General features: G+C 35.8%; 2 protein-coding genes across 2 annotated transcripts in view; one reads left to right on the forward strand and one right to left on the reverse strand.

Moving 5' to 3' along the window:
* Positions 1–19,461, forward strand: part of Kcnmb3 (potassium calcium-activated channel subfamily M regulatory beta subunit 3) — a 20,483-nt gene extending 1,022 nt beyond the window's left edge. Inside the window, exons 2-4 of the mRNA XM_042678880.1 lie at positions 14,334–14,522; positions 17,533–17,731; positions 19,039–19,461. Of these exons, the coding sequence (XP_042534814.1) occupies positions 14,334–14,522; positions 17,533–17,731; positions 19,039–19,332 (682 nt within the window). The 3' untranslated portion in view covers positions 19,333–19,461. The remainder of the gene's footprint in view (positions 1–14,333; positions 14,523–17,532; positions 17,732–19,038) is intronic.
* An 11,787-nt stretch (positions 19,462–31,248) lies between these two features.
* Positions 31,249–107,127, reverse strand: Pik3ca (phosphatidylinositol-4,5-bisphosphate 3-kinase catalytic subunit alpha). Its single transcript, XM_042678822.1, has 21 exons — positions 107,031–107,127; positions 64,571–64,998; positions 63,862–64,071; positions 61,872–62,122; positions 59,550–59,795; positions 58,587–58,672; positions 57,614–57,719; positions 55,785–55,937; positions 55,562–55,696; positions 51,532–51,656; positions 49,833–49,914; positions 49,365–49,529; positions 48,337–48,440; positions 47,332–47,503; positions 45,652–45,758; positions 45,050–45,171; positions 41,752–41,830; positions 36,920–37,090; positions 36,282–36,399; positions 36,024–36,175; positions 31,249–34,899 (listed from the first exon to the last, which is right to left on the reverse strand). Exons 2-21 carry the CDS (start codon positions 64,920–64,922, stop codon positions 34,629–34,631), a joined length of 3,207 nt encoding a protein of 1,068 aa, XP_042534756.1. The 5' UTR covers positions 64,923–64,998; positions 107,031–107,127; the 3' UTR covers positions 31,249–34,628.
* Between the last annotated feature and the right edge of the window lie 21,527 nt (positions 107,128–128,654).

Consider the following 128,654-nt stretch of genomic DNA (forward strand, 5'->3'; position numbering starts at 1 on the left):
GTATCAGCTGTGTGTGAATGCTTAGAGGATAGTCTTAGAAGAGAATCACATAGGGATAATAGCTACATGCGTCTGACCTTACAAAATAATATTTATTGAAATAAAGTCCAGGAAGTGGAAACAAGAGTTTTTGTTTTTGTTTGTTCATTTATCTGTCTTTTGTAGCACAAGGGGGCACAGAAGTAGAGGGACAAAGGGCAAACAAATGCAGTGGTGGTTCTTACTAGACACCATGTTGAAATGAACTATTTAATTTGTTGGGGGGGAACAGGAGGTAAACTGGGATATAGCAAAGGAATGGGTGACATTTTTCTAAAAGAAATGCACTCTTTATCAGACTTAAGTAACCAGAACCCCTCTGTACATTACCTTTACAATAACAATAAATATTTTTTAAATACAACTTCCTAAAAGAAAGTGTATTAGCATGCTAGGTACTGGGCTCATGTCTGTAATCTTAGCTACTCACAGGACTGAGATCTTAGTATCACAGAACCCAGCTCCAGCAGCAAAGTCTATGAGACTCTTTTATCTCCAATTAACTACCAGAAAACTGGAAGTAGAGCTATGGCTCAAAATGGATAGGATCTAGCCTTGAGCTAAAAAGCTCAGGGACAATGCCCAGGACCTGAGTTCAAGCCCCAGAGCTGACAAAAAAAAGTTCATCAGGATATTCTTGTGAGAGGTTCACAGTCAAGGCTGGACATTATGTAGAAACTTAGATGATCTGTCAGTGGTTCAAATGAGGCTAGGAACTGAGAATTGGCACCTTGCAGATTGTAATGGTTACTGTGTTTACCCACTTATGTTATCCTGCAGTTAAAATTGTGGTGTTTGTGAGCCAGAACTCAGGAAGGAAGGAAAGCATTTGAATGGGATGTGAGTTCACAGAGTAAGTAATAGACTACAGAGAAGACATTCTTCTCTCCTGGAAATGAACTGATGTTTTATGAGCAATTTATGTGAATCCCTGTACAGCAAGAAATCAAATGACAAACATCAAAGCAAACAAGTTTTTTTTGTTTTATTGTTTTTGTTAGTTGTGGGGCTTGAATTCTGGGTCTGGGCTCTGTCTTTTAACTCTTCAGCTCAAGGCTAGCACTCTACCACTTGAGCCACAGAGCCACTTCCAAAGCAAACAAGTTTTAATGCCCTAATCATTATACAACTACCCGGCTCTAAAGGCAGTCTGCTATGTCCAACTCAATAAAATGACCAGTTTTATTTTCACTTGTGAAATGTGTAATTAGATTGTTGTTTTTATGCAAATGAAGTATTATCTCTATTCAAACTCATTTGCAGTTTCCAAGAAGTTTTAATTTTTAATTGAAAAGTTAAAAGTATAAAATAATTAATGGTTTCTGCTGCAACAAAAACAAATCACATAGAAATATTAATTCAATAAACCCAATGCTTCAGAGTTATATATACATATAGAGTTAAGTATGAGATAATTTATGTAATTTTGATGAGCTTCAGTGTTTTTCTAAGGAACATTTCTCACACAAGTTCCAGTGTTGGAGAAAGAGGCTTCTGTCGTCTGCTGGCACACACCTAAATATGCTATTTTAAACTGGGTTTGTTTTACCCTGAACCAGAAGGTACATGTAGCTATGTGTCATCATGGGAAAATCAGTCCTATGTGCAGCAAAAAAGGCAGGGTGAATAGCGAATAGTGAATACTGCCTTCTCTATGAGTAACCATCACTACATTGGTTACAAATGAAGATGTACTGCAAGCCAAAACAAGCAAACAAAAAGAAAAACAAAGCAAAAATCTACTTCCTTTTCCTCATTGACTAGAGAGTAAATTAAATCATTCTTAAGTACTCTGAGGCTCTTCTTCCTTGGATGAAAAGTACTTGTAAATACCATAGTGCTAATTACATGATTATTTACGGAGACAACCTTATAATTTTCAGCTATACGTCATGATTAAGGAAATTATGACATATCCAATTGGTGGAATACCATGTAGTCAACAGAAAAAGTTACAAAGAATTGTTAATGAGGTAGCATTAAGTGAGAAATTAAAGTTTAAAAATAAAATAAAACTTTAGTGTTTTCATTAAACAATACAATACAATACAATACAATCGTGTCTTCCTAAACAATACAGAGAAAGGAAGAACACAGAAAGTGAATCGTAATTACTCCTAAGTGGTAGAAGTGTGGGTAATTTTGAGGGAAGTCTCTCACTTTTCATAGTTTCAAGTTTCATGTACCTGGGCACTGGTAACTTACTCCTGTAATCCTGACTACTCAGAGGAGTCTGAAATCAGAGAATCAAGGTCTAAAGCCAATCTGGGTCAGAAAGGCTGTGATACTTTTACTCTAATTAATATCCAAAACATCAGAAGTGTGTGGTCAAGTGGCAGAACATCAACTTTGAGCAAAAATGTTAAGGGACAGCACCCAAACCCTGAGTTTAAGCTCCACTATTGACACACAGACAGATACACATACCTATACAGATAAAGACACACTCTGTGTGTGTGTGTGTGTGTGTGTGTGTGTGTGTGTGTGTGTGGCATCCATAAATCCTTTTATTTTTTGAGGATTTCTTTATGCCTTAGATTGTGGTCAAGTCTTATAAATGTTGCACAAATACCTATAGGTACCAGCATACCACAAAAGATGGTCTGTACATATCAGATAGATATACTGGCTAATTGCTTTGTTCAGATGTATTTCCGTGCTGATTTGTTGGGTTGAGACAATTAATGAATGTAAAATATAATCTGATAGTGAATATTGTTTGTTTTTCCTTATAGTTTTTAATCAATGAAGCACTGTGATTAGGTAGATATGAATTAGAATTGTGTCTTGCTGAATTAAAATTTAACCAGTGGGGCTGGGAAAGTGGCGCAGTAGTAGAGTACTTGCCTCACATGCATGAGGCCCTGGGTTCAATTCCTCATAAGCAGAAAGAGCCAGTAGTGGCACTGTGGCTCAAGTGGTACAGCACTAGTCTTGAGCAGAAGAGCTGAGGAATAGCACCGAGGCCCAGAGTTCAGGCCCCACAACCGACCAAATAAAAAAAATATTAGCCAGTGTTGCTATGTTGTCTTTACTCTTAACAAAACTTGTTAAATCAGTCTGTCTTTCTTAGCTGTGTTTTAGATGTACCTTATGAAAAGTATAAATAGGCATTTATCATATACTTAGATTTATTTTAATTTCTGATAGGCTGATACAGTAACATTTTGTTATCATAGTATTTCATACTTACCATTTGTCCTTTTGCAATTTTTTTCCTTTTTTTTTCTTGTCCTGGGGCTTGAACTCTCGACCTAGGCACTGTCCCTCAGCTTCTTTTGCTCAAGGTGAGTGCTCTACCACTTGAGCCACAGCACCACTTCTGGCTTTCTTTTAGTAGTTTATTGCAGACAAGAGACTCATGGAGTCTCCTGCCTAGGCTGGCTTCTAACTATGAGCCTCAGATCTCAGCCTCCTGAGTAGATAGGATTACAGGTGTGAGCCACTATTGCAAGGCTTTTCTTTCTTTCTCTTTTTAAATTTTCTTCCCTTCCATCTTTTTTCTCTCTATAAGTTTGGGAGTTATTTCACCTGTCTGTACTCAGTGGCTAAACTAAATAAGTAGCATTGATTGAATTGATAATATAAAATCAAATTCTTTATTCATCTCCCCAAAATATCAGGCATTTCTAATACATTACCACTGTTCCATTTCTAACTTATATACTCTTGGAATTTACTTTTCTTTTAACCTTCAAAACCCATTATAACATTAATACCTATTAATGCTTTATAAAGTCAGTATTTTTGCTTCTTTATTTACTTCTATATTTGTTCTTAATTCTGCTTAAATCTCAGTGGTTCCATCAAATATTTTCCTTCTGCTTAGGGTAAATACTTGATCTTCCTCTCTAGACTCAATTGAGGCCAAACTTGGTTTGTGTGTATTTGTAAAAATGTTTTGTTATGTAATTAGGCTTGAGAAATTGTTTTCTAGGTATAGAATTCTGTAGTTACTTCTGTCAGCATATTAATAGTATTGCTGTCTTCTGGTTTCTATTACTTTTCTAGAAAAGTAAGCTGTCAGCTCATTAGTCCTTTAATCTTTTTATTTTTACTGTCATTTTTTTGGTATTGGGATCTGAACCTAGGATCTGACTAAGCAGCTGATCCACCATTGCATCCATGCATCCAGAAATTTTTGCATTAGTTTTTGAATATGGTCCTGTGTTTTTGTTTGGGGCTGGCTTTGCACCATGACCCTTGCACTTATGTCACCTAAGAATTTAGGATTACAAACAAATGCCCCATACCTATACATGTCCCTAATCTGTCCTTTTATTGTCTTTGTAGCTGCATAATGTTTGTTGATGTATCTAGGTATGGAATCATTCTTATTTTCAAAAGGTGATGAGTAGGAGGTTACAGTTACATAAGTAAGATAATTAGTACATTTGTTTTTAATCATTGTTACCTCATTCATCATTATCTCCCACTCACCCCTCCCTATTCTCTTCCTCCCAATGCTAGACTGTGAAGGAAAGCCTGAGAGACTCTTGTTTCAAACTAATGACCAAAACTCTCAGAACTAGAGCTGTGGCTCAAGTGGTAGAATGCTAGCCTTTAGCCAAAAAGCTCAGGAACAGTGTCCACATTCTGAGATTAAGCTCCATTATTGGCACATTCATAAAAAAATCTATCTATGTTATACTTCAGTTATTTTTTACATCCAGCATTGGTTACTCCAAGTCTGCTTTTTCTTTATTATTTTTTAGATTGAGTGTCTCTGACTTTTCTACTTGAGCTCGCCTGGAACTACCATTCCCTGAGTAGATAGGATTAAGGGGATGAGTTATCAGTGCCAGGATGTTCATTTGTTTTCACTATGTAATCCACACTGGCATTAATTCACAATCCTACCTCAACATCCTTATTGCTGGAACTACAGACAAGTCCCATCATACCCAGAAGAGTTTTTCGTACCTTTAATTCACACAAACTAGGTAATCCAAAAATTTCAATCAAAAAGGGTTTTTGTTTTATTTTGTTTAGAGAGGAGTCTCAAGTAGATGGTCCCTTAATGCCACCTGATAGAAGCAAATATAAATCTCCAAGCTAGGCTTCCAAAGGATACACAAACTATGGTCATATTGAAAAATCATAATATGTATAATGAAGCAAAGGCCTTTGAGTACAAAAGGTTGGACTCAAAATCAGATCCATAAATTTCATGTATTTGGAAACAATATAAAATATGCATTCGTGATATTTAAAGAATTAAAGGATTGATTGTGAAATATCAAAATATTAGACATTCTAAAATACGAATCAGACTAATATTAATAACAATCAAGTAGACTTTCTGGAAACAAAAAGTAAAGTAGTTGAAAGTAAAATTTTTGTGGATATTGTTAATAATTGTATACTTTGGAACAAATAATTAGTACACAGTGCTGGGTGTGAAAAATAACCAAAGTGTAATACAGATAAGTTTTTTGGTGTGTGCTGGTAATAGGGTTTGAACTCAGAATCTGGGCACTGTTCCTGAACTCAAGGCTAGCACTCTACCACTTGAACAACAGCTCCACTTCTGGCATTTTGTTGGTTAATTGGAGACAAGAGTCTCTCAGGCTTTTCTGCCTTGGCTAGCTCCCAACCACCTGAGATCAACAACCTGAGATCTCAGCTAGGATTACAGGTGTTCGTCACAGAACCCTGAACTCACAGGCAGATTTTTTAATGGAAAGATATGTCTAAAGTGGCTAACATAGTATTTACTTAGAATTCTAAAAGAATATTATTCAAAAACAATATTTTAAAGAGAAAATGAAATTTCAAAACTTACAAGGAACCCAGTTGCAGATTCTAGGTCTCATCTGACAAAAAAAATAAAAATTATTTCACTCCCAGATACATCAACAGACATTACACAGCTACAAAAGCAAGAAAAGGACAGATTAGGGCTGAAGTTCACCTAGTTCTGCAAATAAAGTTTTCTGTCCACTTCCCTCTTTGGCTTCCTTCTTCTATCACATTTCTTGTTTTGTTTTGCTTTGGGTTTTCTTCTTTTTCAGATACTATCTTACTCAGTAACTCAGACTGGCCTCAAACTTGTTATCCTCTTGCCAAATATGAGTATTATAGCCATGCACTACCATTCCTAGCTTAGGAGACACATTTTTACATACTTTTTATCATATCAGTTTTGTCTACTCTTTATTTTTAAGATGTAACCAGGATCTTTTTAACAGTAAGAATGTGGAGTCTATCTACTATATATTATTAAAACAGAAGCTTATTATTTTTGTAATATATTAATACACATATACATGCATGGAATTTGTTGTTTGATGTATGGGTCAGCTGACTCAGGCTCAGTTGAACTACAACTCCAGCCCATTTTTGCACTCACTATTTTGATATAAGGTCTTGCTTCTTTCCAGACATACATCTGAATGGCTATCTGCCTATTGTTAATTCATTGTCATAGCTCGAATGACAGATGTAAGGCACCATCCCCAGTTTCTTTTCCATGAAATAGTCTCTCAAATTTTTCTTCTTGGGCTGCCCCAGAACTGCACTTTTCTTGATATTAGCTTCTCCTACAACTATGATGATAGATACGGGCCACTGTTTGAGATAGGGCTTCATAATTATTCCCTGACTGACTTCAGACTGTAATCCTGAATTAGACCAGAAAGTACTATTGTAATCAGCTATACTTGATGAATATATTAGAAATATATACACTTTATTTTAAGTCTCTTCACTCTTAGATTCCAAAGAAAATTTACAATGAGCTTCTAGGATACTTTATAATACAAAATAGTTGCAGTCCAGTCTCTGAATACAAAGGAACATACAGGATATGGGGTATTGTAAATATGCAATCCTTACATTCAAACTAAATGTCTTTGATCAGTGCATCAATTCTGTTGATAAATGATTAAAAGACCTGGATCAAATTTTACTAATGTTTTCTGTTCCATTGTCTAGAATGGTATGTTAGAGGATGAGTAAGGTATCAAATGAAGCCTACAATTGCTCAAATCGGGTTGTCAAGGTAGTATTAACCATGCAGTGATGTCATCCTTCTAGGTCAGGAATTTCCCATGAAGGCCACTAGGATGACATAGACCAAACCAACATACTCTTCCCTTCCCTCTCTTCACAGTCCTGAGATAATACAGGAGAGTAAAGAGAGGAAAGGACAAGGGCATATAATAAAGCATGCTATGTGATTTTGGGGGAGAGGGGAATGTGGTAATTTCCTTGAGAAGGTTTTATTTGCTTAGATTCAAATTTTTGAAGGATTTTTAAAACAACTTGATGGAGCACTAGTTTCTGTCTTAGAACCATATGACTTACAATTTCATAAAGTGTCTTAAAATAAAATACCACTGGTAGCTTTAGTGTGGCCTTGTTTGTGGTCATTTGGGTAAGTAAATGCCTAGAAGTAGTATTGCTGGGTCATAGGGGAGCTCTATGTGTAGTCTTTTGAGGAACCTCCATACTTCTTTCCAAGTGGTTAAACAAGTTTACACTCCCACCAACAATGCAGTAGGGTTCCCGTTTGGCCACATCCTTTCCAGCATGAGTTGTTATTAGATTTCTTGATTATAGCCATTCTAACTGGGGTGAGGTGGAATCTCAATGTTATTTTGATTTTCATTTTCTTTCATGGTCAAAGAAGTTGAGAATTTCTTTATATATCTATTGGACATTGTCATTTTTACTTCAGAGAAATCTCTCTTTAAGTCTTTAGCCCATTTACTAATGGGACAGTTGTTTCTTTGAGGATTTGTTTTTGGGGAATTTAATTTTTTGAGTCTAAGTATTTAGATATGAGGCCCTTGTCTGTTGTATTTCTCCCTATTAGTGGGATTTCTTTTTATCTTGCCAGCTATGTTCTTTGCCATTCAGAAGCTCTCAAGTTTCATGCAATCTCATTTGTGCAACCTTTGTGTTTCTGGGTCTTTATTAAGAAAATTTTGGCTTGTGCCAAGAGCCCTAGAGTTTCTCCTATTGCTTCCTGTAATGTTTTCAGGGTATCTGCTTTGACTTCGAGGTCTTTGATCCATCTGGAGTTGATTCTTGTGCAGGGTGATATATAAGGATCTAAATTTAGTTTCCTACAAATGTTTAACCAATTTTGCCAGCACCATTTACTGAAGAGGCTTTCTGTCACCCAATTTTTTTGGCTGCCTTATGGAAGATTAGGTGAATATAGGTATGTGAGTGCATTTCTTGGTCTACAATTCTATTCCAATGATCCTCAGGTTTGTTCTTGTGCCAGTACCATGCTGTTTTGATGACTATGACTTTGTAATAGAGTTTGAAGTTTGGTATTGACATTCCTCCATCACTGTCATTTCTGCTAAAGTTTGTTTTTGCTATTCTGGATCTTTTATTGTTCCATATGAAATTCTGGATTGTTTCTTCTATCTCATTAAAGAAAGAGGTTGGGATATTGATGGGTATTGCATTGAATTTGTAGATAACCTTTGGCAATATTGCCATTTTCACAATGTTAATCCATCCAATCCAAGAGCATGGGAGGTTTTTCACTTCCTTAGTTATGCTTTACTTTCCTTTTTCAGGTTTTAAAAGTTTTCATCATAGAAGTCCTTTACTTCTTTGGTTAATTTCTAGGTATTTTATTTTGGGGGGGAGATATTACAAAAGGAATTTCTTTCTTGATTTCAGCCATGCTCTGTGGTATACAGAAAAGCCATTGGTTTGTGAGGGTTGATTTTATACACTGATATCTTGCCAAAGTTTTGGATCAGCTTGAGTAACTTGGGAGTGGAATCCATTGGGTTCTTTAAATAAAAGATCAGGTCATTTGCAAAGAGGAAGAGTTTTGCTTCAAAATTTCCTATTTGAATCCCCTTTATGTTTGTATCTTGCTTTATTGCTCTAGCTAGGCATTCTAATACTAAGTTGAAGAGTAGTGGAGAGAACAGACATCGTTTTCACATTCCTGATTTTAGAGGAAATGGCTTTAGCTTTTCACCATTAAGTATAATGCTAGCTGTATGTTTGACATAAACAGCTTCTATTATATTGAGGAATATTCCATGGATTCCTAGTTTCTCCAGAGCTTTCATCATAAAGGGGTGGTGGTTCTTGTCTAATGGTTTTTCTGCATCTGTTGAGATGATCATGCATTTTTATACTTGCTCTTTTTGATGTGATAAATGACATTAATTCACTCACATATATTGAACCACCTTTGCAGCCCTGAAATGAATCCTGTTTGGTCATGCTGTATGATTTTTTGATGAATTCTTGACTTTGTTTGACCAAAATTGTGTTGAAAATTTTGCATTGATGTTCATCAAAGAAATGGTCTATACTTGTCTTTCTTTGATGACTTCCTGTCTGGTTTTGGGATGAGGGGAATGCTGGCCTCATATAAAGAGTTTGGTAATGAACTTTCACTTTACATTCCATTGAAGAATTGGAGGAGTATCAGTTGAGCTCTGCTTCAAAGACCTTGTAGAATTGAGCTGTGAATAATCTGGTCCTGGGCTTTTCTTGGATGCAAGGTCTCTTATTCTGTTTCTAATTCAAAGTTTGATATGGATCTGTTTAGTTGGTTTAAATCTTCTTGGTTTAGTTTAGATATATCAATATTTTCTAGAAATTCTTTCTTTTCTTCCAGATTCTCAAATTTTTTAGCACAAGGCTTGAGAAGTATTCTCTTATAACGTTCTGAATCAGTTGTTTCTGTGGTGATGGTGCCATTCTCATCTCTGATTTTGCTTATTTGGGTGTATTTCCTTCTTTTTTGGTAAGATTTGCTAAGGGACTGTCAACTTTGTTAAATTTTTTTGTTGATTCTTTGTATGGTTTTTTTTGGACTCTTAATTCATTTAACTCTGATTTAATTTTAATTGTTTCCATCTATTGAGTTGGGGTATGGCTTATTGCTCTTTTTCAAGGAGCTTCAGGTGCATCATTAAATTGTCGGTTTGAGACTGCTCCAATTTGTGAATGTAGGAACTTAGAGCTATAAATTTTCCTGAGCACTGCCTTTGCTGTGCTCCATTTGTATGTCCATTTTTGTTGAATATCATGAATATATGAATTTCCTTTCTAATCTCTTCCATGACACACTGGTGGTTTGACAGTGTGTTGTTCAACCTCCATGTGTTACAGGATTTTCTTTGGTGACATTTGGTGTTGAATTCCAATTTTATTCCCTTGTAGTCTGAGAAAGAATGCAGGATATAAGCTCAATGTTTCTGTATTTCGACAGATTTGCTTGTGGCCTAAAATGTGGTCTAATTTGGAGAATGTACCATGTGCTGCTAAGAAGAATGTGTATTCTGATGCTGCTGAATGAAATACTATGTAGATATCTGTTAAGTCTAGTTGGTCTATGCAGTTGTTTAGATCTGAAGTTGCCCTATTGAGTTTTTGCTGGTCTATCAATCAGGGAGAGTGGTGTGTTAAAGTCCCCAACAATTAATATCTTTGGATCTATGTGTAGTTTTAGGGAAAGTAGTGTTTCTTGGATAAATTTGGGTTGTATTTGGTGAATAGATATTTAGAATTGTTATATCTTCCTGTCTGAGAGATCCCTTTATTAGTATGTAATGTCCTTCTTTATTACTTCTCACTAATTGTACTTTGAAGTCTATTTTTTCTGGTATTAGGATTACAATTCCCACCTGTTTATGGGGGCCATTAGCTTGGTAGAATTTGTTTCAGCCTTTCATGCTCAGAATATGTTTGTTTTTGTAGCCAAGGTGTGTCTCTTGAAGGCAGCAGATAGATGAATCTTACTTTTTGATCCAGCTAGACTGTCGCTTAATTGGAGAGTTAAATCCATTAATATTGAGAGTTAGGATTGAGAGGTGTTTGGAAATTCCTGCCACGTTATCCACCTTCTTAGGGGCTGTACTTACTGGGTTCTTACTATGATTATCTGATTCTCTGTGTGTGGGGCGTTTCTCTGCCTTTATTGTGCGCTTGTTGGTTTCCTATGTGTAGGACATCTTTAAGTATCTTTTGTAATGCTGGTTTGGTAGAGATATATTGTTTCAATTTTTCTTTGCTGTGGAATGTTTCTTTGTCTCTCTGTTATGAAGGAGAATTTAGCTGGGTACACTATTCTTGGTTGATAGTTGTTTGTTTTTTAGGGCATGGCATACATCATTCCAGGTTCTTCTTACTTTCATAGTCTTTGCTGAGAAATTTCTAGTTATTCTATTTGGTTTTCCTTTATAGGTGATTGATATTTCTCCCTGACAGTTTTAAGGATCCTTTTGTTGGCCTCTATGGATCCTGTGCAGATTACAATGTGATGGTGGGATGTCCTGTTCTGGTCTGGTCCATTTGTGGTTCTAAAAGCTTCTTGAATTTGAATTAGCCTATTTTTTGTATGTTTGGAAAGTTCTCTGCAAGGATTCTGTTAAATAAATTTTTTTAGCCCTTTAGTTTCTGTCTCTGGGCCTTCCTCTACACCTATTACCATTAAATTAGACCAGAATTCTAATTGTGTCTTTTATCTGTCTAGCATATTTCTTGCATTTGTTTTGAATACTTGTATTTTCTTTCTCTATAGTGCCTAGGCTATCTTCCAGTGCAGAGATTCAATCTTCTGCATATTCAAACCTACTGTCAAAATCTTTCTACTCTGTTTTTTCTTTCCTTTCCTCCTAATTGGTCAAATTTAATTCGTTCAATTTCTTTTTGAAGTTTTGTGTTAGATCTTGTACTTATTTCTTTACCTCCTTGATTTTGTTTTCAGTGTTCATTCTCAAATCCCTTACTTGACTGGTTATAATTTCATTGGACTCCCTTTCCTTCTGTTGGAATTCATTCAGCATTCTATTTGTGGATTCCATGAAGTCCTCCAGCTTTCTGTTTGTGGATTCCATGTATTTCTCTACTAATCATTGGTTATCCTCCTGCCTTGCCCTATCATATTCAGAGCCCTTTGCAGGCTTTCAATCTTTTCATTCAGCATGTTTACCAGTAGGGTTTGTAGAGCATTTTGAAAACTCTTCTCTGGATTATTCATTAACTGCTCTGTTGCCTGTTTATCTTGAGTGGGAGTTGAAGTTCTTCGACTTGCCACTTTTCTTGTGTTTCTACAGCTTGTTCTTCCCATTTGGGTGTGAAAGCAAAATGAATTCCATGCTAGAACACTATTTTAAGGCAAGCACCAACCTAGAACACTGTAGTTGCACAGATATTTTTGATACTCAAAGTGAGTACAGATACAGTCTAGCTCAACAACCTTCAATGAGGGATCAATGCACCAAGAAAATCAAAAAAGGCAGGGGACCAGAAATTAAGAGATATAAGGAGAATTGTGAGGAGAAAATAAGATTAGAGGAATGTAGGGAGGGAAAAGAAGAGAGGGAAGATAACCAAGACCTAAATTCAGAGAAAGGAAAAGGGAGAAAAAAGGAGAAATAAAGAAATAAAAATGAAAATAAAAACATAAAAATTATGTAAGTATAAATAAATAATACAACATTTAAAGGAACTCAGGTTGAAAAATTGCAAATTAAGTAATCAATGTCTGAATTAATTATGCACACAATGAAGGATGAGGCCTAATAAACAAAGACGTGTACATATCTGGAGATGAATAGAACAGCAATTAACTAAAGTGAAAAAAGAAACATCACAAGATGGAAAAGAAAAAGCAAAATAAAACTAATGAACAAAGTAGAAAAATTTTTTATACATCAAGTAGAAAAATAATTATTTGATTTATTTTGGGGATCTTGTGTCACCTCGTGTCTGTATACAGTCTCTTGCTGGAGCCTCTGATTTACTTGTGGTATTTGGTTTTCCTGTGGCTAGTTTTTCTCTCAAATTGGTTTGAGCAGGCAGAAAGAAGTTCTGCCTTACAGGCACGGGGTCTTTTTGAACCTTCTCCCAGACTAATTCAGTGGAAGGGTGACCTGCTTTGTGTGTCACATAGGAGGGAGGTGGCTATTTTCTGTAGCTTAGAGTCACTGCGAAAGAGCTTGAATGTAGGTGAGCTTGTGGCCTGTCTGGAATCAGTAGCTTTTCCCTGAGAGGCTAGGTCCTGAGATACTCTTGTGGCCCACCCTGGAGCCACTTTCAGATTTTACACTGCATCTAGTTTCAATTTTTTTTAACCTCCTGCAATTAGGAGAGCTTCTCATGCTGCAGAGGGGCAGGGCCATCTCTGGCTCTGTTTACCTGATGAAGAAAGTCAGGTGAGGGTTCCCTGACCTAAGAAGCACAACTATCCCCCGGTGGAGCTGAGCTCCACTGCTCAGGATCCTTTGGCCTGTTGAAAAATGGCTTGGCAGTGTCTGCTTCTAAGGCCTGAGTTATCTGCTAGTTGCTCTTGCCTGGTCTTTGCCAGTATCAAAGATGGCATTCTACTCCAGTGGTGGCGAACTACAGTCCAAATGCTGTTTTGTGGCTACTCATGCCTTTCCCTTGGTATTCGAGATATCTGCAATCTGCTTTCATCTGTGGTCAGCACGATAAAGATTTCCACTCCTTGTCAGTTCATGCTGGCAGTACATAGAAGCCACTTTCAATCTCTGGAGCCTATGTCAGGCTCTGTCTGGTGCTATGGTGGCAGCCATAGCCACCACCACTGCCACCACTGCAGTTACCAACATGTGCTCAAATCTGTGTCCTTAAACAGGTTGCCTGAATTTTTCCTCTCTGGCCAAACTCTATGTATGAGGATGGGACACTTGGTGTGACTCTGTAGCCTTTTATTTTTCACTGAAACACTAAAACTTACTTCTTTGAGAGAGCTCAGTTAGCACCCAGCTACTCCTCTCATTTTTCTCCTGATCTCCAATCCTTCATAACTCTTGAGTAGACTGCATTGTGGACACAGTGCCCAGGCAGGCAATGCTGCCTTGCCCACCAGTGAATTATTGAAAGGAGATAATTGACCTATTTCAGGATGCTGCTAATTCTAAATGCAAACTTTTCTAGTAAGGCTTTAAAAACAGGATTTATAAGAGAACATAAAATTATTTTAGAAACAGGCACAATATTTCTGAAAAATAAATGCATTGATCACACTCATTTACATAAAAGAAATGAAAGTTAAATATAGATAATTTTTTGGTCATTGACTAACTTGCTATCTAAACATTTCTAAGGAATATCATAATGATATTCCTTAGTAATTACAATATGTATAAAGATATTTGATATCACATCATTTTAGCTTAGTTAAAATAAGCTGAAGGTGGGAATCCAGTTGTGTCACACTGAACCTGCTCACTACCCACAGGTAGACCAAAAAGAGGATTACCCTCTATATCTATGTTGGTAAATATTGCCACCTTATTATGATCTTTATTGAAATATCTTCTCTTTCCCCAAAGGACAGCTTTTTCTACCTCAGGGAGAAAGAGCTACAGAGACTACAGTGATGTACAAGAAGACAAGTACAAGAAGCTTCCATCTAATGCTGGAGAGGACAGAGCCATGCTACTGGGGTTTGCTATGATGGGCTTCTCAGTCCTAATGTTCTTCTTGCTTGGAACAACTACTTTGAAGCCTTTTATGCTCAGGTAAAAGACATAGATCAAAGATCCAGTTTCTAACTGGATCACAATCAGATACAATGGCAAAGGAGCCTAGCTCTGGTTTCTTAAAGTCTAGTCCTTTATGCCTCTTCCCATATACCTTAACATATGATCAACAAAGCCAGATACCTAATCAGGTCACAAATTCTATTAAAATCTTGACTTCTCAGGAAAATGTTAAATGTTCTATGCAAGCACAAGTTTTTAAATTTGAAAATGTCTACGTCACACATAGTAGTTCCTCAATAAATATAGCTTCTTTTTCCTTTACTAGCTTTGCATATTAAATACATATAAAAGCAAGTGATGCTTTCACACCTGACATGTAAAAAGTAACCAACACCCAGGAAGAATGAGAAGAAACCAAAGAAAACGAATAGCTTATTTTTGTTATTTTTGTATTTATCTCTTACTAGTTTATCTCTTATTAGTTATCAATGTTTGGAGGAAAAAGCAGAGATCACCAACTACAGCAGATAGTGGTAGAACACCATTATATGGAAGTTTTTCTCTGATACTAGGACTAAGATAATTTGTTTTGCTCATGCCCAATTTATCTCTATTTGCCTGTCTGAATGCTGTGCTTTATTTTTTATTTTTTTCCTTCCTTCCTACATTCCTTTTTTCTTTCTTCCTTTATTTCATCCTTTCATTTTCTATTTCCTTCATTCATTTCTTCTTTCCCTCCTTCCTGTTTCTGTCTCTCTCTCCTTCCTTCCTTTACTTCCCTTTTCCTTGTTTTTGTGCCAGTACTGAGGCTTAAGCTCAGAACTTTACATTCTTGCTGGCTTTTTGTTTTTTTTTTTTGTTTTTTCTCACTGGCACTCTAGCACTTGAGCCACACACATTTTCTGGGTGAATTGGACATGTTTCAAACTTTTCCTGCCACGCTCACTTCACATTGCAATCCTCACATCTCAGCTTCCTGACTAAGATTAGAGCGGTAAACCGTAGTGCCTACCTCTGGCTGTATTTTCTTCATTTCTTTGGCTGCTTAGCACTACTAATTATAAGAGGTGCTTCATGTTAGATTTTTTTTTTATCTCACTCTAGAATTTATTCTAAGTTTCACTTCTTTATTCTAGTACCCATTTTTAAAATCTCTCAACTTATTTTTGAGTGAACACAATGATAGCCACAGGGAAGGTGAGATTTTCTTTAATATATATTTGGGAGATGTTTTGAGAATAATCTTGCTGCAAGCCAGAATCAAGCTGCTGTTTTTACTTACCTAAGCCATTCTGGAAAATTCTTCAAAATTAAATGCTGGAGTGCTAATTTGAGGTCTCACCTCTATCCTGCCTTATCATCTTGTGCCATCTCAGAGTAACTTTTCTCCACAAAAGATGATAGTTAACAAGGCTTTGTGATGACACACATCTATAATCCTACTTGGGAAGTAGAAATGGGAAGGTAAAGACCTAAGAACAGACTGGGCAAAAAGAACAAAATTAAAAAGTGGTAGAACATTTGTTTAGCAAGTATAAAAACCTGGGTTCAGCCTAAAATACTGAAAAAGAAAAATAGAAAAAGAAAGAAAAGAAAGGAAGAAAGGCTTGAGTAGCTCAGACAAATCCTCAAGCTCTCAATCTCTCATCCTCCAGCCAAATAATGGATTTGTCACTGCTGTAGGCAAATCACACAATTCTATCAGAGTGACATGCTCAGAGGGAAGGCTCTGCCTGGCCCTTGCACACAGGTCAGAATATCATATTCTACAATCTAGCTATTTCTTAAGTCTGAGGAAGACTCAGGTTATAGTCAGTTTTGTACTTGGTCCAGATTTAGAGAATTTAACTTCTCACAGATAAGCAGGTAAATATAAAATATCATTTCAAGATGCATACTTTAAATTAGTATATACATGAAAAAAGCCAGAACTTTATGAATATAGTGTATCTCAAATAAATTATACTAACAAAGAGAAGCAATTAGTATAGTCAATAATACTGAGGTATAGCATAAATCTAGATAAATGATGCTTTTCAAGCATTTTGTCTGTAACACTTGCCAGTCCAACTTCTTGTTTAAGACAAGATGAAATAAGCATAGAAAACTGTGTAGATATGAGAGTGAGGCACTTGTATTGTACATTCAGTATCATCATCTCCTCTCAGCCTTGTTTATATCATCCCATCAAATGATTTCATACATGTAGGTCCTTTGTCAATAGATCAAAAGGTTTTCATGGCAGAAACTTTGTACCTAGTACATTGTATATGCAATTGCTAAAGAATGTTTTGCAATTAAAATTTATTTCAGCATAATACAGAGAATTTCAAAACACAGTGAAATACATTGTGCCTTACACTTCAAGGAAAATAAAGACAACTGAAATGTAGTTCTTGACTTTAAAGAATTGATAGCAAAAGCAAAGTGAATAGGCATTTCTTATCAGTTCACATTTTACCCTTTGGAATCAGAATATATCTTGTTGTCAGAACTTCCATAGTCAGTTATTCATTCCAAAGGCATGTTTTTATCAGGAAAAGCCCATGGTTGCATCTTGAGATGATAGAATGTATTCCCCAGCATGGAACTTGGTGGGATGGTGTTTAGGGTCACATTGCTTATAGATTGTACCATCAAATACTTCATCTTATATATTAAATGTACAGGGTCCTGGGCTTCAACTAAGTCCTGAGGCAAAATTTCTTGAAGTGAAGCCCTGGAATCTATATTTACCAGACTGAAGACTCTTTGAACAAACTTAAGTCTGGTGATTTTTAAGGGGGGAAAATATCCATCTAAGGGAGTCATAGAATTGATAAAGTAAGAAATATGTCAGCATTAACAGAATTGAGATAGAACTTGGCAGTATGCTGCTGTTTATTCCATCTATATGTCCTCCATACTCCCTGATAATTATGTGACTTCATTAATAATGTCTCTACATTAATATCTTGAACTGAACAAGACCTCAGAATTCATAATTAAATTTTCTACTAGATATTTTCACATCCTCACTTATAGAGAATATTTTTTTATATTGAAGCACTCAGAGAGAAGAAGTGAATTGTACTTCCATCTACACACATATCATGGATGACTGGCTAGACTGTACCTTTACTTGTGGAGTGGACTGCCATGGGCAGGGGAAGTACCCATGTCTTCAGGTGTTTGTGAATCTCACCCATTCAGGTCAGAAAGCTTTCCTACATTATAATGAAGAAGCTGTCAAGATAAACTCCAAGGTAATAGAAAGTTCACCTAGAACATTCTTGATACTGTAATTCTTCTATGGTAAACTGAACAAAGCAAGGTGCATATATCAGAGCCATTTATCCTAGTGATCTAATCTATGGATCTCTAGCTGTCTATCTATTTTTCTGTCTGTCTAGTTATCCAACTGGTGAACCTTCATACTCGGCCTGTAGTTAACATTTTTATTGCTTTCCAACCAGGAGAAATGAAGCTAAAAGCATTCTAGGAGAAATGGCATACACTAAAAGAAGTATTATGCCAGCCTTACCACTTGGACTCAGACAACAGTCATTAGTATGCAGCTTCCATTTTGAACTTTTTAATCTCTGTTGTAGCAACAATATTAAAACATTGAAATTCAGAACATTGTATTTTGAAGTCAGTTCAGGCAGAAAAATGCACGAGACTTCATCTCCAAAATAACCAGGAAAAAGCTGGAATGGAGATATGGATCAAATGGTAGACAAAAATTCAGTGACTATGAGACTCTGAGTTTAAACTCCTCCCAAGACCTCAAAAAAAGTTACAATGTATCATTCTACCTCAAATTAATGAGCAATTCTTACTACAAAAGTAAACACTTAAGCCAGGGTAGTGGCTCATGACCATAATCCTAGTTATTCAGAAGGTGGGTATTGATTATTCAGCCTGATTAGAAGTATGGAGACCTCAAATAAATCAACAAAAATCTGGTTAATCTGATACTTAAATAGGAAGAATGTAGTCCAGTGTACTTAGGTGTAAAGGACTAGAGTTGTCGTTTAGGTGGTAGAAAACCAGCCTAAGAAGAAGTTCCCAAGTTCTGATTAATATTCTTTAACTTGTATTTACCTGTAAGCATAAAATTTGCACCAGAGGACACACTATACTTTGATGTACTTTAAAAAATATATGTGAGTTTTATGTGTGGGCCTCATGCATACTAGGCAAGCACTCTATCACTAAGAAATAGTCCCAGCTCCAATTTGAGTTATTTAAGAACTAGTCAATATGTTTTCTATTTTTGATTTGGAATGCATTCATTTCTAAGTTTCCAAACATAGCTCCTTAACACAGTGCTCCAAGAACCTAATAAATATAGTACCAAACCTCAAGCTTTGGTTTAGTAACTGGAAATGACCATTTCATTCTATGCCCTTCTGCCAGCCCTGCCTATGAGCTATGTAATTTTTTGTACTGCCTTATAATATTGGAAGACTTTATTCATAACTTTAGCCTGAAGCAATCACAGAATTAAAAGTATTAACAATTCCATATTGGTGACAGAGCTCTTATCTTTTCTTCTTCCCATTTCTAGTGCTTCTATACACCTAAGTGCCATCAAGATGGAATAGATTTGCTCAACAGTGCTCTGGACATAAAGGAATTCTTTGATAACAAAAATGGAACCCCTTTTTCATGTTTCTACAGTCCAGACAACCAATCTAAAGATGTCATTCTTACAAAAAAGTATGACCAAATGGTTATCTTCCATTGTTTATTTTGGCCTTCACTGACTCTAGGAGGTGGCGTTCTGATTGTTGGTATGGTAAGGTTAACACAGCACCTGTCTTTACTGTGTAAAAAACACAGCACAGAAAGTCAGAGATGAAGGAGGTGGCAAGGCTTCCTCTCTGTAGAACAGCATCAATAAAGACTGTGGAATGTGAGGAGAAACAAAGAAGGAAAACAGAGAGCTTAATATTAAGGCCCTAGCCTTCAGACACTGCAGATTCAGAAGCTGAAAACTTTGTGTGCCTGTTTGAAAGCTAACCACTTTAAAGGGCAAATTATACTTTCATGTGGAGTCTCATTATGTTTCCTACTTCTTCTATGAACACATACAAATTCACTTGTTTCTGCTCCAAATTTTCTACAGCAGAAGGGAAGAAAGCACTTTTTCAAACATGTCAAACTGACTTCAGAGTATTCTTTACCCAACATTAGTTCTAGCTAGAATTTGTCATTATAACATTACAAATGACCATATCTAACCTATTTTTTTGAGCATTCAACTATGGTACAATTGACACAAAAACATATCCCATTAAAAATTGTAAAAAAATCCATCTACTACAGACAAAAATTGTAGAAAGTTTGAAAGAATACAAGCTCACCATATTTATCTTTCTTTAATAGTCATAATAGGAAGAAAGCTGCTGCCTAGAAAATTCATTAAGTTTATAGCTATTTGTGCTTAACCTTGTCATGTGCCCCACAATTTTTCATTCAGCATCACTTCCCTAATTATGTATTTCATAAGATCATTTTATTCTTTGTGCAGAGAAATGACTAGAAATGTGTTGTAAATGAGCTGTCTTAAAGTTCAACATTCACAGTAGATGGTATAAAAAGTATGATATGAGTAGTCAACCACTGTCTGTATTTCAAAAAAGCATGATTATTAAGTAATAGTGTAAGACTTCTCTAATACATTTCTCTGATTAAGTTGAATTTATGACTTAAAAAAGTACACTTGGATTTTTCAATATGCCTCAAAATAAAATTTCACTTAAAAATCTTAAATCATTGATAATCAAAACTTGAAAAATTTTACAGGTAGGTGCAATCAAGTTACATTTGCACTGTTAGATTAATGCCTTTTGGCAATTAATTTAATCACAAACCAATAAATAGAATAAGCATAGCTCTACTAACTTGTCCAGTAATAAATAATCTTGGTATATCACTCTCTTTCTAATATAAAATAATGGAGATTTTATGTGTCTCAGAGAAGAAATCATTTTTGTTCATAAACTACAATGCTGATTCCTTTAGATACATATTTTTGGTTAAACAAATGGTTCGAAGTGCTTTGTTTCACCTATCTATACAATGGGAATAATCTTTTCCTTCCCAACTTTAACATAAACGAAGTAGGTATGTACACACCTATCTTTGTTTCTGATAACCAACAGAGATAGTGAAAAAAATGTTAGGTGGCTATGGAGGTTCATGCCTATAAACCTAGCTACCACAGAAGTGGAGATCAAAAAGATAGCTTGAGGAAATTCTGAGCTGAAATTAACAGGATCAGGATCCTGGAAGTCTGAGCATATATATTGGAGATTTTATTTTTTAACATACCACAAGTGAAGATTTGAGTGTGGCTCAAATGGCACCTGAAGGACCTAAAGTTCAAACTCCAGAAAAACAAAACAAAACAAAGAAAGAAAGAAAAGAAACAAAACTAGACAGAAGAAAGATGGCAGAGTAGAAACAGGGAATCAACCGATTTCTCTTTGATTTAGGGCCCTAAAACGTTTCCCTTCAAGAGAATGACAACAATGAATATATATACAGATAGAAAATCACAAGAATGAAGAATTTATACCTAACACACAAGGACACTGCTGATCAGCTTAAAATGAGTGCCAAAATCCTGAGTAGCCTGCTGGGGAAACCCTTCCATGGGAAACCAGAACTAGTGGTGACCCAGAGTGCTTGGCATAGATGCTCAGAACTCCTTCTTCCTCCCCCAAAGGGACGCATTACTGAAAGAGGGCAAAGAGGCTGAGCACTTTCTCCCACTTCATCAGCTTGCAGAAGATCACCAGGCCACAACCATGACTCAGAGCCAGAAATATACAATGGCCAGCAGCACCAGACCCAATATTAGTTTGGCCCTGGGATCCTGCATTCCCCACAGCCGTTGCTAAAGGTGGGAAAAAAATCTGACCTGCTAAAAGCCAGCGGGGACAATTTCCCCACATTGCCTGTGGGAATCCAACCCCTCCATTGTTCACCTCTGGTCCAGAGATTCAGATGGAGAAAAACTTCGGCACTGCAATAGTAACCTTGCCCCCTTCAGGGTTCAAACAAGGTCCAGGCACTGGAACATTGTTTCCTTCCCCACTTGAAGTAGATGCCATTCCATTACTTGGACTGGGACAACCACCCCACTATGACTTGTGGGAATCTGCCTACTTCAGACACAGATCTGGCCCAGAACACTATAGACTGCTCTGTTTCACATAGCAGGAACCTGCCAAGGGGCCTAAACCCAGGCCAGGACACCAGACCACTCTGACCACAGACTCATAATAACTGGTCAGGATCCGTCACACTGTTTGCACCACCCTGAGCTAAAAGCTGCCAAACACAAAGTTCAACAGAGAATAAATCTAGTGAATCACACCCTTTCATCACTGAACTTAATATACAATTTGAACAATCCCTACAGTCCTTGAACCCAAATGTGTAAATCACAACAAAAGATTGCAAAATCCAGACAACTTGACAAATTCAAAAGCCAACAACAATCCAGGGAAAGACCCTAGTAAGAATGAAGAGGAAGAGATGGAAGGCAAAAATGACCATTTAAGACATGATAAGAAAATTAAGCAATGAAATAAAAGAGTATATTTAAAAAAAATAGAACACAAGGAAGAAATTACCAAGAGTATACAGGTTGCTCCCAAAACACTGGACTTCATTAAAATACAAAATTAATGCCCTGAGAAGTGATATCGACAAAGAGTTTGGAAACTTGGAAGGCTCAATTTCCCTATTGAAAACCACAGCTGAAAGCATCAGCAACAGATAAGTGAAATAAAAAGGATAGTATTGAGTTGAGAATAAAACAGAGGAATTAGAACAAAAAATTCAAATGCCTGTGAAAACACACAGACCATAACAAAAGGAAGGCTAAGAACTGGCAGATTCAGCGAATACATCAAATCCATGCAGAACCAGGATAGACAAGGGAGAAGAACTCAAAACTAAAGGCACTGAAAACCTATTCAACAACATAACAAAAAAAACTTCCCCAATCTCAAGAGAGAATCTTATCCACCTGACAGTCATACAGAACTCCTAGCACATAGGATCCAAGAAGAAATATTTCTAGACACTCAGTGAATACTCTAAACTTAGAAAATAAGAAATTAATTATAAATGCAGCAAAATCAAAGAAGGAACTATATTACAATGGAAAGAACATCAAAATTACCAGAATCACTGCATCTTCCTTCACAGAAACTCTTAATGCAAGGAGAGCTTGCAATGGTATAATTTGTGCCCTGAAGGTCAACACTGTCAACTCAAACTGGTGTACCCAGTGAAGTTATGCATAATTCACATCAAAAGTGAAACCTTCAATGACAAACAAAAATTAAAGGAATGCATGAATACTAAACCTGCATTCCAAAGAATATTAAAGGGAAGCATACAATCTGAAGAAAACAAAATAAAAGAAATACATTAGAGAAGAAATCACTAGACTAGTTTAGTAAACACAGGAAGAGGAAAGAAGAAAATTACAGTAAAACAAGAAAATGGCAGGAAACATGATGTATCTCTCCAAAGTAACCTTAAACATTAATTAACTCAATAGAGCAGCAGAAACAAAACAGAAATAAACCACTTGTTTTCACCAAGAAACCCCTCTCACTGTGAAAGATAGACACAAATTTCGAGTGAAGGGATGGAAAGAGATCTTTCCTGCAAGAAGGCAGGAGTAGCCATATTGGAATCTGATAAAAATAGAGTTTTCATTGAAATAAGTACAACGAAATAAGGAAAGTCATAACATGTTAATAAAGGACATGACCCTTTAAGAGAAAATCACAGTGGTTAATATTTATGCTCCAAATAATGGAGCTCCTAAATACATTAGACATATACTTTTGAACTTACAGAACACAGCAGTCCCCAACACAGTAACAGTGGGAGATTTTAACACTCAACCCTCACTAAGGACAGGTAAATCAAACAAAACAAGCAAAGAAGCTTCTGAATTAAATGACTCCATAATCCCAATGGACGCAGTAAATATCTACAGCGTATTTCACCCAACAACAAATCAATTCACATTCTTGTCAGCAACCCATGAAACACTCTACAAAACTGACATCATATGATATACAAAGAATCTAAGCAAATACAAGAGGATTGAGATATCTCCTGGCATCCTATCTGAGCAGAATGGAATCATCCTAGTTCTCAACAATGAAACATCCTGCAGAAAATTCTCAAACATGTGGACACTGAATAACACATTTTTGAATAACACGTGGGTCACTGAAAAAATAAAGGAGGAAATCAGAAAGTTCTTATAATTCAATGAAAATGAGACCATAAATCACACTGGAAGCTCTGGGATACAGCAAAACGAGTGCTGAGAGTAAAGTTTGAAACTCTAAGCACACACACACAAAGAAAAAAGAAATCGTTCAAATAAATAACCTACTGATGCGATTAAAACTGCTAGAAAACAAGAGCAAGCAAAACCCCAAATTATTAGATAAAGAGAAATAGCAAAGATAAGGTAGACATTAATGAAAAGGAGACTTTAAAAAACTGTACATAAAATCAATGAAATAAAAAGCTGGTTCCTTGAAAAAAATCAATAAAACCATCAGACCACTTGCTAGATTGATGAAGAGATTCAAATCAATGAAATTAGAAGTGCCAAATGGAAACATTACAACAAACATCAAAAAATTCAAACAATTATGAAGGACTACTTTCAAAAACTATACTCAAATAAGATGGAAAAACCTAGTAAAAATGGACATTTTTCTAGAGACATACACATGGCCTAAGCTGAACTAAGAGGATATAAACTAAATAAATAGGTCCATAACACACAAGATTAAGGAAATAATCACAAGTGTTCCAATGAAGGTTCTATACTCCTAAAAGTTTTATGTGAAATAGAAACAAAAGGATTAATTCCAAAGTCATTCTATGAGGTCAATATCACACAACCCCAAAGCAGGAACAGATCCAACAAAAAGGACTACAGACCAATTTCTCTGATGAACACAGATGCAAAGCTCTTCAATAAAATACTAGTCAGCTGAATCCAGCAAGTAATCAAAAAACAATCATACATTATGATCAAGTAGACTTCATCAAAAAACAATCATACATTATGATCAAGTAGACTTCATCACATAGATGCAAGGCTGGTTAACAGATATACAATCAATAAATGCAATACACTAATGTACTATATCAACAGAGCCAAAGACAAGACCACATGATCATCTTGATACATGCACAAAAAGCCTTCTACAAAATACAACATCCATTCATGTTAAAAGCTTTGTAGAAGCTATAAACAGAAGGAACATTCATTAAAAAATAATAAAGGCTGTATATGACAGACCAACAGCAACATCATTATCATTTCCCCTATAATAAGGAAAAAGGCAAGGATATCTACTCTCCACTCCTCTTCAATATAGTTCTGGAATTCCTAGCCAGAGCAAAAAGACAAGAAAAGGATATAAAAGGATTCACATAGGGAAAAACAAAGCCATACTATCAATATTCACAAATAACATATCTAAAGAACCTTAAAGACTTTATCCCCAAGCTTCTAGAACTGATCAACCACTTTGGTAAAGGAGCAGGACACAAAGTTCACCCACAAAAACCAGGACCTTTTCTGTAGGTCAACAATGTACAAGCAGAAAAGGAAATCGGGAAAACAACTCCACTTGCAATAGCCTCAAATAAATAAATGAATGAATGAATGAATGAATAAACAAGAAAACAAAAAACCCACCCTAGGCATAAACCTAACCAAAGATGCACATCTTTATAGAAAACTATAAAAATTTGAAGAAAGAAATAAAAGAGGACACCAGGAAATGGAAAGACCCTCCATGTTCATGGACAGGTAGAATATTGTGAAAACAGCCGTATTGCCAAAAATGATATACAAATTCAATGCAATCCCCATGATACTCTTTACCAAGATAGAGAAAACAATCCAAAATTCATATGGGACAAAAAAAGGCTTAGAATAGCCAAAGAAATTCTAAGCAAACAAGTAATGCAAGTGGTATCACAATCCCAGAGCTCAAGCTCTAGTAGAGTCTGGTATTGGTACAAAAGTAGACTAGAAGATCAATACAACAGATCAGAAGACCTGCAGATAAAGCCACATACTTAACAGTTATCTGGTATTTGATAAGGGACCCAAATATATACAGTGGGGAAAAAATAGCCTTTTCAATAATTGGTATTGGGAAACTGGGCATCTACATGCAGAAAACTAGAAGTAGATCCCTGTTCCCATGCACTAGTAGTAATTCAAAGTGGATTAAAGACCTCAGCATCAGATCCAAACTTTGGAGAAACATTAGAACTCATAGGTACAGATAGAAACTTCTTGAAGAGTCCCTAGAGCACAACAGATAGGAGAGACACTTGACAAGTGGGACTAAATCAAAATAAAGTTTCTGCCCAGCTAAGGACATCGTTACTAAACTAGAAATCCAGCTAACAGAGTGGGAGTAGATCTTTGCCAGCAATACATAAGACAAAGGCCTAATATCCAATATATACAAGGAGCTAAAGAAACTTTGAGAGGGCTCAAAGCTAATAAACCAAACACTAAATGGGCAAGGGACTGGAGAGAGACTTCTCAGAAGAGGAGGTAAGACTGGTAAAGAAATACATGAAGCAATGATCATCATCTCTGGCAATAAAGGAAATACAAATCTAAACTACTTTTGAGATTCCATCTCCCATGTTAAATTGGCCAACATTGTGAATTCAAACAATAAATGTTGGTGGGGATGTGGGGGAAAATGAACCCCACTGCATTGTTGGTGGGAAGGCAAACTCATACAACCATTCTGGAGGTTACTCAAGACACTAAAAACACAAATCACTAAGACCCAGCCATACCCCTCCTGGGCATCTACTCAGAACATCACAGACCAGGATATCATAAAGACACCATTCGTAATAGCCAAGATAGGTAACAGCCCAGATGCCCTACAATAGATTAGTAGATTAAAAAAAAAAAATGTGGTACCTATACAGAATGGAATTTTACACAGCCATAAGAAAGAATAAAATTAAATTAGTTGCAAGGAAATGGATGGAACAAGAACAAATCATGGTGAAACAAACTGCATGTTTTCTCTATGAAGAGGCCTATGTGCCTCTTTATATTTACATTATATATTGAAACAAACTCTAAGATATGGAAACAAGATCTTTTAAAAAATTTGGTTGATGATTGTCTTTATGTATCATTTATTTGCATGTATATATTTAGGAGTGTGGGAGGGAGGACACAGAACTCAAGGGGGAATCAGTGGGAGGAAGGACACAGAACTCAAGGGGGAATCAGTGAAAAGGTACAGCAGAGCAGTTCACTGGACACCGATACAACTCATGGGTAGAGACAGGAGAGAGGTACTGGGAGAGAGTGAGTGAAGACACTATGAAAGGAAAATGTACTCATTACCTGACTAATGTACAGTAATACCTCTGTACATCACCTATTTATAATAACAAGCAATAAGCATAGGCTTTTCTATTTGGTAAGAAATCTCTTTGTTCTGTCTAAATCACAGCTATCACCGTTTGCCAACTACTTGACAAAACTTAGCATCACCAGTTAGCATTGTATTTTATCCTATCATCTTTGAATTATGATAGATTTGATTTGGCTAAATTACAGAAAGTATAGGTTTAAACTGGACTTAACATTTAGTTAAAGGCAAATAAAACTTAAGAACATAAATGCTGTATTTCACAAATGAACTGTGTAATATTAATTACCTCTTTTGTTCTTGAAAGGACGATGATGACTAAGCCACATGGTATTTGGGGCATTGAAGGATTTTCTTTCCTGAAGAGCATTGTACAATTATAATTTTATGAGAAATAAAGTATCTTCACTAGAAAAAAAAAGGAGAAACAAAACTAAACAATAGCTATTAAGTTCTGCTGAATTTCAATAGGCAGCCTTAGTACAGATGAAACAAGGTAGAGTGTATTGAAGAAAGTAGGTCCTGAAGCCCCTCCTTTTCTTGGCTAAATGTGATGCATAGGTTAGACACAGAACATGCTGTTTTTAAAGGCTGTGGGAAAAAAGAGTGGGACAAATGGTGAACAAATGCATCAGTGATACTTACTAGATACTATGTTGAAAATGAACTATACAACTTGGGAAGGGGATGAGGAGGGGAAAAAGTGGGAGAAAATGGAGAGGGTAACATTGTTCAAAAAAGAAATTAATTATTACCTGATTTATGTAACTTTAATCCCTCTGTATATCACCTTTACAATTAAAAAGAACACTGTGGGAAAAAAATTTCCCTCATGAAAGAATACATGTATGTGTGTATACTTTATATCCTTCTGGAGATTCTTGTAACCATCTTAAGGAGTTATTTCTATTCTTACTATATTTTTGATTTTCACATAATATGCAATTCTTGAGGTTTCTGCTTTTTTTCTCCTAACAAATACTGTTAATTTGAACTGCTGAAGTGTCTTGTTTTAATTTCTGCAGTTGTTTTTTTTTTAATTCATAGTGGCAACCTGGATTATATTTTCTGGTAACAGAAAGGCTCAGACTTATCTTTCACAATGTTTAATAATAAACAAGTTGCTTCTAGCCTAACATCATTGTTAGATTCTGGTCTTCAACTGACTTGAGGGAAAAAGGCTTATGTATTTATACATATACAAACATACATTATGTGTGTACAAGTCTACTTAAAATAAGTATATAATTGTTAAGGGCAGAAAAGTTGGCTTTTCAGGCATCATAGTTTCAGGGTTTCAATCAAGTATTTGTAGTCATTATTGAAAAGCATTCAAATCAAAATTAATTTTATTATTAGCAACACTCATTGGCTTTTCAAAACTAATGGCCAAAATATTGTCATAATCTTATTTACATAATACTGTAAGGATTGTTTGTACACAAGTCCAAGTTAAGTTTTTTTGTTGTCTAATTAGCAGTGTAGTATTACAGACTGCAAAGTTTTATATATATATATATATATATATATATACATATATATATATATATATAAAATAAAAAAAAGCAGACAATGACATTTCTGATGCAAACAGTAAGTGCCAAATTTCTTGCCAGGAAGAGCAAGACTTGGAAGAGGTGGTAAATTCAGTGATTTTTATTATCCTATATGTTTAATATAATAACATGCATTTTGCTGTGCTGAAGACATTTTGGGCCACCATAAAAGAACATTAACTTTTTTCTCCTAACTAGTGCATTATAACACAGGATTTCAATTCATTGAGAGAACAAAATATAAATAGACTTGCTACAATTAATGGGGCTAAAAAAGGACTGGTTATACCTTGCTGCTGAAGCCTCCAATGTGAAGTTGAAGCTTCCAAACATTTTTTGTGTCTCAATCTTCTTTTGCTAATGTTACATTCTCCTCAATATCAAAGTGCCATTATGTTAAAAATGGATACATTATTTTTTATTTAAACAAATCAAGTGTAAAGAATGAATTACAATGAAATTATTACCATTAAAACTTGGGTTCTTAGAGCTGGGTGTAGTGGTGCATACCTGTAAATCTACCACTTGAGAATTACAGGCAAAAGGATCTTGAGTTTGAGGTCACATTGGACTACAAAGATCCTATTTCTTTTTTGTACTAGTCCTCGGGCTTGAACTCAGATCTTAGTCTCCTGAATAGCGAGGATTACAGGCATGAGCCACTGATGGCTTGCAATACAAGAGGATTTTCTTTTCATGCCTTTGGTTTTAATGGTGCAGGAGACATTAAGGAAAATACTGGACTAGAGTTTAAATAGTTCCTCAACCATTTTTGCACATCACAGTGCAAAGAGGTTCAGAGTACTAGGTTCTTTTGGCATTTTCAAATGCATTCTGTTCTCTTTTCTTCATTGATAGTGCATTTGTTGAGTATTTTTGTAGATATTTTTATTTGTAGACACATTGCTAATCCTAGTTCAGGGATCTTTTAAAGAAGGTGTAATAAAATATCAAAGTAAAATTCAGAAGATTTGAATTTATTACCTAATATTTATTAACTAAGACTAACATCCCAAGCTGGGATGTCAGGCTTAAAACATATGCTATTCAAGTGTTCCACTTGGTTAAGGTTAGTACTTCCTTTTTATCAATGCAGTGCTTCTGCTTGATTTTAGAAATGTTTATATCTAAGCCATGCTAGGTAACAAAAAGTGTCAGCTGTGAGCTGTATGATATACTCTAACTTAATTTTTTATACAGCTATATGTAAATTTTACTGGGGAAAGTAGTAAAATTAACCCCATTGGTAACTTAAGTCTATTCTTCTTATTAGTAAATAAAGAAAAAAAGTTTTAAATCATTTTGTAATCTAAGCAATCTATGCTTATCTGTCACGTCCTTTAACTTACACTAAAGTATTTTGGGGGAAGAATACTATATATATATATATATATATATATATATATATATATATATATATATATATATATAGTATTCTTATTTTTATTTGCTCTCTAGGTTAAAAAGGAAAGCTTTATGCTTTCCTATTAAAAGTATTTTTAATAAGTTTTTTAGTTTTAGCATGAATTTCTGTAATCATTATCTTTGAATTTCATAAAGTCCCTTATTTCCAGAAATGTTTCTGGCTCAAAAATCCTGGTTATTTTATCAAGTGCTGGTGGATCATGCTTGTAATCCTAGCTATTCAGAGGACCACAGTTCCAAGCTATCCCAGGAAGTAAAGTCCATGAGCCTCTTATGTCCAACTGACAACTAAAAAGCTGGAAGTAGAGCTGTGGCTCAAGTGGTAGAGTGCTAGCCTTGAGCACAAAAGCTCAGCGAAAGTGCCCAAGTCCCAAGTTCAAGCCCCAGGAATAGCAACAATTAAAATAAAATTAAAAATACCTTTGACTTTATGTATCTAAAATAAACTAAAATCTGCCAAATTTCTGTAACATGAGAGCCTGAAATATTGTACTATGATGGTATGTTTCTTCCCCTATTCACCCTCTGAGGTAGTCACCAATCCTATTTTAGTAGGATCACAGTTTTGTTAAGATAAATCTCATAATTTTTCAGAGAATGAAAATAATTTTTAGGAAGAAAATAAACTTCCCAAGCCATATACACACATATGTATATGCATATATATATACATACATGTAATCTGAATGCAATAATTAAAATGCTTTATGTTGCATTTTAAAAACAGCCCACATGTAGTATTGTAACTACACACTATCTGAGGACGCTGTTAAGGTTCAATCTTATGGTTCAACTTTCACAATTCCATCCTTGAATAAGACTTAATTCCCTCTAGGTATGTATAATTTCACAATCTGCAGTTTTCTGAAGATGACTTGCCCCATCTGAGCAGGATGGATATAAAGAAATAAGATCAAAAAAGAAAAAAAAAGAAGCTCAATCATACTGCTCCACTGCATTTTAACACCTTCCTTCACATTCCCTCTTTTCAAAAACACAGGAAGCATAAAATTTCTTTAAATGGTGGAAGCACCACAATCTATGATACTTCATGCTCTCTGTATGTAAACTGAATGTTTTAGTGATGTCTTTGACCTCAAAATATTTTTTAAGGTGGACTCTGAACATTTGGATCCAGCCCAGTATCTACTTTGTGCAGGTACAGAAAAGAGGAACTACAATATTCAGAAAAAGTTAACATACTATCTTTAACGTACTGTTGAAAATTAAATTTCTTCAAAAAGTTGGGAAGCCTGGGCTACTAATCACAATTAAACATACTCAGAATTAAACAGATATTCAGAATTATTATCTAAAGAAACCAATCCAAGTTTATGCTCTGTGAGATTTCCATGGAACCTTTAAGTAGGCATTTTACACTTTTTTCCAATAATGTCAAATCACTTGTCTTTATAGGAGGAGAACATAAATGGACTGTAGTTTATCTGTGTAAAAATCACCAATCCATTTAAAATAAAATCCAAGAGGGTATACAGAGTCTAATCAAATCATCATTTTCCTTATTAATAAGAACTACACTTTACACAAAATACTTTATCAGCAGCTGTTTCATCAAAAACCAAGTCATAGTTTCACAGTTGAAAAAGTTACACATTAAAATATTTTACAGTTCATTATATATTCACTAGGTTCCCATTTCTTATTGGACTTGTAATATAAAGCAGAATAGAAAGGAACACTCAAAGTTGATTACCCAGACACTAACTTTTACAGAGAACACTAAGAACCACAAAAGCTTAGGTTCTATCAGAAAATAGCAACCAAATTCCATTCTTTTAAAAAATCCAATTAGAAACATTAAAAATAAGATTCAACAATAAGGTTAACAGATTTCAAATTAACAGCATTCTAAAAATCTTCCAAAGAAATGTTTGTATAGCTTGAGAATATCATAAAAAGTTAAAGCATGAATTTCAATTGATTATCTTTTGCTAATTTTATTTTGTTAGGTTTTGTTTTTCTTTAGACTCTGTTTCCCCTCCAAAATAATTACTGAATAAATTATTTCTTGTTTTTTAATATAACTATGGTGTCTAAAGTCAGTTACACTCTATCTAATAACAATAATGGTTAGCCATAGAAACTGACCAATCCCTCGGTATTAATTTCTGATATTCAAGTACTTAGAAGCAGCTGTATTATTGCCCACTTCAAACAGATTTGTTAGTCACTCCATGTAGCTTTCAGTTCAGTTTTTGGTATTTGATTTTATGAATACTACTTCTCCACCTTCCTTTCTTAGACTAGCCTAGATTCTTTATACAATTTGTCTACAGTGCTCCAATTAATTTGGTGATCATATTGCAAAAATAAATGTGAACCATGAAATAAGCTATATAGCTTGTGTGTTTTAAATGGGGGAAGAGGTCATGGGAGTTGGGGAAGGTGATAGTTATCTGAACTAATGTGGAAAAACATGCAAAAAAGGTACTGTAATTTTGTGAAAGTCTCAAGGCTTATTTTTACTTTTTCATTTTTTGGCACTTAGGCAAAACACAGTTGTATTAATTCTTCAGTTTCCACCATCAAAGCTGCAGATTTGTATCTTCCACTGAGTTTTTCTATAATCAATCCCTGATACAGAAAAGACTGGGATGTTTGTATGAATAAGCTGCTCATATCTTAACATAAAATGTTAATTAAGAAGCTTAAATAAGTTATGAAATCTACACCTGCAAAGGAATCTAATCTATTGGGTTTCCTGCTTAAAACAGCTAAAATTCTGCTTTACTATTCCAAGACAGTATACAGAAATAAGTTCACCTAATATTCAAATTTATATATTTTTGGCAGTATTATATACATGCTTTAGTGAAGTACCTACATCTTCAGTAATTATGCCCTTTGAGGGTTCTAAAGTAGCTGGATAGTTAAGTGTTTGTATTAGAGTCCCTTGTTCACTATTCAAGACTTCTACTATAGTTATGTGATTTCATAGATGAGTATTTTAAAGTAATGATGTTTTTGTACTAGAGAATATAATGTGCACTCTTTATAAAGTTGTTCTCCAATAATATGTCTAATCTAGAAAACTGTCAGTAATTATTGCACTTTTATTTCTTGGTGTGGCAACTGTACATTTGCTAAAGCTATTTTTCAGGACATGAATCATTTCACATAGTGAGCAAAATAACACATTCTATGGAGAAGACTAGAATCAGCTACTATATCTTAAGTGAAATGATTTGCAAAATGTTTAAGAATGTATTCTGTGATCAAATGGAATTTTAATGAAGTTGGAGTGAGACCTGACCACTTGGAAAAGGAAAAGGACCTTAAAATGGTTTAAAGTTCTACTTTTATTACTGGAATATAGATAAATAGCTTAAAAGGGTTAAAAAAAGTTCATGATTTCTATTCACCCATATTATAAATTACGCATGGGCACCATATCTCACTTGAGGGGTGAGTATATGTAAGCTGAATGACATTAATTTTGGTAACTAATTTCATATGATTCTCAACTATAAAAGGATAAGGATTCATGTAAAAACAGAAAGAAAAAAAAGTAAGGAGGGTAAAGTTCAATCTGTTCCCTCGAGTAGTTATATAATGGATACTGATACAAATGGGATAGTGAGCCTCATGAATAGACCAAGAGAAAAGCTAACCATGCTCCAACCAACAATAAAAATTTGGGGTGCAAAACAATGCGGGACTATGGGACAGATTATGTAAATAAAGAATATATATTAATAATAGTTTCTATAATATAAATAGCCTTTAATAAAAAAAATAATCTTCTTAATAACATTAATACTTCTATATTCTGGAAAACATGCATGTAAAATGTATTCAGTTCAACTGGAGAAGAAAATCAAGATGAATACTGTACAATTCTAGGACAAGAACTACTCTTGCTACTCTTTCTATGATGATTACTTTCATTTGTGGGAGCCCAGAAATTTCTAAGGAAGAGACATATCCTTGTAAATACTGTCCAGGAGAAAAAACAAAAATCCAACAAAAACTACTTTATGTCAGGTCTCATTTGTTACTGCTTCCAAACTCTGCAGATAAGACCGCAAATCTTCAAAGTGTTTGATTTTAATTAAAAATGGGTGAAATCTCAAAACTCCCTTCTACCCCAAGCATTGTTACTTCAGTAAACAAGGAGTCCAAGGGGGGAAAATAAAACACCCTACTTCAAATTGTAAATTTGAGCAGCAATGGGAAAATATAAAATTTTCATTCTTTTTCCAATCTCATGTAATTTCATGTAATTTAACATAAACTTCAGTTTTCTTTAGGCTAATATAATAACCACATTTGTTGGTTTTTTTTTTTAACAACACAGAACGTGTACAAGACAAACAGAATGTCATTCTTTTCCCTCTCCATCATTTGTATATATTTTGGGAATTTTTGTTTCATTTTTTAAAAAGTTACAAACAATCTTCAAAGTTTACCTTTTTTGGACTTAAGGCATAATATGAAATTGCGCGATTTTCTAAAGCTTAAATTTTGAAATGAACTAGTTTAGTGCTATCAAACCCTGTTTGCATTTACATTATTTAAATTATATTTTATTTCTGTTCTTGCTGTGAATTCTAATGCTGTTCACGGATTGTGCAATTCTTATGCAGTCAGTCTTTGCCTGCTGGCTGCTATTAACAGTGCAGTGTAGAATCACATTGGGCTTTCAGTTTCTCATAGTTACCATTTCAGTTCAATGCATGTTGTTTAATTGTGTGAAAGATCCAGTCCATTTTTGTTGTCCAGCCACCATGATGTGCATCATTCATTTGTTTCATGAAATATTCCAAAGCCTCTTGCTCAGTTTTATCTAACGCTAAGGTCTTTCGAATATATGCAATGTCATCAAAAGATTGTAGTTCTGGCATTCCCGAGCCAAGCATCATTGAGAAAAGATTTATGAAGAGATTAGCATGCTGCCGAATAGCTAGATAAGCTTTATAACACATCTCCTGAAACCTGTAAGTGGTAAAAACATTTGGTCAGTATGGAGCAAATGGTATTAATATCTTCAGGTCTCTATACAAATATCCCATAATTAAAAGAGCTTATTTGGAAAGAAGTATAAACTATTAACTTATCTCCCTCTCCCTGATCTTCTTGCCAGCACTGTCTATATCCTTCAACCTACTAAAATGTAAGCCCCATGAAGACAAAAACTTTGCTTATTGCATTATTACAAATACATAGAACAATGCACGATACCAGAAATTTGGTAAGTATTTATTTTAAGTATGTAGACTGAGTGTCAAGTAAATCAATTTTATAAAATTGGTTTAGGTTTTAAGAAAGACTAATGATAGAAAAAATTGTGAGTAAGCATAGAAATACACTTGACTTTCATCAAGTTATGGCTTTTGTTTGTTTTGGTTTTGTGCCAGTACTTGGGCTTGACCTTCAGGGCTGAACACTGTGCCTTAGCTTTTTCTGCTCAAAGTCTGGCCACACTGGCTTTAAATCTAGATCCTCAGATTAAAGCATCCTGTGTAGCTAAGAATGCAGGAATAAGCCACTGCTGCCTGGCTCCTTAATGCATGTTGTTTTAATCATTTTATATTATTTGCAATATGGAGGACAAAGGGTTTAATTATTCAAACAGCAGCAAATAAAATTTTTATGTGTGATAAATTTAAGGATTACTTTATTTTTAAATTATAATTGGCTCAATAAATGAAATTAGTTTTCATTCCAATGTCTTCCACAGCAACACGCACATTCTAGTTTTGCTAAACAGTAGCTATTATTTTGAATTTCTTAAAAAATACCTATTGCTGCTGAAGCAGGTAAGAATTTCTGTTATTTTATGCTCTTGATTTCTTTTGTTTTTTCTTTTTCTTTTTGCCACTCCTAGGGCTTCAACTCTGGGCCTGTGCCCTGTCCCTGAGCTTCTTTTTTGCTCAAGACGAGTGCTCTACATGAGCCACAGCACCACTTCCGGCTTTTCTGAGTAGTTTATTGGAGAGTCTCCTGGAGTTTCCTGCCCAGGCTTGCTTCAAATCTCAGATCTCAGCCTCCTGAGTATCTAGGATTATAGGCATGAACCACTGGTTCCTGGCTCTATGGTCTTAATTCCTTAAGCTTACCTCTCAAATTCTCTGGTCTTTGTGCATTCTTGAGCTCCTTTACTAATCACTATCAAGAAATCTTGTGTCAAAACAAATGGTACACGTTCTCGTTTATAACCAAATTTTTTCTTCTTGTGATCCAAAAAGTGTCCAAAATCTATATGAAATAGCTTTCAAAAATAAGAAATCATGTTAATATTTTGACATATGGAAACATACAATATCTAAAATCCATTTAAAGAACTATAAAACATATTGAAGAGAAAAAGGGATTACTTGTCCATCATCTTTCACCATAATGTTACTATTGTGGCGATCTCCAATTCCCAAAATGAAAGTAGCAACACAATATCCAGCACATGAACGTGTAAACAAGTCAATGGCTGCATCATATCTACAAAAAAATAAAAATAAATACCTCATAGTGTGGAAATATGAAGTGATTTAGGCCAGACTCTGGGAATATGACTGAAGTTTCTCACTGACATGAAATAAGTTAGGGAATTATCCTTAAAGACCGGAAGAATTTTGAAATTCTTATGTTTTCCAGGATTTTTAAGAAAATTCTAAATGTTCTCTGACTAAAACACAATTCCAATCACAGTGAAAAAGTATATAGAAAAATACATAGAATTAAAGTCAGCTTTTTTTGCTAATCATTTTTAACAATGACTTTTAAAGTAAACTTCTGAATGTCCAATCCTCTTTAAATCATTAAGAATTCATTCTATATGCATAGGGTGAATGCACAGGATTTATCAAATTATAAGCAATTGATCTCAAAATATCTTAAAAGTTGAGCATATTTTTTTCTAAAATTAAGTTTTTAATGTGGTCTAGCTCAGAGGAACATATAGACTCAACCACTAACTGACTAATATAACAAAAACTTAGATTAATGTAAGAAAACTCACATTTCTCCTTTGTTTTTATCTTTGAGCCACTGATGTAGTGTGTGGCTATTGAATTGCAGGGCACCTTTTAGGCCACCTTTGCACTGAATTTGCATGATGGTGTGAGAATTTCTCACCACTTCAATGAGTCCCACACAATCACCAATGGACAGACAACCATAAGGTAACATTCTGAAAAAGGAGCAATACAATTTACAATTAAAACAATGAATTTTAAAGGAGAAAATATTTTAATAGGACAAAATATAAATTTCCTATTTGCAACTTTTTCATACATGACCTTTACTGTCTTAATCTACTTTTTTTTCTTTTTATAATGTGGCGAATACATTACGGGAAAGAGCCTCAAAATTATCTGCCATTACTTATCATAGCCTTCATTTCAGCATTTAAAAATAAGGAAATTATTACAGCAACAAAAATTTAAATATTGATAACTAAAAAGATGTGTAAATTTTAAGATGCTTAAATAACATCAAAGTAAGACTTCAGGGTAGCAATTCTCAAATTTCTGACCTCAATTCTCTTATGTACTTGTAAAATTTATTAAGGACCTCACAGAGCTCTGATTTGTGAGGATTGCTATCTACTGATACTCAAAATTAAAAGTGTAAAAATTAAAATATTCATTAATTAAGTTAAATATTATGTGTTAATGAAAATGACATCTCATAAAACATAAATATTAAAACAAAAATCATTCACTGAAAAATGAAACTTTCTTAAAATCTTTTTTTTTTTTGTCAGTTATGGGGCTTGAACTCAGGGCCTGGTCACTGTCCCTGAGTATTTTTGCTCAAGGTTAGCACTCTACCATTTTGGGCCACAGTGCCACTTCACTTTTGGTTTTCTGGTGGTTAATTGGAGATAAGAGTCCAACAGACTTTCCCCTCTGGGTTGGCTTTGAACCTGGATCCTCAGATCTCAGCCACCAAATGTCCAGCTCAAAATCATTAACAACTAGCTGGATTTGCATACATGTTCCTGAAATCAATCTATCTATAATATTTTAAATGAAATGTATGAAGAAAATCTCACCTCATGCATCTAGATGGTTAGAAAAAGATGTATCAGATAGCCTTTGCAGATTATAAATATTTTTCTTTGATACTAAGACTTGACGGGAGATAATCAATCAAGCTGCCACATGGAAGTTGAAACCATGTCAATAAATTTTTCACACTGATAAATTAAAACTGAATATTTTATCTTGCCTTTGAGAAGTCTTTTACCTGCATATGATTTCATGAGATACTGCCTTGATTACTTAAAAGAGTTGCTTAAATCTTCTAAATGTTGACATTTTTTTATCATACTACATTTAAAAAAACAACTCTTAATATTATCACTAATCTCATTAGAAAAATCCTTAAGCTTGGGAATACTATTAAGTTTAGTGGTGGATATAATTTTTCAAAATTTTAATTTTGCCTACTAGAGGCTTGGCTCAAGAGGAAGAGAGCCCTTGCCTAGCAAGTATGAGGCCACTTGAGGCCACTAGTTCACAACCTCCAAAAAACATTCTAATTTTTTCTCAAAATTTCAAATTTTATTGTTAACAACAAACTGTCACTTTTTTTAAAAAAAGAAACAAGCATATGTTGTTTTTTTTTTTTTTTTTGGTCGGTCGTGGGGCTTGAACTCCAGACCTGGGCACTGTCCCTCAGCTCTTCAGCTCAAGGCTAGTGCTCTACCACTTCAGCCACAGCGCCACTTCCAGCCTTTTCTGCTTATGTGGTGCTAAGGAATTGAACCCAGCATATATTGATTTTTAAGAAAATCTGCCAAATACCTATGTCTGAAAAATCGTAGCTTACTTATTAGATTTTTGCTTTTGTTTTGCGAAAACAGGATTTTTCAAAACCCTATTTTGATTAGGCAGGCCTTAACTTCTGAGTGCTGGAATTACAGCTGTTTACCATTACCTCTGGTTGATTATAGATTTTGTGTGTACTTCAATTTGTGTTTTAATAAAAATGGTACTTCATGGAAAAAGTAGCTATTTCTGTCCACAAGTTAACCACTCAAATGCTCTCTCTTGGAATAACCATTATATTAGGAACATAAGTACTTTAGGATACTTTCTGTTTAATCAGATTGACTAATAGGAAAAAAAAAAGGTCAGGCACAAGTGGCTCATAGCTACATAGGAGGCTGATATCTGAGGATTACCATCTCAAGCCAACCCAGGCAGGAAAGTCTGTGAGACTCATACATCCAATTAATTACCAAAAATAGAGAGCAGTGGTTAAAGCAGTAAAGTGATTAGGTCCAGAGTTCAAGCCCAAGGACTCGTACAAAAAAAAAAAGTAGATTAAAAGTCTATTATATATTATATGAGGTAAGGGTGAAGCCACGAGGGTTTAAATTGGCACATTAAGTGCACAAAGTATAGTTTTGCTTCCATTTGTTTTCACAAAAACTCCAGTCTTTCTACTTTTCATTTTCTCCTTAAGTTCCTTTTATATTTTCTCACATTAATTCTTTGTGTCCTGGATTTTATGTCTACAATTCTATTTTTAACTTTTTATTAAGTCCATAGATGTTTTCAGTCCTTATTTTCTAAAACCCTTGAGGTACTTGTCAATACAAACTGTGTGTGGAAATGTGCTTTCTTTTGGACCTCTGATACTCCTATTCTTTTGACCATTACTGTTATTAAATCTCTCCCTGCCCTCATAAACACACACATTTCTTAGGGTTGTACTCTGACTCATTCTATCTTATTTCATTTGCTTTGTTTTTTGTTGTTTTTTGTTTTTTTTGGTCAGTCATGGGGCTTGAACTCTGGGCCTGGGTGCTGTCCCTGCGCTCTTCAGTTCAAGGCAAGCACAGCTTGAGCCACAGCGCCACTTCTGGTTTTCTAGTGGTTTATTGGAGACAAGAGTCTAATGGACTTTCCTGCCCAGGCTGGCTTTGAATCGTGATCCTCCCATCTCAGCCTCCTGAGTAGCTAGGATTACAGGCATAAGCCACCAGCGCCTGGCTAGATCATTTGTTTTTTTTTTTTTAATTTTATTTATTTTATTACTGTTGAGCAAGCAGGAAGGATACGGACTTCCAAGCTCCATTTGGATATTTATAACATCATTTAAGGGCCTAGATTTACTGAATTTTTATATGGAAAAAGTTCATGTATTTTTAAATGTTGTGTTTCACCTGCAGTTGCCTTCACAGATTCAGAACAAATGATTGTACCTGACATGGCCGACTCCTGGTCTAAAAAGTTAAATTGTCTTATAATTCTTGTTATACAAAAATGGGAATTACAATAAATCCAAGCCTAAAGTATAAATAAAACTGTTATAATTTTGAAGTTAAAATAATTTTACTTAAAATTTAACAAAAATTTAAATTTGCTTACACAAAAATTATTTAGAAAAATCTCTTAATATTCTTAATAAGCTGAATTGAACTTTAGAAGCTTCTTTCTGTAGAACTACTAATTTACAATTAAGCATTGTAAGAACCAGAGTTATTTATTTAAATCCTTCATTGTTACTAGTTCTGAAATCTCTTTTATATTCTACTCCTCTGGGAATGGTAGTGATATGTGGATACCTCATGACACAGGAAATTATGCCAAAAAGTAAACATGATTCAAAGCCCATTAATTATCTTTGGAAAACATCAGAGAATAAGCAATGAATTAGGAGTTTATAATTTGAAGTTGATGACTTAATTTTTTTGTCTCAGCAGGTAAAATGTCTATTTTGTTTTTGGCAATAAAAGAATATTTACTAATGTCACTGATGTGTAAATGTATATATGTATATATGCACGTTGTATATGTAAAATGCATATGTATATATATGCAATCCTAAATTTGTGAGGCATATAAATAAGCCTTTGTCTTGTATAATTTAATTTGATATTTCTACGTAAAGTACCTTGTTGCTGTACCCTGACTTGAGTCATGCCCACCCACAGTCATACGTACTTTTTTAAAAAGTGGCTTTTACTGAGATGATTTTTTTCAATTTGCAAGGCCATAAGTCACAAAAAAAAAAAATCTATTAGATGCAATAACAATTAGAAGAACATGAGGCATGTTACAAAACTTGGAGACACTATTGACAACTAAAAAAATGGACAGGAACCAAGGAAAAGATAAAGCTAGTTGGTTCCATAAATTTTGCTTGTCCCAAAACAAACACAAAAACCAACTTTAACTTAGAAAAGTTCCATTATAAAATTTACTTTTAGCCGGGCGCAGTAGCTCACGTCTGTAATCCTAGCTACTTAGGAGGCTGAGATCTGGGGATCACGATTCAAAGCCAGCCCTGGCAGGAAAGTCCATTAGTCTCTTATCTCCAATAAACCACTAGAAAACCAGAAGTGGCGCTGTGGCTCAAGTAGCAGAGTGTTCACCTTGAGCTCAAGAGCGCAGGGACAGCGCCCAAGCCCAGAGTTCAAACCCCAAAACCAAAAAAAAAAAAAAAAAGACAAAAAAAAACTTACTTTTAAATTTTGCCTATTTTGTTTTGTTTTTTGAGACAGGGTCTTTCTGTATAGCCTCAACTCATGGTGCCCACTGCTTTAGCCTCCTGAGTATGGAGATTATAGATCTCCATCATAAAGATGGAGATCATCATAAAAATGGGCCCTTTCAATCTCTTATGTCCTGTTCCTAATGACATTCTGGGATACTTATCAGAGAAAGCTCTTCTTATTTAGTTAAAATCATATTAGCTATTCTATAATCAACTCCAGTTAATTTACTTCTGCCTACATTTCTTTATATATCTCAAAGTGTTTCTATAATTAATATTTATAATAATTTACTTTTGAGGATTGCTTTCAAAGTACAGGTTATCTTACTCTTTACTCACCTAAGATCAAGACCCTGATTTTGCCAAATATTTTCCATAATGCGAATAATTTGAAGTGTTAGCATATCTTGTCGTAAATCTGAAATTCAATAATGTGTACAAAATAAAGATTATTTTTACAACCAGCTGTTCAAACACTTTTTCCAATTAGAGTATAAGCTACAAGAGGAGTAGAGATTATATTTCTTAACTGCTAAAACCCCAGGATTAAACAGTATTTATGGAATGAATTATGGAATGAATGAATGTTGACACTACTCATAGAAATCATAATGAAGTAAATAATAAAAATTAATATCAGTACTTCTGATTCTAAATAGGTTGAGCAAATTTCCCCTCAACCAGTAAAGAGTGAATGGAGGTTGATCCTAGGCCCAAACACACACCAATACTTTTAAAAAATGTATTTTTTTTATTGTAAAGAAGATAGAGGGGTTACAATTCCATGAGTAAAGTACATTTCTTGTTGAACATCGTTACCCACTCCTTTGTTGTTCTCCTACTATCCCTTCCCTTTCCCACTCCCCCCCTCAAAGTTGTAAAATTCTTTTCTGACATACTGTCTTGTGAATATCATTGTTGTACTGGGTCATCCTCTGTGCTTCTTTCATAATTTTGTTATTTCCCTTCCTTTCCCCAAATCAGATAAATGTATATACAAGATAGAGGGTGAAAGAACAGAGGTTGCCAGGAATAAACCAATGGAAAAAGATTATCAGATAGGACAGCCTCTTCAACAAATGGTGCTGGCAGAATTGGCTATACACATGTAGAAAACTGAAGTTAGATCTTTATATATCACCCTATACCTGAATCAACTCCAAATAGATCAAAGACCTAAATGTAAAAGCAAAGTCTCTGAAAATATTACAGGAAGGGATAGGGGATACCCTAGGGCTCTTCGGCACAAGTCAGAAATTCCTAAATAAAGAGCCAGAAACACAACAAATCAAAGAAAGGCAGGAAAAATGGGACTGCATTAAACTAAAGAGCTTCTGCACGGCAAAGGACATAGCTAGCAAGATAAATAGAAAGCCCACAGATAGGGAGAAGATCTTTACTAGCCATATAACAGACAAGGGTCTCATCAAAGATATACCTAGAGCTCAAAAAATTAACTCCCTTAGTAACAAATCCTCAAAGAAACAATCACCCATTAATAAGTGCACTAAAGAATTTTCTCTCTGGAGAGGAAATAAGAATGGACAACAGACACACGAAGAAATGCTCAACATCACTGGCCATAACAGAAATACAAATCAAAACCACACTGAGATTTCACCTCACCCCAGTTAGACTGGTCATTATCAAGAAAGCAAATAACAGATGCTGGAAGAGATGTGGCCAAAAGGGAACGCTACTATACTGTTGGTGGGAATGTAAACTTGTTCAACCACTCTGGAAGGCAGTATGGAGGTTCCTCAAAAGACTAAACACAGAACTCCCCTATACAGCAATCCCACTCCAGGGCATTTACTCCAGTACTTTTGAGGGCTGCTTTCAGACATTGATTACCTAAGAGAATTGTTAGAAGAATGTCAAATTAATTTTCATTCATCCTATCTTTGAATTCTTCATCATCCTTTAACTGTGTCACCATGATCTCCTATCTTCCAAAGCTCCTACTCTTTTCTGCAATTCAGGCTGATATATTACTTTTAATCACTGGTTGCACTTCAAGTTTCATATTTTCTGAGATTCCATTGCTTGGTTTGTTTTTCCCTATGCCAATCTATCATAAGTCATCTTCAATTTGTGGTCAGCCAAAGAATAAGGGTGGAAAAAAGCAAAGTTTTACTCCCCTATCATTGGTAGTCACTGAAAAGAAGTACTAGGTTTACAACTGTAGGAGTAAACCTCCAGGTGATCTTCCCTAGTTCTTAAAATTCATGACAAGTCAATGATTTTAGAAGAGTCCACCTTTAAAGTGGATACAAGGAACTAAGAAAAAGCCTCTGTATATATCCACTACTTTCCCAATAGCCTCAGTTAGAAATTATAATTGAGCACACAAAAATATATTTTAAAGTTTTGGATTTCTTGACTTCCTTCACATGTATATTGCCAGGTTCAAGACATCTCCTTGGGAGTGAGGATGAGGGAGAGTGATGGAGGAGATGAGTGATACCAGGTACACTGTATACATATATGGACTTCTCAAAATTAAACAGCTAATTGGTACTATTTGCAATAACTAGTATATGTCTGAGACAAGCAGAAACGGTCAGATAAGTTGATGTTAGGCAAAATGAACCTCAAGATAAGGACTCAAATGTTTTTTCTTTCTTGCTATTGTTTCTAACATATTTATAAGGTTTCTTTGTTGCTTTGTATGTCCCTCCACCACAATATAATCCCTGTTTTCACTGTATTTGATGTTGGTATAATTTGTGGAGGGGAAGGAAAAAAACAAATTGTTAAAATAGGGATACAGGTGGACCAATTGCAACAATGAGATGCACAAGATGTTATGTCGAAAAACAAACTTTACAACTTTGGCGCGGCGGGGTGGGGGGGGGTGGAGGTAGGGGGGGTATTGATGGGAAAGGGAAACAAAGGAGGCAACAATGCTTGATAAGAAATGTACTTATTACCTTACTCATGTAATTATAACCCCTCTACACGGTATTTTCACAATTAAAAAAAATGTAGAAAAGTGAAATGAACCCCGATAGGGACACAAGAGATTTTCTTTTTGTTGCTATTCTTTTTAATGTAATTATAATGTACTATGTGATTTTTTTTTTGTTTCTTTTGTATGTTCCTCTCCCATGGTACAACCCTTGTTGGGCAGGGGTAGTTGGGAGAGGTGGGGAGGGAAGGGATGGTAGGGGAGGGGCTATAGCAATGCTCCATAGGAAATGTACTTACTACCTTACTCATGTAACTGTAACCCCTCTGTACAGTATTTTTTTTTTGGGGGGGGTCCAGTCATGGGGCCTGAACTCTGGGCCTGGGCACTGTCCCTCAGCTCTTCAGCTCAAGGTTAGCGCTCTACCACTTGAGCCACAGCACCACTTCCGCCTTTTTTCTTTTTGGTTATGTGGTGCTGAGGAATCGAACCCAGGGCCTCAGGCATGCAAGGCAAGCACTCTACCACTGAGCCACCTTCCCAGCCCCTATACAGTATCTTTACAATAAAAATATATATTAAAAAATATACAGGAAAAACAGTATTTACTTAGTCTATATTTTATCACATGTGCAATCCTGAAATAGTTTTCAAGGTATTTGAATATCCTGTTTATAAAAAGATAGCAAAATTCATGCATCATAAGCTTAAAATATTCTTTCTTACCATCACCATTTTTAAAGATGATCTCATTGTTTTGAAACAGTAACTCTGACATGATGTCTGGATTCTCCCAATTCAACCACAATGGCCTTTTCGCTGAGGACATAATTCGACACTCTTCAAGCCTTTAAAACCATTAAAATCTTTACTAAACATTTTACCCTTGTTATACTTTTTAGTCTCAAATTTACTTTAAAATATGTATACAACAGTTTTTGTAGATGTTACAAAAATATTTAACTTTCTCATTTTTATGTATATTACTTCCTAAAGAAATTACTAAGCTTAGAAATGCATATGTAACTATGAATTTCAATACATCATTAGTTTTACAGACATTATATTCCATTTCTTATGTAGCATATTAGAAAGTTTGTCCATAGGTTTCAAACTCTATTACTTAAGTAGTAGAAATCGATTTCAAATAAATGTAGTTCAGACTTAACAACACTTTACTATTCCTATTTTGCAAGGTAGAAGAATGAAGAGGGAAGCATATATAATTATACATTCTAATTATACATGGTACATTTTGACTTTTCTCAAAACTCTACCCAGAAAATGTACTTATTCAAATATATTACTAAAACTGTTAAAAACCTTACCTGAGATTTCCTAGTTGATGAGCAGGGTTTAGAGGAGATAGAAAACCCTGTAGAGCATCCATAAAATCTGGTTGTCTCATTTGTTCAACTAAAAACTTCATCTGTACCTGATTTTTTTAAAAAGCATGATCAAAGATAGAAATAATAGAAATGAATTTCATAAATTTCATGAATTTACACATCGAGAATGAGATTTGAATCCATACTCTCAACTAGCTGCATTCTAGGTGAAGTAAATAGGGTTTCTATGACACAGAGCAACATGTTTAGGGAGAGAGACAAGCACTTAGTACCTTCCTGTGGAAAGATAAGCTCTGCTGGTGACAAAGGTAAATGCAAGTTAATCATGACCTGTAGCTCAATTACTAGTTTTTATAAATCAAGTTGCATTAGAATTCAGCCATGCCTATTTATCACCTATGACTGCTTTCTTATTGGAATAGTGGAGTAATGAATTTCATGAACTACTAATTTTAACCATTGTTAAATTAGTTCAAACCACTGTGATAAAAAAACTGTAGGTACAAAATGAATGTCTATATTTCATAAGTGTATATTTTCATATTTAACAATGTGAAATATATAAATGTTTATAACATAAATGTAAGTTCTGCTCTGTCAAAACAGTCTAGTTCCTGCTTGCCCATAAATTCCACAATCAAAATCAATAATTTTCTTTTTCCTGATCTCCTTCCTATCTCCTAGGGATAGCTTTTATTCACTTTCTCTATGCTGCCCTCATACATGCTTTTGAAATACCATTATTTTCGAATGTACTACATTTGAACTTATATACAATAATTTTATAAAACCAGTTCAATCATAGTGCATAACATTTAACTGAGAATGACTTTTTACTAATAATGAGTGTAAAATGGAAAAGATAGAAATTTAAAGATAGGAAATTAAATAAATGTACATTGTATTAAGCATCTCTCTTAATTTAAGGACTATGATAGGTGTTTTACATTGTGTAATTTAGTTTCACAAAAATCTTACGATGAAAGTATCAATCCCATTTTGCAGTGAGGAAAATTAACCTTCAGGGTCTAAATAATGCACTTAATATAAATCCATATTATTTACATAGGGCTTCTTGGCACTGGAACTTGGAACCAGATATTAAGCTGCTCAATTCCAAGCACCATGATGTAGATGTAGATATACACTAGACCTTTAAACAACTCTGCAAGGAAGTGTCTCAATAACATACATTCTTTTAATGTTTGCATAATCATAGGAACCTTTACACTTGAATACGTAATCTAAAATTTATATAGTAAAGTTAGCAGCCTTGAAAAGGTCAATGTATATATGCAGATAATTATATATAGTGGACTTTCAGGACTGTCACAGTAACACTTTTTACAGAGCTAATGTTTGTCCGACATTTCAGGACCCTAAAAGAGAGCTTTATAGAATTACTGATGTGAATTTTTCTGAAGTATGTATTTTTCTGCCCAGTTATTTTTTTTTAATTTGTAAAAAATAGTACATAAAGTATTGTGCAGTTTACAGTTTTCATCTTGTGTGTGTGCTTATTGCATAATGCTTTTTAAACTTGGAACATTCACTATGGCTAAATAAGATTTTTAAAGTGTAAATATTCTAATACTAAAATATTTTACTGATTTTTTTCTTTAAAATAAAAGTCTCAAAAACAACTAAAGAATGACATACCTTTTGTGTTTCATCCTTCTTCTCCTGTTTGAGAATGTCAGTTAGGTTAATGAGCTTCTCCATAGCTTCAACTTGCCTATTCAGGTGCTTCAAATACATCCCACAGGCACGGCAATATGATTCCAAAAGTAAGCCAAACCTCTGACTAACTGTTTTATTGTGCATTTCAGATCTAAAAGGATAGGGTAAGATTAAAAACAGATAAAATAAAATATATATTTATATTCTTAACTGTTATGTTATCTTCAAGAAAATAGGAAAACCATTTTCTAAATCATCAAGTAACAGTTACAACCATACCAACAATAAAATGATACAAAACCTACCATTAAAAAAAACTAGTAAAAAATTTTTAATAATTTATGACTACTGAAATTTAATAAATAACTAGGATTTGTTTCACTTGTTTATTTTCTGAGCAAAAACCAACATAAAATGAGTTAATAAAGAACTCAGTAAATATTTTATTTTTCTGGCAAATATATATGCACATTCCTCTATGCAACTTCTAAATTTAAGTTATTTTAAACCTCCTAGGTCCCAATTCTTAATTTTTAACATTAAGAAAATATTACTCATATATTTTTAACTTTATTAAAAGTTAAGACCTCTTAGATAAAATGCTATAAGATGTATCAAATTCCAAAAATATTTATTATTCTTAATTAGCTGTTCCAGTAAGAAGCATGGGATTTTGTCATTATTGTCTTGAAAACTAAGGTAAGATTTTTCATTTATTTTGGGCTATTACATATGTATAGTGTAACCTATAGAAACAATAATATGTACCTAGAAAATTTTACTTAAGTTAATTAGGATACTTAGAAATATTTTAGCTTTCATCATGTATAAAATGAAGTTCTGACTTTCATTGTTTACTTAAAGAGAAAGTTTAAGAGCTCATCAGTTGTACAGTATGCAAAATTATTTCAAGCAAAAACAATATATAAATAACTAAGATTTATATATTTATTAAGAATTTGGTGGGGAAATAATTTGACTTACTTTAAATGCCAAAAGAAAAAGTGTCCAATCCTTTGATTTGTCAATGCTTTCTTGAGTAAAAATCTCACAAGCAGATTGTCCAAATATTGCTCATATTTTAGAACCTAGATAATTAAAAGAAATAGAAATTCAAATGAAAATAAAAAGACAAAACAAAAAGATACCTACACTCAAAAAGTTTACAAGTGAGAAAAAGAAACAAGCACAAGATTACAAAATAATAGGAAACCTACAGGAAGTTTAAGAAGAGAGATATACTATTAAAACAAGTCAATTTAAACTAAACTATCTTCCTGTGGTTAGGAAAACTTTATAAAGAATACTCAGTCATCAAATCAAACCAAAAATCTAGTATACTCTAAACTAAATTCTCAATAAGATTTTCCATGGTATTAATTGAAGGATTCAAAAAATTCTTTTTCAAAATTATAATCAAGAAATGTTTGAAAATAAGGGATAATTTTATCATGTCAGAATTTATGACAAGCCAAGCATGGTGGTATGTATTGGCAATCCCACCTAACCTACAGGCTGAGGCAGAAGAATCTCTTGAATCCATAAGTGATTAAGACCAGCCTGGGCAACACATTCAAAAATCTCAAAAATATGATAATGTAGTCATTACTTTTTATGTACATTATGCAAAAAAATATGTAAATTGAAGACAGGGATAAGAAGAAAATGGGAGAGAATGAAGGGGTAACATTGATCAAGAAGCATTGTACTCTTAACCTGATATATGGAATTGTAACCCCTTTGGACGAATAGTTAAGGAGTACCTACTTCCTGGTAGTTATTTGTTGGGCTTTGACTTGGTCTTTCTGAAGAATTATACTATTTGAGTTCTCTATAGAAAGAAAAAAAAAAAATCTCAAATGACTCAAGGCTCATTTCTGCATTTCAAGAATTAAAGAAAAAATCTTGGAAAGTAAGGATTAAAATGGCAAAATCTGTAATATAAAACCAGTTAATTCATTAGGCTTTGAAATTTGCATGGACTTGAAATAAAGCATTACTTTCTATCTTACCTGTACTAGCTGGATTAAGTACTGAGAAAGTTTATCATCTGTTAAATATTTTTCCAAGCACCGCACAGCAAAAGCTCGAACCATAGGATCTGGGTAATTACAATCCAAAAGCTCCATAGCCTGTTCTGGTTTGATTGGAGGCCAATCTTTTACTAAACAGTACATCTGTGTTTGGAGTAAGATAATAAATTATACTTAAAATTAAAGACAGCTGTAAATAAACTCTAAAACATTCTCTTAGCCGCCAATTTTAAGGTTTTAAAACCTCCTTAAAATTTGCTTAAAAATTTCAATTTCTATTAGTTTTATCTGTGAAGATAATTTGGATGATAGTTTTTCTCCATGAATTACCATGATTATTAATTTATTTCATTTCTTAAAATCATGGACATTTTCTGAGAGGAAATAATTTAAGTGCCATATCAATGCTGTATAACAGTTGTTCAAGAAACTCAAACATGCTCTTACCTGGGCTACTTCATCTCTAGAATTCCATTTAACTGACAGAAGCAATTTGGGTAGAATTTCGGGAATGGTTACGCAATAGTGCCTGTTGAAAAGACAAAACAAAATCGAAAAAAGGTTCTATGTCATTCAAAAGGTTCAGATGTCTAATTCTTTAATTATTCAATCTTTAAAAAATTCTAAGCATTTTATTAGTATTGCTAACCTTTCTTCAAATCCTAAGAAATTACTGTTTACAATGTAGTATATATAATCTTCATATTTACTTAGTCAAAATGGCAAGAAAGAAAATCCAAATTTAGGTTAAGTACTTAATTTTCACATATGTTTAAGAAAAATTGTGAATACATATACAACTTTTCAGACTACCTATATTGTACAGAACTTGGAGCAGAGTCACCATTTCTAGCTACTAAGATTCCTGGATAAACATCTTTTAATGGACTATCTGCAGAAATATACAGCAAATGCTTTAAATGGACAGTGTCACTAATAAGAGCCAGAATCATCTGCCTAATCTGAAAATAAGAAATTATGCTATTACTTTAAATAATTGTAAGAAAAAGAAAAAGAAAAAATCGCTGCTCCAAATTTATTATCTAGACCAACTAAGACACAAGTGATCTACTAATTTTTTTTCTTGAATGTAATTTTTAAGAACCTAACGATAAACTCTCTTATTAGAGAGTTAAAAAAAAAAGCCAGCTGGGCATGGTGGTAAATTCCCATAATCCTAGGAATTATCTCAAACCACAAGAACTGTCATTTGAGGCATCTCAGGCAAAAGTTGGCAAAACTCTCTTCTCAAAAACAAGCTGGACATGACCTTTCATCATTAAGTCCTAGCTACTTGGGAGACAGAGGTAGGAAAACAAAGAGTTTGGAAGACAGTCCCAAAACTTAGGGCAAGACACTATCTGAAAAACAAACTAAAACAAACAAACTAAAAGCGAACAAAACTCAAAGGACTTGGGAGTTGCTCAAGTGTTTGCCTAGCAAGTGTGAGATCCTGAGTTTAATCCCCAATACCAAAAAAAGTCACAGGGTCTAAGGAACACAATTCAGTAGAAAAAGGAGTACTTAGCATACATAAGGCCTAGGTTTGATTTCTAAAAGCTTTTCATGTAGAAAGTATAAATACAGCAGATATCTGGAAATTCAACCATATCGATATATAGGGATATAAAATCTACATCTACATATATATATATAGATAGATATAGGTGTCTGTGTGTGGAGAGAGAGAGAGGAGAGACAGAAACAGAAACAGACAGAGACAGAGACAGAGCTTGTGTATATGTGTGTTTCTGTGTGCCTCTGTGTGTGTGCTGGTCTTAGGGCTTGAACTCAGGGGTCTGGACACTATCCCTGAACTTTCTTGCTCAAGGCTAACATTTTACCCCTTGAGACACAGCTTCACTTCCTGGTTTTAGTAGTTACTTGAAGATAAGACTCTCATGAATTTTGACTTCTTCCAACCCAGATCTCCAAATCTACTAGCTACTAAGCCTCTTGAAAAGCTAGAATTTCAGACATGAACCACCAGTGCCCGACAATGTCTGTATTTTATAAAAGTCAAGATTAATAAGGAAAAACATGTAAATTATAGTTTACTTCTTAGGTATGGTAAAGATATAGCAAGTTCGATGCTATTCTGTTGTTCTATTCTATAATGAAAGGAAATTGCCATCTTAACACTTACCTATGGCTCCAAAGGAAATCTTTCTCTTGTTCAGTGATTTCAGATAGTGGATCCCGTGTACAAATTGCTCGAAGTTGTTCTTTATCGTTCTCTCTTAATTCATTATCTCTAGCTAATCTGTTACTCTATAAAATAAAGTATTATTTTTTTCTATGGTTTTCTTTTGCCATATATCTTCCCTTGGATCCTTAAGTGATCTACTAAACACAGAAAATTAATTTTCTATAAATGTTACATTAAGAAATAGGAGAAAAACAAAGGAGGGGGTAACAATGCTCAACAAGAAATGTACTCATTACCTTACTCATGTAACTGTAACCCCTCTGTATAGCATCTGTACAATAAAACAATTTTTTCCTAAGTTCATAGAAATATTGGTTTAAGATATCATATTTGTGGAACAAATTCAGTCACTTCCTTGGTTAATATTACCACCAACCACAGTTAGAAGAGCAATTAGCAGTTAATTAGTAGATTGATCAGATTGGTATTCTAGGAGTCAGTGGTAAATTATTACTATTTACTCCTTTCCCTGATGTAGTCTCTTCCTACTATACTACTGACTAATCTGCTAGTTTATGCATAAGAAACAATTTAATAAAAATGTAAACTCTTGGGCTGAGAAGGTGGCTCAGTGGTAGAGCGCTCGCCTTGCATGCTTGAGGCCCTGGGTTCAATTCCTCAGCACCACATAAGCAGGAAAAAAAAAGCTGGAAGTGGTGCTGTGGCTCAAGCTTTGAGCTGAAGAGCTGAGGGACAGCACCCAGGCCCAGAGTTCAGGCTCCACGACCGGACCCAAAAAAAAAAAAAGTAAACTCTTTTATTTTCACTCTTAAACACATCTTTGTAATTGTTGCAAAGCTTTTAAATTTTAAAAGTAAAAATAAGAGAAAACAAGGGATAAAGCATTGCATATTAATTATAAATATTAATTATGTTAGGAAACTAAAAAGAAAACAAAATAATTTTTAGATAATTTCACTTAATGATTATGTTCCCTGCAAATGCTGATATATTAACTGAATAATGAAAAAATCATTATTAAAAACATCAACATACATATTCCTTAGCCATTTCTAATGCTACAAATGAAAGGAGACCTCCATAGTACATAGTTTTTATATACCCATACATTGTTAATTTATTCAACATTGTGAAGAAATATGATTTCCACGTTTTCATTCTACATTGCACTTTTAGTGCATTTATACAAAATATGCACTTTGTGTATTGTCTTGTACTTCTTTTGGGGGGAAGGGTATACAACACAGTAATGATGCTGTATTTACTGAGCTTCAATTCCAGTGCAAAAACAAATGAATAGCTAAGATAAATAAATTTACTTTGATGGAAGAGCAGTAAGAAGTCTGTAAACGTAATCCCTTAGAGATAAGGGAAAAGAAACATGGGAAGTAGAGTTCACAAATGTAAAATTGGCACATTAGGTTGAAAAGTTTGGCTACTATTTTTACTGAACAGTATTTAAAGGATGAATGTCATGATTCAATTTGTTTCCTAAAGACCATTCTGCTCTATAAGAGAGGGATCAGTTAGGAAGCTGTTGCAATAGTCCAAGCATGAAATAATATACACTTAACCTTCACATTACCAGAAAAAGACATCATTGAGGTCCAAGGAACTTTATCTACTTTTATATTATCTATTTGTCTTTGTCTACTTCAAATACAAAATAATTCACAAAAGAATAATAATGAACATGGTAACAATTTTATTAGATATGTTTATTAAAATTAGAAATAACATTTTCCATATTCTCCTGATTTTGAAATGTATCTCTGTTAAATTGTGACTTACACTGTCAAAATGCAACACATTTCAAAACTGATGGATTTAATTTGGTGATCATTTTTGATAAATAATTGTAAACAGTTCCATCTTTATGCTTGCAGGTATCAATAACAATAATCAGGAATTTTTATTTCTGTATCATTCATCCTTTCAGTAACCTTTATATAAATGCTGGCAAAGAACTTCCTGCATTTATTTGTGATGCAAGACTTTGGATGAGGTTGTATTTTAAAGTAATGAACCAACTAATTTGGTAGTGGAGATTTCAAAGCAGTACAGTATTTATTAGACTGTGGCACCGTTATTGCTCCATGCTTTTAGCCAAGTTTACAATGAGAACTGGGAGCAAAATTCTGACTCAGAAGTTCTTCAAAGCTTATAGTCAGAATAGCTGGTGTAAAACAAAGTTGGGGGTTAAGAAAAGAATGGTTGCTGAAGAGATTAAGAGTCATTAAAGAAGTCATCAAGTTCTTTTCATTGGGACAACATGAAAGATGCCTTGCTTATACATATCTCAGGAATCAGTAGGATGCCCCAATCACACACTGAACAGGATAAAGGTATGTTTGTTTTAAAGACTGTCTTCTGAGAAAAGAGAACAGCTAGAATACTATTCATACAAGACTACCTTCTTTTCCCAATGCTCAGTCCCCACATATTCAGAGGCTGATGCTACTACAATTGTTCAAAGGGGTCTAGCTACTGTTCCAGCTGGCAGCAGACCTCAGCATTGTCTCCACTGTGCTATTTTTGCAGGCATAAAGAATTTTTAGGAGTTTCGGTTTCATGGAGACTTCCACTGAAATATGAAAGGAAAGCCTGAAAAGCCAATTATCACTGGAAGTGGAGCAGTTGTTCATAATACAAATGATTTTGTTCCCTCTATTTCCCAGGGACCTTAGGTAATAACTAAAATTATCTTTAGTTATCACAATTGGTATAATGGTGGTTTTGGCTTTATTCCAAGGATGTTTCTAAACATCCTTCAGTGCACAGGACAGACCCCCCACAACAAAATTTATATGGCCTAGAATATAGTACAAATGTTGAGAAATACCCTCTTAACTTCTATTACCTGTCTCAGTATTCCTACTATGATTTATCTGTTAGTTGAAAAATACTGGCACTTCAACTTATATCTGTCCAATGAAAGCCTAAAAAAGCACAAACAAAAAACTCTGCAAAGATAGTGTTTAACAGACTTTTATAATGCTGGAAAGATGTCTCAAGATACTGGGTGATCACATAAGAAAACTGAAGGATTATGGGTTAGTAGTGTTTTATTTCACTATCATATCATTCAAGTCATTATATCCATCTCTAAACATCTGTATTATTTTAGTCCGCTTTAGTATAATTAGAATTAATGAATAAGGGTAAAATGATTCCTATTATAATTTATATATATATATATATATATATAACTATGATTCCATTATGTGTTTTAGATTTATACAAGTTTCCAATGAATAGCTAGAAAATAACATTTTTCTTACTTTTGTTTCATAAAGTAGAATTTTAAAACAAAATACAAATAATAAAGCATTAATTCTTATAAAGACTTACAACTGCTCAAAAAAGAAACATCATTTACATTATGTACACAAGAAAGACATTATTTATTATGAAAGCAACTGGTACACATCTTAACTGGGCATACAACTAGGAAGTAATTAAAGCTCCTAACTGTAGTATTCCAGGCTGCCTCTTGGTGCTGCTATTACTGTGGCTGAGACACCTGTAATATTTTGGGACTTCTTGGTCGTACTACTAGGCTAAAGCAAAAGTGATAAATTTTGAAAGTATAAGAGACACTAATTGAACAAAAAAAAAATCATCTTACCACTGACAATTTCTCATGATTTATTTTATATTTCTATTTCATCAATTTTGTGTTGTCATTATTAATATTAATGATGAAATTCAATATCTGTATTTCTTCACTGAATAATCAACAGAGACCTCTTTAGTTCATTACTTAATGCTTATCCCGGAGTTCTATAGGTATTCAACATTCAATAAACAGATGTTAATGAAGACAAGTTAGAAATGTGCATAACCTAAGAAGAAATGGAGCTGCAGGTAAAATATGAGTATATAGAAAACATCATTATATTGTAGTAGTGTCTAGGTTAGTGTAAATAAATACATGAAATCTTTTCTATACAGAGTTATGCACCCATGTCTACAGATACTTAAAAAGCTAAGTGATTTGCCTTACCAGGCCTGCATGGGAGTAACTAAACCCTGCTTCCCGAGACACAGACCAATTGGCATGCTCTTCAATCACTGACATATCTGGAAACTTCACCACACTGCTGAACCAATCAAACTCCAACTCCAAGCATGGAGTTTCCTAAGAGATGGAAGAAAGGTTATTACACGTATACTATGCTTCACTATCATAAAAAAGACTATGTAGTTTATGGTAATAAAAAGCTTACTTTATTTGGATTTGACCCAGTAACACCAATGGGGTTCAGTAAATCTTCTAATCCATGAGGCACTGGCCAAAGATTCAAAGCCATTTTTCCAGAAACAAGGGTATCAGTGTAGTCAAACAAGTTTATATTTCCCCAGGCCAATGGACAGTGTTCCTTAAAAGAATAAAGAAAAAAATCACTATTCTATGGGTTAAATTACACAATGTATTTCAAAACACTTTTCTTATGCCAATGGCTTACGCCTATAATCTTAGCTACTCAGGAGGGTAAGATAGAAGAATCAAAGTTCAAAGCTAGCCCAGGCAGATAATTCCTCAAGATTTTTATCTTGAATCAGCCAGCAAAATGTTGGGACTCGAGATGGGGCTCAAGTGTCATGAGTGAAAAAGCCTGAGAATCTCAGTTAAAAAAAAAAAAAAAAAACAAGAACAACACACTTTTTTTCTCTAGAGAGAATTTTTACAACATTTCCTATAATCATAAAATATAAACTCTACCAAAAGTCATAATGACTTTTTTCAAAATGTAAGCATTTTTTACTTCTCTTTTTTGGAAACTACATATTTCTTCTTTAATGATAAATAAAAAGTCATAATCAAGAGGAACGATATGTATAGGCAGAAAGTTATGTGGTCACTCTCCATATGTAACAAATTATATAAATATGAACTAAATATATTCATTAAAAAGTCATTTCTGAAGCTCTGTTAAAGTATTCTTCCATAAAATATGTTTTTAAAAAATATTAGCAAGTAGGTTATGCCTATAATTCTATTTTTTCAATAGGATGAGATCTGCAGGATCTTGATTCACTGCCAGTCCAGGCAGAAAAATCCTCAGGATCCGTCTTTAATCACCAGCATAAATCGAGAAAGGATGCATGACTCAAGTGTAGAATGCCAGCTTAGATAGTAAACTTAGCATGTTTGAAGTCTTTGAAGTCTTTGGTTCAAACCCTACCAAAGGCAAAAAGAAAAAAACAAAAAGAAAAGTAAAAGCCAGTATTCCATGGCTTATGACCGTAATCTGAGGATAGTAGCTCAAAACTAGCCCAAGGAAATTCCAAGATTCTTATGTCCAATCCAATCTGCCATCAAGAAGTCAGAAATGGAGCTGTGACAAAAGTAAACAGAGCACTGACCTTGAGCAAAAAAGATATGGGATAGTGCCCAGGCTCTGAGTGCCTGGTACCCAAGCCCCAGAACCAACACAAAACAAATAAAAACAACAGTTTAAAATAGATTTGATTTTTTTTTTTTTTTTTTGTCGGTCATGGGGCTTGAACTCTAGGCCTGAGCGCTGTCCCTAAGCAATTCAACTCAAAGCAAGCATTCTACCACTTGAGCTACAGCACCACTTCTGATTTTCTGGTAGTTTATTGGAGATAAGAGTTTCATATACTTTCCTGCCCAGGCTGGCTTTGAACCATGATCCTCAGATCTCAGCCCCCTGAGTAGCTTGGATTACAGGTGTGAGCCACCAGCCCCCAGTTTATGATATTAAATCTTTTTTTTGGGGGGGGGTCCGGTAGTGGGGCCTGAACTCTGGGCCTGGGCACTGTCCCTCAGCTCTTCAGCTCAAGGCTAGCACTCTACCACTTGAGCCGCAGAGCCACTTCCGGCTTTTTCTTTTTTGCTTACGTAGTGCTGAGGAATTGAACCCAGGGCCTCAGGCATGCAAGGCAAGCGCTCTACCACTGAGCCACCGTCCCAGCCCCTTGATCTATTTTTAATTAAATAAAAAAATAACATTGACTTTGTGAGATTCTACTCAGAGATTTAATTAGAAAATTTTAGAGGTAAGCATAATTTCCTTCTGAAATACTTTACCTCTTTAGCACCCTTTCGGCCTTTAACAGAGCAAATGGAAAGGCAAAGTCGAGCAGCACGAGGAAGATCAGGAATGTATATATCATAATTCAGCCATTCATTCCACCTACACAAAAATATTAGCAAAACATAAAAGTTTTATCACTGCATATAAAGGAGTCCTACAAATCAAAACCTACAGAACCCAGTAAGTGATACATGAGAACAGTCACATCACGACTGTATCCAAATGGCCAAGAACATGTAAAGTTAATTTAGTGCTATTTTAAAAACAGAAAATAGAAATTAAAATCTCATGCAATAGCACTTACTATACATGAGCACGGTTGAAAACAAAAATAACTTCCTAGAGTATTCCTACTTAGCACTACTGCTATTCTATTAAGTCTACATCCAATTTTCAGAATCAATTTAAATCTCTTAAAATTACTGCTATGATATTAAGGGATAGATTCTTATTCCTGAATAATTCCATAGAAAAAGAAGTTTTTTTAAATACCCTACATTGTATGTCTTACATTTGAGCAATAATAATATTTAAAGATTCATAAATCCCTTCTTTCCCTAGGAAATTACCTTGTTCACAAAGACCCTTCAATTGAATTCTATAAATATCTATTTGGGGAATAATTTGAACAAATCTGCATTAGAAGTTGACTGTGGAATTATTTACCAACTCTTACTGCTTCATACATAGATAAGGTAAGAAAACAAAGATAAGAAAAATAACATGTTGGATTTTTCTTATCTAATGTGGGGAATTATAAGAACAAAGCAGTAACTATCTTCTCCTTGGAACAATAGAGACAAAGAATAAAAATAAACTTTGGGTAAGATTTTAGAAACAAAAAGTGATTTTTGTAACTGATGTTCATTTGTTCTATATGTACATGTTTGGTAATGCACTGCACTTTTACAAGTATTGCTAAATACTAACATGACCTTTAGAAATATGTACCAAATACTCCCTTACCTGGGATTGGAACAAGGTACTCTCTGAGTGTTCACATTGTCACATAAGGGTTCACCTCCATGGTAGATACCTGTCCGAACATAGATCTGAAATAAGGTAAGACAAAGGAAGGAGGGAAGGAGGGAGGGAAGGAGAGAAGGAGGAAGGGAAGAAAAAGAAGAAAACAGAAAGTAAAGGGATAAGGAAAGAAGAAAGGGAAGTGAATAAAAGAAAAAAAGCATGTATATAAAAATAGACATATATATATTCACACATACACATACAATACATATATTCATATACACATAGAACAACAGAACTCAGTATTAAACAGTAGCATAATATAACATATGAATGTGAAAACCAATGAATTCTGTTTTGTTTTGTTTTTGGTCGGTCATGGGGCTTGAACTCTGGGCTTGGGTGCTGTCCCTGCGCTCTTCAGCTCAAGGCAAGCGCTCTACCGCTTGAGCCACAGCGCCACTTTGGTTTTCTACTGGTTTATTGGAGGTAAGCATCTAATGGACTTTCCTGCCCGGGCTGGCTTTGAACCACGATCCTCAGATCTCAGCCTCCTGAGTAGCTAGGATTAAAGGCATGAGCCACCGGGGCGGCTCAATAAATTTTTTTTATTCTTTTCTTTATACATAAAGTTTAACATAGATACAAATACCTCAGCAAAATTGGCTACAGCTTTTGTTTGTATAATGATGGGAAAATCAGACTACTGAAAAATTTAAACAGGCTCACAACCCCTAAGTTAAGTATGTAATCCAGAATTAGTATACCAATAAAACATGTAAGTAGCTAACACAGTACAGCAATGCTGTAAAAAGACATGAATGTTTAAATTAAGAGCAATTAATAAAGATTACAAAAAGGCTCAATTTAAGTCAGATCAGCTTTTGTTGCCAAAAGTTTTATAAAATTTTTGATTTTTAGAGCTTAGAAGCATCAACATTAAAACTGCTGATTTTACCTTACCTTATCAATGTCTCGGATATTTACGTTTACATAAGTTGCACACAGAATTTTTATTCTGAGTGCACTATTTATAACCCAAAGGGATTTTGTAGATGTTTCTCCATTCATATATGGTGTAGCAGTGGAGATGCGTCTAGAGTAAGATGGCATTGTAAAACAGTCCATTGGCAGCTGAGAATAAAGGCTTTCTTTAGCCATCAGCATCAAATTAGGCATCCTCCCAAGCATAATACAACTTCTTATATACTGTAAAATATTAAGAAAGGTGGCAAGAAACCATTTCTTGTAAGGTTATTTTTTTTTTGCTTCAAAGGCAATATATACAAATATCATGAGACTTTACATATTAACCAAATTAATATGCAAATTATTACTAAAATCATTACAAATTAATCACACATGATTTTAAGTCATACCTTCTAGACATTTTTTGTGCTTACTTGTACTTAATATTTGAAAGCAAGATTACAGTATATATCAAAAATTCTGATGAGGATGTGAAGGGCAAACAAAGGAGGAGGCTGCAATGCTTGGTAAGAAATGTACGCATTATCCTGCCCATGTAATTGTAACTCCTCTGTACAGTATGTTCACAAATAAAATTAAATTAAATTAATTAAAAAAATTTTGATGAATATGTTATATAAAAAAGAAATTAGTAAGGCCAACTTTTGGGCTTATCTTTCTAAAATTACTAAACGCAAAAATGAGAGGATCCTCATAGCAGAAAAGCAGTATCATCTGAGTAAGTCTCTCTTATCATAATGATGTTTCATCCCAAGTTTGCCAACCAAACATTTCCCAAGAAGCATTGTTATGGAGACATGTTAAAAATGTTAAAATGTACTGATCCAATTTTTAAAATGGTAGTTTGAATAGAGGTTTTTTAACAATGTAAATCTTATAATTCTCATATTATAATGGCCTATTTTCTTACCTATAAGCTCTACTAGATTATAATCAATAAGCCAGGACCATGTCTTACTTGGTATTACAAATTACAATTTTGTATGTGTTTGTTATAGTTGCTTCTTATGCCTATTTACTTAGTGAGTGGAAAAAGTGTGTGAAAGTATTAATAGTATATCCATTGAAAAAAACCATAATCTTTCTGGAAGGGAGAGGTGGGGATGACTGGTTGAAAATATTGACAATATAGTTAAATATTGGCACTGATCAAGACATATTGTTGAATTCAACTCTTTTGTACAACTAAAGAAAATAAAAAATTTTAAAGATAGATAACCATACTCTTTGAAATGCCTACTTTATTTCTATTCCCATGTCTTTTATGTGTTTGTATATGGTGCCACTACTAGGGCTTGGACCCAGAGACTGGGAGTGGGTTATATTTTGTCCCTCAAAGCTGGCGCTCTACCACTCAAGCCACACTTCCACTTCTTTTTTTGGCTGGTTAATTAGAGATAAGTGTCCGTCCCATCGACTTTCCTGCCAGGGCAGGCCTTGAAGGCAATCCTCAGGTCTCAGTCTCTTGAGCATCTAGTATCCTAGCATAAACCACCAGCACCTAGTCCCATATCATGTCTTGAGAGGAAAAAAAAAAAACACAAAATATTCCATATTTATGTTATTGTAACTGTGTATACATATAACCTCCATATTGAGATTATTGTAATTGGCAACATTTTTAGACTTAAATTATTACAGCCTGAAAATAAACTTGAAAATGTGCTTTCCAAGTTGTACAAGTCGTTATGTGGAAAAACGAACTTTACAACTTTGGTGTGTGTGTGGGGGGGGGGGGGGAGAGGGGGGAGGACTGGGTGGGGGGAGGATGGGAAGGGACAGAAAGGGGAAACAAAGGAGGAAGCTACAATGCTTGGTAAGAAATGTACTCATTATCTTGCCCATGTAATTGTAACCCCTCTGTACAGTATTTTCACAATAAAAAAAAAGAAAATGTACTTTCCCAATATTAATTACTTAATTTTTTAAAGTTGTCCTAAAAATACAGGTAACAGTTCTTGTGTAGTTACTTTTAAATTTAAAATTAGTATTATGGGGAGGGGGGAAAGGGATACTGAAAGGGACACACACACACACACACACACACACACACACACACAGAGGCACACACAGGCACACACAGGCACACACAGAGACAAGATTACAAAACCCACCAAACCCTTTTATAAAAGGGTACAGAAAGGAGGAGAGAAATGAGAACATGGTGAAGAAGGGGTATTTGTTCAAAGTTCACTGTGTATATATTTGGAAATATCATAATGAAACTCCCTCATACTACAAATATATATGCTAATTCAAAAAATAAAATTAATATTCTTGAAATGTATTACTCACCTTATATTGACTCAATGGGTACTTTTCTAAGAAGTATTCATCACAGCCACACACTTTTAAAATATACTTGCCCTGATATTCTAAAACACAGAGTTTTAGTTGTTCTGAGGACAGCAGCATACTTCGAGTTTTTTTCCTGATTGCTTCAGCAATCACTTGTTCTGGTACACAGTCATGATTGATTTTCAGAGTATACTTCTGCTTATCATTATTTGGAGAAACTATTACCCAAATCACTACTATTATTTGTCCTATAACAGAAAAAAATTAGATGTACTCATCATGTGTGTTTCATTCATCAAGAAACAATTTTCAAGAAGTATGCACTACCCATTACTCTAACCATAATTATAAATGACTTATAATCAACCTAATTAAATATAAGTATTTAATATCTGGTAGAAGTAGAAAATTTTAATAATTGATAGTATTAAGATCAAGTAAGCTAGACCTCTCCTGAACACAATGTAAAATGGCAAGATTCTCATAAAATGAACAGTGTTTGCAGTTAATTTTTTAAACTTTTGTGTATGTTGGAGATTTTTCATAGTAACTAGAGAAAAGTGAGAAGAATATTCCATTTTAAAATGTTTCCTAAATAGAAATCTTAAAAATCTTGTATTACATTGAACAACTTTAAATAAGAAGAATGAGAAAGAAATAAGATGCTTTGGGTGCTCATCACAGAATTATGGATTTAATAACGTGAAATATTCTGTAACTTCAAATTGTAAGCTTCATTCTGTCATATTGAAAAAATACAAACCCATTGCTAGTAGTTTACACTTATAATCATACCTACATGGCATGCTAAGATCAGTAGGATTTCAGTCAGTAAAGTCTTAGAGTCCCAAAGCTAGTCATGATGGTATGAACCTCTCATCCTAGCTGTAAGGGAGACTGAGGAAGGTAGGAATTATGGTTCTAGGCCATCCTAGGCATAAAGTCTTCTAGACTTCACATAGGAGAAAGAAAGTTCAGTGTGGTATGGTGGTATATGCCTGTTATCCAGTTATAATGTGACACCAAAATAGGAAGGTCACAGTCCAGGGATGTGCCCAAGCTACAAGGATTTATCATAAATAAAACTAGCAGAAAAAGATAGTTGGAGGTTGCTCTGTAGTAGAGAACCTCAGTTTAATCCCCACTTCTGTCCAAACAATAAAGTAGGAAAGTACAAATAGGTTATCTGATGCAATAATAATCATTTACAATGCGAAAGTTTATATACTTTTCTTCATTTTATTCTAGACATTGGTGCAGTAAATGTCACATATTCCTCTAATGTCAGTCAGTATTATAAGACTTAAATATTGAATTTAAGAAAGCTTATGTGTAAATAAGAATGCCTAAAGCTCTTCCAAATTTTTGTAAGATGTTGCTAACCATACTTTATGCATATAATTCTTTGTGGTTCTAGGGCATCAAACCTTGGGCCTGGCATATGACAATAAACAGCTGATCACTAACCTACACTCCAAAGACCTCAGTTCTATTTGCAAAAAAAGACTATCAGTTCTAGTTCTGTTAGAATCCAAAGACAGTGAATTTCATGTTTTCTTGAGATAAAAATTCAGCCAAGGTAGCTGGGCGCTGGTGGCTCACGCCTGTAATCCAAACTACTCCAATTCTTATTTCCAATAAACCACTAGAAAAGTGGAAGTGGTGCTGTGGCTCAAGCGGTAGAGTACTCACCTTGAGCTGAAGAGTGCATGGACAGCACCCAAGCCCAGAGTTTAAGCCCCATGACCGACCAAAAAAAAATTTTTTTTTTCACCAAGGATCAGCATTATATGTACACAATTCATTCAACCATAAAGATTTATTGATCACACAATGTATACTAAGCAATTATATTTTGTCAATTTAAGCAGCCTTTCTCTTCAAGGAAATTATCAATCCAAGAAAATAATTCTGAAAAAAAAATAGCAGGCCACACACAGAATATTTCACTGTAGTAATGATCCCAGTAGAATAGGAATTTTCTTACCTTTATCTAATTTATTATATATGTGCTTTGGCAATTCTGGTGAAGATTCCACATTTGGAGGATAAACATACATTGCTCTACTGTGAGGTGAATTAAGATCTCTGAGATCCACAGCTTCTTTGCAAACATTCAGAATGTTTCTTCGGAAGTCCTGTACTTCCGGATCTTTAACCATATCAAATTCACACACCGGCATGCCAATAACAAAACCTTAAAAAATATTGCATAAAGAATAGAGCATGTTATTAAGGTCATGGTAGGACACGTTTCTTATAAACAGAAAAATGTACAGATTTGGAAAAGCACAAATTCATGAAGATGTTTCTCTTAGTTAAAAAAATCTTAGATGCATGCTTATAGTATGAGTTGATAAGATCCCATTTTTATCTATAGCAAATAAACCTCTCATATGTATCAATATACTGATTCCTATTATCAATTATTTATTTACAGAACAATAAAACTGGAGTGTAACAAAACAAAGCCCTACAAATCATATTTCTAATAAAAATACAGAATATCAAAATGTTAGAATCAATCAAACTACTTTAGATTTATAAAGATTTTTTTTGGTTGAAAGGTATTTTGAATTGTAAAAATATGGGTTCAAAAATGTTTTAGTAATTAGACAACAGGCAAGATTTCAAATTATTTGCATTTTATAATGGGATGACAATATCATTTAATTTAGCTGAAAATTGTATCGTACCAATTTCACGATTGAGGATCTTCTCTTCACGATTGCCTACTGGTTCAATTACTTTTAAAAAGGGTTGAAAAAGCCGAAGGTCACAAAGTCTTCTTGTTTCATCAAAAAATTCTTCCCTTTCTGCTTCTTGAGTAACACTTACAAAAATGTAAGATGATTCATCTTGAAGAAGTTGATGGAGAGGGTACTTTCTTGCTTCCTTAAATAGTTCATGCTTTATAGTAACTAATGTAGCCTCACGGAGGCATTCTAAAGTCACTATCATTCCATTTGGTAGTAAACATTCTACTAGGATTCTTGGGGGCATCAAATGGATGCCCCACAGTTCACCTGATGATGGTCGTGGAGGCATTGTTCTGATCCTTTACAAGTGTTACATATGGAACTACTTTAGATAATTAGACATATGGCTATTCCAAAGCAGTAACCTAAAAGAACAAGAAAAACATTTGTTAAAAGAGAAGCAACTACAGAAAAATATATTGGAAAAAATATCACACTGCTAAATGCAAAAGTTCATTTTATGAGCTGAATTTTATGCCACTGAATTTATACGACTTTTAAGTAATAATTCCTCTTAATACTTTAATCGAGACTATTCTAAAATAGGGTATAAAGAATCAATCCAACTCATGATTTCAGTGACTCACATCAGTAATCCTAGCTACACAGATGACATTGGGTATATAGTGAAAAATATGATGGACAGGGTTGGTTTTAAGATGGATAAGGAGTGACATCACCTATAAATATTTCTATATTCAAATAATGTAGAAGTATAAATTTTTTAGTTTATCTGACCCACCAAAATTGAACTGAAAGCAAGTAAACCACTTAACAAGATATATAAAGAGCAATGAATTTGAATTACTTAAGAGTCTCCCAACAAAGAAAAGCTTAGAACCCAGTAAACTATCAAATATTATCAGACCTTTAAAGATGGACTAATATCAATACTCCTCAAACTCCATGAAGTAGAAAAGGAAAGAATGCAACCAAACTCATTTCATAAAGATAAAGCTAGTATTTATACTCATAACCAGATAGAGACAGACATGCAAAATTTGTAAATAAAATATTTACAGCTGGGCACTGGTGACTCACACCTGTAACCCTAGCTACTCAGGAGGCTGAGATCTGAGGATCACGGTTCAAAGCCAGCCCAGCAGGAAAGTCCATGAGACACTTATCTCCAATAAACCACCAGAAAACCGGAAGTGGTGCTGTGGCTCAAGTGGTAGAGTGCTTGCCTTGAGCTGAATAGCTAAGGGACAGCGCCCAGGCCCAGAGTTCAAGCCCCATGACTGACAAAAAAAAATTATAAACACATTAAAAAATAGCCTATGGTAAAATTCAACATCTTTTTATGATAAAGGGTCTGAAGAAACTAAGGAAAGAAGGAATATACCTCAACATAATCAATGATATGACAAATATACAGTGAACCTTATTCTAAGTGGGCAAAATTATTTCCTTTAAGGTCAGGAATGTGACAAGGGCAACCAGTCTTCCCACTCCCTATTCAAGATAGTACTGAGATTTCTAGTCAGAAAAATAACCAAGAGAAAGAAATAAAAGTGATTTAAATAAGAATGAAAAGATTAAATTATCCATGTTGTCAGATGATTTTATATTTTAAAAACCCTAACAATTATATTCCAAACCTTCTAAATCCAACAAACTTTTGGTAACATACAAGGATACAAAATTCAACATACAAAATCCAGTATTTTTTCAGGATATCAACAATGAATATAAAGAGAAAGAAATAATTAAAAACAACTTTATTTACAATAAGTCTCAGAAATCAGAAATAGCAAGACATAAACTTAATTAGGGAGGTCAAAGAATTCTCAATGAAAACTGTAAGACAGTGAAAGAAACTGAAGGGACACCAGAAGATAGGAAGACCTCCAATGCAGAATATGAGATGAATTAATGACATTGGCTATACTACACCAAACCAATCTATAGTTTCAATGTAATGACTATGAAAGTCGTAATGTCATTCTTTGCCTAAACAGAAAATCAATCCAAAATTTCATATGAAAACACAAAGACCACTAACAGTTAAAGTAATTCTGAATAATAAGAGAAATGCTGGAGGTATCATAATACTGGACTTCCAATTATACTACAGGGCCATAATAAGAAAAAAAATAAGAAAAGCATGGTAGTGACATAAAAACAGACACAAGATCAATGGAACAAAATAGAAGACCTAGAAATAAAAACAGACAGTCACAAACCATTTGATCTATGACAAATGAGCCAAAAATATACACTGAAGAAAAAAAACAATTTCTTCAACACATGGTGCAGGGAAACTGACTATTTATATACAGAAAACTGAAATTTAACCTCTATTTTTCACCCTATAGAAAAATCAATTCCAAACAGATAAACATTCTTAATGCAAGATAAAAATAAATATTGAAACTACTACAGAGAACATATGGGAAACTCTGGAAGACATATGAAAACATCTTTCAAAATATCTTTCCATGTATCTCCCTATGTCCGGGAAATGGAAGACAAAAAACTGCATGAAATGAAGCTCAAGTACATCAAAGGAAACAACTATCAGATGCAAAAGAAAACCAACAGAATAGAAAGCCCACCAGCTACATCCAGAATATATAAAGAACTCAAAAAATTAAAAGAGACCAAATAACCCAATTAATGCAGGGACAAATGAATAGATGGTTGTCAGAAATACAAATTCCTTGGCAATAGGAAAATGTAAATCAACTTACACTTAAATTTGAATCAGAATAATTACCATAAAAAAAACAATAAATGCTGGCAAAGATATGGGGGTAGAGGCAAGAAACCTTCATACACTTAGTAATGGGGATATAAAGCAATATAGACACTATGGAAGAAGGTTCCTCAAAAATCTAGAAGTACATCTACACAATAACTTTTTTACACCATTCTTTAGCATATATCCAAAGGATGCTAAATCAGTATACAAAAGAAACCTGAATAACTATGTTTATTGAAGCACTGTTTCTAATAGCCAAGCAGTGGAGTCAGTCAAGATGCCTGATGACAGTGGAATAAAGAAATATGGTATATTTATGATTTGGAGTATTATTTAGCTATAAAACAAAATGAACTTACATCATTTGCAATAAAGTGACAAAACTGAAGATCATCGTGCTGAGCAAAATAATCAAAGGTCAAAAAGCCATGTATTATATGGTTTTGTGGACTCTAAACCTAAAAAGGTAATGATGATGATGATGATGATGGTAATAATAATTATAATATATGTAAAAGGCAATCTATCAGAAAGCTAAATACTGACCTCCCCTATGACCCATCCAAACCACTCCTAGGCATCTATCCTGAACAACAGGAACCGGGACACAAGGACACATGCACCCCCATTTTATTGCAGCACTGTTCACAATAGCCAAGATATGCAAACAACCTAGATGCCCCACTACAGATGAATGGATCCAAAAATTGTAGTACCTATTTACAATGGAATATTATGCAGCCATTAGAAAGAACAAAATAATGGCATTTGCAGGGAAACTAAATGGATGGAACTAAAAGAAATCATGTTGAGTGAGGTAAGCCAAGAGCAAAGAGACAAACGGCACATGGTCTCCCTGATAAGTGGATGTTAAATCCAAAACGTTAAGATAATATGCCAAAGTAACAAAGGACCCCCACTCATCTGGTCAAATCATTACTAAATGACCCCATACTGCTTACCACATATATGATATATATGTGCAAATCAGAGAGAAACTAGGAGGAGGACACAGAAACAAAGGGAAATAGGAAAACATACAACAGCAGGACCCATCAGCTGCACTGAACATTGTTGAAAATGAACTAAGCAACTCAATGGCGGCAATGGGAGGGAAGGAATGGGCGGGGAAAGAAGGAACAGCTGACACTAAGCAAAAGGAAAGAAATGTACATATCACTCGATGTGGAAGAAATAACTGTATTGTCAAAGCTCATAGAACTCATAAACTTTATAGACCATGATAAAGACAATTTGCCCCATGAAGGTTAGAATGTGTTTGTGACTTTAAGTATTATATCCCACAATACTGTGAAATTTGTGAAATTTATGTAATCACTTAATCACAGTAAAAAAAATGCAAAAAAAAGGGAGTCTCTCTGTGGGGGAGGAGGGGGATCAGAAATTGTTAGAGGAGGAAAAGGTAAGGCTCCTGAGAAGGAAAAGGTGTGCGTGTTAAGACAGCATGAATGAAATCTACTAAATACTGTAAATGAGGGAGGAAAGAAGGCATATGGGAATATTAAAGAGGGTATAAAATAAAATTTTCCTATTGAAATGCCTATTTTTGTACTTACAAAAGAACTTATTGAAAAGCAAAAGAGAGTATAAATGATTATAAATAATTAGTCAAATAACATTTTAGGCTATTTGATGTCACAGAATGAAATATGTACTTAATTTTCTATACATACAAATAAGACAGCAGTCCTGTTTTCTTACAGGCAATATATAACTCAATTTACTCTTTTTGTTGAGTTTCACCTGTTACAACTACTGTGCTATATTCTACCATACAATATAGCAAAGCTATTTTCGATTATGAGCTGTGGAAGAGATGATTCTTCTGGTCCTAAAGGAAAGAAACCCCAGGTTAGATGTACTTTATAAGATTTTCCCTAGTTTCCTAGTAGCTAATCTTCATGGAGGCCAGACTACCATATCAATATAGCAGTTCTTTCCATTACTTATGTCTAATCAACATCAACATGTTCACAAGATTTTATAATAGTCTATAACTAAAGACCAACAGACCAAATGATAACGTAAGGGGTTCTGCCATAGCATAAGAGCATGAAATATGACAGAAACCTTGATAATCAGAGACTTTCTTTCTGTCTTCCCACTGGTCATAAAATTACTGATCAAGGGCAGGGGGAAGGATTGGGTAGGAGGGCACGGGGGGGGCACAGGGGAGATAAGAAAGGGAAACAAAGGAAGAGGCAACAATGCTTGATAAGAAATGTACTCATTATCTTGCCCATGTAATTGTAACCCCTCTGTACAGTATTTTCACAATAAAAAAAATTACTGATCAAGATGTACTGTATTTATAAATGTTTTGTTAAATAGCACCTCCTTCATACAATTACATAATTTCAATTTTTTAATTTTTTTAATTACTAGTAAAAGCCAGACACTGGTGGCTCATTCATGTAATTCTAGCTACTCTGATGATCATAGTTCGAAACTAGTCCAGGCAGGAAAAGTCCATGAGATTCTTATCTCCTTAACCACCAGAAAACCCAGAAAACGGGAAGTGATACTGTGGCTCAAAGAGCTCAGGGACAGCACCTACGCCCCGAGTTCAAGCCCCATGAAAAATAACAACAGCAACAAAATTACTAATAAAAACTATTGTTTAGGCACAGTACTAAAAACTTTCTTGAGAGAGAAAAAATGGCATTTATGTATTTGTAGGAGTTGGATCTTCATTAGCAGATAGTGCTACTTAAAATGAGTAAAAATTGCTTTATGGACAAAATAAATGGCAGCAATAAAGAGAATATCAAACTTTCCACTGTCACTTGGCTTTTATAGGTCTGTTAATTCATTAAACAATATAATTATTTTAAACATGTATTATTTCAATGCAGAATGACAGTATCTGTAAAACTTATTTTTTAATCTCTGATCATATTTCATTCACTTCCTGAATTGAAAGTGCTGCTCAATTTCTGTATTTCATCATTTAAGGAATCGGTGTCCAAACTAAGACCCTCGATCAAATGCACCTTGCCACATGACAGACACAGCCATATTTTCAATAATGTATTTGCATTATAATAGTAGTATTGAGCCAATGCTACAAAGACCTTATGGGCCTTCAGCTTGGCTGGGCCCAGAAAAGATATGATAATTATTTGATAACAACTGAAAAACTCATTTTCCCTCCTTGTCTCCCTCCCTTCTTTCCTTCCTTCCTCTTGTACTAACAGCTGGATACTGAACACAAGACTATGAAGATACAGACCAAAAGATTAGCACTGGGTTAAATCCATGGCTTCTTTCTTCTTCTTTTTTTGGACAATGTCTCATTATGTAATCCAGGCTCACCTGAATTTTTTGTTGTTATTGTTCCAGTCCTGGGGCTTGAAATCTGGGCCTACGCACCGTCTTTGAGATTTTTTTGCTGAAGACATGAGCCAAAACTCCACTTCTGTTTTTTGGTGCTTTCTTGGAGATAGGAGTCTGACAGTCTTTACTGCCTATTTTAGTGGCAATCTCAGATCGCAGCCTGCTGAAGTACCTAGGATTTCAAGCATGAGCCACTGGCACCTGAACTTTTGATCCTAACACCTCTTCTGTTTGACTTCTTGGATTACATATATCTCTATCACTCATACCTGTTGCCAACTGAAGAATTTTCTAAATATTCACAGCCTATGATATCATATTCAACTCTATCTCTATAACTACAATTCTACACTTTAAACCTAAATTTTCTGGAATGAGAAAAAGAAAACAAACATCAATTTTAAGCAGTAAATGAAAATCTTCAGTAAAGTGTCTCAAAAATTAATTTAATAGATAATTTCAAATATCACACCTAATTTGGAATGTTTTAAAATACTTCTAAAAATTACCACTAGAATTATCACTCTTCATTACTTCTCCTTCCTTCCATCATGATGCTTTTTCTATCTCCTTTTCTATCTCAAGCATTCAATGGCCATCAGAATATTCTCTACATCTCTAGACCTTCAATTACTTGAACTATAATTTAAGCAAGGTATTCTACTTCTCTTCTTTACCATAACCAGATGTGCTTTTTTGCTAATACTGATCTCAAAAATTGCAATCATAATCTAGTATAACATTCTAAAACCAATATTACTAAGACATAGAAAACTATTACTTAAAGATCCTTAAAGCTGTCAAGGAGAAAAGGGTAATCACCTATAAAGGGAAACCAATTAGAATCACCTCAGATTTCTCAGCAGAGACAATCAAAGCAAGAAGAGCCTGGAATGATGTATGCCATGCCCTAAAAACAACTATCAACCAAGAATACTGTACCCAGCTAAACTCTCCTTCATAACTGAAGGCCAAACAAAAACCTTCCATAGCAAAGAAAAATTGAAACAATACATCTCCACCAAACCAGCCCTACAAAAGATTCTTAAAGATGTCCTACACATAGAAAACCAACAAGACCGCAATAAAGGCCAAGAAACTGCACCCAAACTGAGAATCCAAGAACCATAGGAAGAACCCAGTTTTTGCAGCCCCCAAGAAGGTGGATAACATGGCAGGAACTCCCAAATACCTCTCAGTCCTATCTCTTAATGTTAACGGACTGAACTTTCCAATTAAGCGACATAGACTATCTAGTTGGATTAAAAAACAAGACCCTTCTATCTGCTGCCTGCAGGAGTCACATCTTGCCCGTAAAAACAAACACAGTTTCAATGTTAAAGGCTGGAACAAAATCTACCAAGCAAACGGCCCCCATAAACAGGCGGGAGTTGCAATCCTAATATCAGATAAAATAGACTTCAAATTAAAATTCATGAGAAGAGATAAAGAAGGTCCCTAAATACTAATTAAAGGATCTCTCCTTCAGGAGGATATTACAATTCTAAATACCTATTCGCCAAACAATGGAGCACCCAAATTTATCAAAGAAACACTACTTTCCCTCAAATCCCATATAGATCCAAAGACATTAATTGTTGGGGATTTTAACACACCACTCTCCCCACTAGATAGATCAACTCGGCAAAAACTCAACAGAGAAACCGCAGATCTAAACAGCTGCATAACTCAACTAGACTTAACAGACATCTACCGAACATTTCACCCAGCAGCATCAGAATACACGTTTTTCTCAGCAGCACATGGAACGTTTTCTAAAATAGACCACATTTTAGGAAACAAAGCAAACTTGTCTAAATTCAGAAACATTGAACTTATACCTTGCATCCTCTCTGTCCACAAGGGAATAAAATTAGAACTCAACACCAAAAGCCACCAAAGAAAGTCCGGCATCACATGGAGGCTGAACAACACACTGCTGAATCATGAGTGGGTCATGGAAGAGATTAGCAAGGAAATTCAAATGTTCATGCTATTCAACAAAAATGAACACACAAATTACCAGCTCCTCTGGGACACAGCAAAGGCAGTACTCAGAGGCAAGTTTATAGCTCTGAGCTCCTACATCAACAAATTGGAGAGATCTGAAACTAACAATTTAATGACACATCTAAACCTCCTTGAAAAAGAGCAGCAAGATAAACCCCAATCCAGTAGACGGAAAGAAATAATCAAAATTAAATCAGAATTAAATGAATTAGAATCCAAAAAAACTATAGAAAGAATCAACAAAACAAAAAGTTGGTCCTTCGAAAAACTTAACAAAATTGACAGACCCTTAGCAAATCTTATCAGAAAAAGAAGAGAACACACCCAAATTAATAAACTCAGAGATGAGAATGGAAACATCACCACGGAAACAACCAAGATTCAGAACATTATAAGGGAATACTTCTCAAAAGTTTATGCTAATAAGTTTGAGAACTTGACAGAAATGGACCTTTTCCTAGCAAATATTGACATGCCAAAACTAAACCAAGATGAGTTGAACTATCTTAACAGGCCCATATCAAGCACTGAAATAGAAACAGCAATAAGAGACCTCCCAGCTAAGAAAAGTCCAGGACCAGATGGTTTTACAGCGGAATTTTACAAGGCCTTCAAAGCAGAGCTCACACCAATACTCCTCCAACTCTTCAATGAAATTGAAAGAGAAAGCTCACTACCGAACACATTCTATGAAGCCATCATAACCCTCATCCCAAAACCAGGCAGGGACTCATCAAAGAAAGAGAACTATAGACCCATTTCTTTGATGAACATTGATGCAAAACTTCTCAACAAAATTTCAGCCAATCGACTTCAACAATTCATCCAAAAAATCATACACCACGATCAAACAGGATTCATTTCAGGGATGCAAAGCTGGTTCAATATACGCAAATCAATTAATATTATTCATCACATCAACAGGAGCAACAATAAGAACCACATGGTTATCTCAATAGATGCAGAAAAAGCATTCGACAAGATCCAACACCCCTTCATGATGAAGGTTTTGGAAAAATTAGGAATCCATGGAACATTCCTCAATACAATAAAGGCTGTATATGACAAACCTACAGCCAGCATTATGCTCAATGGTGAAAAACTAAAGCCATTTCCTCTTAACTCAGGAACAAGACAAGGATGCCCATTCTCTCCACTTCTCTTCAATCTAGTATTAGAATGCCTAGTTACAGCAATAAGACAAGATGCAGACATAAAGGGGATCCAAATAGAGAAAGAAGAAATAAAACTCTCCCTCTTTGCAGATGACATGATCTTGTATTTAAAGAATCCCATAGACTCCACTCCCAAATTACTCAAGCTGATTCAAAACTTTGGCAAAGTAGCAGGCTATAAAATTAACCCCCCAAAATCAATGGCTTTTCTGTATGCCAACAATGAGAAAAGTGTGGCTGAAATTAGGAAAGAAACTCCATTTGTAATAGCCCCACAAAAAATAAAATACCTAGGAATCAACTTAACTACAGAAGTGAAGGACCTCTATGATGAAAACTTTAAAATCTTGAAAAAGGAAATCAACACAGAACTAAAAAAATGGCAAAGCCTCCCATGCTCCTGGATTGGAAAGATTAACATCGTGAAAATGGCAATACTTCCCAAGGCTATCTACAAATTCAACACAATACCTATCAAAATTCCAACCTCATTCTTCAAGGAAATAGAAGAGGCAATCCAAAAATTCATATGGAACAATAAAAGACCCCGAATAGCAAAAACGCTCCTCAATGGAAAGAACACTGCTGGAGGAATATCAATACCAAATTTCAGACTCTACTATAAAGCCATAGTAATCAAAACAGCTTGGTATTGGCATAAGAACAGACCTCAGGACCAATGGAATAGAATTGAAAACCCAGAAATGAATCTAGAGACCTATAGCCATCTAATCTTCGATAAGGGAGCTAAAACAATAGAATGGAAGAAAGACAGCCTCTTCAGTAAATGGTGCTGGCAAAATTGGTTAACTATATGTAGAAAACTAAAGCTAGAGCCTTATATATCACCCTGCAGTAGAATCAACTCCAAATGGATCAAAGACCTTGAACTCAAAGCAGACACTCTGAAAACATTACAGGATGGAATAGGAGAAACCCTAGGTCTCCTTGGCTCAGGCCAAAACTTTCTGAATAGAGACCCGGAAACACAACAAATCAAAGAAAGGTTGGACAAATGGGATTGCATAAAGTTGCAGAGCTTCTGCAGGGCAAATGACATAGCTAGCAAGATCAATAGAAAGCCCACGGATTGGGAGACGATCTTTACTAGCCATACAAGAGACAAGGGTCTCATATCTAAAATATACTTGGAACTCAAAAAATTAAACCCCCCAACAACAAATCCTCAAAGAAACAACTGCCCAATAAATAAGTGGGCGAAAGACTTAAAAGAGAAACTTCTCTGAAGAAGAAAGAAGGATGGCCAATAGACACATGAAGAAATGTTCAACATCCCTAGCCATAAAAGAAATGCAAATCAAAACAACATTGAGATATCACCTCACTCCAGTTAGAACGGCAAAAATCAAGAACTCTAACAACAACAGATGCTGGAGGGGATGTGGACAGAAAGGAACCTTACTTCATTGTTGGTGGGAATGTAAACTTGTTCAACCACTTTGGAAAGCAGTATGGAGGTTCCTCAAAAGACTTCACATAGAACTCCCCTATGACCCAGCAATCCCACTTTTGGGCATTTACCCAAATGTTTACAAACAAGACCACACTAAAGCTACCAGCACAACAAGGTTTATTGGTTCCATGGAACCAACCCAAATGCCCCTCAGTAGATGAATGGATCAAGAAAATGTGGTATATATACACAATGGAATTCTATGCCTCTATCAGAAAGAATGACAGTGCCCATTTGTTAGGAAATGGAAAAACTTGGAAAAAATTATATTAAGTGAAGTAAGCCAGGCCCAAAGAAACATAGGTCCCATGGTTTCCCTTATTTGCAATATCTAGTATATGTATGAATCAAGCGGAAAAGGTCAGATAATGTGATGTCAGGAAAATGAACCCTTAGATATGTATTTTAATGTTTTTTTTTCATGCATGTGTTTCTAACGCGTTTATAAGATTATCTCTTTGTTGCTTTGTTTGTCCCTCCTCCACAGTATAACCCCTGCCTTCACTATATTTGATGTCAGTATAACTTGTGGAGTAGATGGGGAAAAATCAGTTGTTTAAGGATACAGGTGGACCTGTTGCAACAATGAGAAGTACAAGTTGTCATGTCCAAAACGAGCTTTACAAAGTCGGTGTGGGGGGGGGGGGGGGGGGGGGGGAAGGCTGGGAAGGGATGTGAAGGGTAAACCAAAGGAGGAGGCTGCAATGCTTGGTAAGAAATGTACGCATTATCCTGCCCACAAATAAAATTAAAAAAAAAAAAAAAAAGAAAACTATTACTTGTATGCAGATTATGAATCCACATGAACACAAGGTAAAACAGCATTAGTCTATCTTTACAAATATATTATGTTTTAAAATATCAATATTATGGCTGGAAGAGTGGCTCAGTGGTAGAGTGCTTGCCTTCATGCATGAGGTCCTGGGTTCAATTCCTCAGCACCACATAAGCAGAAAAAGCCGAAGTGGCTGAGTAGTATCTATAGCAACATAGACTTTTCCTTATGAATAAGGTTGTAGAGTGCTGGCCTTGAGCTGGAGAGCTGAGGGACAGCACCCAGGCCCAGAGTTCAGGCCCCAAGACCAGAAAAAAAAAATTATTTAAATCAATATTATATCTGCATTAAAATGAGGGCTATTTTGAAAGCATTCATCTGCAAATTGGTAGCATAGTCACCTCAAATAATTTACTAAACCAGGTAACTTATGTTTTCTAGAACCCCATGTTTCACAAATACAGAAGCTACTTAAATATTAGTTGAATAATTTTCATGGAGTTTACAAATACTTGTTTCTGATTTTTTTGGTATGTTTTCCATGTTATAACCAGACATCAACAGGAAAACATTTAACTTTGTAACTTGGCAAATACTTAGTAGAAATAAAAAAAAATCTTTCCTATTATTTTCATTGCAAAATAGATCTTAAGTTTAGTTTGGCTTAAAACAGAAGAACAAAAACATCCATCTCTATTTCTTATAAAAGTGATAAAATCTGGGTTTAATGAAGAAATGGGCTGATTATTTGGAGATTAAATATTTCTATCTAGTAATTCCTTTTTTCTTAATGTTACCATAGTCTCTAACAGATATTCTGTGTGACTAAATGCACAAACCTGATTAAAATTATCTGCACCTATATTTGACTTCTTACTGGACTATGGACTTTTCCAGGTTAAGTATGGTAAGAGGCACTATAAACATAGAGAGCAGAAAAATTCTAAAACTAAACTATTGATTTTATTCCAGGAAAAATGTACCAAGGTCTTGAAAAAAAGAGATAACAAAAGGAATCCAAGAAAGAAATGGATGAAGATACCTTACAGAGCAAAATTAAAGCACTCAGGGACAAAACAGATTTGGGGAATCAGAAGCAGAATTTCAAACAAATTTCACTGCAGTGGAAACTTGTGGGAAGCAAGTTTTCCTCAGAACGATTTTCTGAGCCCTACTCAGGGCTTCTGCAGCTCACTTTTTCTCAGAGTCACTAAGCATTTCTGGAATGATTCCAAAGGAACAGCTGCAACATATACGAGCTCTGGAAAGATGCACATTATCCATTCCTTCCAAAGTGGTGTCCTGCACTGACCTTTACCAGCTAACCATGAGAAAGCTGACAACTCATACATTTCTCTGAGATTCATAGGTAGGCTTAGGAAGAGACCATGATAATTTTTTTAATGACAATTAAGACTTAAGGTTAGCTGAGTAGTATCTATAGCAACATGGACTTTTCCTTATGAATAAGGTGGGTCAAAAATTCTAGTGTGAATAGCAGAATCAAGTAAAAAGAAACTGACTAATTACAATTTAATAAATACTTGATATTAAAGTATTAGATGGACCATAACAATTCTTGAAATGTGTTGTTATTAATTTTCTCAATTTGCTCTTTATAAATTCAAGATTTAAAAGCCAGCCCAGGCAAGCAAAGTCCATAAGACTCTTATCTCCAATTAACCTCCAGAAAAACTGGATGTGGAGCTGTGGTTCAAATGGTAGACTGTGCATGACTTGAGTTGAAGAGGCCCAGAGTTCAAGCCCCACAACAGACAAAATAAAATAAAAAATAAAATAAAACTTCAAGACTTAGAGGCTGAGAGAATAGCCCAATGTCAAAACAATTGGCTAGCACAGGCATTAGATCAAGCTCTCATAGGTAAAAAGGAAATAAATAAAAACTTTAAAAAGCTGGGCGCCAGTGGCTCAGGAGGCTGAGAGCTGAGAATCGCAGTTCAAAGCCAGCCTGGGACGAAAGTCCGTGCGACTCTTATATCCAATAAACCACTAGAAAACTGGAAGTGGCACTGTGGCTCAAGTGGTAAAGCGCTCACCTTGAGCTGAAGAGATGAGGAACAGTGCCCAGGCCCAGAGTTCAAGCTCATGACTGGAAAAAAAAAAAAAAACCTTAAAAATTAAATTTTATATACATTATGAGAAAATTAATTTTTAAAAAATACAAGCTCAAAAAGAGAGTAAACATTAATCAATTAAGGTTAGAGATAACATTACAAAAATATGAGGTATTTCATAGTTTCATAATTTAATTGCACACAAATGGTTTCAAAGTAATAGGACTTTCCTAGTTAAATACTTTTCTCATTTGTAGGACACACAAGACAGATTATTACAGCTTCACATAAAGAGCAGGTGAACAAATGATGTCAGGCAAGTCCAAGTAATTCCATTTACAGTTTCAGGACAAGATGACAGTATTTGGTAAATTATGATTTCAAAATGCAAAACTAAAAAATGAATAAACTGCAAATGTAAAAACAGTTTTTCTAGTAAAGCACTTTTACTTTATTTGATTCCACTTTATTAACTGCCAATCTTTTGAGTAATAATAATATATGCTATAGGACCAGCGTGTAGCATCAGTATGCCAAGTGTGTAGGATCAGAGTACCCTTTCTCTCTTAAAAAAAAAAAAAAAAAACTAACCAATCACTGATTTCAGCATGGATATATATTTTTGGGGAAGTGGGGGGTGGTTCAGTGGGCAGAATTGGTATTTGAACTCAAAGCTTCAGAGCTCAGTGATCCACCACTTGAGGCCTCCAGCCCTTTTCATTCTGCTTCTACACTTTTTGTTCTGGTTATTTTGGATGTTAGAGCTTGCTTTATTTGTGCAGGCTAGCCTGAAACATGTTCCTATTTACAATTCCCACCATACCTAGAATGACAGGTACATACTATCAAATTCAGCTTTTTCCATTAAGAGGAGGATGTCCTGAACTTCTTTTGCCCAAGCTGGCCTGGAATCACTGTCTTCTAAATTTCAGCATCCCAAGTAGCTGTATGCTAAGTATATGCCACTGAGCCCAGCTACCAGCTGGGATGTTGTCTAGGGAACTTTTTGCCAGAGATAGCCTGCCTAATTTCTGCCTCATGAGTAGTGAGTAGCTAGATTTTTAAGTGTGAGCCACCAGCACCCAGATAGCTCTGATATCTTGGAAACATTTACAGCAATGAATAACCAAGAAAAAAATATGTAGGAAACGTTTAAATATGCTAAAACTGTTATATTATTATTTAGTATTTACTAGCAAGAAGAATAATGTATATTAACCTAAACTTGTTCTGAGCAAAGTGCTCAACCCAAGTGTTTTTGCATTAATGTTGTACTCCTCAGTTTCACTGATACTATGGAGAACAAAGACATTTTTAATATTTCTCCAGTAAGGGCAGGCATTTTCTTTTATGTTTATCTTCTTAGCTTCTATCTCTCTTGGTGGAATTGAGCTTGCTCCCTTGGTTAGTACTCTACAGTTTAGTTAGGCTTTCAGCCCTGTATTTTGCTGTTTTTGTTTTTAAAAGTTACACAGACTTTCTACCCAGGCTGGTTTCAAGCCATTATCCTCCAGATCTCAGCCTCCTGAGTAGCTAAAATTAAAGTTGGTAATGAGACTAGTTCCCTAATTCCTCTATCAAAAATGATTATCTATTCCCTATGAAGGACATAATTTCATCACTACTGGGACTCATAGTCAAGTGCTGTTACTTTTGGTAGTACACATCTATCATCTACATTAAGGTATGTCTCTATTCCACTGATTAACTGATTTACTGATAATCTTGACAATGAAGAAAAGATGAGTCTTGCTTGCCAACCATAGTAACACCATAAGCAAAGATAAATGGGTCAGCTACAGATTTCTCAGTAGAACCTATGTCTTGTCTTGACACACAAGAGATAGCCTGCATATACTAGAAGACTTGTAAGTCTAGTCTGCTCCAATAACTAAAGAGCTAGCAAACCTGATTGGGATACTAAGAACATAATATCCATCTATTTGCATCCAGATATGTTTTCCAGATCGTCTGCTTTGGGCCATTATTTTCAATTTTTATTAATTCAACGTTCCAAATTTAACACATATCTGCATTACTTTCAAGGAAGTCAAAATAACTTGGAAAGAGAATTAGGAACCAGTCATAAAGCTTCATCATAGGCTACTGTTCCTAATAAAGTTCTTTATGTCTTGGGGCCATGTATCACAGAACTGTACCTGTGGTTTCTGTGCATATGACTGCATAAACCCAGGCATCAATAATGAACACATCACATTAACTGACTGCTGCAAAAACAGTATTTTCAAAATTGAATAGCAAGGTCTCAGCTGTATGGCTTACATCACAGTGGTGATTTCCACCAATACAGATGGGGAAAGGAGGAAGTATAAATGAACTCCACCCGTTTGTCTTGTAGTAGTAGGAAAACAACCTGCCAGCAACTGAAAAAAAAAAAAATGATTAGCCTAAAATATAAAGCACTTTTTAACTGTATCAATTCTTTACAGTGCTACTTTCTTTTATACTGTGTTACTTTTCTTTTTTTGGGGGGGGGCGGGGGGTCCGGTCGTGGAGCCTGAACTCTGGGCCTGGGCACTGTCCCTCAGCTCTTCAGCTCAAGGCTAGCACTCTACCACTTGAGCCACAGCGCCACTTCCAGTTTCTTTTTGCTTATGTGGTGCTTAACAATCGAACCCAGGGCCTCAGGCATGCAAGGCAAGTGCTCTACCACTGAGCCACCTTCCCAGCCCCACTGTGCTATTTTTCTATTGAAACAGAATCCACTAATCAACTTACAAACTTTTTTTTAAAAAGACACTCAACTAGCAGGGCCTTGCTTTTTGTTGCATTCAAAGTAATATATGACTAGGATTAGACACTGAAAAAACAACCTGACTCTAGATGTACTGAGTGACTATACTACTGACATTTCTGTCTTGTTATTTATCTATACTGTTATCTTTTGTACTATACCACAATCTTAACCATCTGATTTCTTTTCTTTAGAGGCTATAACTGTAATCTTTGAAATATTCTTTCCTCTTGTATCTGGTACATTATTGAGATTATAAAATGGTATAAAATGTAGGACGTATATTGCACTCTTATTTAAGCTTGCCATGGCATGCTCATTTTTTATGCTAAAAATATTTGCAAAATATTTTTGTTTTACTTAATCACATAAACCCATTGAGATATAACTGCAAGATGTTCTTTTTTTCAAGTATATTCTAATAAATGTAATTATGTAATACTGTATTATTTGTTCTGTTAGTACTCCCCCAACTATCCATGGGTAAAATATACTTCAAGAGACATGTAATGACACTTGACATAAAACATGAAATAAAATAGAAATATGATTTCTAAACTTGTTTAGCTGAGTGCTGATAGCTCAGACCAATAATCCTATCTACTTGGAAGGCTGAGAATGGTATGATCTGGTTCAAGGCCAGCCAAGGCACAAAAGCTCACCAGACTCTTCTCAAGCCATAAGTAAGTGCAGTGGCATGTACACGAAAGGCTGAGATTGTAAGGACTGCAGTTCTTTTCAACGATGAGGTAGTACTCTAAAATATACAACTGCTGAATGTATGGGCTGTTTTTTCTAGTTTTGTGAGCATTTCTAAGTCATTGGTTTTGACCGCTGTATTTATTTTTCTCGAAAAATAATTTGAGACAGAAATGCTGGGTTGTAAGACATACAGAAAAAAAAGAGCTAATATTCTTTAAAATGATACTTATCTTTAAGAAGTATGTTTCCAAATTTGGCCTAAAGTTGGTGTTTGAAAACCTCAATCATGTATATTGGCTTATATGGATTACTTTGCTCCACTTGCCTGAACTGTACATAATAATTATATGGTTTATTCTTAGTATCTACTTTCCTTCTAGGAATATGGAATTTGAGTTTATGTAAGGTAGAGTTGTGATTAGCCCACAATACAATACTTGGAAACTAAATCTCTAGTTAACATCCCAGCTTTGCCTATGGAAATGACTCTACTTGGAAAAACCCTAAAAAGCATGCACTCAGATTTTGCCCTTTTACTTTGATGTATCCTTTTGATGTATCCTTTTCTTTCTGTATCCTTCTGCTGTAACAAGTCATAAAGCCATAATTACATTATATGACGAGCTATATAAATAATTCTAACAAGCTACCAAACCTGTGAACAGTTTTGGAAATATTCCAACATATACAGTAAATGTTATGTTTAACTACATATGAAATAGTTCTCCAACAGTTTTACAATTTTGCATTACTACCAATAAATGAGAGTTCCAGCAGAGCTATATGCTCATACCTATTTAGTGGTATCAGTTTTTTTTTTATTTTAGTTTTCCTACTAGATATTTCATTATAATAATTTACTATGTTTTTGTTGTTTAGTGTTGATGTTATGAATTAAAAAGCCTTCTTCTATTCAGGTACATTTCCAGGACTCACTTTGTATTTTCTTTTTTTTTTTTTTTGCCAGTCTGGGCCTGAACTCTGGGCCTGGGCGCTGTTCCTCAGCTCTTCAGCTTAAGGCAAGTGCTCTACCACTTGAGCCACAGTGCCACTTCTGGCTTTTTCTGCTTATGTGGTGCTGAGGAATCGAACCCAGGGCCTCATGCATGCAAGGCGAGTGCTATACCACTGAGCCACTTTCCCAGCCCTCACTTTGTATTTTCTAATGGCTAATGATGTTAGAAATCTTTTCCTGTGTTTATTGTTCATTTACATTTCTTCTGTGAAAAATCTGAGTTGTTTTCCCATTTCTACATTAAGTAATCCATGTTCTTCTTTTACTGTTGTAGTGATAGGGATGGACAAAACATACTAGATAAGTGCTCTACCACTGGGTTATTGCCCTATACCTTATAATGCATTTCTAAAATGTTGATTTCAACAATTCTTAAAATATTCTGGATATGTTACTTATAAGTACTAACAATCACTTTTTCCAATTTTCTTAATGTCTTCTGATGAACAAAAACTATGCATTTCAATTAAATCCCATCTACCAAATTTTCTTTCATAATTAGTGTATTTTATGTTGTGTTAAAAAAAATGCCTTCTCCTAAGAATATCTTCCTTTGGTCTCACTGTGTGAATGCTTAAGTCCTGTTTAATTTCTCTTTCCAAGTATAATTTCTTGCCTTTTATTATCCATTGGGTTTACTTATAGATTCATACGCACATTCTAATTATTACAAATGAGGGAAACTATGCAACCTATGTTTCTTTGGGTCTGGCTTACTTTACTTAATATAACTTTTTCCAAGTCTTTTCATGATGCTTATTAAAATGGACTTCAAGACGTAGAAGCAAGAGGTTTTTATTGTTATTTTTAGCAGTTCTTTTTTTTTTTTGTTTTCTTCCTTTTGTCACTATTTTGATTTCTATATCTTTTGTCTTATTTAGAAATTTATCTAGGGCTGGGAAGGTGGCTCAGTGGAAGAGTGCTTGCCTCACATGCATGAGGCCCTGGGTTCGATTCCTCAGCACCACATAAGCAGAAAAAAAGCTGGAAGTGGCACTGTGGCTCAAGTGGTAGGGCACTAGCCTTGAGCTGAAGAGCTAAGGGACAGCGCCCAGAGTTCAGGCCCCACGACTGACCAAAAAAAAAGAAATTTATCTGATTTGAGGAGGGGAAGGAGAAGCATAGAAACGGTGGGACAAAGGATGAACTAATTCAATGATATTCATTAGACACTATGTTGGAAATGAAATGAACGATACAACTTGGAGGGGAGGGTCTGAGGAAGCGAAAAACTGGGAGAAAATAAGGGAAGGGTGACGTTTAAAAAGAAACATACTTAATGCCTGACTTATGTAACTGTAACCCCTCTGTACACTGCCTTACAATAAAATTTTTAATTGTCTTCTCATTATTTAAAAAATATCAGTCAGATGTCCTGTAATCCCAGCATTGAAAACTAAGACAAGAGAACTGTAAACTCAAGGGTCAGTTTGAGCTACACAATGAAATTCTGTCTCAAAAACAAAAATAAAGCCGGGTGCCGGTGGCTCACGCCTGTAATCCTACTCAGGAAGCTGAGATCTGAGGATCATGCTTCAAAACCAGCTGGGGCAGGAAATGAGACTCTTATCTCCAATAAACCACTAGAAAACCGGAAGTGGTGCTGTGGCTTAAGTGGTAGAGCGCTCACCTTGAGCTCAAGAGCTCAGGGACAGCACCCAGGCCCAGAGTTCAAGTCCCGACAGACAAAAAATAAATAAAATAAAAACATTAAAATATTCTTTGCATAAACTCTGCTATAGATTGAGTTTGTATCTAGATAAATGATGTTTTGTTTTTAATTTGGTGACTAGGTTCTTCTCTTGCAATATTTTATGATAGACTGATATATATATAACTTAATGCCAAGAAGCTATACAGAAAAGGATGTATAATCTTGCTGTATAAAAGTCAAGTCAGGGCTAAGAAGTTGGCTCAGTGGTAGAGTGCTTGCCTCGCATGCATGAGGCCCTGGGTTCGATTCCTCAGCACCACATAAGCAGGGGAAAAAAAGCCGGAAGTGGCACTGTGACTCAAGTGGTAGGGCACTAGCCTTGAGCTGAAGAGCTCAGCGACAGGGCCCAGGTCCAGCGTTCAGGCCCCACAACTGAAAAAAAAAAAAAAAAAAGTCAAGTCAAAGGAATTGGTCTGTAACAGTATTATAATTGAGCCCAACAGCAATGGCTTATGCCTTCAATCCTAGCCTCTCAGGAGGGTGAAATCTAGGGGATTTTTGTTCAAAGTCAATGCAAACATTAGAGTCTACCATTCTCAAAATGACCAGCAAAATGTGAATATGTGGATGTATTATGTAAGTATATATATATATATATATATATATACTCACACACACACACACATATACATATATGGGAGGAGTTAGGCTGGGTTGTGTGTGTATATATATATGTGTGTGTGTTCATGTTTGAGTGTGTATGGAGCATACAGAAGAGACTAATTCTTCTATTCATAAATAAGTCATATTAATTTTTAAAAAGACATAAACTCATAGATTGCAAACAAAGAAATCTAGCTAAAAAATCAAAGAAAACTAATTTAAACTATCCATGAGTTAGGTGCTGGTAGTGTAATCTTAGCTACTCAGGAGGCTGAAATCCATGGATTGTGTTCAAAGCCAGCCCAAGCACAAAAGTCTGTGAGACTCTAATCTTAACCACTACAGAGCCAGAGGCAGAGCTGTGGCTCAAGTGGTAGAGTGATAGCCTTGAGTAAAAGAAACTCAAGGGTAGTGTCTAGGCCCTGAGTTCAAGTCCCCAGATGGCATGCACACATGCACACACACACACACACACACACACACACACACACACACACACACACACACACACAGCACATGAAAACAAGGCTACAACCCCATTTTTATCTGAAACATGTACATAAAAACAATGGTACAGCTCCATTTCTAGTTAATGGACTATAAACAAAGTAAAATAAACCTGATGAAACCCATTTATTGAAAAGATAGCTTTTTCAGACTGCTGATGGGTAGACAACTTGACAATATGATTTAAATTTAAACATATGCATTCTTAGACTAGACAATCCCAGTACTAGAAATGTATTATATGGGTATATTTGTATAAATCTACTAAAATGTAGGCTAAAGAAGAGTCACAGATGCAGTAGTTTTACAAGTAAAAATCAGAAACATTGGACATATTAAACAAATGGGAATGTCTCATACATAATAGCAAGGCATTTAATGGAAAACTATAATTCTATTTAATAAATGGTACAGAACTGAATGTACTGATGTAACAATATCTCCAATCGCATGAGTGGGTTTGTAATAATAATAAATAATAATAGTAAATAATAACAATCAGAGTAAAGTGCTCCCAGTCATTCTTAAATAAGGAGAATAAGAAAAAGACTATGGAGATTGTGAGGGGAAGTAGAGAATGAAAAATGACTTGGTAGACGTTAGTAAAACTAAACTTAAGGACCTACAAATAAGAAACATGCCAATTTTCATGGAACCTTAACATGTTCAGGACTGGGTGATTCCTGAACTATTAGAATTCCAGGTCAAGTCTATTTAGTGTAGTCAATGACTTCCCAATTATACAGAAAACAAACGGCATGGTTTCTGGGAAAACTAAACTCTAGAAGCTTTGGTCTTCAATAGGTACAGAATTATATACATATTACCAGGTGATGGTACATGACTATAATCTGGAATATCAGTCTAAGCTACATGGGGAGATGCTGTTAAAGCAAATACAGGTAAAGTTGTTGCTAAAATCAGGGGAATATGTAAAAAGATTCCAAAGTTCCTTACTTCAGGATAACTCTAAAACAAGCATCCTCATACAGGAAATGTTATGGTTAATCATGACTGTCAGCTTTCAAACTCCATCTGCTGTCATTGCCTAGAAGCATTTTCAGCCATTCAAGGTGGACTCATCAAAGATTCTCTAATGGGCTTCTAGGGCTTTAGCCTCAGACTGGAACCACATCCTTGGTTCCCCTTCCCCTGCCTTGTTTAGAAGCGTTCAGCTTCTTGTACAGCTGGGTTCTCTGGCTGTTCAGTGTGAGGTGGCCATTGCTTCTGATATAATCCAATCTAACAAATTCCCCTTTATAATTAATTAATGCTATTATTCTACAGAACCCATTAATATAAATTTTAAAACCAAGAATGGTTCTAAATAAGTAGAACTGTAAAATGATTTCCTTGTTTTTGTGGTATTGGGAACTTCCTCCCAATTCTGATTAGATATAAAGTTGCTAAAAAGACTCTGATAGTAGAGCATTCATAATCTATGGCATAAACAATTTAAAGAAATCTACAAGTAGCTAAGTACTAGTGGCTGACAGCTGTAATTACAGCTAGCCAGAAGGCTGCAACCTGGAAGATTATGGCTCAAAGACAATCTGGGTAGAAAAGTCTGTGAAATTCCATCTCCAATTAACCAGAACAATGCTAGACTAAAAGTGTGGCTCAAAGTGTGGCAAAAAAGTACAAAGACATGAGTTCAAGCACCAGAGAAGGAAGGAAAAGAGGGAGGGAAAGAATCCAGGAAGTAATAATATATGTGAGAGGCAAGAAATTTAGTGACACTATACATGATACTAGCTTACTGCTAGGATTTAAAAGTTCAGGAAGACTGGAAAGGTAGAGTGAACTTATTATGTAAAATTCACACTTAAGAGGTTAAGAAAAGATAATATCCACCAACACTTAAAGCAACAGATATACGTCACTGCTCCTTACAGTGGGAGCTATAGTTAGTTAAGTATGGTATAGTTCTAAGTATAATGGGATCCTGGGATAGCAGAGACCAAGTCACAGAACATAATCTTTACTTAAGGCAAAGTGGACATACTTAGCATAATGGACATTCATCAGAATGGTCTGATTCATATAGGCTTATACCATTATTAACTAATAATGGTGTTACCAGCAATGAAATAGCTAAATAGCTTACTTTATTTATTTGTTTGTTTATTTATTCCTTCTAACACAGAACAAGGCCAAGCATAGGCTGGCCTGGAAGTCTCAATCCTCCTGCCTCAGCCTGAGTATGAGAATTACAAACATACACCATCATACCTAGCTTTTTGTATAGGATTTTTACCAGGTAGTCCAAACTGACCTCACACTCATGATTATCCTGCCACAGTCCTCTTGAGAATTAGGGTTTCAGGGGTACATCATCATATCCATCTTAATTCTTACTTATTCTGTATAAGAATCATTCCAATGCTAATGGATGGAAGCTTTTTGAATCTTACCATCAAGAAATCACTGACCCTCATCCAATTTCCATACTTGTGCTAGTTTACAAACCCAGAGGCCCTTGAATAAAGGGAAAGTCAAGTCCTCTTGAAGAATAATTCTGCTACATTAACAGAAAGTTTTACTGTTAATCTTGATCCACCCCTCCCAAAAGGATCTCCAGATGCTTATCTAACAAATGAAATGAATAGAAACAAAAATAATCACATTTTAAGCTCTCTTGGACTCTGACTCCAAAGTGATGCTGATTCTAGATCCAAATAATTACTGTGGCACTGTAGTCAAAGTAAGGGCTCAGGTTAGATAATCAATGGAGCTTCAGTTAAGGTCTGACTCAAGCCTAATCAAACGGTGACTCCAACTACAGCTGCTGTTCCAGACATACTTTCCTTCTTTGAAGTCTCAGTGACAGTGACAGAAATAAAAAAGCTTCACAGTGAGAAGAACTTCAAGGAGTGGATTTTGCTATGTGTTTGTTAGAAAGAAAAAAATAACTAGAGATGTGATTAACATACTGATGCACGGTGCAACCAGTGCATCAGATAGTCAGAGACTTGAAAGAAGCATGATTGGAACAATGGGAACAAAGACATCTAGAAAAAAGGTATATGGATAAAACCTTTCTAAATGAGAAAAGGATGTGAAAATATTTGGGTGCCATGTAAATGATAACTAAATGGAGAACAGAGAAATACTTAAATCAAGAGGACAGGACACATTCTGTGGGAGTCACTTTCCCCTGTCATCCCTCATTGCCCAATATGGTGCCAAAGACAGAAGGTGAACACCCACTCTGGGAGCACCAGAGGCTAACATGGTATCATTTCCTGGAGCGATTAGCCAGCAATCTGGTGCCAGGTTGATTACAATGGACCAGTTCCATTATAGAAGGATAAACACTTGGTTCTCAGAAACAGATACCTAAGTGGAGTACAGATTTAACATCCTTGCACAAGATGCTTCTGTCAAGCTAACACTTGTGGACTTGTAGAATGCCCTGTCCACCACCATGGTATCCCATGCCATATACCTTCTGACCAAGGAGCTCATTTTACAGCCATACATACAATGAAAATGGTCTTCTCCATCTGCCCTACTATCTTGAAGTAGATGGCTTGATAGAAAATTTGTCTTCTGAAGAGGCAGTTACAGTGCCAGCTATGTGGCAATATCTTCAGTATGTTCCTAATCAACATAATACTGTTTTCCCCTAGCCAGGATTCATTGGTCTAAGAATCAAGGTACAGAAATGGGACTGGTTCCACTAGAAAAATTCTTGCTTCCTCTTCTCATAACTTTATGCTCTGCTAGCATAATTAGTTCCAGATGCAAGGAATGCTTCTACAAGACAACAACAGAACTAGAAATTAGCCTTTTCCCTTAAAATACATGGTTTCCTTGGCTCTGAGTCAACAGGCTAAGAAAGGAGTTAATGTTAGCAAGGGCAACCCTTCCAGTATACTAAAGAGAAAACTGGACTATACTCCACAACTTATGTTTCTCAGTATTATCATACTTTCTTACTAAGGTCAATGGGAAACTATAACAGCTAATCCAGGGAAGATGACTTTTGACCCAGACACTTCAGGATTAAAGGGGTGGGTAATTCCTCCAAATTAGAAATCAAGAGTCCCCAAGGTACCTGCTCAGTATTCGATTCTTAGAACCAGGAAGTTACAAATAGCCACTACCATTACACAGTTCCAGAATAAAGCTACAAATACCCACTATAATCACATTCCAGAAACTGTCATTTCCACAAGCATCTTCAATTTTGTTAAGAACATATTTTCCTATATGTACACATATATGAAGCAGCTATCTTTCCTCTTGCCTCTTACTCCTTTATGTAACTGAATACTTAAGCATTATAAAGTCTGTATTATAAGTTATGGAGATTTCATGACACAGTAAGCATTGTTTAAAAAGATTTTGCCACCTATTATGGAGAAAGAATTATTACATTTTCACTTATATGTAAGATAATTGTATCATATTAGGAGGAAGTAAGGCTGTTATTATCCTTATTTGGAGATGTTTGCATCCAGCTGAAAAAGGGTATACTTGTGATAGTCCATCCTGATTAGTAACTTAATTAGATTAAGATGTCTAAGAGATTAGTAAAGTACACTTCAGGGTACATCTATGAGGGCATCTCCAGAGACAATAACATAATAAATGAGAGGAAAGATCCACACTGAATGTGGGTAGTGCCATCCAAAAGGCTGAGGATCCAGACAAAATAAAAATGCAAGAAAGAGAAGGTCAACCAACACATGCAAGCCTCACTTTTTTCTTTTGCTTTATTTAAAGAGTATCTCAAGACTTGGTTTCCAACATATTTATAAGATGATTTCTTTGTTGCTTTGTATGTACCTCCCCCAGGGTATAAGCCCTGCTTTCACTGTATTTGATGTTGATATAATCTGTGGAGGGGAAGGGAAAAAACAAACTGTTTAAATAGGGTTACAGGTAGACCCATTACAACAACGAGATATACAAGATGTTATGTCGAAAAACGAACTTTACAACTTCGGTGGGTGAGGGGGTACTAGCGGGGTGTGGGAGTTGGGGGTGGAGAGGAGAAGGGATGGTATGGGGAAACAAAGGAGGAGGCAACAATGCTTGATAAGAAATGTACTCACTATCTTGCCCATGTAATTGTAACCCCTCTGTATGGTATTTTCACAATAATAATATAAAAAAAACACTTCTATAAAACCATTATTGCTAAAAGTTTTATCCCTTTGCAGTAATCCCTATTCCTATACAGGATTGTAGGTAATAACAAGAAAAACACTTAATAGAATCCACTTTTGTGGGGGAGGGACATACAAAGCAACAAAGAAATTATCTTATAAATGCGTTAGAAACAATCGCATAAAGAAAAAAACCATCTGAATACATATCTTAGGGTTCATTTCCCTAACATCACCTTATCAGACCTTTTCTGCTTGACTCAGACATATACTAGATATTGCAAATAAGGGAAACCATGGGACCTATGTTTCTTTGGGCTTGGCTTACTTCACTTAATATAATTTTTTCCAAGCCTTTCCATTTCCAAACAAATAACCCGTGTTTTCACTGGATTTGATGGTATAATTTGTGGAGGAGAAGGAGAAAAACAAGTCGTTTAAATAGGGATACAGGTGGATCCATTGCAACAATGAGAAGTACAAGACAGTTATGTCGAAAACAAACTTTGTAACAAAGTTGTAACTTTGGTGGGGGGGCGGGGAGGATTGGGTGGGGGGGGGGGGGAATGGAAGGGATGGGAAGGGGAAACAAAGGAGGAGTCTACAATGCTTGATAAGAAATGTACTCATTATCTTGCCCATGTAATTGTAACCCCTCTGTACAGTATTTTCACAATAAAAAAATAAAAATTAAATTAAAAAGAACACTTTTGGGTTAGGTATGAAAAGGTTATTAAGGAGACTTTAAAAATACACATTTACTCTAGCACAATTTTTAGAAACATACTGTTTAGCCTACTTTATTTGACACTGCTCTTATGTATGTGCATGTGTGCTCATGTGTGTATCCTGAGGCTTGAACTCAGGGCCTGGGCATTGCCCCTGAGCCACTTTTTGCTCGAGGATAATGTTTCTACCACTTGAGCCACAGTGCCACTTCCAGCTTTCTCTGAGTAGTTTATTGGTTCTATATAAATTTTAGAACCTCCCCTGGCAATATCTGGGAAAATATGAACAAGATTTTGATCCTAATCATAGTCACTCTTCCAATTTACAAATGCAATGCACCTCTGAACTAATTTACTGCTACTGTAGTTTCAGTCACTAAAATATCCATAACTTTTCAATGTAAAGGAGTTGAATTCAGGGCCTGGACAAGACAATTCTCTACCACTTGAACCACAGCTCTACTTCCAGGTTTTGAGTAGAGTATTGGAGATAAAGAGTCTCACACCACAATCCTAAGATCTCAGCCTCCTGAGCAGTTAAGATGTACAGGAGCGAGCCACCCCTGGCTATTTATTCCTTCTTGTATATCATAAAAAAAAAATTGTGCAGGGTGCTGGTTGCTCAAGCCTATAATCCTATCTATTCAGCAGGCTGAGGATTGTGGCTCAAAGCCCCCGAGACTCTTAATTAACCACTCAAAAACTGAAAGTGGCACTGTGGCTCAAGTGACAGTGATCTAGGCTTGAGTAAAAAGGCTCAGTGAGGGGCTGGGAAGGTGGCTCAGTGGTAGAGCGCTTGCCCTGCATGCATGAGGCCCTGGGTTCGATTCCTCAGCACTACATAAGCAAAAAGAAAAAAGCCAGAAGTGGCGCTGTGGCTCAAGTGGTAGAGCGCTAGTCTTGAGCTGAAGAGCTGAGGGACAGTGCCCAGGCCCAGAGTTCAGACCCCATTACTGGACCCAAAAAAAAAAAAAGAAAAAGAAAAGAAAAGCTCAGTGACAGTACCCAGGCCATGAGTTCAAGCCCTGCCACTAACAAAAACAAAAATTTTGGATAATTTTGAATAAATGTGGTAAGAACAAATATTTTTGCTATATTCTTAATGTTAAGTGGGAAAACATGCAACCACTCACTATGGGTTGAGAAAGTTACCTTTAATTCCTTGTCAACTGTGAATTTTTATTTGAACTTGTATTAAATTTTATCAAATATGTCTGTATATGTGAATATGGTATTTTTTAAATATGGTTTTTCAACTTTTTCTTACATGCCTGGTTCATTACACTGCACATCTAAAAGTTAGCCTTTCATTTAAAGGGATGAATCTCACATGGTCATGCCATATTCTCTTTTCAAAAATATTATATTCCTAAACACCCTATAAGAAGTGCATGCATATGTGTGTGTGTGTGTGTGTGTACATTTATGAGGAAATCAGGCTGCTAGACATACTGTGATGCCTTTGTTTCAGCTTTGGAATCTGGCAAGTCAACTCAAAATGAAATGCTATAGACTTCTTCCTTCTATATTTTCTGAAAATTTGGGAGCGATTCATATGCTTTTCTCTTCTTTCAGTATGTGACCAGAATAATCAGCTATGTCACTAAGACCTTGAGATGACTAATCTTGATTGTCAACTTGATTGTACTGACAGATCCCTAAGAGTAAAGAACATTTCTGAGTATCTTCTTGCCAAAGAGATATAGGTCCCATGGTTTTCCTCATTTGCAATAATTGTCTAGGATATCCTAGATGTCTAGGATAACTTTATCACATGAGCAGAAAAGCTCAAAATCTATGTACATATGACCATATATAAGATGATGCTAAGTGAAATAAACTCCAAGATATGGACACAAGAGGTCTTTCTTCATTGTTGTTTTTAGTGTGATTTCTTTTTCTTTGTATGTTCTTCCCCCTATGGTATATTCCCTGTTGTCACTGTACTTGATTTTGGTATCCTGCATCTTGTAAATACATTTGTCAAATTTGGGGAGGGGAAGGGGAATAACAAGACGCTCAAACCAGGACACGTAATGACCCATTGTAACAATGATACTCCACAAGACAGTATATTGGAAATGATCTTTGGTGGAGGAGGGAAGGAGTGAGAGAGGTGAGGGAGGGAAGGGATAGTGGAAGAATAACAAAGAAGGGTATAACAATGCTGGATAAGAAATGTTCTCATTGCCTTACTCATGTAACTGAAACCCCTCTGGTACAGCATCTTTACAATAAAATAAAATTTTATAAAATGTGGATCTTTAATATAAAGCTTTGTTGAATCTTCTGGTTTATAACATCTATTAATATTTCAAAGAATACTTTTCAATTCCTATTTTTTACTAAAATAATAAAATACAAAATCATTTAGCTAATAGATTTCATTAGAACTAATGCTTTAAGACTAGCTTATGGGTTGCTTTTTGCTTTTGTTTCTTTTTGAGTGTATATTGTCTACTAGCCTCTAAAATAATGTAAGGAGTTTCATAATAACTTATACTGTATTAAATATTTGAAAGAAAAGTAATAAGGTTAGCTTCACTAAATCTTAAAGCCCAATTTTTTTAAATTATCAATACTAACTGATCCATAGATGAGAATGAAGAAAAAAATAAAATGTTCGTAAGTTAACACAAAAGTTCAAGAAATATTCTTGGAGAGGAAGACAGCAATTCTCCAGTAGATGATTTTTACATTTGATATAATCATAATAGAGTGTCAAAGATGTGTGTGTATGTGAGCTGTGTGTGCAGAACTAATTAGGCTCTCTCTAATGTTTCTAATGTTAAAAATCTGCAAAAAATCCAAGAAAAATTAGGGAAAGTGAGACAAAATAACCTCATAATATTATTAAATGAGTACTAAAATAATTCTCATACTATTAAATCAAACTACTAATAAGTAACAATGGCAAGATATGGTTTACAAAGGGTCAGATCAAGCTGAGTGGCTACATATATAGGCCCAGGTACTGGGGTGACAAAAATGGTAGATCATCTGCAACCTTAAATTTGAGATTGGTCAGTATAACAGTGAAATCTTTGTCTCAAGGAAAAAAAGAGTCAGATCCATGTACTAAAAGAGAAACTTCAAACACAAACATATAATGTACCATTACTATATGATAAAAGTCACTTAGAACACTCTTCTTCGGGAAAAGAGGGTAGGTTACTAATTTGCATTTTACAATAAACTAAATCTTACTTAAAATAAAAACTAGCATTAAAAATAAAATAAATAAGGCCAGGTGCTGGTAGCTCACCCCTGCTATTCAGAGGACTGAGACCTGAGGCTCACAGTTTGAAGCAAGTCTGAGCAGGAAGTCCCTGAGACCCTCATCTGCAATAAACTACTCAGAAAAAGCTAGTAAGTGTCACTGTGGCTCAAGTGGTAGAGCCTTGATCACAGAGAGGCTCAGCACCTAAGCCCTGATGTCAAGCCCCAGGAAGGTAAGAAATTAAAATAATACTTTAGGCAAAATGTACCCCAAGACAGGGACACAGTGCTTTTTCCTTTCTTGCTAGTGTTTTTAATGTACTTACAATGCACTATGTGATTCTGTTGTTTCTTTTGTATGTTTTTCCCCCATGGTATAATCCGTTTTCATTGGATTTGATGCAGATGTTCTGCACCTTGTATATACTTTTTTTTGTAATTTAGGGAGGGGAAGGGATATTGGGGAACACTTAAATGGGGATGCAGGCTGACCCACTGTGACAAAGAAATGTACAGGATACTATGCTGAAAACGAACTTTGCAATGTATGTGTGCGAGGGAGAGGAATTGAGGAGGTAGGGATGGAAGTGATGGTAGGGGGAAACAAAGGAGGAGGTAACAATGCTCGCTATGAAATGTTTTCATTACCCTACTCATGTAACTGTAACCCCTCTGTACAACAAAAAAGAAAATACATGAAAATAGGTGTTTTTTTTTTTTTTTTTTTTTTTTACTATTTATGGAGTTATTTCTAAGTAAGAGTGAAAAAAAGACTAATAAGTGAAAATACATAAGAAATAAGTTCCGTTGTATGTAGAGGGAAAATTCCCAAGGACAAAACAGAACATAAACTAGCAAAAATTGTTATTATTGATAAAAGGAAAATCACATACTCCATAAACAGTAATGGGGTGATGTAAAAATACACAAAAGAATATGTACTGTGAATTTACAGAAAAAATAGTATAAATGGTCAATTCAATAAAACTTCCCATCTTTATTAAAAATAAAATGTGAATTAAATGCATTTCATCTATTAAATGTGCAAAATTAAGAGAAAAAAAAACACTGTGAGAACTTTGCTAGACACAGATAATAAAAATCAAGAGGGGAAAAAGCTGTGATGAACCAAAAAAGTGCCACAATCAAATATTTGTTATTCCTGAAGTTTTGAAATATGAGACAAACAAAAAAAGAAATATTAAAACTAAAAACATTTTTGAGCTAGCGAGAGACATTTGGATTAAGAACAAGATCACTAAGTGGAACAAATACAAAATAAAAAGGGGGTGAGGGGGGAGGATTGGGTGGGAGGGTAGGGGGGAGGCTGGGAAGGGATGTGAAGGGTAAACAAAGGAGAAATGTATGCATTATCCTGCCCATGTAATTGTAACCCCTCTGTACAGTATGTTCACAAAAAAAAATTAAATTTAAAAAAAAGAAAAATAAAAAGGAAAGGAGAAGGACCAAAACAATCTATACTAGACAATACAAGGTAAAGAATAAGCCTCATCAGGAAAGGAATAAATTAGCTGACTAGGAATTCTATTAGCTATGAAGTACTTAAAACTCTGTTGGAAAAAAAATTCAGCCAGGAATTCTAAACCTAACAGAATAAATAAATAAGTTAATTAATTAATTAATTTGCAAATTGGTTTTGATTTTTTTTTTCTGCCCCCAACTAATCCCATGGCATTGTGCTGAATAATTACTTAACTGAAGAAAGAAGACTGTGCTGGGAAGGTGGCTCACTGGTAGAGTGCTTGCCCCACATGCATGAGTTCAATTCCTTAGCACCAGATAAACAGAAAAAGCCAGAAGTGGCACTGTGGCTCAAGTGGTAGAGTGCTAGCGTTGAGCTGAAGAGCTGAGGGCCAGCGCCCATGCCCAGAGTTCACACCCCAAGACTGACCAAAAAAAAGAAGATTGTACAAGAGACTGGTAGAACAGACACTATGATCAGCTAATATAAATGTGTAATTTTTCAAAAGCAACAATGAACTAGTTTTTATCAATCAGAAAAAGTATTGGGACAAAACTCCAAGATGAAATCTGTATGGTCAAAGTAAAGAGTGTTCAGGACAGAGAGCACAAAAGAGTTACAACATGTTATAAGCATGTATTATATAGAAGAATGTATTATATAGAAAAAAAGGAAAAGAACTGACAACTTTAAGAGGAAAAACAAGAAACATGTAATAAAATCATGTTTCAAATAAAGAACCCAACACAATTTTGAGCAATGTGTAGAGTATATAAACCCAACAGCCTAAATGGTACTGATATTTGTTTATAATATTGAACACTAATTCAGAGAAAGAAATCTAACCATTAATATTCTACTAGTTTGTAAAGTAAAACATTTTATTAATAATGTCAATTAAGATTTCAAATATTAAAATGCATTTATAAATATAAAATATTTATTTATAAATATAAATTTATAAAAAATATAAAATATTATAAATTATAAATATTATAAGTTTATCAAAAATTTATAAAATAAATATAAATTTATATTTATAAAACCAATTTATTTTATTTATAAATAAAATTTATTTATTTATAAATAAATTTATTTTATAAATATAAATTTATAAAATATAAAATGATTTCCTTATGGGTATAAAACAGTGTAAAAATGCTAACAATAGTTTGCAATGTAAAAACTATTCGTTTTGGAAAGGTAAAGGTATAAAAGGCGTAATAAAAGTTTTTTTTTACTTTTAACATAATTTGAAATCAGGAATACTACTGAAAAATGATAATAAGAAATACAGTATCTTAAAAGTAGAAAAGCAAAAATGAGAAAGAGAACGAAAGACTATTAACATGATGACAAAGCAGGTTGACAAAATTAAGAAACAGTGATAAAATTTTAAAGCAGAATTAGACACTCAAATGTTTTAGTAATCCGTAAGTAATTCTTCCAGCTCTCAAAAACTCTTATTTTTGCTAATACTGAAGATAAGTATAAGTAATCATTCTCCATGAAAGTATTTTGAGATACTAAGAAACTACTTTTGAAAATCTTGTACAAGTTTTTTCAAGTGTTCCATTTATTTCAAGTTATAGTGCCTTAAATTCCATTTTGTAAATTAATGTGCTAGAAATATTGACAGAAAAAGTAAAAAGCCGACAGCTGGCTACAAGGGTATTACAAGATGACCCTAATTATCTAATAAGTTTCTTTTAAAAGAACAGTTGCTACTAAATATTTCATTGCTGACATTTGTTTTAAAGCTTAGCTACATGTATTCTTCAGTATACTAGATCTGAACTTTGCAGCTGGTCATTGATTTCCATCAACACCTTAAGAATGAATCTACAGGAAGGCTAAAACATATCTAAACTTTGGAAACTCAGCTTTCAAAGCTATAATGGAAATCCACCTGAACATTTGACATATATAGCTTTTTTTCTTAATTACAACACAATAAAATGTTCCCTATATAAATATTAGTCAAGGTTAATTGAACAAGTATTTGCAATCATGATATCTTCTGCAAAGGAAACAAATACAGTATATATACAAATAAAGAAAATAAAAGTAAAAAAATGTGCCTTGTCTGAAGCTACCATTAGTAGCCTTTTCTGCTATATTCTATTTGTTGGGAGGTAGAGGGGTAGAGGAGTTCACTGGCGATCAAACCCAGAGGCTTGTACGTGTTAACATCTCTAATAGTGAGTTACAGTCTTCCAAAACCCCTTTCTTGATATAGTATAGTCTCCTTTTTTCTGTACATACTTTGGGTTTTTTCTTTGTTATAGTTGCACTTACAAGTACATATAATTTTATTTTTTATTTTTCTACATCAAAAACATTTCCTCAGCCAAGCGCCAGTGGCTCATGCCTGTAATCCTAGCTGCTCAGGAGGCTGAGATCTGAGGATCACGGTTCAAAGCCAGCCAGGGCAGGAAAGTCCCTGAGACTCTTATCTCCAATAAACCACTAGAAAACTGGAAGTGGCATTGTAGCTCAAGCAGTAGATCACTCGCCTTGAGCTGAAGAGCTGAAGGACTGCACCCAGGCCCCAGAGTTCAAGCCCCACGACCCACCGCCCCCCCCCCCAAAAAAATCCTCAAATTACTATGAGGATTTCATAAAAAACATTTTTGTGACTATTTCCATAGAAAATGTAATAGTTTACTTGTTAAACAGTTAGGCTGTTGTAAATTGCCATATATATCTATATATATCTATCTATATAGATAGATAGATAAGATAGATATAGCTGAAAACAGAATTACTGGGTCAAAAAGAATGTTAATTTCAAAAGCCTGAAACTGACCACTTGCTTTCCAAAAGCAGCTAATGGAATTACATGAGCAAGAATATTTTATAATACCATTACAGAAAAGGCATTATTTTTCTAACTCAGAAAGTTCAAATATAATCACCACATCTTAAAATTACACTTCTTCAATAACCTACTAGGGAGAAAACATTTCCTATGTGCTTTTATCTCTAGTTTAGGAGAAGAGGCCATCTTCTCAAACTGTGTTCATTCAACAAAAGGGACTTCATGCTTCTGAAAATGCATTAAAATCTAAAAAATATTTAAAAATTCAAAATATTTTAAAATCTAAATACAAACACCTATTACATTTTTGCAGCATTCTAGTTCTGGCTTGTAAATTGTTTGATTCGAATCAGAAGGATTAGAGAAAGAATAAGTATCAATGTTTTCAGTCACATACAATAAATTTTCCATTCTTAAGTCCTTCCATTTCCTTTACATTTTCTTTTTTTTTTAATTTTTGGTAGCACTATGATTGGAATTTATGTTCCACTTCAGTCATGACTCCATTGCCTTTTTATTTACTTTTAGTTTTGAACTTTTGCCTGGTGCAGTACCCACTGCAGTAACCCTATTTCCTTCCACACAACTGGGATTACAGGGAGCCACCCACCTGGCCATTAGGTCGAATTCCTAATAAGTGTTTTCCTAAGGATTCTCAACTATGTCTTTTTCTGTTTAATTCTGTTCACTTCTTTATCATATTTAAAGTGTTTGATTCTGGAATCTTTATTATACTTTGATCAACTATACTATCCATTCTTTTTTTTGGGGGGGGGGGGGGGGAGTCCTGTTGTGGGGCCTGAACTCTGGGCCTGGGCGCTGTCCCTCAGCTCTTCAGCTCAAGGCTAGCACTCTACTAGGTAGCTCATGGATGAAATCCTAGCTACACAGGAGGCTTCTAAGGGAGGATTACAGTTTGAAGCCACACAGGCAGGAAAACCTGAGACTCTTACCTCCAATAAATTACAAAAAAAAAAAAGCCAAAGTGGAGCTGTGGCTCAAATGGCAAAGCCTTGCACACAAAAGCTCAGGAAGAGCTCTGAGACCTAGAGTTCAAGTCCTAGGGCCAGCCAAAAAAGGTCAAGCTCTCAGGTCAAACAGTTAATGTAAAACCTATACTTTATAATATTGGATACAAACTTCTTTTTTATAATACCACAGCCTCCTTAGTCTATTCCTGTCAACCCTACATATATATACATGTATAAATACATATATAAATAAATGTATAAATACATATATATACAATACACATAATATGTGCATATATACACATTAGAAAGTAATTAGCTTTTAGCTTTTCTTACATAATTCAAATCTATACTCAAATAATCAACTCAAATGCAACTATACTCAATAAATCTACCATAATATACCTACTTTTCATATTTTTTACTATTTTTCAAGTGTTGAGCTACCAATAGAAATATCAGTTTATTAATCACCTGTATTCTTGAATTCAAGAATTCATCATTTCATCTATCCAAACATGTATGCTTAAAATCCTCTTTACGTTACTGCCTTATGTTTCTGTACTTAATGAGACATTTCTCTGAGTACTACTAACTCCTGGTGAGTTGCATAATAGCAGAATGTTTGTACCCTTGTACATCTGTTTTCACAATTAAACAAATACTATATATCTAAAAGTTGACTTCAGATGTTTAGCCCATAATACAGATTTTTAAAACATCACATTTATTTCAAATAGTATTGCTTGCCCTGATACAAAGACTCCTATGTTAAAACTGTAATTACATACTAAAAGTTACTAAAACTTACTTATAAAATTACATTGAGGCAAACAGTACAGGAACCATGAGTACTTGTTATGCCAACTATACAAAATTATTCTTTTTTTTTCCTTTTTGCTTATGTGGTGTTAAGGAATAGTACCCAGGGCCTCAGGCATGCAAGGCAAGCGCTCTACCACTGAGCCACCTTCCCAGCCCCCAAAATTATTCTTATACTAGATACATTTTACCTAAACAGGTTTATGTAATAGTTTTATTATGACAAGCTATCTCATCATTGAGTTGCTTAGCAACACATTACAATTTATGTTGTAAAATTTCAGGAAATGAGACAAAAACATGGTGTAATCTATTACACACATACACTAAAAGTTGTGAGATGGAAATGAATTTAGTCTCCCAGGACCTAGAGTACAGCTAAAACATACAGAAAGGAATTAAATTTTAGGGAAAAGATAGCTCCAAAAGTCACCATTTTAGACTTATAAATTCTCGTTGGGCTAGATGTGGATTATTAGTGACTAAAAACGGAAGAATCACAGTTGGTGAGACCCATCTCAAAATAATCACCAAACCAAAGGAGGTTGCAGGTGTGGCTCAAGTGGGAAAGTGCCAGTCTAGTAAATGGAACACCCTGAGTTCAAACCCCCATACTATAAAGGAAAAGGAAATGTAATGACCTGGGAGGAAATCCACGGAGATATGGTTAAAGTAAAAAAAAAAGTGTTATTAGTCAGTCTGCAACTGCTCTGTCCTGGGTTACCTCAGAACTAGGAGCAGCTCTAACCTCCAAGGGAGCAAGTTTATTTTTTTCCTTTTTCCCACTTCCCCCAGGCCTCTTCAATCTCTGAAGGCCCCTAAACCTCTCCCTGGGCCTCTCCAAAGGCCTTTCTGCTATCTGCAGGCCTCTCCACAGGCCTCAGATCCACAGGCCTCTCCATAGGCCTTTGCAATTTCTGCAGGGCCCTTGGCTCTTCACAGGACTCTGCACAGGCCTCTTGGCACTCTGACTGATGGCCTCTCAGCTCTTCACAGGCCTTCTCTGCCGGCCTTTCTGCAGGCCTCTCCAGGCCCAGGCTCTCCTCAAGTTTGAGGAGAGCCCTGAGCATTGCTCAGCTCCCAGAGATGCTTCTCTTTCCTCTCCCTCTTCCCTGGAATGCCCTGCCTATCTATATATAGTGGCCCACTCCCCAAACCACCCAGCTCCAGACCCCCTTTGACATCCTGCCCCTCCCAAGTGGGGGCATGGCAGTGACATCAGCATCAGGAGGGACTTCCCACCCCTTTGGTTCTCTCAGAAACAATACAATTTTTTTAGACTATTATTCTAAGTTTAAACTCCCTACACTGAATAGTTAGGAAAGGTAGGAAAGAACACCTAAAACTTCCTAACTAGGATCAAGTGCATAATTTATGAGAAGGATAAGGAGAAATTTCAGAGTAATATTACACTATGTATAATGTAATGATACACTTTCCATATTGCAAAAAAATACTACTTTCCATTTTACCAAAAGCAAAACACCTAAAATCACTACACAAAATGAAAAAAAGACACTTAAAACTAAGAATATGACCAAAGGCATTGCTTAATCAGGAAAGCACACACCCAGAAAGTAAACCCAAATTCAAACTCTAGTATTGTCAAAAGAAAAATTGAAAAACATGACTCCCAAAAAAGTATCAACAACTTTAGTCCCCACCAATCTCACAATGGAAACACTGTATACCTATCTTCTGGAATTGTTTCTAAACAGAAGACTAATTTTTCCTGTATTTCCTTTTTTAATCAGAACTAATATTCCCTAAATTTTTAAGTTTAATGAGATTTCACCAGTCTCTGAGTCTTATTTTGTAAACTACTGTTAATTTGTGCCGTTCTTTTGAATGAAGTTTGACTTTATCTTTGGATGGGTGCAAAGTCATCAGCTTAGACAATTTTCTCCCTCTTATTATATTAATAACTTGGCACTTGCTATTCTATATGGTTGATTTCTCAAGGCATAATTATCTCCTAAGTAAATAAACCAGCACCTGGGTGTTTGGCAGTGGTATGGGGTTCTAAGAAAATGAAACCAAAAGTCACAGTGGTTTGGGTCCCCATTCACACCTGCATAGCAGTCAATAGAGTAGAAAACAGAACTTATATAAACTGTGTCCTTTTATCTCCACTAAGTCCACTCAGGAGATCTAACAAATCCTAGAGGGTAGGGGAGGAAATGAATATTTTTAAGTACCAAATCCAGGCAAAGAACTCTTTTGAATATACCTTATCTAATTTAATTCAACAACTCTAATCAGTAGTAATTACTTCCCCTGATAGGTTATAACTAAAGTAATTCTGCCAGGAACCAGGTTTTGGACACATCAGATTTCCAAAGCCAATATCTTTAGTGCTCAGAATTCTAAGGCTAGATCACTAAGTACAATGGTAGAACATCCAATAGAATCTTTTTATGTTCCAGATGAGAACAAAGCCTAAAGATAATGACTTCTACCCAAAGACACAATGTTTCCAGGAAAGGAAACAAAAGTTTGGAAAGATTGGACTGAAACCTTCTGATTAGTGGGTGTTAATAACGGTCCTTATATATGTTTTTATTGTGTCTAAAAAGGTTTTTTTTCTTTAAATTATCTTTCAGTAGTTGTACAAAGGGGTTCCAATGCAACATGTCAGTTATACATCTTGATCAATGTCACACATCTTTCATAATTCTCCCCATCTCCCCCAACTTCACTCACCCCCTCAATTTTATTTCCATTTCCATATATATGCTTTGGCTCCATTACTCTCCCCCTTCCCCTTCACCTCACCACTACTCCAGATCCACCATAAGTTCAGTTTCCTGATATTTAACTTAAAAAACATTTAATGTACTTGGCAAAAAACGTGCTTATTATTTATTACATCTCCAGAATATTGATTTATCCTATCAAGTCCCTATCATGCACTAGTTATGACTAGTTATAAAAATACAACTGTACAGAAGATAGGAGTCCCTATCTGCATGGAATTTACATCCTGGGAGAGGATATATACACAAATAAATAGGAAATTACAATGGAGCAAAGAAATGCTATGACAGTAGTAGTAAAAGATGCTATGGGAATAGGAAGTTGGGACACCTGACCCAAACTGGACTTTTCAAAGAAGGACAGATAAGTTGAAGCAGCTAAGAAGGTGAATTGAGTACACAAATGTTTCTGGAAATATAAACACATTTACACATGAGATCAAGAAAAAGTCAGGGAAACTATGATGATAAAAGAAATAAACCTAGAGAAAAAAAGCAAGAAGAGAAAATAATGGTCTTTGAAAGTCACCGATTCACAATCTTGACAATTTGAATTATGTGAAACATAAATAATGTTCTGGGCTCTCCATCTCTTACCAATTTAATCAGACTTCTAGGGATGAAATCCAGGTACTAGCATTTTTTTTTTAAGTTCCCTACATGATTTAACATGTAGCCAGAGTTGAGAATCATCATTTAAGTTGTAAAGGGTATTAAGTATATATGTGCATTGTACATAAGAGAAACCATAATCTTAAGTAATGTAAACTAATTTGGTCCCTATTTTCTCTTGTCCGATTTAAAAATTAGTTAGGAGAGTGTAGAGCTGGGATGAGACAGTGAAAGAAATCAAAACTGTTGTTTTGTCAATGAGTCCATCATCTTCCACCTAATGGAACTCAGAATATCATTTCATAGAAGATACTGCTCTGTCAACAGGACTGCAATAGAATTCTAAAAGAAATAATACTTTAAAACTATTTTACTGTACTAATAAAATAAAAATCATAGTATTCTAAAACTTATGCTTCTACAGTTGAATAATTTTTACAATAAGTATTTCCACTGGAAGCCTAATCTTTTATATTACTTAAGAAACACCTTTCACTTAAAGATCACCCCATACTTTGAAATAGAGAACTGATCTGTCAGTCGTGGGCCTTGAACTCTGGGCCTGAGCACTGTCCCTCAGCTCTTCAGCTCAAGGCTAGTGCTCTACCACTTGACTACAGTGCCACTTCTGAGAACTGATCCTTTTAATGCTACTCTGGATTAAGTTTGCTCTCTTTAAATACAGATCAATAGAGTAAATTCCCTTTACATGATAATCACAACTATTTAAATCTTTATTTAGGAAAGGGGCATTAAAAGGGGCAAACTACACACATAGCAAAATGTTTTAGAAAAAACTGTGTATTCTATTTTACTTTTTTTTTTTTTTTTTCAGTCATGGGGCTTGAACTCTGGGCCTGGGCGCTGTCCCTCAGCTCTTCAGCTCAAGGCGAGCGCTCTACCACTTGAGCTACAGCGCCACTTTCCGGTTTTTCTACTGATTTATTGGAGATTGGAGTCTCACGGTCTTTCCTGCCCGGGCTGGCTTTGAACCGCGATTCTCTCAGATCTCAGCCTCCTGAGTAGCTAGCATTACAGGCATGAGCCACCCGGCATTCTATTTTACTTTTTAAGAGTAGTTAAAAGAATGCTGGTTTGGGAGGGAGAGATTTTGCATCTCTAATTGTTCTATGAGCTCAGACAAGGCTATTGCTTTCACTTACCCTCTATACACATTAAAGTAGTAAATTTTAGTCTGAGTATACTATTTGTACTTATGGATATCTCTTTAATATTGTACCCAACTCAATTTTTTAAACTTTAGATAAATAAAAAACCAATCTAGTAGGTTCATTTTTAATTCTGACAGAAATGCCTTTCAAACTTTATATTTAAGGACAAATGTTAACATTTGTTAGTTATCTCCCTTAATATGCTACTAATATCTTGATATGCTATCATTTCATTCACTTTGTGATTTTAATAGAAAATCACTCTACTTAAGTTGCAGATTGAATTTTACCTTTGCCCACCCAGTAGGTCCCAAAACGAGATGAAAAAATAAACTGAAACACACACACACACACACACACACACACACACACACACACACACGCTATCGTCAGATAATTTTGGCTGATGACAGTTAATATGATCATTAAAAATTTTCACAACATGTGTTTCGATGGTGATCTATGCTGTCAGACACCACAATTGAATGTCGGCTAAAATTTTTTAGAACTTGAAGGTACACATTCTAAATGTTTCAGCAGCAGTTGCTTTGAGAGATCATTAATGAAAACACAAAAATGTTTTTATTCAAACTAATGTAATAAGGAGGTATGTAAGTATATTTTCTGGACACTTTTTACAATATGCAACCTAGCACATAAATTTGGTGCAATGCAAACAATATCCAGAGAATCTTGTTTCCAAGGATGAAATCATGCCACCAATATCGCCCAAAGTAGTTCAAAAGTTGCTGTAGATATCAAAGACTGAGTTACCTGGAATTTACCTGCCCTTTCCCAAGAGTCTTCCATGGCCTTACAAACTATGATCCAAAGCATCACATCCACACTGTCGCCCAAACCCAGGCCCCGCTGCACAAAGGCGCAGTGCTGGAATGAACAATCTTCACGAAGATGAAATCACAGCTCCTCATTTATTAGAGAACGTGGAAGCTGCTCCACAAAGCCCCTTAGCGATGTGCTCTCCTCATCTTTTTCAAGAGTAAGAAAACTGCCTGCGATTCCTAAGTCTAGTGCACGGTTAGGACACTATCACCACTGTTTCTTTAGCATCCTAAAATAAACTCCTCCAGCCGAGACCAAACCCACCGGGGTTCACACAGCCGAGGTTTGGGCGCTGTACTTTCTGGAAAGCTGATTAAGAACTAAAAGAGCCAGGCATCATGAAAAAGAACTTAGTCAAGGCACAAGTCACGTGAGCCGAGGTGTCAGGTTTATGAATGAAAATCCAAACATTCGATGGTGTGCTTACACGGAAAACACGGTCTCAAAAGGAAGGGCGGGAGGGAGCTGAGGTTTCCTCTCCTTCAGTACCTGCCGGGCGATTTAAACCCGGGAAGAAACGCCGGGGGCCGCAGGCTGGCGGGTCCGGTTCTCGGGAGTGACCGCCCCCCGAGGGCCGCAGGCTGGTGGGTCCGGTCCTCGGAAGTGACCGCCCCCGAGGGCCGCCCGTCGCGGCGCCCGCTCCCCGGTGCTCGCCGGCGGGTATGCGGAGCCAGGAGACCCAGCGGCCGCGGCCCGGCAGCGCCCAAGGCGCACTCTCTCCCGATCCCCCAAAACCGGAGAGAGCAGAACCCAGGAACAGGGCAGCGGCCCAAGGAGCACAGGGAGCGAGACGAGCCCTACCCACCTTTGCCAGAGGCCGAGCCGGACCGCGGAGAGGGAGCGGCGAGCTGGATCTCGAGGCGAGCTCCGCCCTAGGCCCGGCGGGCAGACCCTCGGCCGGGAGCGCTCACCTAGGGAAGGCGGGCGCACCCGAGCCCCTGCAGCCCACCCGGCCCCGGCCTCAGCGCCCGTGCGCGCTCTACTCACAGTCGGGGCTCCTCCAGGCTCCGAGGCTCCAGCCGCATCGGGTCCCAGCCCCGCGGGCGGCGGCGGCGGCGGCGGCGGCGGCGCCGAGGGAGAGGAGAGCGGGCGGCTCGGCCCCCGCCTCCCGGCCCCTCTCCCCCGCCGCTCCGGAGCTGCCCGGCCGGGCCCGAGCCCTGCCTCGCCGGCGGCCCCAGCCCCAGCGGCCGCAGCTGCAGCAGCCCGAGACCTCGGCGGCGGCACCGGAACTGCCGCTTCCTCCGGGCTCCCCGGACTCGCCGGCCCCGCCACACACCCGCCCCAGCCTCCTCTCTCCGGCACCCTGTTGTTTTTTTTTCCTTTTGTTTCCAGAATAAACTTTATTGGTCTCTTTTTCCGCTCACATCGTGTAAACAAACAAGGAACTCTCCCCACCCCCTCGACTTCCCTCCTTCGGCAGAGGAGGCTGAAAGCCTAGAAGGCCAGCTTACAAGTGACCTGGAAGCAGATGTGAAAAGGAGCGGAACTGAAACGAAGGCGGGGATAAGGAGGAAGTGAGCGAATCCGGTAACCGCGCGCCACCGCGCCTGCGCGGCCCTCTTCCGCCCTTCGCGGGGCGCTGTTGGGGCGGTTTTGCGGGTCGTCTGCGGGGCTGGGTGTGTTGTCATGTGATGCTAGTGCACAGGTCGTAGATTTGCTCTGCTAGCCGCTGGCGGGCCAGCGTGGAGATGCAGAAAGGAATATTGGGAACAAATGAGCGTATTCGCTGTTATGCCTGCAGAGAAAACGAGATGAGGTACGACCAAATGGGCCAGCCGCCACTGTGCCACTGTCGGTGGCTCACCCACTGTCTTGCTGGGCTCTAGGAGGAAGGCCCGACGGGAAGCGCCGCAGCGGCCCTGCCACTAACACCGGGTCAAATTGAAACCCATCCCGAAGGTGCCATGCCCTGCCACACACCCTGCAGTCCTGGGACGGATGCTACCCCACCGCATCTCTACCCTCCTTTTCTTCTTCTTTTTAATATTTTCCTGAAACAGCCCTCATCCCGAACGTTGAGGACACATGCTTTTTTCGCGTAACGCTAGCGTGGAATGGTTCGTAAAAACTATTTGTCTATGGATTCGACTCAAAGCAATATCTTGGTGCTTCTTTACCACACCTCCTTTTTGCCTCAGAGTGCACCAAAGGGAATCTGTTGACTTTCAGGACTGCTACCCTGCATTTTTCTCCCCCTGGTGGCCTTTTTTGCATTGAAAAAAACCTCACCTTCAAGTCCACCAGGATTGGTTCCCTTTGAATTTTTAAGGAAGTGACACATCCTGTTAGCGAAATGAGCTCCCTTCCCCTAGCTTAATACACTCCTTCCCCACTCCACAGGTTAACATCCTTCCTTCCTAAACACTAGGCCCGTTTAGTAAAGGCTGTAATCAGTCTCCAACCCCTTTTACCTTGGGATGGCACTTCTCTGGGGTAGCTACCACCATATAAGGCAACAAGAGCCCCTTAGAGTGACCTTAGGGTCTGGGCAGTTGCAGGACCACTTATCTACTATTTGGGCAGCAGCCATAAATCTTAGTCTGCCATGATGAAGCCCCTAGCCCTCGGGTCCACACCAGCGTCTCCACCTCCTAGGTCCTTCTAGCTCCTCCTAAGCCTCCTAGGTCATATAGGTCACCTCAGACAATAGCCCACACTTCTCACTTCTGTCCTGTGAGAAGGGGTCTTGCACCCTGGCAAAGTCTAAATAATCTAACACCCTAGAAATATTACAGCCCAACTTAACATCTAACCATTGTCAGACCTCTAGGACTCATGTCTACAGCTCAGTCTTAAGTGAGAGCCATCCCTCTCTGTAAGGTCATCATTTAACTATTTATGTATTTCCTGTTTTCCTTCTTTTCACCTTTAAATTCGTGTGTTCATCTCAGATTTCAGAGACCTAAATTTCTTAATTACTGTTTTCAAAGTTTCAGAACAGTTATACTTGTTGTGACTCCACCATTTTCATCCATGGTGCCTGTGCCACTTCCGGTTTTCTGGTTAATTTGAGATAAAAGTCTCACAGACTTTCTTGCCCAGGCTGACTTTTTCTTCAGATCTCAGCCTCCTAAGTAGCTAGGATAACAGATATGAGCCACCAACACCCAGCTCTCTTTCTCTTTTATGCAATTACTTTATTTGTTCCAGTCCTTTGACTTGAACTCAGGGCATAGGTGCTATTGCTGAACTTTCTCGCTCCAAACAAACCCTCTGCCACTTGAGCCATAGCTCCATTTCTGACTTTTTTGGAGGGAGTGAGGGTGGGAGTGGGTTTTAACTGGATGTTATAGCCTTGAGGACTTCCCTTCTGGATCCTCAGATTTAAGTTTCCTCAGCTAGGATTACATACATTAGCCACTGGTACCCAGCTACCTCCCAGGTCATTCTTTTCTTGTTTTTGTTAATATTATCTGTACTATGTTTCATTTCTTCAGCCTTTTATTTGAGCTATTTTTCTGGGTCTTGTCAGTCCAATACCTTAATTGAATATAAAAAAACTTTTTTTTTTTTCTTAACCAGTCCTGGGCTTGAACTCAGAAGCCCTGAGCTTCTTTTGCTCAATGTTAGCACTCTACCACTTGTGCTACAATAGGACTTCCAGCTTTTTCTGTTTATATGGTACTGAGTAATCAGACCCAGGTCTTAATGGAAGCACTCTACCACCAAGCCATATTCCCAGTCTTTGAATATAAAATTTTTATGAACAAGTCTTTAATTTTATAGAGCTATTTGTTTGTTCTTTGATTGTTACTAAAGAAAAAAACATACTATTCTTCAGCCATACAGAATATGCTCCTTTTACTTAGAAGAATAACAAAATACCAGAATTTTTCAAAAATTTCTCTCACCTGGTTGAAATCTTTTGTTTGTTTGAATATTGTTATGAGTTTTTCAAGTGTATGATGGCACATACTATTTATTTTTATTATGTTTGTATTGTATAATGAGATGGAATTATTTGGCAAGCATTATTGTTGGGTAACCAAATGTCAGAATTTCCACAAGTGAAGCTTTTGTGTTCATTCATATTTTGAGCTTGTCAAGGGATTTTAGTGGAGTGAGTATCTGCCTCTTTTCTAAATCCTATTTCCATCTGTTGCACATCTTTTAGAAATCTGTTGATAGCACTGTCAGTTGGTGCTCTTGATTTTCTTTTTTTTTGTTTTGTAAATTTATCATTTTCAAAAATTCATGAGGGTGGGTACAATAGCTTACCTCTGTGATTCCAACAACTCAAGAGAACAAAAGGGTCATGGTTCCAACCTAGCACCAGACAAAATATTAGTGAGACTCCATCAAAAAACAAAAGACAAAATGAAAAACAGCAAACAGCCAGCCTGGGATGGCCAGGATGGTAAAACACTTACGTTAAGTCCAGCTATGCAAGAGACACGGGTAAGAAGATCACTCTGAAGTTGTCCCTGGGCCAAAAGCCTGAAATTCTGTCTTTAAAAAAAATTCTAAAAAGGGTGGGGGTTGGTTTAAATGGTAAAGAACTCAGCTATGAAGTATAAGGCCTTAACTTTAAACTCCAGTGCTGCAGGAAAAAAAGGAAAAAGATAAAAAGTACTTGTAATGGTATTTTTATGTAGCATCTTGGAGGGAAAAATTAATAGTTCTTTGACCATATACATATGGCTTTTAAATTTATTTATTATTTTTATTTTAGCCATAAAGGGTTTTAACCAAGGGCTTGTTCTTGCTACACAGGTGCTCTATGTTGCAAATATTTTTTGCTTTTGTTACTTTTCAAATAAGCTCTTGCATTTATGCCTGGGCCAGACTGGATTTCTGTTCTCCTGTGTAAATTTCCTGAATAGCAGCAATGACAGACCAAATGTTTTATGTTTTTTGTTTTAATTCGTTGAGATGATGTCATGCAAGTTTTCACCTAGGCCAGCCTCAAACTACAAACCTATTAATCTCAGCCACCCAAATAGCTATGTTTTACAGGGTGAGCCACTGTACTTGGCCGTATTCTTTTTGATCAAAGTCTTATTTGTCAGCCTTGGGTGCTATTTCTCTGAACATGATACATATTCTTATATATAATTTTATTTTCTTACAGCGGTAAATATATGAGGTCTTTTATATTTTATTATCCAAGTAAATATTATATATTAGAAGTTTCTCTTGATCTTTTCACACCTTCAATGAGCAAATAAGTTTGAAAAATGCTATCTTAAAGTATTTTTACTATCTTTAAATAGTTGTACAAAGAAGTTGCCATTTAACAAAGCAATTTATGAATACAGTATATCTTGATCAATGTCACCCCTTTCAACATTTTCACCCATCTCTCCCCTATCCACATTAGCACAGTGTCAGGTACTTACTTATTTACTGAATGAATGAATGAATAAATAAATAAATAAATTTAGCCTTCTAAGTCATCTACTTTCTTGTTTTTAGGTATAACCTTCTGAGTCCAGCTAGATAGGTAATGTTTTCTAAAAAAACTCTCCAAAGTGAATATGTCATAATTTCCCTCAAAACTCATATTAACATTTACCAAATCTCAATGTCCAGAAATTTCCTTACTCTCAAGGCTATTTTGTTGCAATTTAAACCATTTCCTTTTATTCTTTCCTGCAGTAAGGAGAGAATAAAGAATTAGTTACCATTCTATCTATAAATGTTCCATTTCATGAAACTCAAAATTTAGTTCATTGCTTCATTAAAATGCTTTCCTAGGGTACTGGTGTCTCAAAGCCTATAATTCTAGCTACTCAAGAGGCTGAGATCTGAGAATCAGGGTTCAAAGCCATCCAGGCAGGAAAATCCATGAGGCTCCAATAAATTACCAAAGGAGACAGAAGTGGAACTGTGATTCAAGTGGTAGAGTACTAGCCTTGAGAAAAGAAGCTCAGGGACAGCACCCAGGTCCTGAATTCAAGCCCCAGAACTGACAAAAAATTTCCTTCCATTTGTATCATAATTTCATAAAGATAATTCTGACACCCAAGGGGGAAGAAAATAGATTTAGTTATTAGAAAAGATGAGAAAAAAGTCTAATAATTTTAAATGAAGCTGATCATTAAGTACAAAGATATTTATATCACATTCTTCAGTACTCTTTGCACCAATGATTTCAAGTATGTATGTGATCTTTAAAATTGCCTGGGGAACTTAATAAAATATAGAGAATTTAGTTCCCACATCAAATTATTGATTATATATATGGATAGTTGGTTATTGGAAACTTATAATACAACACAGTAACCTCAGAACAATAATTTTGCAGGTAAATGGCTGTTATTCTGTTAATGTTTTCTATAGTCAGAACCTCATTTAAATTTTGTAGATATTATTTACCTTGAGCCATACTGTATTATTATTTTGTATACTTTTAGTATTTAAAAAATCCCACATTTTAAAGTGTTGCATTTTTTAGTCTTTCTACACTCAATCAACTGTAAACATGGAAAAATGTATTAGATGATTTATCTCATATTGTTTTATCACACAAGTCAGCATGTTCTCCAATTGGGAACATGAAATTGTATAGTTGTTACTCTAAGACATTATTTCCTGTTTCCTGTTTCCTGAATCTCATGCCTTTTCCTTTTGTTCATTGCTCCCTCATTTAAAAGATCACTTTCTTGGGGCTTGGAAGGGGGCTCAGTGGTAGAGTGTTGCCTTACATGCATGAGGCCCTCGGTTTGATTCCTCAGCACCACATAAGCAGAAAAAGCCAGAAGTGGGCTGAGGCTCAAGTGATAGAGCGCTAGTCTACAGCTGAAGAGCTGAGGGACAGCGCCAGGCCCAGAGTTCAGGCCACATGATCGACAATAAATAAATAAAATAAATAAATAAATGAATAAATGAATAAATAAATAAAGATCACTTTCTTGAATTTCCTAAGAAATGGAAAATATAACAATTTTATTTCCTTATGCTGTTTTGTAGATTGAAAATAGGGTGTGGTGCATGGTAGACAAGGCCTATAGACCCCACCATAAGAGTCATAAATTTTGGGCTGGGAAGGTGGCTCAGTGGTAGAGTGCTTGCCTTGCATGCATGAGGCCCTAGGTTCCATTCCTCAGTACCACATAAGCAGAAAAAGCTGGAAATGGTGCTGTGGCTCAAGTGGTTAAGTGTTAGCCTTGAGCTGAAGAGCTGAGGGACAGTGGCCAGGCCCAGAGTTCAGGCCCCACGAGTAACAAAAAAAAAAAAAAATCACAAATTTTTGAAACCTTCTGATTATCCATTTTTTGTTTAGTTGTCACACATGATTAATAACATCTTGGCCAAAGTCATGTTTCTATACTGACAATAACAACAACAGAATACAGGGTAACTGAAACAACTTGAAAACTGAAGTCCAAGATCAGAATACCAAGTCAATAAGTATCTGATAAACATCCTCTTCCTCTTGGAAGGGACAGAAGGCAAGAAGGAGGAAGAGAGAGTGAGAGAGAACTAGAGAGAGAAATTTTCTGTTTCTTTAAATCTAGTTGTCTCCTAAAGACCTTCATTCCCAAATAACCACATTGGGTTAGGAGTGTATGAACAATTAACCCAGTTAGAGATTATGATAGAAATTATATCCTCACAGTGGATGATGGAAGTTCATGCATGTAATTCTAACTATTTGGGACACCAAAATATGAAGATCACTTGAACCCCCAAGTTTGAGACCAATTGGAAAAGTTGGAGGAAGGATGGAAGGAAAGACAGAAAGCATTTTCCTTGAATTTTGAAGATTTTTTTTTTTCAGATGTAACATATTGAGAAGGCCTATGCAATTCTTGCTCTGGTCTTTTGTACATGACTTGTATTTCCATTCCGGAATTTTTTTTGGTCGATCGTGGGGCTTGAACTCTGGGCCTAGGTACTGTCCCTAGCTTTTCAGCTCGAGGCTAGTCCTCTAGCGCTTGAGCCACAGCACCACTTGTGTTTTTCTGGTGGTTTATTGGAGATAAAAGTTTCACAGACTTTCCTGCCTGGGCTAGCTTTGAACCACAATTCTCAGATCTCAGCCTCCCAGTAGCCAAGATTACAGACGTGAGCCACTGGTGCCCGGTTCATTCTGGAATATTTTAAGATCTCTTCTTTATTCATGTCTTTTGGTCCTGAGAATTTTAAGATCTCTTCTTTATTCATGTCTTTTGGTCCTGAGAATTTTAAGATCTCTTCTTTATTCATGTCTTTTGGTCCTGAGAATTTTTTTTCAATGACCCTCAACCCTCCCAAAGTTTCTTTTCTTTGTTCTCTTGCTTTCAGAAATTCCCATTAGTAGTGAATTTATACTTCTTTTCTTAGCATCTTGTTTCCATATGAATCATATCTAAATTTTGTGATAACTTTTCGAGTTTGCCCTTTAAATGGCCACTGAATTTTGTTTTAATGGTTAGACATGATCATATTTATAATTTGTTAGAGCCGTTATTTGTCTTGGTAGAATTTAATTTTTGTTTTGTTTTTAAAATAGAACATAGAATTGGCCATGGTGGAACACATTTGTAATCCCACATTGAAAGTCTTTTCTTCTAGCTTTTCAAAATATGCAGTGTTTGTTCTTATCTATATTTACCTTCTGTGTAAATAGTTCACAAAAAGTTCTTGCCACGTGCCACTGGCTCACACCTGTAAACTTAGCTACTCAGGAGGCTTAGTTATGAGGATCATGGTTTGAAGCCAGCACTGGCAGGAAAGTCTATGAGACTCTTATCTCCAGTAAGCTACTCAGAAAAAGCCTTCAACCTTGCAAACAACAAAAGGGTGTTGTTTATAAATTACCATCAATCTAAGGAATTTATGTGTACCAGCCTGAATTGACTATTATACACCTATCATCTGTCCTATCCTTGTCTCTCTTCTTTTTGCCTTTTGTGAAATAAGATATTTTGGTTTTGCTTTCACTTAGAAAACTTGTGGTTATACTGGTATCATGGCTCTTGTCATAAAGCACCTGCAAATAAAGCCTAAGGGTCTTATTTCAAACCCAACGGTGAAAGACAGAAAAAGATGAAGAAAGAGAGAAATGAAGGAACAAAGGGAAGAGGATGTAGAAGGAGGGAGGAAGGGAACAAAGGAGGAAAAGAAGGAAGGAAGGAACTCACAGCTGTAACCTTAGCTAGGAAGGTGGAGATTGGGCAGATTTCAGTTTAGGTTGAACCTAGTCAAAGAGTAATGAGATTCTATCTCAACCAATACATCTAGACATGGTGGTGCACACCTTTCATTCCAACTTTATGGGAAGCATAAATAGAATTATGGTTCAGGCTAGCCTGTGACCTTATTTGAAAAACAACTGAAGTAAAAAAGGTCTTGAGTAGCCCAAGTCTCTCTCAATGTAAGCCCAAATACCACGTAAAGAAAGAAAAGTTAATTTATCAAAAAAAAATGTTGTCAAGACATGATTAATATGATGTCATTACTAGACTTCTAATGTGGAATTGTCAATTATGAAGTCAGCAATTGCTTTCTGTGAAGGAAAGGACTCTGACAGGGCTTTCGGCCCTTCAGTCTTAGAGCTGCTCAGAGAAAACTCTTGAATGCTACTAAACTAGAAATGAGATATTTTATTAGAACATTGTGGCTTTTTTCGAGTCTTCAATTCATTAAAACTATGAATTCTTACATATAAGAAAATCTGCAGGCTGGCACACAGACATCTGAATTCTAATCCTGGTCATTATGATGAGTGATGGAATGACAACAGTCAAAATACATAGTCCACTCTGGGCTTTATATTTCTTGAGCATTAGATCTAGGTGTGTTTGGGTTTTGTTTATCTTTACATATCTAAGTTACAGATTTCTCAATTTGTTATTTGCTTAGTTTTCTTTAATCTCTCAATTGGTAGGAAAAGCAGACCATGGGTAGAAAACAACTGTTGAAGAAGCAGGAAATAGTTGTGGAAGAGTTGTCATAAAAGCAGAAGATAACTAGTTGCCATTCTTCTAGGTCCATCTGCTGAAAGGTAGAAAATAGCTTCAGGCATATAGCTCATCATTCGAAAAAAAAACCCACAAAATACCAGGAAAGATATATGTTCATAGTGAATTTGTTTTCACAAGATAGCACAATGTTCAAGTGATATAAAATTGAACAAAAAGTATAGGAAAGTACTAGAGGCACATATGCTTAAATATTCAAAACAGAAGAGAAAAATATTTTAAATTCTCTTCATTGATAAATTGTATGTTCTGGCAAAAAAAAAAAAAAAAGAATTGACAAATAGAATTGCATTGTATATCCATTTTTCTAATTTGGGGAGGGGAAGGGAAATAACAAAATGCTGAAACAAGGATACAGGTTGACCCATTGTAACAATGAGATGTACAAGACACTATGTTGAAAACCAACTTTAGGGCTGGGAAGGTGGCTCAGTGGTAGAGTGCTTGCCTTGCATGCATGAGGTCCTGGGTTTGATTCCTCAGCACCACATACGCAGAAAAAGCCGGAGGTGACGCTGTGGTTCAAGTGGTAAAGCGTTCGCCTTGAGCTGAAGATCTGAGGAACAGTGCCTAGGCCCAGAGTTCAGGCCTATGACCCACCAAAAAACAAAAAAAAAAGAAAAGAAAACCAACTTTATAACTTGGGGGAGGGGAGGAGGAGAGTTGGGGAAGTGGGGAGAGAAGGATAGTAGGGGAAAAACAAAGGAGGAGGTAGCAATGCTCAATAGGAAATGTATTCATTACCTTACTCATGTAACTGCAACCCCTCTGTACAATATTTTTACAATAAAAAAAAAAAGTTTCGCCGGGCTCTGGTGGCTCACGCCTGTAATCCTAGCTACTCAGGAGGCTGAGATCTGAGGATCACGGTTCAAAGCTAGCCCGGGCAAGAAAGACCCTGAGACTCCTATCTCCAATAAACCACCAGAAAACTGGAAGTGGCGCTGTAACTCAAGTGGTAGAGCGCTCGCCTTGAGCTGAAGAGCTGAGGGACAGCGCCCAGGCCCAGAGTTCAAGCCCCACGACCGACAAAAAAAAAAAAAAAAAGTTTCTGTATAGTGAAGAATATAGTCACTCATGTAAAAAGAGAGACTACAGAATAGGAGATCTTTCCCAGCTATACTTCTGACAAAAATCTAATAACCACAATATGCAAAGAACTCAAAAATCTAAACCCCCAAAGAATCAATAACCCAATTCACAAATTGGCAGTATACAATAAAATCATCTGAATGAATAAAGTCATCAAATGAATTCATTTTAGTACTATTTACAATAGCCAAGTTATGGAAATAGTCCAGATGCTCTACAACAAATTCATAGATCAAGAAATATAATGCATGTAATTTTTCTTTTTTGTCCATCAGAAATGATGATAGGCCATTTGCAGGGAAATGGATGAACCTAGAAAAGAAAATGATGTTGAATTAAGTATGTCAGCCTCAGAAAGAAAAGAGTGAACATTTTCTTTCATAAGTTAAATCTAAAATGAATACCAGGCCATTTGTCTATATACATGATCACACTGAGTAAGGGGTTATATACACCGGAATGAAATTTCATGTTGCAGCTCCTTTGAAAAATTGAAGGGCAACTCAAATAAAATGAATATGGGGAAGTTGAAACATGTCTTCCCTGAGAATAGTGCAAACTAAATGGATGAGGACTAAGTGATTGAATGAAAGAAGAATGGTGGGAAAATATAGTCATGGCACTCTCTCTTTCTCTCCCCCTCTCTCTTTTTTCTTTTTCTTTTTCTTTTTTTTTTTTTTTTTTTTGGTGGGTTGTGGGGCTTGAACTCTAGGCTTGGGCGCTGTCCCTGTGCTCTTCAGCTCAAGGAAAGTGTTCTACGGCTTGAGTCACAGCGCCACTTCCGGTTTTCTAGTGGTTAATTGGAGACAAGAGTCTCACGGACTTTTCTGCCTGGGGTTGGCTTTGAACCATGAATCCTCAGATCTGTCTCCTGAGTAGCTAGGATTACAGGCTTGCCGCCTGGCTCTCTCTCTGTCTTTTGCATGCTCCCTGTCTCTGTCTCTCCGTCTCTCCGCTCTCTGTCTCTCTCTGTCTCTCTGTCTCTCTCTCTCTCTCTCTCTCTCTCTCTCTCCCCATATACGTGTGTGTGTAAAAACCGAACTAGGAAACGAGACGTGTGGGACGAGATAGATGGGGGCAAAAATGATGTAAAGAGTGACAGAGATGAAAGAGTTTGTATATATAAGTTGATATGTTAAATTGAAACTTTTCTATAACTACTTGAATAAAATAAAAATAAAAAAAGAAGGAAAGCAAACATGTAATCCTTTAGCCCTTATTAATTCCCACTGAAGTCCTAGAGAATTATAATAAAATGTTAACAGTATTTAACAAACATCTGAGAACTGTATAATACCCTTTTGACAACTATAAAGGCCTTTATCTTCTGTAGTTAAAGGTTAGAAATATTACTATTATTATTGAATTGTACAAAGGGGTTAGAATTCGAAAAGTCAAGTAATGGGTACAGTGCTTCTTGGGCAATCTCACTCCTTTCTTTGCTTTTTCCCATTTTTCCCCTCCCATCCCTACCTGTAAATTGCATAGTTCAGTTTTTACAAAGTGTTTATTGAGCTGGGTGCCAATAACTTACAACTGTAATCCTAGCTACTGAGACCTGATGGTCAAGGTTCAAAAGCAGACAGGATAGGAAAGTCTGTGAGACTCTCATCTCCAATTAGCCACCAAAAACCCAGAACTAGAGCTGTGGCTCAAGTAACAGAGTGCTAGCCTTGAGCTGAAAAATCTCAGGGATAGGACTTAGGCCCTGAGTTCTAGCCTAGGACTGGCAAACAACAACAACAACAACCAACAAAATGAAAACAATAACAACAAACCCATATTGTATATTGAATACAAAGACTTCATTTGATCCTTTCCTTACTCTGTTCCTGTACCCCCTCTCCCTGCAAAAGAAAAAAAAATTTCCATTTGCTGGAATTTATTTTGTTAAACAGTACTTCAGATGTTTAGAAATGTTATATCCTTGGATTCCTTCCCTACATATACCTTCCCATGAAATATTTTTAAAGACATTTGGACTTGTTCAAGTTACCAATCTTCAAAGACAATTGCATACTCAGTCCAGACAATTCTACTGTACTAGTATTAGGGCTCTGGTTAGGAAACCTGGGATTATGATACATGAATGAGGAATTTGTAAATAGCCTGACAGCATTTATATTTCCACTTCTGTGAGTCTTCAGAGCCTTCCAAGGCACTCCTTGTTCCCATTTAAAACTAATGCTCCCATTAGTAAGGATCAGTTAGGATCTGGGAAGATCTTAACAGAGGTCATTCCCATTCAAGTATTAGAGGTTCTTTCAAGTGTTTGTCTTTGTTTCTTCTTTGGGCTACGAAGGAAGTAACTAAGATTAACTTAGTAGAACTTACAGTATAACTTATCCAGGAACATGCTTCGGCTTGACATGGGAAAAAAAATCACAAAACAACAACAAGAGGGGGGAGGCTGGGAAGGGAGGTGAAGGGTAAACAAAGGAGGAGGCTGCAATGCTTGGTAAGAAATGTATGCATTATCCTGCCCATGTAATTGTAACCCCTCTGTACAGTATGTTCTCAAATAAAATAAAATTAAATTAAAAAAAAAAAAGAATTAACATTAGTCAACATAAAAAACAGTTTACTGAATGGGACCTACTGTCTTGACATTATGAAGTTTAACACTAACAAGGACAAGAATGTAACAAATTCATAAACAACATCATTCTCAGAAACTTGGAAAAAGGGATGTCCAGGCTGATGAAAATTAATATGCTTATTTTCTGCCTGACATATTCATTCCTACAGCAAGAAGAATATAAGATCTACATTGCAGGAGGAGAAAAGAATTGCTGAGTTTTATTTTACAAGAAGGTATAGAAGCTGAGTGCCAATGCCAAAGCTCATGCCTTATAATTCTAATAATTTAAAAGGCTGAGATCGAAGGATCATAGTTCAAAGCCAGTCCAGGCAGGAAAGTTTCTGAGATTCCTATCACCAATTAACCACCAAAAAGCCAGAGGTGGAACTATGGCTCAGATGGTAGAATACCAGCCTTGAGCAAAAAAGCTAAGGGACAGTGCCACAGACCTTGAGTTCAAGGCCCAATACAGGGAGGAAGGGGGGAGAAAAGGAAATGGACTTTCTAGTAATTCTGAAGGAAATAATTGTTATTATTTACTGTGTTGTAGATGTGGCTTGCCACTGACTGTTCATCTATTGGAAGCATGGTATTCAGATTAGCTGTGTTGGGAAATGGTGTGGTGGCTTTAAGAAAGGAGACCTAACTAGGCACCAGTCACTCATGCATTTAATCCTAGATGCTGAGGATATGCTGTTATTGGAAGGATCACACTTCTAGGCCAGCCTGGGCAAAAAAAAAAAAATGGAGATCCCTATCTTAGAAGAAAAGGCTAGGTATGGTGATATGTACTGATCATTCCAGCTATGTTAAGAGGCAAAGCAGCAAGCATTAAGCTCTGATTGCAAACTTTAACACTGCCATACACAGAAAAGCTATGATACTTAGTGGAAATTCTGTAATGTTGGGAACTTATCCTTGGAAAGTATTAAGGTAGTTCTTGTGAGACCTATAAGTTGCTAGATTCAAAGGACTTTCATAGATAAAAAGCGTGGTTATTCTGAAGCCTTTTTTGCTCAATGTCTGGTGATATATCTCCACATCTATTCCTTACATAAAGTCCTCAATAGAGCCATGTCAATCTGGCAACATGCCTTTGAACCTCTGGACTAAATAAGCTTCTTTGTAAGTATCCATAATAATAATGCACACAGAATACAATATTTAATATGAAATCTAGCCTGGAATTATAGTTTTATTCTAAATAATAATAGTTTCTCTGCTTTGTGGAGCTATTGCTCTTTTTTGAGATAAAATGATGGATATTATCCCTATGTGTTTAGTTCAATCTCAGTGTATTTCCACCATTTTTATTATACTTATTTTGTAGATAAAGAACTTAATTCTTGGAAAGGTCGAGTTACTACTTTCATTGAGTACCTGGTCTTCAATAACTAGATATTATTGAAAGCTTCTTCATTACCAAGATAAATTTTCTACATCTGTTTTCATCCCTGATTCAAATTTTCAGTTCCCCAGAGAAGCTAGCTATTGGTTTGATTTAGCTTAGGTCTAATTCCCACCCTTTCACTAATAAGGTATAGAATGAACTCTACTGAATGAATTAACAAAAAAGAATAGGAAAGAATCAATATAAAGAATAAAAAAATCATCCTATACTCTGTGTACTGGGGTAGAAATAATTGTCTAAATGAAAAAATCCCAAGTCAATGTATATTAAAAAGAAACAATAGGGTAGAGCAAGAAGGCAGAGTATGGCTTTCTTACTTGGGCTCCAAGAATGAGAATGAGCAGGACTACAAGAAAATAATAGGACAGCCCAAAATTATAGTAAGACAGAAAAGTGACGGAGAAACTAAGAAAGTGTTTGCATCTCCAGCTTCACCCTGGTGTGGAAGAGAGGCTACAGAGTAAGCCAGATGACCTCTATGACACCTAAAATACAAAATGATCAGCATCAATTGACTGCTTGCCACCAGGTTGTTGCCAGACAAGCTTTGGGACTGAGCCACAACTGGGACAGTGGAAAATTAGAAAATAGTGGAGGGTTATCAGGACTTCTCAGCCACCAGTCTGCCAGTAGAGGGAGCTAAGATGTCAAAGACAACAGAGTCATAATCAGAAGCCCCTGGGATCCTGAAATAGCTGTCTGTAGTTCTACTATTCCCTGGCTCGGAGAAAGTCACCTCAAATAAGTACGGGTAGCAACAAACCTCTGTGCCTGTGGTCTGAGGAGTATGCATGGAACTGAAAAATATAAGAAAGAATAAACTTTACTAGATGAGTTGATTACATCAAAAGAATAAAACATCTAAAAACACCAAAATGACAGGCAATATGATATACTGTTCAATAGAAAGTTGATGTTAATGGTCTTAACTCTATATATCTTGTGCCAGTTGGCACTAGATATCTTTTGTAAGCTACAAGACCAGAAAGTGCATCCCCAGACTCCATCTAAAGAATTAGTAAATTTTATGTCTGAGGTTTTCAACAACCAAGATTTAATAGAAAAATAAAGACTGAGAGGTGTTTTAGGTAGGAAGGCAAGCCCAATTAAATGCTGAAAAAGGAAGTGAAATACTGCCTGTAGACAGGAAATTTCCCTGTAAAGGACAACCTTCTTGAGGAATAACAAGGAAATTAAACAGGAGGTTGATGCTAGCAACCTAAAGGGGAAACTAAAAGTGTAAGGGAACTGAAAAATCAAATGTCTTGTGAAAGTGCCATGATATCAAAGATCATGCCATCTTTGCCTGAAGGGAAAACATTGGAGAAAGGACTCTCCCTCTCTTGGAGGGATGGGATACTTATAAAATGACACTTCTTATGACTGAAGATATCTTGGGATTCCAACTACTTGAGTCTAAGCTGATCAGTCCAAATATTCTGTGAGAAACCCATGGTGTGTCTTAAAGTGGCTGAAAGTTAATTAAATTTAATAGATAACAGGGCTCAATTTTCTGCCTTAATTGATTCCTGGATCTTTTCTCAGAATACATGATTACTGGTCTTGATGGAGACTCAAAGATCAAGAGTCATTCCCCTGCTGAATTGCAGTTTTTAAAAAGTTCTTCTGAAGCTAAAGAAATCACAGACTACACATGTGAAACACTAGAGGACCTGAAATTCCTCATTAAAGAAAGAAAGGACTTATCGTAATGAAGCAGTTATCTGCCTGATTTGTGCAGTTATGATGACGTTTTACACAGATTTGTGGCTGCATCTGGGATTTGGGGATATATGGGATTATTTTAAATTCTGATTCCCATCTCTTATGGGTTGTTGTATGTCCTTGTCCTGGGTCTTGAACTCAGAAGCTGGGTGCTGTCCTTAAGCTCTTTTTGTTTTTTGTTCAGGTCTAGCTCTATACTACTTGAGCTACAGCTCCACTTTGGGTTTTTATTGAGTAAACTAGAGACAAGAGTCTCATGGACTCTCCTGCCTGGGCTAGTTTTAAACCACAATCATCTGCTCAGATCTCAGTCTTCTGAGTAGTACCATTGCAGGTTTGGGCCACCTGGGCCCAGCTTGTGGGTTGCTTTTTAACTCTGTACCCTTAATACTCTTAGCAATTTAATATACCTTGTCACAAATTGTAATTTGTGGCATTGATTATAGTACTGGGTCTATTTTGCAAGGGACAGCAATATTTAATCTGATGTTAGATAGAGATAACCAACAAAGGAGTCCAAAGAAACTTCTTGTTTTCCTACAATTCATGGTATGTCAACTTTAAAACTAGTTGCCCTAAAGAAAAGGTTAACTTAAAATGATATTAAACACTGGTGCTATCACTACGATGGGCCCTCATCAAATTTACTTTCCTATGATTATGGAGAAACAAATGTGATTTGCTTGTTATAGGCTAGCTGACACACAGTGCTGTAGAGGTGTTCCTTCTCCTCCTAAAGGCCTATAAGGGTATCCTTGGTATAAAACCTATTTAGTGGAGCCAGAATCCAAGGAAGATCAGTTGCTTTTAGTAAAAATGGAATTTTTTTTATATTTGACCATGAGTCTAGTATTGCAACTTTTTGTAACAATTTTTGCTTACTGACATAACTGCATAGTTATTATAAATAAGAATACTCTTGTAAGAATTCATCTAATAATTCTACAAATAGTTAAACATGAACAGGGATCCCATCTAAATCATTCAACACAAAATATTTGAAATATGTTTCATAATCTTTCAATAGCACCTACTGACAACAGCAATAAATGCTACAAATGTTAACAGTCATCTATTACTATGTGATGAGAGTGTTAGATATGACAGCAAGAATAGATTCCTTTGGGCTGGGATCAAAAGGAATGCTCACCTCATTGGTTATGGAAAATAAAAAATGCTATTCCATGCCCAATTTTTTTTTGTTGGTCATGGGGCTTGAACTCTGGGCTTGCGCACTGTCTCTGCTCTTCAGCTCTTCAGCTCAAAGGGAGCACTTTACCGCTTGAGCCACAATGCCACTTCCAGTTTTCTAGTGGTTTATTGGAGATAAGAGACTCAGGGACTTTCCTGCCCCAGCTGGCTATGAACCGTTATCCTAAGATCTCAGCCTCCTGAGTAGCTAGGATTACAGGCATGATCCACCAGCACCCGGCCTCCGTGCACAATTTAAAGGTTGGTCAATCAGATAGATAATGCTTTATAGCTGTTTCTGCAAGAAGTCTCAGAACTCTGAGACCATTCTATTGCAAATGGTAACTATTCTTTTAGCATACTGGAGTGAGATTTGTAAGATTATTGATAAGGAATGTTGTATATGTAACAGAAGCTGGGTGCTGTAATCCTACCTAGTTCAAAGCCTGCCTACACAGAAAAGTCCCTGAGATTCCTGTCTCCACTTAACATATAAAGCTGGAAGTAGAGCTGTGTGCAAGCAATAGAGCACTAGCCTTGAGTACAAAAAAAGCTCAGGGACAGAACTCAGGCCCTAAGTTTAAGACCCAATACCATAAGCAAAAACCAAGTAACAGAAATAATGAATGCATTAAGCTACAAAAGAAAAAGAAAACTAAATTGGTTCAGAAGTCTAATATATTGGGAAGGTATAAGGTCCATTGATTTGATTGATCTGTTTGTTATAGCTTGCTACATCTATCATAGTTATCTACTACACTGTGGAGAGCATGTGTTTTCAATATGTTCATTCTGAACTGACATTTCCCTAATGATTTTAGGATCAAAAACTCTTGTCAGCTTTATTATCCATATATAAAAAACACTCTTTAAAATGATTTTCACAAATTTCTCTTTAATTTTTCTGTAAGTAGAATAACTTTATCTACTAATCCTGATTATCCTCTGATCCTGATTGCAGAATACTAGCAACTAAATTTCCTGCCAAAATAAGAACAAAAAATAACTTTTTGTTCTTATTTGCCAAGTAGGCCAACAGTGCATTCTCAGTATAAGCAGCTATAGAAAAGAGACTAACTAACTAAAAAGGTTTTTTAGCCTTCATTTTTTTTTATAGTCCTGGGGCTTGAACTCTGAGCCTGTGCCATGTCCCTGAACTCCTTTTACTCAAGGATAGTGCTGAACCATTTGAGCCACAGCTCTACTTTTGGCTTTTTCTGATAAGAGCCTTTGAATTGAGATTCTTAGATCTCAACCTCCTGGGTAGCTAGGATTACAGTTTGTGAGCCACTGGACACAACTTTCACAATCTTTTTACATTAAAAGGGATCATAGTCTTCTATGGGGCAAAAGAGGCAGGATAGATAGATCAAATGAGCTAGACTTAGATATTGAAATCTGTATGTAGTTGAGGAAAAGCACTTAAGCTATAAAACCATATTTTCTTTCAGTTGTTAAAAGAACAGAAGACATAAAGGAAGTACTATTGTCTGCCTTCTTAAATTATAAAAAAAAAAAACCCTGAGAAATCTTCATGAACCATGGAGACAGAAAGAATGAAATGATGATCTACAAAAGGAAACCCTGATAATTAACAGTTTTGGATAGGACTTACCCATATTATATACCCCAAAAATATTGTCTAAGTTAAGAGTTGCTAAACTAACATGTATTCTCTCAGCACAGAGATTATAAAAATCTACAGATAGGAACTACCATTTTGCTGCTTTTTTTTTTTTTTTTTTTGGTCATGGGGCCTGAACTCTGAGCCTGGGCGCTGTCTTTCAGCTCTTCAGCTCAAAGCTAGCACGCTACCCCTTGAGCCACAGTACCACTTCAGGCTTTTTCTGCTGAGGGATTGAACCCAGGGCCTCATGCATGCAAGGCAAGCACTATCATTGCGCCATCTTTCCAGACCCTCATTTTGCTTCTTTCACTTCTTTTCCATCTTAGGGAGAACAGGAAATAGATCTTTTTCTTGTCCATTTTTTTTGAAATCATAACAAAATCTTTAATATTAATTGCAACTTACAATGACTTTTTTCTTTTTTATTATTTTTTATTGTAAAGATTCTGTCCAGAGGGGTTACAATTACATGAGTAAGGTAATCAGTACATTACCTATTATAAGCATTGTTACCCCCTCTTTTGTTTTTCCCCTACTACCCTTCCCTTCAAACCTACCCACCTCCTCCCCCCTACCCTGAAGTTGTAAAGTTTGTTTTCAATATAGTAACTTGTATGTCTCACGGTTACAATGGGTGAACCTGTATCCTTTTTTTTTTTTTTTTGGTCAGTCGTGGGCCTTGAACTCTGGGCCTGATCGCTGTCCCTCAGCTCTTCAGCTCAAGGCTAGCGCTCTACCACTTGAGCTACAGCGCCACTTCCGGTTTTCTGGTAGTTTACTGGAGATAAGAGTTTCACGGACTTTCTTGCCCAGGTTGGCTTTAAACCGTGATCCTCAACCTCAGCCTCCTAAGTAGCTAGGATTACAGGCGTGAGCCACCAGTGCCTGGCAAACCTGTATCCTCTTGTGTCCCTATCTTGGGGTTCATTTCACTTAGCATCATCTTATATGGTCATATGTACATAGCTTTTGACTTTTTGTGCTTGCTTGGTAATACTATCCTAGACATATACTAGTTATTGCAAATCAGGGAAACCATGGGACCTATGTTTCTTTGGGCCTGGCTTACTTCACTTAATATAATTTTTTCCAAGTCTTTCCATTTCCTAACAAATGGGGTGGTGTCATTCTTTCTGATGGAGGTTTAGAATCCCATTTCATATATATATATATATATATGTTTCACATTTTCTTGATCCATGTACTGAGGGGCATCTAGGTTGGTTCCATATCTTAGCTATGGTGAATAATGCTACAATAAACATGGTGTGCTGGTAGCTTTAGTATGATCTTGTTTGTGATCCTTTGGGTAAATGTCCCAAAGTGGGATTGCTGGGTCATAGGGGAGCTCTATGTATAGGGTTTTAAGGAACCTCCATACTGCTTTCCAAAGTGGTTGAACAAGTTTACCCTCCCAGCAACAATGCAATAGGGTTCCCTTTTGGCTGCTTTCCAAAGTGGTTGAACAAGTTTACCCTCCCAGCAACAATGCAATAGGGTTCCCTTTTGGTCACATCCCCTCCAGCATCTGTTGTTGTTAGATTTCTTGATTATAGCCATTCTAACTGGGGTTAGGTGGGATCTCAATGTTTTGATTTGCATTTCTTTTATGGATAGAGAAGTTGAACATTTCTTCATGTTCCTATTGGCCATTAGCAGAAAGAACAGTGCTGGAGGAATATCAATACCAAATTTCAAACTCTACTACAAAGCCATAGTCATCAAAACAGCTTGGTACTGGCACAAGAACAGACCTCAGGACCAATGGAACAGAACTGAAGATCCAGGGCTGGGAAGGTGGCTCAGTGGTAGAGCGCTTGCCTTGCATGCTCGAGGCCCTGGGTTCGATTCTTCAGCACCACATAAGCAAAAAGAAAAAAGCCAGAAGTGGTGCTATGGCTCAAGTGGTAGAGCGCTAGCCTTGAACTGAAGAGCTGAGGGACAGCGCCCAAGCCCAGAGTTCAGGCCCCACGACCAGACCCAAAAAAAAAAAAAAAAAAGAACTGAAGTTCCAGAAATGAACCTCTAGACCTATAGCCACCTAATCTTCAATAAGGGAGTTAAAAAATAGAATGGAAGAAAGACAGCCTCTTCAGTAAATGATGCTGGCAAAATTGGTTAAACACTTTTAGAAAATTAAAGCCAGATCCTTACATATTACCCTGCACCAGAATCAGCTCCAAATGGATCAAAGACCTTCAAGTAAAAGCAGACACCTTGGAAACATACAGGAAGGAATAGGAGAAATTGTAGGGTTCTTTGGCACAGCCTGAGATTTTCTTAGTAAAGACCCAGAAGCACAACAAATCAAAGAAAGGTTGGACAAATAGGAATGTATGGAACTGCAGAGCTTCTGCATGACAAAGGACATAGTTAGCAAGATCAGCAGAAAGCCCACAGATTGGGAGAATATCTTCACTAGCCATTCAATAGACAAGGGCCTCATATCTAAAATATAGTTAGAACTCAAAAAATTAAATCCTCCAACAACAAATCCTCAAAGAAACAACTGCTTGATTAATAAGTGGGCTAAAGACTTAAAGAGAAACTTCTCTGAAGAGGAAATAAGAATGGCCAATGGACACATGAAGAAATGCACAGCTTCTCTTGTCCATTGGTTTTATTGTGAAAATACCATTCAGAGGGGTTATTCTTGTCCATTTTTTATACTTTCTTCTGTCATACTAAAAGAAACTTTACTAAAACTTTAAAAATCAACAAATAAACAATTGAATGGAAAGTTTTCAAAGAAGGAGTACAAATAGCAAATAAATACATCAAGAAATGTTCAATATCCCTGGCAATAAAGGGCATGAACATCAAAACAACATGGAGATTCTATCTCATTGCAGTGAGAAGGGCTTTCAAGAAAACAGTAAGAAAGCCAGGCACTGGTGGCTTACACCTGTAATCCTAGCTACTCAGGAGTCTGAGATCTGAAGATCTCGGATCAAAGCCAGTTCAGGCAAGAATGTCCGTGAGATTCTAATCTCCAATAAAGCACTAGAAAACCAAAAGTGGTGCTGTGACTCAAATAGTAGAGACTGGTCTTGAGCTGAAGAGCTAAGGGACAGCA

The sequence above is a fragment of the Dipodomys spectabilis genome, unplaced genomic scaffold (genome assembly GCF_019054845.1).
Source record: "Dipodomys spectabilis isolate Male_0828 unplaced genomic scaffold, ASM1905484v1 ptg000050l, whole genome shotgun sequence".
NCBI lineage: Eukaryota > Metazoa > Chordata > Mammalia > Rodentia > Heteromyidae > Dipodomys > Dipodomys spectabilis.

Bases quoted from the DNA above. Each gene is read 5' to 3' on its own strand.
- Pik3ca (XM_042678822.1), bottom strand. From the start codon at position 64,922: ATGCCTCCACGACCATCATCAGGTGAACTGTGGGGCATCCATTTGATG. The intron at 51,657-55,561 runs GTAAGGCAAATC...TTTATTTTATAG, and splicing joins GTTACTCCCATGCAGGCCTG to AGTAACAGATTAGCTAGAGA. The intron at 36,400-36,919 runs GTGAGTTTTCTT...ATTTTTTTGTAG, and splicing joins GATAAAAACAAAGGAGAAAT to ATATGATGCAGCCATTGACT.